The sequence below is a fragment of the Molossus molossus genome, unplaced genomic scaffold, assembly GCF_014108415.1.
Source record: "Molossus molossus isolate mMolMol1 unplaced genomic scaffold, mMolMol1.p scaffold_m16_p_18, whole genome shotgun sequence".
NCBI lineage: Eukaryota > Metazoa > Chordata > Mammalia > Chiroptera > Molossidae > Molossus > Molossus molossus.
Genome location: NW_023425353.1, coordinates 23,889,490 through 24,033,668, shown reverse-complemented (window position 1 = coordinate 24,033,668; position 144,179 = coordinate 23,889,490). Strand labels below are relative to the sequence as shown.

General features: G+C 47.0%; 1 protein-coding gene across 1 annotated transcript; it reads right to left on the bottom strand.

The window, feature by feature from the left end:
* Nucleotides 1–25,302: 25,302 nt before the first annotated feature.
* LMCD1 (LIM and cysteine rich domains 1) lies at nt 25,303–83,429 on the bottom strand. Its single transcript, XM_036266909.1, has 6 exons — nt 83,279–83,429; nt 52,188–52,276; nt 46,023–46,278; nt 42,183–42,512; nt 27,807–28,022; nt 25,303–25,928 (listed from the first exon to the last, which is right to left on the bottom strand). The coding sequence occupies exons 1-6, from the start codon at nt 83,318–83,320 to the stop codon at nt 25,770–25,772; spliced, it is 1,092 nt and encodes a 363-aa protein (XP_036122802.1). The 5' UTR covers nt 83,321–83,429; the 3' UTR covers nt 25,303–25,769.
* Between the last annotated feature and the right edge of the window lie 60,750 nt (nt 83,430–144,179).

The window sequence follows — 144,179 nt, the reverse complement described above, 5'->3', positions numbered from 1 at the left end:
TGGTCATTCATTTCGGGAAATGGCCAAACTACCCTCTTCAGTGGCTGCACCATTTTGTATCCCCACCAGCAAAGCCCAAAGGTTCTGATTGTTCCACATCATTGCCAGCACGTATTATTTTACTTTTCTGTGGTATGTTTGTTTTTTAAATACTTGTGTGCCCGGAGGCATGAAAATGGACAACAAGAGTCCACGCCCGGGATGGCAGAGGAGGCTCCTAACAGGCTGATCCCCCTCAGAGAACAACTGCGGACTCTGGATAAACACGCAAACCAGCCCTGGAAGGCTCTGGAGAGGGCACTACAGTGAGCAGATTTTGGAGAGTCAAAGTGTGAGTGAAGGGACCGACATGGAGTAGTTCCCGGTTTTACGGCACTAGCCTGAAGGCGGGGTGTAGTCCTGGTGGAAGGAACAGCAGCTAAAACTCCAGGATAATCCCACACTTCCTGTCCGGGGAACCAGAGCTTGGTCCTGTGGGGCTTCTGTGACCCCCTCTCCCCAGAGTGCTGTGTGGAGTCCCGGACAGGAGTAAGCAGCTTCCAGCTAAGGCTACACAAAGTCAATTGTGTTTTTATATACTAGCAGTAAACAACTGGAAAATGAAACTTTTAGAAATTAGAATATCATCAACAATTTAGGAATAAATTTAACCAAAGATATCCAAGAGGATTACAAAGGAAGACATCTGCAATGAGAGGAATGAGAGAAGACCTAGATAACGGAATGATATACCATAATCATAGACTGGAAGACTCAGAATTGTTGAGATGACAGTTTGTCTCAAATTGATGTATAAATTCAACACAATCCCAATCAAAATCCCAGCAGGCACTTTTGTAGAAATTGACGGGCTGATTCTAAAGTTTATGGACAAATGCAAATGCAAATGACTTCTTTATGTGCAAATTGCAAATGCAAATGAATCAATCAAAACAATTTTGGAAAAGAACAAAGTTGAAAGACTTACCCTACCTGGTCTCAAGACTTACTATAAAATCATAGCGATGGCAGCAGAGTGGTGTTAGCAAAGGATAGATATGGAGATCAGTGGAACAGAAGAGAGTCCTCCATGGACTTACACAAAGGTGCCAAAGCAATCCCATGGGGGAAAGTATAGTCTTTGCATTCTAGTGGCCAAAGCAGGTCACAAGGCTAGTCCAGAGTCAAGAAATAGGGATATAGACTCAACTTATGATGGGAGGGGCAGCAAAGTCACATTGCTCAGGGTGTGCAAGGAGACAGGGAGACTGGATTCATTTTGGAACATACCACCCCAGGGAACCTGGAAGAGCCTTTGGGACCACTCATCGGACAACTTTGCTTGTCCACCAAGTTCTCAGCTCAAAGGCCACCCCAGATGGCTCTACCTCAAGGTGACTCACAATTACAACTTACCACACTGGCCTGTTTAGCTCCTTCATAGCTCTTCCATAATCTTGTTCATTCATTTCTTCATTTGTTCATTGTCTGTCTTCCCCATTAGGATATAATGATCATTTAAGATGGCTTTGAAATAAGTGAAAAGAAATGCGACTGGGAAGGTAGACAGGTCAGGCTGTGAAGGGCGGGGGTGCCTCAATGAGTTTAGACATTCAGTTGTAGAGAAACAAAGTATCAGAAGTGTGGAGCCTGGAGGTGACCCGATACATTGATATTTTCTAACAAGATTCCTGTTAGGGCACTGGTGTAGAATTCTTTGGGAGGCAGGGGGAAGGGAGACTTGGAAGGGGTGAGAACAAGGACGCCCGAGGGTGGTGGTGATGGTCTGAGTGAGAGTCAACGGCCTGGGTGGAAGGTCAGTGGTGATGGGGAGGCAGGTCCCTCAAGGGGCCGGACCTTCTGACTTCTGAACAGAGTATGGATATTTAGATGATCTATGTGGGATGTCAACAATTTTTAACAAACAAGTTTAATAAAAATGTTTAACCTATGTTGGGGGTAGGCTATGGCCTGAGCCCCATTGGACAGCCTCTCTGCCAAGCACAGCATCATTTTGATTTCACAGGCGTAACTGTAGCTTAACTTGAACACCCAGAATCCAGGTTATTGCTCTGAATGGCTGGTGTGTGCAACCCAAGAATCAGCACCCGGAGACAGGGTGAGGTGGTGGGAGGGCGAGGAGCAGGGGGACCTGTGGGGTCCGCGGGGGCGGGGGCCAGCTCTCTGCCCTCACGGGTGGGAGCCTGGGAGCCTGATCGGGGAGCAGGATCCCAGCGCAGCCCTGCCACCTCTTCGCCCATTTCCTCCCCGCAGAGCAAATCGTCAAGGCCTGCTTCTCAGAGCTGTGGGTGAAGACAACGAGGACAAGTCATTACTTATGTGGCCATGACTGTGAACCACACACAGCACTGTAGCCTTTGCCTAAACAAACTCACTCAGCATCCCCGGCAGCTCTGTGAGGTCATTGTGTTTCCTTTTGCCAATGGGGACACTGAAGTGCAGAGAAGTCCAGTCACTTGCTCAAGTCTATGAAGTTGGAAAGCGGAGAACAGGATTCCAACCAGGCTTCAGAGTCCACGGTCCCCCCGACTGCGCTCTGCTCCCACACGTGAACGTTTCCCGCACCTGGCAGGCCCTCTGGGGAGCTACCATCTCTTCCAGCAGGAGTTAGCCTGCCTCTCCTGTGGGCCCGGCAGCGTGCCGAGCTCTGGGGGCGGAGGGCAGATGGGCCAGGCATGGCTCCTGCCACATCTGATCTTTGAGTGTGTGCTGAAGGCGAGGCTCTGTGTTTGGGGGGAGGAGACTGAATTAAAACGTAGATTTTATTATTATTCATGTATGAGGAGGCCGACATTGAAAAGAGAGTTTGTTACACGCCACGCCACGGGGAACACACGGAGCAGCACGGGAGGGTCAAGGGGCAGAAGGAGCGAGAGGAAAGCGTGGCGGGGCCTTCGTTATGGTTTTCCTGGGAAGGAATGGGGGAGGCGGGGAAGCAGCCTGAGGGTTTTAGTGGAGAGTTTGAATAACTTGGGGGGCTCTGGGCTATAGGGGTGGCCCCTCATTGTCCAGTACCTGGTGGTCCATGGGCTTCTGCAGGGCAGGAAGGTGGGGTACAGGACGGCTGGTTTGCATGGGGAGGGCCCCAGGCAGGTGGTGCGCCGTCTCTGGTGTAGGCTGGCCTGGGACGGGCCGTCAGCGAGGCCCAGGGGCCAGAGCTCAGGGAACACAGGGAAAGAAGAATATGTAGTGAATACAGGACACAGTCAGTGACATGGAACAGGTAGGGTTCTGCCCTAGAGAAGTTTACAGGCCAGGCTGGGGGCAGTCATTCAGGTAATGAACAGAGGCAAACTCAAAAACAGGGATTCTTCTCTTCATTCCTTTATCAAGCGCTTACTCATTCAGCCAGGCACACGACGTGAGCGCCTGCTCTGTGCCAGGCGCTGTCCAGAGCCCGGGGAGCAAGGCATGGACAGGTCCCGGCTCCAGGAAGCGTACGTTCCAGTGGGGGGACAATATGTACATAAACAAGCAGGTACACTCCTACTGGGACGTGTACCAAGAAAATGAAGTATAGGTATTGTTAAATACTAAAAAAGATGTACATTGGTCTCTGCTCCTGTTTCCTGAAACAGAGCTCCCCAAACTCTTATGAAATGGGGCAGGGGAGCATCCTTTGTTCTGGTGAGGTTACTCTTGGTAGGCTCCAGGAGTGGGCTGGTCACTGGAAAGACCAAGCCGTGATTAGAAGCTTGGACTTTATAGCCCCACCTCCTGTTCTCCAGAGAGGGAGAGGGCTGGAGGCTGAGTTAATAATGTATCATACCCATGTGATGAGATCTTCATAAAAATTCCTCAGGTGTGGAGTTCAGAGAGTTTCCAGGTTGGTGACCACATCCATGTGCCAGGAGGGTGGTGCACCCCAACTCCACGGGGACAGAAGCTCTTGTACTTGGGACCCTTCTAGACCTCGCCCTATCTACCTCTTCATCTGGCGGTTCACCTGTATCCTTTATGTCTTTTATAGTAAACCAGTGAATGCAAGTATTCTCTTAAGTTCTGTGAGTCATTTTAGCAATTTTCTAACCCAGGGAGGAGGTCATGGGAACCCTGATTTGGTCAGGGTGGGTTGGTCAGAAGTATGGATGACAACCTGGGGCAGGAGATTGGCAGTCTTGTGGGACTGAGCTCTTAGCCTGTGGGATCTGTTCTGACTCCAGATAGTGTCAGAATTGAGCTACATCATAGGATGCCCAGCTGGTGTTGGAGAATTGGTTGGTGTGGGAGAAAAGCCATCTGTGTAGTCAGTGTTCTGTGAGCAGTGAGAGGATTGAGTAGGAAAAAATTATTTCCTTTAGTTGTTAGAGAGGAGTTTTCCCCTCACAGCGGTATGACAGAGAATGACATGGGATGGACCTTCCAGGTAAGGTCAGGGCTGGACTCTGCAGAGTTGACACCTGAGTTGATGCTGGAGTTAACCATGTGATGATGTGGGGAAGGAAGGAGCACCCCTTTTCACAGCAAGTGCAAAGGTCCTGAGGCTGGAACAGGCTTTGTGTGTTACATCTTAGGCATCATGAAATTATGGCTGGGACATGGTCTGTGAGGGGTGGAGGGGTGGAAGTTGAGGTCAGAGAGGTTGACACCCACCATGCTATGCTACAGGCCATGATAAGGAGATGAGTATATTCTGTGCGGAAACAGCACAGGCTTAAATAGGAAGTGAGCTGAGCTGATGCATGTCAAATTCAGCTTGTAGAGAAGGGGTAACGGGGACAAGAGAGGAGACCATGGGGCAGGCAAATGAGTTGGCCTGATGAGTGATGACAAGTGCCTACTGAGCACCAGGCCCTGCGCTGGGTGATGGAGGTACTGCCGTCCGGTGACAGGGGCTCACAGCATAGCGCAAACCATGAGGGGACAGACCCTACAAACCTGGGCCAAGCACGAGCAGCTCCTCCCTCCCACCTGCCCCTCCTCCAGGGCCAGCTTTGTGAGCCTCGGCACCCGAACTGGACCATCGTGCCCACCTTTCTGTCCAGAATCACTTCCTGCAGGGAGAGACCAGCACAGCCTCTGAAGGACTTGCGAAGCCCAGCTCTGCCTTGGAGGAGGGGGACCCGTCCAAGCTCAGGATGGGTTGTTCCAGGCCCCGAGTGCCCTCCCCTCTGCTGTCCAGATAAACTGTAAACAGGGCTTCCAGGACCCTCGCTGTGGGCAGTGAATCTGGGCGGCTCTGCCCTGCGCTTGGTTGTTTTGCTGACTTCTGTTGTGCATTCTTTTTTTTTTTTTATCCTTACCCGAGGACATTTTTCCATTTTTTTGTTCAGGTAGAGTGGGAGGGAGAGAGAGGAACAGAGAGAGAGAGAGAAACATCGATGTGAAAGGGACACATCGAGTGGCTGCCACCCGCACGACCAACCAGGGCCGGGGACAAACTGCAACCGAGGTACGCGCCCTTAGCGGGAACTGAACCCTGGTCTCTTAGGACCGCAGGCCGACGCTCTAACCACTGAGCAAAACCGGCCAGGGCTGTTGTGCATTCTTATTATAGGATTTGGCTCAGAAATATTCCCCTTGCCAGTCAGTACGTTAAGTGTGGATTCTGTGAGAATGAAGGTTACATTTGTCTCTCTTGTTCATGGAACTGCAGTCACACTCTGGCTAACACAGGGACCCCAACACCCAGCAGGGACCAGGCTCAATGTGGATCAGACCAACAGGGAGGAGGGTTGTCTGTGTGTTCTTAAACCCAGAGCCAATGACCAAATGGCATTGCAAGCAGAATCCAGGTGAAGAATTAGGATAAAACAAGCAAAACGAGTTTTGTTAAGGATCAATCCTTCCTTTACTTTCCTACCCAATGAAATCCTCTGAATTTGGTAAAAACTAATAAGAAAAACAACAAAAATAGCAACATCTTTAATAATTTTTACTTGTTTCACAGGTTGCTTTCACCTTTAAAAATTGTTATTTAAATTGAGATGTAATTAACCTATAACATTTTGTAAGTTTGTACAACAGGTTACTCTGATGCATTTATATATTGTGATACTGTTACCACTGTAGCATTAGCTGACACCTCCATCATGTCACATAATGACCATTTCTTCTCTGCAAGAGCACAGTTATGAGAGCAGCCGGTTCTTAATGACCTTTAGCTCAAAATAATCCATGTGCCAAAGAGGCTTGTTTATTCTGGTATTCTTTGTTAGTTTATGCTTAAATTCTTAAGCCACCTTCCTTTTTTCCCCCTGGATGTAAAGCTCTTTTTAATTAAAATATAGTTGACATATGATATTATATTAGTTTCAGGTGGGCAGCATAGTGATTTGACGTTTACATGCCTTATAAAGTGACCACCACGAGAGTCTAGTGCCCGTTTGTCACTGTCCAGTTATTGCGATGGTTTTGACTGTATTCCCTGTGCGTACTTTACATCCCTGTGACTCTTTGATACAACTATATGTTTGTACCATATGATCTCCTTCACCTTTTTGTCCACCCCCCAACCCTCTGGCAGTTGTCTGTTCTCTGTATCTATGAGCCTATTTCGTTTGTTCATTTGTTTAGTTTTTTAGATTCCACATATAAATGAAATGGTACAGTATTTGTCTTTCTCTGACTTATTTCACTTAGCCTGATACCTTCTAGGTCCATCCATGTTACCGCAAATGGCAAGTATCCTTTGATTTTATGGCTGAGTAATATTCCATTATATATATATACATATCACATCATTTTAATTCATTCATCTAAAGATAGACACCTCAGTTGCTTCTGTGTCATATATCTTTTCAAATGAGTGTTTTTGTTTTCTTCAAACAAATGCCCAGAACTGAAATTGCTGAACTGTATAGTGGTTCTATTTTTAATCTTTGCTGAACCCCTATTCTGTTTTCCATAGTGACTGCACCAACTTACACTCCCACCAACAGTGCACAAGGAGTCTCTTTTCTCCACATCCTCCCTAACACTTGTTTCTTTGAGATGAAGCCATGCTGAGAGATGTGAGGTGACATCTCGTTGTGGTTTTTACATGCATTTCCTTGGTGATTAGTGATGTTCAGCATCTGTGTCTGCTCACTATCTGTATGTCTTCTTTGGAGAAATGTCAGTTTAGGTCTTTTTTTAAATCCTCACCCAAAGATATTTTTACATTAATCTTCACATAGAGATGGAGGGAGACAGGGAGGAAGAGAGAGAGAGAGAAACATCAATGTGAGAGAGTCACATTGACTGGTTGGCAACTGCACAATCCCAACTGGGGCCGGGGATGAACTGCAACCGAGGTACGTGCCCTTAGCGGGAACCAAACCCAGGACTCCTTGGTCTGTGTACGATGCTCTTACCACTGAACCATACTGGCCAGGGCTAGTTTAGGTCTTTTGCTCATTTTTTTCTCCCAATTTTTATTAATTTATTTTTGTTACAGATGTTTCTCCTCCCCCCTCAGACTCCCTCCTCCTATCCGGCCCGCCCCCCACCCCAGCATTGTTGCCTATGTCCATTGGTTATGCATACATGCATATAAGTTCTTTGGTTCATCTCATCCATTCCCCCTCACCCCATTACTCTAAGGTTTGTCAGTCTGAACCATACTCCTTTCTATGTCTCTGGGTCTATTTCATTCATTAGCCCACCTTGTTCATTATATTCCACAAATAAGTGAGATCATGTGGTATTTGTCTTTCTCTGATTGGCTTATTTCACTTAGCAAAATACTCTCGAGGTTCCTCCATGTTGTCTCAAAGGATAAGAGATCTTTCTTTCTTACAGCTGCATAGTATTCTATTGTATATGTACCACAACTATTTTATTCACTCATCTATTGATGGACACTTGGGCTGTTTCCAGATCTTGGCAATTATAAATAGTGCTGCTACAAACATGGAGGTACATATATTCTTTCTGATTGGTGTTTCAGGCTTCTTAGGATATATTCCTAGAAGTGGGATCACTGGGTCAAATGGCAATTCAATTTTTAATTTTTTGAGGTAACACCATAGTGTTTTCCATAGTGGCTGCACCAGTCTGCATTCCCACCAGCAGTGTACTAGAGTCCCCTTTTCTCTACACTCTCACCAGCACTTATTGTTTGATGGTTTGTTGATGGCTGGTGTGAGGTGATACCTCATCATTGTTTTAATTTGCATCTCTGATGATCAGTGATGTTGAGCATTTCTTCATATGTCTCTTGGCCATTTGTATGTCCTGTTTTGAAAGGTGTCTATTTAGGTCCTCTGCCCATTTTTAAATTGGGTTCTTTGTCTTCCTTTTGTTGAGTTGTATGAGGACTCTATATATTTTGGAAATTAGCCCCTTCTCTGATGTATCATTGGCAATTATGTTCTCCCATTCAGTGGGTTCCCTTTCCATTTTGATGGTTGTTTCTTTTGCTGTGACAAAGTTTTTGAGTTTGATGTAGTCCCATGTGTTCATTTTCTCCTTTGTTTGTTGCTTTAGGTGATGTATCAGTGAAAATTCTGCTGCATATGATGTGTGAAATTTTGTTGCCTAGATTTTCTTCTAGGATTTTTATCTTTTGCCAATTTTTAATCAGATTATTTGTTTTCTTGATGCTGAGTTTTTTAAGTTCTTTATATATTTTGGATATTTGCCCCTTATCAGATATATCATTTGCAAATATCTTCTCCCATTCAGTAAGTTACCTTTTTATTTTGTTGATGGTTTCCTTCACTCTGCAAAAGTTTTTTGGTTTAATGTAGTCCCATTTATTTATTTTTATTTTGTTTTCCTTGCCCAAGGAGACTCATCCAAAAATATATTCCTAAGAGTGATGTTAAAGTGTTTATTGCCTATGTTTTTTTTCTAGAGTTTTATGATTTCAGGTCTTACATTCAAGTCTTTAATCCATTTGAGTTTATTTTTGTATATGATGTAAGAAAGTAGTATAGTTTTTATTTTTGCATGTAGTTGCCCAATTTTTACCAACATCATTATTATTATTTTTAAATCCTCACCCAAGGATATGTTTATTGATTTTGATGTGAGGGAAACATTGATTGCTTGTTTCCTGTATGTGCCCCAACTGGGGAATCAAACCTGCAACCTAGGTTTGTGCCCTGACTGGGAATCAAACCCCCAACCTTTTGGTGTATGGGATAATCCTCCAACCAACTGAGACATCCGGCCAGGGTTTCCCAACATTATTGAAGACTTTTCCCTATTGTATGTTTTTGCCCTCTTTGTCATAAATTTAGTTGATTATATAGGCACAAGTTTATTTCTGGACTCTTGATTCTGTTCCATTGATCTATGTGTGTGTTTTTGTGCCAGCACCATGATGTTTTGATTACAATTGCCTTGTACTATAGTTTGAAATCAGGAGAGTGAGGTCTCCAACTTCAGTTTCATTTATGTCTGCTCTGATCTTTATTGCCTCTTTCTTCTATTGACTTTGGGCTTTGTTCCTCTTTTGCTAGTTGCGTTAGGTATAAGTTTAGATTATTTGAGATTTTTCTTGTTTCTTGAGGGCCTGTATTGCTATCAACTTTCCCCTTAGAATGGCTTTTGCTGCATCCCCTGGCTTTTGTATTGTTGTCTCTATCTTCCTTTGTTTCAAGGTGTTTGCTGATTTCCTCTTTGATTTCTTCATTGACTCATTGGTTGTTCAGCCTCCAAATGTGTTCTTTTCAGCTTTCCTCATAACTAATTTCATACCATGTGGTCAGAGAAGATGGTTGACAGGATTTTAATCTTCTTAAATTTATTGACTTGTTTTGTGGCCTCATGTGTTCTGTCCTGGAGAATGTTCATGTGCACTTGAAAAGAATGTGTGTTCCACTGTTTGGGAATGGAATGTTCTGTACATGTCTATCAAGCCCATCTAGTCTAACATTTCACTTAAAGCCAATGTTTCCTTGTTGATTTTGTCTGGATGATCTATCTATCAATGGGGTGAAGGTGGGGTGTTTCTAAGTCCCCTACTATTATTGCATTACTGTCAATCTCTTCCTTTGTGTCTGTTACTATTTACTTTACATATGTAGGTGCTCCTGTGTGGGTACACAGATAGTTACAAGGGTCAGATCTTCTGGTTGGATTGATCCCTTTATCATTATGTCATACCCTTGTGTTTTGTTACAGTCTTTTTTTAAAAGTCTATTTGGTTTGCCCTGGCCAGTTCAACTCAGTGGTTAGAGCATCGGCCCATGAACCAAAGAGTCACGGGTTCGATTCTGGTCAAGGGCATGTACCTTGGTTGAGGTTTGATCCCCGGCCTTGGTTGAGGTGTGGGAGGCAACCAATTGATGAGTCTTTCTCACATCGGTGTTTCTCTCTTCCTCCTCTCCTCCCTTCCTCCCTTCCTCCCTCCCTTCCTCCAACTGTGTCTGAAAATAAATGGAACAATATCTTCGGGTGAGGATTAATAAAAAAAAAAGTATATTGGGTCTAAGTATTGCTACCCCAGCTTATTTTTTTCATTTCCTCTTATATGGAATATCTTTTCCCATCCACTCACTTTTAGTCGTGTGTGTTTTTAGATCCAAAGTGAGTCTCTTGTAGGCAGCATGTGCGTGGGTATGTGTTTGTTTGTTGTTGTTTTTTAATTCATTCACCACCCTATGTATTTTGAGTGGGGCACTTAGTCCATTTACGTTTAAATTACTGATAGGCATGTACTTATTGCCATTTTAATTATTTTCATATTAGCTTTATAAGTGGTGATCTACTACTACCTTTACTATATGTTTGCTTTTTCTAATGAGATTTTCTCTTCTTTCATATGTTTTCTAATTTCTAGTTTTGGTCTTTCCCGCTTAAAGAATTCCCTTTAGCATTTCTTGCCATGCTGGTTTGGTGGTGATGAACTCTTGGTTCCTTTCTTAAAGAGGAGAAAGAGCTCGTGATCAGGATTCAGGAAGATCTGCTGCCTCCTGGCCATGTGGTCTGAGAAGTCACATTTTTCCTAGGGCCTCAGTTTCCTGCAACACGTTTTACCATCTGTGAAATGCACTGACTCCTATTCTGGTTTGCCAGCCAGCAGCCAAGGGGCCCTGGGCTTGTCCCATAACCTCCCTAAGCCAGAGTTACCTCATTTGCAAAAAGGAGATTAAAACATCTACTGCCATAGAGGCAAAACACGGGCCCATGGCAGACGCCCTGGAGATGCGCTTTCTAGGCCATATTGCTGCCAACGACACTGCTGACTTGAAGTGTTGGGACATTCCCCCACTCGGTACTTTCTCTGCTGCGTACTAGATATCTGGTGAACGGTGACTCGGTGAAAGAAACAAATATCGTTTTTTTTGAGCGTTTCCCCAAATGCTCTGTCAGTTTGGGGAAAAAAATAGGACTGCAAAAATACTCCCCAGTGATGTGTGTCCATGAGCCGCGATTGTGTTTCCTGGATAGGGTCTGTGTCTCCTGATGTCCGACAGCAGGGCCACCCGGGTGAGCTTCGGGCCCCGTCAAAGCTGCTTCCCTTCCCGCCGTCGGCATCTCGGGTGGCCCAGTGCTCCTCCTGGACGGTCCTGGACTCTGGTCCAGCAGCTACAGGGCCACGGTGCTGCTCAACAGGTGGGTTAGTTAAGAAAAACAAGTGTGGAACAATTTCCCTCGGTTCTCTTTTTTTTTTTTTTTTTTTATCATCCTCACCCGAGGACATTTTTCCATTCTTTGTTCAGGTAGAGTGGGAGGGAGAGAGAGGAACAGAGAGAGAGAGAAACATCGATGTGAAAGGGACACATCGAGTGGCTGCCACCCGCACAACCAACCAGGGCCGGGGACGAACTGCAACCGAGGTACATGCCCTTAGCGGGAACCGAACCCCGGTCTCTCCGGACCGCAGGCCGATGCTCCAACCGCTGAGCCAAACCGGCCAGGGCCCTCGGTTCTCTTTTTATTCATCACCGCGTGGGTTGCTTGGACAGACGGTGGGTGACAGTTTTCACTTACGGTATGTGTGACAAGTCTGAGCTAGACAGGACTTGAACGGGAATTAGTAAATGAGGCCTCTCCAGCCTCATCTCCAGCCATTGGACTGCAGTCCCCTCCGCCCAACAACAGCCCTTTTCCTGCCCGACTGATTTGTGCCATGAGGTCCAGCTGCCCGCTGTCCCTTCTCTCTCTCAACATCCCTCCTAAGGACCCCAGAAGGAGATGGCAGGGAGGCGTCAGCTGTCATATCACTTCGGGGTGCACGCTGATTGGGTGCGTCTCGAGCTGCCTTCCTCCTGCTGTTTCTTGCAGCCCTGTTTTAGTTTATATACCAAGGACTGTATAAAATTGTATTGCCACGAACAGTTTAAAACATGCTTGCACATGCTGGAGCTGGCCCATCAGGGGCTCCTGAAATAGGGCTCATCTCAAAGCAGGTGAGGAGAAAGCCGGTATTTCTTCTGGGAATATCAAGTACGCAGGCCGACATAAATAGGGCTCGTTCTCGTTTACACAGGTCTTTGCCATCTGCTTGCCCAGGGGACCCGCAGCCATCTGAAAGGCGGGTAGGATGGATGGCCTCCCCCTTTCTACAGGGGACTGTTGAGGTTGGAGAGGTCCCGACTTGCCGGTGGCCGGAGAGCTCAGATCGGAGCCAGGCTCCTGCTGCTTTGGTTTTGTTGACAAGAGAATGTCTGGCCTCGAGAGAAGTTTTATAGGAGTTTATCTGAGTCAAATTTTTGAAGACATGCCTGGAAGCAAAATCTCAACAGACGGAGAAAATGCTCCGGAGAAGGGCCATTTTGCAGCTTATTTTATACATTCAGATCAAAGGAGAAGACGTAAGGGGTTCCATAAATCCACTGGTGGTGGATAAATGGGGCCGGAGAAAGCAAAGTGCGGAAATCTCGGGGATCGGATGAAATGGAGAAACTCATACTTCTTTTACAGGGGTGGGTACAGGAGAGTTAACAATTAGCATTCACAGTGCACAGAGATGGTATATGGGGAGCAGGACAACAAGGAGGGTTCCATGGTCTTGTGCTCAGTGGCTGTGCCTTTGAGGGGTCTAGATGAAATTTCTAAGGTATGTTATTGTAGATGCATAAGAACGATAGACAGAGCTCACATAAGGTAATGATTGATCTTGCTAAGGAAGCTACAGGCCTAGGACGGGACTGCTCCCCATGGCCTGCCAGTTAGGAATTGATGATCAGACCATCCATGTGGTTACTTTCGGGGCGCTGCATGGGCTTGTCAAGTTTAATATATGCCCCTTTTCTATTCATAGTTTCCTATCTAGAACCCCCAAGAAGAACGAAGGAGCCCTGGGTGGCTGAAAGGGGACCTTGGCTAGAAAAAGTCTAAGCTAATGAAGGGTACCAGAATCCATAATCCCAAAATGCACTGGAGGCCATGGAGAACCAACAGATGCAGGAAGATCTGTTTAAACAGGGCACAAAAGAAAATTCACATTTATAAGAAAATACTATTTATAAAGGTATCTCCCTGACTGGTTATAGGAAGAGGGAGATTCTTTTTTTTAAAAATCCTCACCAGAGGACATTTTTCCATTTTTGTTCAGATAAGTGGGAGGAAGAGAGAGAGAGAGAGAGAGAGAGAGAGAGAGAGAGAGAGAGAGAGAGAGATGTCGGCGTGAAAGGGACACATCGAGTGGCTGCCTTCCACATGACCCCAACCAGGGCCGGGACAAACCACAACTGAAGTACATGCCCTTGACCGGAATCAAACCTGCGACTCATTGGTCCGAGGGCCAACACTCTAACTGCTGAGCCAAACCAGCCAGAATGGACGAGGAGAATTTTTAATGACTCTGCTCAATGAAGAAAACTTAGACTTGAATCTGCATAACCCACCCTACTAAACAACCCCGTTTACTTTACTTTCCTGGTCATCTTGCCATAACCCGCCTCCCTGTTCAGAAGGCCCGGAACCCACCTCCTGTGTTTAGACTAGGATGGGCTCTAAGCCCCACTCATCTGGCCTTCTCCTGGAGCCACATTTTTCTTTGTGAACGTAATAGGCATGTAATTAAACCTGTTTCCCCCCTCTTGTAAAATCTATCTCCTATCGGTTTGATTCACAGGCCCCGGCCAATGAACCTATGCTGTGTAGAGGGAAAAAGAATTGTGTTTGTTTCCCATACCCATCTGCCTGCAGTGCCCAGACAGCGGGCCCGCAAGGGAAGGGCACAGCGAGCGGAACGCCATGGGAGGGTGTCCTAGGCTTCGGAATCCTCAGAAAGTTCCTGAGTCCCACCTGGGGTCACCTCGTTGGATGGGTCACTTGGTGCTGGGGGGCAGTGTCTGCCATTTTTCCTCTTCCCGAACCTTTACCTGCAACACAGCAGCTGGAGTGTTTGCAGAAGGGAGAACAACCAGATAGATGTCTGGCCCCAAATTACAGGGGATGGGAGCCCGCTTCCCCCATAGAAAGGCAGCCCGGCGCTGCGGGCGTCGCTAACGTGGTCCTGAGGATGACCGTTCAGACCCCTGCCCAGGGGCCTGCACGTGACTCCGCCTTTTGGACACACAGGAAAGGAGCTCTGGTTCCGCCTCCCCAAGGAGCAGACAAGCTCCGCACCAGCTCCGTTTCTTCCTCCTCCTTTCCTGTCGGGGTGTCCCAGCAAGGAGGGCACCACCTTGTGTCATTAGGCCTGTCTGAAACTGGGCTCGCCTTCGCACTGTGGGATGCAGAGAAGTCCCCTACGTGAATGGTGCCCTGAGCCCGTCACTCTCCGACACAACAATGGCCACAAACAGGGTCATGCGTGCTCTCGTGAGGGGGTTCCACTGCGAGACAATAGGAAGCAATGCGGGTTGGGCAGAAGACCTCACTCTAACTAGCAGGTTGACAATGGGACAACACCCAACCAAAACAAGGACAGGTAACCCTAAGGGCGAGTCGCAGGGAAAGCCGGCCAGGCTGCGGCAGCTGCTGGGCATCTCCTGACTCGACAGTTCAGCTTCCCGGGGGCTCACAGAGGTGTCTCTGGAGCCACTGACAGGGCTGCGTAGTCAGTTCAGACTCAGACGTTTTTGTTTTAGGCTGAGGGTGTTTCCTCTAACACGTTCGGCATTTTCTCCCCGACCCCTATTTTTTTTTTTTTTTTACCCTCATTCGAGGAAATTTTTCCATTTTTTGTTCAGGTAGAGTGGGAGGGAGAGAGAGGAACAGAGAGAGCGAGAGAGAAACATCGATGTGAAAGGGACACATCGAGTGGCTGCCAACCACACAACCGACCAGGGCTGGGGACAAACTGCAACCGAGGTACGTGCCCTTAGCGGGAACCGAACCCGGGTCTCTCAGGACTGCAGGCCGACGCTCCAACCGCTGAGCCAAACCGGCTAGGGCCCGACCCCTATTTTAACCAATCTCTGATTTACGAAAATGCTTCCTTAGAAAGGTGTGGGTGTCGGTCCAGTCATGCTCCTGTTCTCAGACCCACACACGATTTGGAATTTGTGATCCTTCAGCCACTGCTGAACTTATTTTCTTTAGTGGAGACACACTGGTCATACATGGTGTGAAAAGCACTCGTGGGGGGTGGGGGAGAGATGGTCCATTTACAGAAGCAAGCCATGGGTTTCTCCAGCAGTTCGCTCTGACTTAGAAAAGCAACTTGTCATACCCTGTCACTTGGTGAGCCGAGGGGCCAGAGAGCACTGTGCCTTAAACCATCTCCCTTGCTGGAGAGGAGGTTTTTTGTTTTTTGAATAGAAGTTGTTTCCAATTGATCCAATGTCACCTTGTCCGTGGATTTTAGCTCACTGTCCATACCATCCACTTAAGTAACAGCTTGGTCAGGGCTGGAGGGAGAAACTCTAGCACATGAAATGGTCACCGTGACTCTAAGATGAGTCCCCATTGTAGGGATGCAGTGTTTTCATTTACTGTGTCCTTTGGAACTGAGGAAACCAGAGAGTTAACTTCTGTCCTCAGTGTCTACAAACTCACAGTATCACTGACCTGGAAAGACACAGTGGCAGTTTTAAAATGCTGTTTTAGAAGTTACAGTTTGTACAAATAGAGACCGTCCCCCAGCCCCATTTGTCTAATCCGCTCGGGAGGGGTTAGCACAGATCAAGCCCGTCTCCTGATGTTGTAAATAAAGTGTCATTGGAACCCAGCCATGCTTGTCTGTTTACGTATTGTCTGTGGCTGCTCTCCCTCTCCACCAGCAGAGCTGAGTACTTGCAACAGAGGCAATACGCCTGGGAAGCCTAAAATAGTTACTCTCTGGCTCTTTCCAGAACAAGTTTGCTGGAGCCTGGTCTAGGTTCTTGGGGATGGAGTCTGGCCACCTGCTGACCATCAATGCCTACAGGTATGTTTTGCTGGCGTTTTAAAAAGTAAAGTGGTGGCAGGCATACACAGGTTGGTCCCTGCAGTTGGCACCTGGCCTGCTTCGTCCATTTATCTTGCTGCCTGGATCCTCCCAGGGGCGGGGAATGTTTGGCCCGCGGGCTGTATAAGGCCCTCGAGCTGTATAAGGCTCTCGAAATCAGTACCAGCTGACATCACAGGCCTCACCAAATACAACAGGCTAGTTTTTAAGTTGATAATTTTGCAGGGCCCACAAATGATGTTATAAATATCCAAATGGCCCTTGGCAGAACAAAGCTTCCCCACCCCCACAGGCAAGGCATCCCATCCCTGGTTAGAAGATCAGGAAGGGTCGTGGCTTAGAAGTCAGGAGAGCTGGGTTGTGGTCTTGGCTCTGCCTTAAGCTTGCTGTGTGACCCTGGCAGAGCTGTTCTACTCTCGGGCCTCAGTGTCCCCACTTCTCAGGCAAGGAGTGGATTACCTGGCCTCCAATCAGCCTTCTTAACTCTAACATGCTGTAGCCTTGTTCGTCCATGTGTGGTCCTCAGACCAGCAGCCTTGATGCCCAGGCTCATTAGAAATGCAGAGTCTCAGGTCCAACCCAGACCCACTGAACCAGAACCCGCATCTTAACGAGCTCCCCACTTCTGAGAAGTACTCCTCTAGAATATCACCTTCCTGGTGTGATGTTAGTAGCAATGCTTGTCTCTACTTTCGAAGCTGGAGGCTTGTGGGGATCTCTGTTTCTGAGTTGTTTTTACTCCTGGGTGAGTTAGGTGAGGCATAGAATGTGTGATCTTGTTAGTGTGATGTCTCCCCAGCCTCCTCTCGGGTACTCCCATAAGACTTTCCGGGGCCCCTCATGAGTCGTAGGGTGAACAGAACCACTCGCCGTTCGCAGTACATGCAGGGCACGAATACAAGACAGGCAATTCCTGGCTCTGACATGGCAGGTGGACCTGTAAAGAAAGAGTATTTTGTGTGTGTGTGTGTGTGTGTGTGTGTGTGTGTGTGTCGGGGGGATAATTTTCCTCCCATCTTTCTAAGTTCTGGCTGGACTAATGATCAAATTAACATGAGATAGATCAGCAGGAGAAAATGCCCAAATTTATTATGTATGTATGTATGGGGGTTCCCCAAGAACATGGGACCCGCGGACATACTGAGCAGTTGAGATTCATATGCCATCTGGACTAAGGAGAAGGAGACAGGGGTCTGGGGATTCGAAGAGAAAGCAGGAAATTTACAGATGGATGAGGAAAAGCAAATTGTGGTAAATAAATTCTTGCTTGGCCACCCAGAAACGATGGGACACAGAAGAGAGTCTCACAAACAGACCTGCTTGGGTCCTCTCTGTCCGCCACACTGAATTCACACCTGCTAAGGTGACTATGTAAGGTTCCCTTCCTGAAGTAGGGTTTCCAGCTGAATTTCTTTAGGCAGGTAAAGGTGGAGGTAAAAAAACAAAACAAAAAAACAACAACAAAAAACCCCAACTCTTCTTGAGTTTGTTGAATTTTATTTGAGCTGAAGTAATCTGCATGCCAGGGGTAGTACATTTAACAGTTGTGTGTGTGTGTGTGTATCAGGAGGCTGAAATGTCTCTCTCAGTGGGCTGGTCATATATGAGCATTTATTAGAAGGTCTCAGATTAGAAATAAGGAAAGGAAGTTTGCTGATGGACTTGAAAAAACACAAGTTTTTTAAACCACTGTGTCCAAGAGTAGAGGATATTGCAAGGGAAGCACCTCCTTCCATGGCCCACTGTTGGGTAGTACCAACCACAATAATGAATAAAGCCAGGACTTAGGGAATGCTTACGATGTGCCAGGAGCTGCTCTAACTCTTGAAACATGCACAGACCCATTTCATCCTCAGAACAGCCCTGTAAGGTAAGTAGTATGCTATCCCCATTTTATAATGGAGAACGCTGGGAACAAAGTAAAATGTCGTGGCTACGGTGACACAGTACTGCCAGGATTAGAATTGAGGGATCTATTTCCAAAGCCCACACTGCCCATGACAGTTACCCTGCGTGGCTCGTGGGAGCTATTTGTGAGTGAGGGAGAAAGATCGGGATGGCCAGATGCCTGTTTGCCAGGAGGCTGGGATGACTTGGGAAGGGGCACAAGCTGGGATTCTGCTGGGATTCAAGCAGGTCTTAGTAAATACTTGTCTGTTCTTTTTCTCTCTCCTCTATTAGATTGTGACTCTTCTAGGTTAGGGACCATGTCTCCTGTGTCCACTATTGTATTTCTAATGCCTCGCACAGTGCTTGGGGCGCAGTAGATGCTGAGTAATTGCCTGGTGAGTGAATGAATAAAAGAATGAACTAGTGAGTGAATGAGTTGCCTGTTTTTCAGAAGACAAACCACAGAGTCTGACAGTGCAGTCTGGTCAAGGCCAAGTCAATCACATAGTTAAAACTGAGCATCTGGAGGAATCAGCAAGGGCTTCCTGAAGGAGGTGGCAGAAGGATGCCTTTTTAGGTGGGAACATGCTCCAAAAGCTCATTGTTTGCAAGCTCTGGCCCAAGCAATCACAGACACCTCCCCTGCAGAGGGGGACCACACAGGCAACGCACTGAGCTGACAAACACCTTCCTACTTGGCCTGGGACTTTGGCGGGAGCATGTTCTTCCATCCAGCTTTGGCAACACATGGTCCCTTGTGTTGGCCCAGGATGCCTGCCTGTCTGCGCTTGCTCCCTCACCCCTTATCAGCTGAAGGTGAACTCCGCAGAGCTCCCCGTCAACTGAAGCACAAGCTATTCCCTTGTAGGGCAAAGGCTGGCGATCTTTTGCAACAATATTTCATAATTTATATATTTGATTAAAAAGCGGAGCCTGTGCCAGCGCCCTGCATAATCTAACATATTGGGATCATTGGCTGCCTGTGTCACTCTTCTATTTTAAAACTTTCCATATTTGAACTCATGGAAGTACATCCTTCACACTTATTAAACTTTTCCCATAAACACAGTTGAGTAAGTCTCCATCTCCTTCCATAGAATTAAACAGAAACGGCCCCAGTGAAACCTTTTGGAGATTTCCTTTAGGCGATCCCATTTTATTTAGGCCTTTAAAAACATTCGTTTTTTCTTGCCAGTAATTAAAAAAGAATCAAGACAAATGAGAATTTTAGTGGCATGGTAATTACTTCAAGATGAGCTCTGTGACTTGGCTTCTACCCTTGCTCTTTGCTGCAGCTCCTCCCTGCCTCTCAGGGGCCCCCTTCCCCAGTCCGGGGACAGTCTCAGTCCCTTCGGTTCCTTGGGTTAGCTTTCTCCCAGTTTCTCAGACTGCGCTTCCCTGGGCTCTGCTCCCGTGTTTCATCCTCTGTCCCTCTCCTTGCAGACCTGAGCTGGCTCCACTCTGCCCAGAAGGCTTTTCTTTGCGCCACCAGCTCTAACGAGGCCTCTCTTTCACAAGGGGCCTGCCTCACGTGCTTTGGGTGTGGCTGTCTTTGGGAATCCTTTCTCCTCCCCATTAGAAGTTGGCTGGGTGGCGTGGTGAACAAGACCATTCACAGTACCCTGGCCATCTAGGCACATTAATTGGTCAAAAGATAGGCACATGACCCACACTGGGCCAATCAGGCATTCCTGGAAAGCCCCCGAAGGAGATACGGTTTCGGGGCTCACTGGCTCCAGGGACACGAGCCACCTTAGCTGCTGCCAGCTGGCTGGGCCTCCTGAGGGGAAGCCGACATGGAGGGAGACAGGTGCGAGATGGAGAAAGGAAGCGGGTTCTTCAGTTCATCATTTCATAATTTGAACTACTGGACCCAGTTGTTCCTGAAGCTGGCACTTTTCTTAAACTTTCTGACTAGAAAGTAAATTCTAGAATGTGAATTCCCTCTAGGTTTTTTTTTTGAGGTGTGGGGTTTAAACTGGTTTGAATTGGATTTCTTCACTTGCAACGAGAGGCCCAGATCTGGTTTCTTCTGTCTGCAAGTCCAAATCCTTTCTGTTGTTTAAGAACCAACGTTGTCCCAGACTCAGAACAAAGAAACACTCTGTGCGGAGGCCTGCGGGTTTTGTGATCACAGAATGGGTGGGCTCGAACAGAGAGATGGTTTTGCTTCACACCGGCAGACCCTCACGGGTGCAGACAGCGGCGGAGACAAAGGGCAAGCCGCCCCTCCTTCAGCGGGGGCCCCAGTATTGGCTCGTTGAAGGCAGACGCACGTGAATGGCCAGCACGCTCTTCTCTGCAGTCCTGACTTTCATGTGACATCCTCTTATTTGAAGCCAAACATTTGGGGCCATAGTCTGATAACCCAGCGAGTCAAGTACTCATGTCACTAGCGTTTGAATCCCCACGGGACAGACCAGATCACAAACCCAAATGAACTAGGCTGTGTAATGGCTTCAGAAATGCGTAATTCACCCAGGCTGAACCATGCCACTTCTTGGGTATCAGTCACATTGTTTTTAGCTACTACTAGCAAGATCCCCACTAACGGGAAACCATCTGATGAGGAATATACTACACAGCGCGGAAATGTATCACCCTGCATGAAGAATAAGGAATGATTCTCAGCAAGAAGCCTAGAGGTGAGCTCACGGCTCGACGACATACCCGGGCCTGTTGAACTCCTGGTCCCATACTCCCGTTACGGGCTTGGCTCACGTGTCTCCTCAAGACGGCACCAGGAGTTCTGACTCAGCGGCACCCAGCTTAGGAAGAGGGAACTCCCTGAGAAATGCTGATTCCAAAGCTGGGCTAAAGAACATACAAGATGCGCCGGGAACTCCTTACTCTGACAGAATGTAAAGCTGTATTTAAAGGATGGGGGCGGGTCGAAGGGACATAGCCAGCTTGAAGAAACTTTCTTTGGTCAAGTTTGGAACAAGTTGAGCATCAAAATAAATAATGACAGCAACAGATGATGAACCATGTGATAAAATAAAATCTATAACTCCAAACTAATATATATAAATGAATGAATAAATAGAGAGAAGAACAAGCTCTCCCTTATATTAGAATGCTAAGCAATAAACATCGAAGGAATGACGGGATTAGGGAAATCAACATTTGGCAATTATTACAGTAATCATTAATTTAGTCAAGAAACAACAATGTATACAAAGAAACAGTGGGTGGCATTTTTAAGGAACAGGATATTAACATAGTCTCAAAGCACCTTCCTTCCCCAAATACTCATTAAATACAAAGAGAAAAAGAGTAACTTGACACTGGAAAAATCTAGCTTAATCAAGTGTTTAAAATTAATATCAATTCTAATGAAACAAATAAGAATCTTTCATTATCTGATAGGGGCAATGAAAACAGCACTTACATGGCATTCCTGCCAAAAGTATGTGACTAGAATCTGATTATGAGAGTATCAGACAAACCCAATCTGATGGACCTACTACTCAGTAAGTGGCCTTTAAGATTCTAAGATGTCAAGGCCATAAATGCCGATGAAAGAACGAGGAACACTTCCAAATCACAGGAGACCGAAGAGACAAGATAACTGAATGAAACACGTAATCCCAGACTGGATCTGTCTGTTATAAAAGACCTTATTGGGACAGCTGGTAGAACTTGAGCTGTGGCATTAGCTGATTGATGCTACTTCTGATTTTGATGGCGGTTTGTGGCAAGGTAGGAGAGTGGTCTTGTTTGTAGGAATTGCACACTCACATATTCAGGAGTGATGGGGCCTTGTGTCAGCTACACCCTCAAGAAAAGTTCTTGGTCCTCTTCTTGTAACATCTGGTAAATTTGAAATTATATCAAAAGAAAAAGAAAGCAGGGCTGTTTTCTCCAGAGCATCCCTTTTCATTAAGAAGACGTTTCTAAGCAGCCCCTGATGGCCAGGCTGGGTTATGCCTCCTCCCGCTGCGGAGGAGGCTGGGGAATGAGTTTACAGGGGAAGTGGCTCTTCCCACCGGGAAGGGGACGTGGGGGTGGAGAGTGGCAGCTGTAGGCAGCCAACAGCTCTGCCTCCGTGTGGGCCACTTGGAACACAGTGCCAGGCGCTACAGGGACTCATCCACGAGCCCCAGGCTGTTTGTTCTTTCCTGTAGTTGCTAGATGTCCGACCGAGCATGGGAGACGCCAAAATGAGCCTATCCTCCCAAGAGGTCCACAGGGGAGCCTTTTGTGAACTAACAATTGTAGCACAGTAGAATCAGTGCATGGTCACTGTAAGCCCGGGGTACTGAGACAGCACAGATGGACCTCAAATACCCCAAGGGGAGGGTGAGGCCAGGGACGTGTTCCTAGAGAACATTCACTGGATGGGGATGGTGACACTCTTCTTGCTGACATGGGGGATGAGTCATGACCAGTTGACATGGTACAGTGTTAAAGCCTGTGTCCTTCCTGCTCTGGTACAGGACGCCCCACGCTGTGGTGGCCCCGTGAGAGGCAGCAGTGGCCAGTGTGGAGAACTCAGGGAAGAGGGACCAGCCTGAGCAACGGCGCAGAGGTCGGGAAGGCACAGCATACAAACAGGGACCTGCAAGCTGCTCATTTGGCTTCTGACAGGGGTTAGAAAGCAAGGTGGGTTGGGGCCAGGAAACTGAAGAAACTTGATTGCAAGACTAAGAAGTTTCAACTTGTGTGAGTGCAGTAGGGAGCCCATGAGTGTTCTGTGAGGATGCACGATTAGGCTGTGTAGCTGAGCAGTTCACCTGCGCTGTGTGTGGAGGGTGAGTTCCTGGCCGGGAGACTCCCTAGGAGACTGTTGTCAGGTTGGGTAGAAAACGTTCAAGGTGAAATATGACCTCGGGGATGGAGGGAGAGAGGTGTTGGGAGAGAAAGGGCTGTACTAAGTGACCCATAAGGGAGGGGAGTGTCTGAGTACTCAGGTGTTCCAAATGCTGCAAAGATGGGGTGTCTTCAGTAGACACAAGAAGGCAGGAGCATGCTCTAGGTGGGCTCCACAGGCCTGTTGTGGGTTATGACTCCCACCCACCAGGGTGTGGACAGAATCAATTACACATCATGCTGGGTTTCAGCAGAGGTGAGATCATGTATATGAAAATTTCCCCGTCTCGATGACACCTACCCCACTTAAAGCTTTTTGAAGGTTCCCCATTGCGTCTAGAACAGAGACCAGCCTTTCCTGTCGCCCACAAAGCTGGAGTACCTCTACGGCCTGCATGCTCATCTAATGCACTCTCTGTGCTCCTGCTACACCAGTCTTCTTCCAGTCCCGTGCATGGGCCATGGTCACCACTGTATCTCTAACACCAGTTAGCAGGTATTAAATAAACGGGTGCTGCTTTAGCCCCAGGGCCTTTGCACATGCCATCTGCATGTCCATCTTTAACCACTGGCCTTTTCCTCTTTGCTTACTCAGGTGTACTCTTTAACTATCAGTGCTAAGTGTCTTTCCTAGGAGCACATCTGACATCCCCGAATGGGTCCAATCTTTCATATACTTTATAGTAACACATGCCTCCCCTTTATTGCACCCACAGTAGCCATGATTTACATTGACTGTGGGAGTATTTTCCCAGGGCTCATCTCCCCAACAGACTGTAAAATCCAGGGGGCAGTGTTCTGTTTTTGAGTGTTATACCTTTGTACTCAGTGTGGGAATTGGAACTCTGTAGTACCCAGTGAAGACTTGTGGAATGAGCCCTGGCTGGTTTGGCTCAGCAGTTAAAGCATCGGCCTGTGGACCAATGAGTTGAGGGTTTGATTCCAGTCAAGGGCATGTACCTTGGTGGCAGTTTATCCTGGGCCCTGGTTGGGGCCGTGTGGGAGGCAACCAGTCGATGTGTCCCTCTCACTCACATTGATGCTTCTCTCTCCCTTTCTCTCCCTCCTACTCTATCTGAAGATTAAAATATATATATATATATATCCTCAGGTGGGGATTAAGAAAAAAAAGATTTATGGAAAGAATGAATGGATGGATAGATGAGTGAATGAGTAAAGATTCCATTGATGTTTCTGGAAAGGGACTGAGAAGTAGGTTATGATTGAGAAGCATCTTCCAGGACAAGTAGAATTTCAACAGGAGTTGGTCTTCTAACAACCAGCTCAAAACTAGCAAAAGTATGGGGGGGCGGGGACGGGGTGTGTGACCAAAGGGAGTTTCCGAATATCTAGGAGAAATAGGCAAGTAGAAATTTAGAGAAATTATGGGTCACAAGACCAGAAAGACAATGAAGCCAAGTTTTGGGAGCATTCAAACGTGAGGGTGAGAATTTGGTTCTTAACTTGAGAGACGATGGGGAGCGACGAGAGTGGGTGAGGCAGACGACCCACTCACAGCTCCCCTTTGAGGGGACAGATGGACAGGGAGACTGTGTTTGCACATGCCATCCTGCAGAGGAGGTGGCCACAAAAAATCACTTTAGGAGGGTATTGCAAGAGCTTTGGCCACCTTTGCAAAGCATGTTATTGAAGGTAGTGCAGATAAGGGACGAGGAGAGCAAAATCTGGGTGATAAAATTCAAGAGACTTGGCAACAGATGGAAAGATTAAGAGAGAAAGAAGGTCATTGGAGGTGGGACTGTGAGTTCCTAGGACTTACATGTTTTTCTGTGCTTATATCTGCAGTAGAAAAGGATGTATTTTCTTAGAAATTGTGGAAAGGAAACAAACTTGGGGATGCAAATGCTCAGAGAGGCCATAAAAGGAGAGAAAATCTCACCCAAAGACCTTTTCTCTTTGGCTCATTCAATGTTCAGTTGGCAACATTTAAAAATGGAATGATTTCTCATAAAAATCTAGTAGGTCTGTCCACATGAGTCACCATGGCCCATGCGGCTGTGTCTGGTGGCTCTCCAACTCTCTACCTGGTATTGCACCCAGAGGGGTTCACTCATTACCTGCTTGGGCTTTGAGTGTAGTGGAGTCCGGTCCCTTCTCTTTAAGCAGCTCATCAGTTCCCAGGAGCCTGCTTTTTTGGTACACTATGAATATACTCATGTGATTTTACACATGTTTTTCCATCAGTGATCTGGGGAAGCCTGAAACTGGGGATGGGGATTCTGCTCCAAGGACCTACATTCCCCGAAGAAATTGGAGGAGACGCACTGATGAAGAGGCCACCAGCATTCTGGTTACGGGGCTCAGTGGATGCCACAGAATCGCTGCCTCTATGTAAATAATTAGATAAGGGCGTATGTGAACTGCATAAAATGTTTATTGATATGTTTATCATGCCAAAAAGTTACTTAAAATTCAAATTCCATTTGAAAGGAGGCAATAAACGATCTTTGGAATCCCAGCCCGCTCCTGGAGGAGCCCCCAGGCTCATGAAAAAGCACGCGCATTCTACCGCTACGTGATCCGCTCACTCAGAACTGCATTCTGGGAAACTCCTCCTAGAGATCCCTTGCAGGATGCCAATTGTGTCTTTAGTTGGTAGCCGGGCAACAACAGCAACAAAGACAAAATAATTCCATCCTAAGCCTTCTCAGGACATCTCTGACTTTGAAACTATGGACCCTCACAGGTCCCCCACCCGACCTAGAATATATGCGTATATATATTCTCGCTGAAAACAATATCACTGTTTTTGGTGCCTGCTGGCTGTCATGTCAGACCCTCAGGATGGCCTCAGTGCACCTGTGGATCCCGGCCACGGACAGGCGGCCCTTCAGGAGCGTTTGGTCTTGCTGCAAGTTGGGCACAGAAGCTGACCCTTGGTGACGATGTACGCCCGGCCGCTCAGTAGCTGCTCGCAGCCCTCACAGACAAAGTGCTTTCGGTGCCAGGCCAGGTCTTCTACACGCTGGTAGTCCTCTGAGAATATGATCTGGGGAGAGCAGAAGAAATGAGCCTGGTAGACTGTGTATGGAGGGCAAGTTGGAGGATGGTGGTTCGTCCTACCTATTCTTGTTCTGACCTTTCCGTGTCTCAGTGGAGAAACCTGACACCCATTTGAGGCACTAAGTACCGAATTTGGTGAAGGTCATGGTTGCATCTCAGCTCCTCAGATGGAAAGAAAAGTCCTCCACCATCAGCAGGTTTTACTTATCTAGGCTCTGAGACACTCTGGGTAATTGCAAAGCCCAGTTGTGTTCTGAGACAATATTAAATACCTCGGTGAGGACAGCCTAGCGAGAGCCAAGCTGCCAGTGGTCAAGAGCATGAGCACACAGGGTCACTCAGGCTCGGGACAAAGTGACATTTTGGAATATGCATACGGCGAGGAACCCTGAGCTCAGAAAGAGCAGAATAGTATACTTGTGGGACAGGCCTTCAGATGCTGGGGTCAAACAGGAGCTGGGTATGAAGCCTCACTTAAACACTTAGCTTTGCGCCCTGGCCAGTTTGGCTCAGCAGTTAGAGTGTTGGCCCATGGACCAAAGAGTCACGGGTTCGATTCTGGTCAAGGGCACGTACCTTGGTTGTGGTTCGGTCCCTGGCCCTGGTTGGGGTCATGCTGGAGGCAACCAGTTGATGTGTCTCTCTCACATTGATGCTTTTCTCTCTGTCCCTCCCAACTTTGTGACTTGGGGCAAATTGCTTAGCCTCCCTGTGCCTCAGTTTCCACGTCTGTAGAGTGGGGCTGTGAATACTGCCCACCCCGTGGGACGTGACGAGCGCTGCATGAACTGCTGCACTTGCCCTGCCTGGAATCCTGATGGACACAAGGCCAATGCCACGGCCACTGACCTCTCTGAGCTCACTCCTCTCACGTGTAAAGTGGACATGACGACTGTCTCTCCTTATGGGGTTGTTGTGAGATATAAATGGCACATCCCACATGAAGGATGTCGCAAATTACTGACCCACTGTAAGCCCTTTATAAAGGGTAGAGTGTTGCTACAGCGAATATACCGTTGTCCTCACAAAGACGAGGCTGAGGTTCTGGCCTGCTGACAGGCCTGTCCCTTTATCAATATCACCTGATGGCAAGTGACTAGGTCAGAAGCCTTCATTCAAATGGAGACCAACTGTGGAAGGTGGGAGGAGGCAGATATTGGCTTGAAATGCAGAAGACCCTCATATGTGCCACAGATGAAGGTAGTGAGTTCCCTGTCACCAAAGGCATGCAGACAGTAGTTCACAATTATTATTGTCATTACTACTATACCTTGGAGTTCCTCTAGTCTTAACCCATATTGGAGAGTTGAACCCCTCTCATAGCATCTCTACCTATTGTATTGTATTGTGTTATGTTACTGTGGTGTTACTGTATCATATTGTATAACATTATCCTAAGACTAACAGCAGCTCCCATTTATTAGTTACGTGGCCAGGCCCATGCCAAATATTTTCATTCAGTGTCTCATCTGCCTTCATAGCAACCCCATGGATGGACACTGCTGTCCTTCTCATTTTATAAGGAAGAAACTGAGGCACAGGAGTTGGGAAACCACACAAGTCACAGATGCAGAGCCAGGTACCTGCCTCCTGTTCCACCTCCTGTGATGTTCTTCTGAGCATTTACTAGGTGCCAAGGACAAGACGGGACAGGCACTGTGACTGCCCCATCCAACCACCCAAGGGTGCAAACCAATATCGGCCCCATTTTGCAGATGCGAAAACAGGCTGAGAGCGAAAGTGTGGCCCGAGCCTCAGTTTTCCCGTCTGTGGATCACATCACGAATGACACCATGCTCCCCTCGGGCCCTGGGTCCTCTCGCACAGCAGTGGGGGCCCCCTGCACAGCCGCACCGGCTCTCACCTCATCGCAGCCAGAGCACCGGGGCCGCACGCTCTCGCAGTAGTGGCGGCCGCACCAGGGAGCACCGTCCTTCCAGAAGTAGATGAGGTCCGCCAGCGGCTCGGAGCACTTGACGCACACGAAGCAGGCCGGGTGCCACTGCTTGTCGTAGCCGGCCCTGTCCGAGTAGACCACGGGGCTGTCGGCAGGTGCTACTCCCTTGCAGAGCTCACAGACCTGTGGGGGTGGGGGACCCCAAAGATACAAGGTAGTCAGGAGAGCAAACTGCTGTGGGTTCGAGTTTCAACTCCAGTCTCTCTACTCTTGGGTGACCTTGAGTACGTTGCTATACCTCTCTGCTCCTCAGTTTTCTCATCTGTAAAGTGGGTTAATATTGCCGACCTAGTAGGTTGTCGTGAGGACTAAACAAAGTACTTGTTTAGCACAGTGACTCTCAAACATTTTGTTCTCAGGACGCTTTATACTCTTAAAAAAGGTACAAAGACCTTTTGTTCATATGGGTAATAGTTATTGATATTTACCATAAGAGTAATTAAAACAAAAAGTTAAATAATTATATATTATTTCATTAAAAATTAAGCCAATACATTAACATTAATATTTGTAATTAAAAATAAATAGAAAAGAGTGGCATTGTTTTACATTGTTGCAGGTTTTTTGAATGACTGGCTCAGTAGAGGACCTCTGGGTTCCCGTAACTGCTTCCAGTTTTCATCTTTTGCATAATGTTGTTTTCTTTAAAGTATCTGAAGAAAATCTGGCCTCACACTGATATGAAGCTGGAAAAGGGAGGAGGAGTATTTTAACTGCCTTTCCAGAAAACTGTGTATAGTTTTCTTTGATTCTACATCAAAATTCAAATGGTCGTTTCCCAAATGTCAGTTAATATGGAATTTGGAACCCTATCAATCAACCTTTTGTCCTTGCTACATGAAAACCCACTGGTCCACCTTGCACTTTGAGCGGATTTTTACCCACGTATGTTTATTTTTCAATAACCTTTAAATTTCAGAACTGTTTAGAGTTACAGAAGAAATCATGAAGATAGTACAGCATTCTCATATACCCCACAGTTTTCTTTGTTCTTAACATCTTACATTAATATGGTATATTTGTCATGATAAAGTAATAATATGGATATGTTATTATTAACTAAAGTTCAAACTTTATTCAGATATTCTGAGATTTTGCCTAAGGTCCCGTTACTGCTCCAGGACCCCATCCAGGACACCACATTATACTTGGCTGTCGTGTCTCCTTGGGCTCCTCTTGGCTGTGACAGTTCTCAGACTTGCCTTGTTTTTGGTGATCTTGACAGTTTGGAGGAAGACTGGTCATGCATTTCATAGGATCTCCCTCCATTGGGGCTTCACCGATGTTATTAAGTTGGGAGGAAGACCAGAGGTAAATTGCCAACCAGATCACATCCTACCCAGAGTAATACTCAATCCATAGACTCCTTTGAGTCATTTTGGAGTTATCTCCTGCTCCTCAAAATTCTAACGATGATGATGACGATGATGAAGATGACAATGATGATGGCTATCATTTCCTTAGGGCAGATCTGTGTCCAACACCGTGCTCATTCATTATAAATACCTCTTAGAGAAACCCTAGAGAGTTAACTCTAGAAGGAGAAAGATCTTCCTTTTAGGGAAATCATTATTTCCCCCAAGATATGGCAAAACAGGTTCAGAGAGATTTGGCAACTGCTCAGTAACATACTGATAGGAGGCAAAGCCGGAATTCGAACATGGGCCCCAAAGCTAAGGTTTGTTGGGCTACATGTTGATCAGCATTGGCAAACTGGTGAGGCCAGACCTGCCATGGCCTGTGCTTGTAGGACCCACCAGAGAGGAATTCCAATTCAGTGGAATGTTTTCTCAGAAACGAATTCCATTTTTCTCACTAGCAGACCTGTGTTATGCACTGAATTGTGTCTCCACCAAATGTCTGTGTTGAATTCATACATGGGAGCCCTAACCCCAATGTGTTTGGAGTCAGGACCTTTATAAAAGGAGGTAAATAAGGTTAAGTGAGGTCGTAAAGATGGGACCCTAATCAGGACTGGTGCCCTTAGAGGAGGACAGACCGGAGACCAGGCAGATGCTCTCATTGTCCCTGCGGATTTACAGAGGAAAGGTCGTGTGAAGGCACCGTGAGAAGGCGGCCGTCAGCGGTCCAGCCGTCAGCGGTCCGGCCGTCAGCGGTCCGGCAAGAGCGGTCTCAGCAGAAACCAACCCTGCCAGCACCTTGGCCTTGGCCTTCCAGCCTCCAGAACTGTGAGAAAACACATTTCTGTTGCTTAAGCTACCTAGCAACCTGGTCTGACTAGTACAACCTATATTACAAAAACGTGTGCTTACTTATAATATTATACAGTTGACCCTTGAACAATGCGGCAGGGGGCAGGGTTGAGGGTGCCAACGCTCTGTGCAGTAGGAAATTGGCATATAATTTAAACTGACTGCATATTTGGACTGCCAACCACAGACTGAAAATACATTGACCCTTGACTAACATGGGGTTAAACTGTAGAGGACCCAAACAGTTGAAACCTGTGCTGTTGAAGCTGAAAGGTCAACTGTATTTTGAACAACAAATACAAAAAATTTGGGGAAATTTGTCTTTTCTCCTGTTACATGAAGTGCCCACACAGTATCACTGATTTGGCCCTCGGCCTGCACCCCTGAGATATTGACTACTTGGCTCCTACGGAAACCATGTGCTGAGCTGGCTTGGAATGAGAACTTTACTAAGCAGCAATTCCATGTCCACCCCCATTGAAGCCGTTCCTGTTTTGCCCTAGAGGGATGAGTAGATGTATGTTAAGAGCCTAAACAGTGTTCTTCATTGAAATACTTTAATTATGTACTTAATAGATTCCTGCGTATGAAGAGGAGATAAAATCAAAGTGGTGGAAGTTAAGGAAAGAACAAATGACCAAGAACGTCCACGTGCCCATAGCGGTCTCCAAGCACGGTGGCTGTCGAATGAACGTCGAGGGAAGAGATGTGTTTGGCTAACCGATCCTGCCAGCCTGCCGCTGTTCCTTAGAATGTGCTGGATTTGTGCTTTCAACTACACCCACAGGACGAGCGGTGTGAGAACCCTGTGTCGCTGCACAGGCTGAGTCCCCTCACCTGGAACCGACCCTTCAGAGGGTTTAAACCCAAAGTGAGTGATGAATCAACATTCATTTATTCTCCCCATCTCTTCAGCATAGCTGGGACGTGTGACCCATTTGGCAAAGGCTGCTCCAGAACCAAGCGAGTTTTCTGTGTCTGTCTCTCTGAATTTCACAGAACGAAACTTCCAGTCCTTCCCTGCCACGGAGGAACTTACTGTCAATCCACAACACGGGTGGGGTGTCACCAGGATGCATCAGAGGGAAGGGGAGAGGGACACAGGTGCACCTGGCGGGTCTGGGACAGCAGCAGGTACCCGTGACCCAGAGAAGGAAGTGGAGAATAGGAGGTCAGAAAGGCAGTTTGGGGTGATCATGGGTGGCTTTGCACCCAGGTTCTGGGTTGGGATTCACTTTGGAGGTGCTGGAGAGCCATTACTGGTTCTTGGGGTGAGGAGTGCCGCGCTGGGGTTGCACTGTAGGGTGATCATTCTGGTGGCACGTGGAGGAAAGCAGATTCGTGCTCCCGTGCTTGGTCGCGGCTCCTCAGCCGTCTGCAGGTCCCTCGTCAAGGGCCTCTCTGAGGCGTGTCTTCCCTCGCGGTTTCCCCAGCATCCCTGGCTCTTGGCCTCGTTGCTAACAGGAGCCAGCCCTTCTAAGTAAACAGTGTCACTGACATTTTATGAAAGTAAGATGTCTGAGTAATAAGGCCTGTCAGCATATGTCAGGAACCAATTTTCTCCTCCTTGCCTCTGAGCTGCTTTCTGTGCCCCTTTCCCTTCATCTCAAAGACAGACAGATCTGACAGCATCCTGGCTGTCACCTGGATGCCCCAGCCACCAGGGGAAGGCTGGCAACGAAGAGTCTGAATGCCTAGCCTGCTCCCACCTTTCTCTGTACAAACTTAATACTTCTACAGTCTTTGGTACTGAGGTTTATAATTTCTAAATTTCAGGGGATGGTTTGGGGGGGTTAACTGTGTGACCTTGGGCAAGTTACCCAACATCTCTGCGCCGTAGTTTTTTTCACCTGTCAAATAGGGATTCCTATAATAATATTAACAACATCATAGGGTTGTTGCATGATTAAATGGGATAACAGAGTTAATGGACTTTATAAGGGATCAATAATAATTAGCTAAAATCTCCTGTTATTCCCAACCCCAGCCCTCCCTATAGGTAAGAAAGCCGAGGCTCGGAGGAGTTAAATCACTTTCCCAAGATGACAAAGACATGTTCAAGGTGGGATCCGCATTTGCTTTGGAGGCCTGGGGTTCCTTTCCTAACACTGCTAGCATGTAGGTTGGCATCGAGTTGTGTGTCTCATTACTTGGTCCCTACCCCAGAGTCAGCTACAGCTGTGCCTGGCCTCGCGGGTCTGCTCTGATCCCTCTCCAACCCCACCCCCGAGAAGACGGTGATTCTCAGACCAGAGTCTGCCCAGCACTCCCAGAGGGCTTAAAGCAGATCGCTGGCTCTACCCCCGAGGTTCTGATTCAGTAGGTCTGGGATGGAGCAGAGGGATTCGCAAGTTCTCAGGGGGTGCTGATGTGGTCAGGAGACCACACTTTGAGAACTACTGTCATAAAGTGTTTAAAAATGATCTTATAAATAAACTCAGCAAAAACGATACAACCAGTTTGATTTAGTTACAGCAAAAGCCAATCTGAATTCCTGGCATGCTTCAATTCTACACTATTCTAAAGAAAGCCGTATGTGGTCCTTGTAGGTCACCTGGCCCGAGAAGGAGAGAGTGTGGTCAAGTAGGGGTCCCTGGGACAATGTTAAAAGGCAAAAACAAGAACATTTATCATTAGCATGTTAGTTGGTTCTTACTCATACTCCCCACTATCTAAAACCAGAGCTTGCACCCTGGCTAGTGTGACTCCGTTGGTTGGGCGTTGTCCCATGCACCTAAAGGTTGCTGGTTCGATTCTCAGTCAGGGCACATGCCTGGGTTGTGGGCTCGATCCCCCATAGGGGCACGCAGGAGGCAGCCATCAATGGTCTGCTCTCACATGGAAGTTTCTCTCTCTCTCTCCCAAAGTTAATAAACAAACAAACAAACAAACAAACAAACAAACAAGCAGAGCTTGCTGATGAGACTCTTTGCAACTTATGCTATATAGTTTAGTTTACAGACTGCTCCCTGGGGCAAGGGGTTGGGGGGCATGTGGCAGAAACCTGTCATCAGTAGAACAAACGTGATGCTTCTCCCTGTGCCATGGAAGGTTTGCCCTGTCCCTGTTCAAGTGGCGAGTCTTAATGAAAAGGGTGTCGATGAAAGAGGGAAAATTCTGTGCTCGGGCCATTGTAATCTGTAAAAACACCTGCTTTGAGAAAGCCAAGGAATGTTTTAGATTCAGCTGCCTCAGACGCTAAGACCCTGCAGGGTTGGGGTCTCTTAGTGTGTGACAATGATGTTGCAAATTCTTGGACCCTCCTCCCACCAGTGAGGTATCTAAGTCCCTTCCTTTGACTGTGGTCCAATCTTAACGGCTTGCTTCTGTCAATGGAAGGGATGCTGTGGATCCCCGAGGAAGGTCATAAAAGGCAACACAGCTTCCACTGGGCTCCCTCTGTCACTACACACACCCTGGCCCTGGACAGGCAGCAGAGAAGCCCACAGGCCTCCAGGCGAGGGCGACCATGTGGAGAAGACACACAGAAGTGACTGCTGGCTCAGCCCCAGCTTTTGTGTCTTCCCAGCATCGAGGCCAGACGTGTGAGCGAGGGAGCCTCACAGCCCGTGGCTGCTCCAACTGTGCCAGGCGGACCGAGGGGCGGTCCCCGCGGAGCCCTGCCCACACTGCCGGTCTCTGAGCAGACAGGTTACTGTCTGAAGCCTCTCCATCTGGGGAGGCTTGATAGGCAGCATTAGGTAAAGGGCACATCCATGGTGAGCACGGAATCTTTAGACTTCTCGGGACACGACGTATTTTAGGCAACAGCAGATTAAGGACAGTGGCCAAGGGCTACATGGCCAAAGAACTGTCTTTAAGGACCAAGCCACACTGGCCTTCAGAGAGGGGTCAGCAGATATGGACAGCCCTCTGAACCAGCAATAATCTCTCCGCCAGGGTTGCCAGGCCCTGTGCCCATCCTGCTGTCTCCTCTGGAAGGCTCTTATCCAAAGGCCTTCCCAGTCTAAACCCAGAGTGCCTTGTGCGGATCTCACCCTTACAACACAGTAAATATTAACACAAGGGCCTCGGGTCCAGGCACTGGGCTCTTTCCAATACAAATGCTCAACAATTTATTTATAAACAGTAACTCCTCATTTCCTCTTATGGTGATTATTCACCATCTTCGAGTTGCAGCCTCACGTATCCCAGAGTCATTATTTTTCCTTTTCTTTTCTGGCTTGGGGTCATTTCTGGCATCCTTAGCCTGTTGCGGGCTGTTCCCCCCAAACCGTCATCTTCCCGAGGCTCCTGCCCGTGCAGGCCGGGGCGCAATGCTTAGGGTCGTGGCCTGTGGAATGAGTTCCGTTCCATGGCTTCATCTCTGGTCAGCCCTGGGACAGGTCACCTGCCTCTCTGAGCCTCACTTTCCTCATGGGAAGCAGGTGGCAGGCCCTGGCTCGTGGGATATGCTTTACACGGAGGCCCCTGCTGCTGGCCAACCACTTTGCTTCGTGCGTGCTCTTGGGGCGCGTTATTGAATATGGGGCTCTCTGGCATGCAAGCTAAGGCGTTTGACATTTCTAGCTCCATCTCCCTCCCTGGGTATTTGGTGAAGGGGGAAATGGAACCAGGAAGGCTTCCTAAATGCTATTATTGTAAAGGAGAATGTCAGCCCGGGGTGTTCTCGGATCCAGCTTTGTGGCTGACTTTCTGCAAAAGGAGGCTGCTGGTAGGGAAAAGACTCATAGGGGTCATCACTGGGCAGCAGCCTGGCACGGCGCCTCCGTAGTGGCGCTCTGGCGGCGGGAGTCCCAGTCTTTGGAGTGCACGTCGGGCTGGGGGGACGCGGGCCTGAGCTCCAGCTCCGGTTCCACCACTCACCAGCTGGGTGACTGGACAATTTCCTGTGTTTCTCTCTCCTTTTTTTTTTTAAATCTGTGATCCAGAGCAGGAAATACATTTTATGGCCTGATGTAGTACAGAAACACACGTACACATACACATCCCTGAGACAAAAGGCCCAGAAAAATATTTACTACCCCTGAAGCACTTCTGTTTCTCTCAAAAAAAAAAAAAAATTCTGGTTGTAATTCACTAAATCGATTCACTGCCCACTGATAGGTTATGTGACCTAAAGCTGGAAAACACTCTTTAACTTGCCTAAGAACTTCTTAATGTCTTTGTCTTTACGAAGGGGATAATACACCTTGTAGGATACTTCTTAGGATTAAAGTGACAGGGTTCTGAAGCCTCCGGCTCAGTACCTGGCACAACCCAGGTGGTCAATGAATGGTAGATGACATCATCATCATCATCATCATCATCATCATCATCATCCCACCACCCACTCACCTAGAATAGCAAAATAAAATCAGATAAAACCAAAGTAATTCATACAAAGCTAAAACTATTCTTTATGGTTCTTCTAGTTTGGGTTCAGCAAACTACCTCCATGGGCCACATCCAGCTCACCCCCTGTGCCTGTGAATAAAGCTTTATTGGCCCACAGCCGTCCTCGCCTGTTGAGACACTGGCTGCATCAGTGCCGCAAGGACAGAGGCGAGCAGTTGTGACTGAGACCGTGTCGATACTGCTGTAATTAACCTAGTTATTAATAACAGGAAGGGGGCAAAGGGAAGAGGACACATGCCCAGTAAAGGTGGGGGACTAGCAAAGGTGCTTGCTGTCCATCACACCCGGGGACAGAGGTCATTGGCCAGAATGGGTGTGGTCACTGCAAGTGTGGGGAGATTTGGGATATATAATCCCCTAAACAAAGAAACTCCCGGAAATCAGTGAAGGAAAAGGAGAAACATCTGTAACAAAAATTAATTAATTAAAAAAAAAAAAAGAAACTCGCTCTTGTGCTCTTGGGACCCTTGTTGCTTGGGGGGGGGGGTGCGCTCCCCTGCCTTCACCCGCATGGAGTGGCCTAATGGGCTGTAACTGGCCTGATGCTGAACTGGATCCGGCCCCGACATGGAACAGAAACTCTGGACACTGGCTTTGCATTTAGCTCTACCGAAACCCCAGCTACACTTCTGTAACTGGACTAAGGGAAATGGGACTTTGGAAACGCAGGGATGTAATTCTCTGCAAACAAAAATCACTCATCCTCCCTTGAGAGTCTCAGAACATTCTTTTTCCTGAGATATGGTAAGAACTCCACCCCCAGCACCCAGTGGGGGGAAGGGGACACCCCAATTTCTCTGATAACAGTATGGCTGCAAAGTCTAAAATAGTCGCTCTCTTCCTTTAACAGAAAAAGTTTGCCAACCCTGTTTTAGTCAATGGAATATTATGCGGTCCACTTCAGTAAAAAAAAAATGCTTGGGAGGCCTATGTGGCAACATGGAAAAGTATTTACAAGTATAAAAAGTGGAATAAAGGGAATTTTCTGTGAAAAACATAACTCCCTCAATGTTATTAAAATATTTCCACCATAAGGAAGGAGGGAGGCCGATGATGAGAAGCCTGGTAACCATGGTGATTTCTCAGGGCTGTTTCTCTGGGCCTCGGACCCTCCTGTCCTGCAGCTCAGAGGGGTGCAAGGTGGGGGTTGGAACCGGGGTTCCACATTCCCAGAGAGGGGCTGGCAGGCAGGCAGGCCAGTACGCCAAGCCCACAAACCAAACATCTGCTCTGACAAAGATCTGGAAGTCCCTTGCCCACAAATATGTCCCTCGGTGGGGCTACAGTCCGGCTGAGTCGCCAGCTGCTGTGAGTTTTCATCTGGGGGGCAGACGCAGCGGAAGGTGGGGACCCAGGCCTCCAGTCTCTCTCCTGTACCCTCTTGTGGAAAGAGGGGGGTGGGAACCACAATGTAATTTGGGCCAAATTAACAGATCTTTACACCTTCAAGGAAGGTCTCCGCTCGTCTCAACCTACCCCCTCCTCTTAGTCACTCTTTGGCGTGGCTTGGCCTGGAAAAGGGGTGATGTGGGGAAGGGCTGGGGGGGGGGCGGAGGCGGGGGAGGGTGCTGGCAGGAATAATAAATACTAAGGGTGGAGGTTACATTAAATGTTATGTTCTGGCTTTATTTCCCCCTTCTTCAGTTACAAGTTTGGGGTGTAGGGAAGGACGGAAATGCCTGGGCAAAATGACCATGCCCAGGAAATCTGCACATTTCCGTTTCTGAGAGAATATCCACGAAGCTCTCTAAACGCAGGGACCGGTTTGGAGACGTTAACCTCACGACCATCAGAGCAGTGAGGAGGTCACTGTCCGCGCTCCGTCCAGGTGGGAGCGGTGGGGGGGGAGGGCCTCGAAAGGCAGTCTGGGCTTCACCGTTCTGGTGGGAAAGGCTCCAGTTGGCAACTCCCCGGCCACGGAACCCTGTGAAGCCCCCAAGACCCACAGTGGGTGGGACTAGGGTGGGGCAGGCAAGTCCTTCCATTGTTCTTGGCACGTGGACAAGAGGCCCCCAGATTCTCCCCTGGGCGGGGCTGTTACTCAACACTGCTGTTCACCCCAGCTAACCTAAATCCACACCCCTTGCACTGTTGTACCCACAGTGCTGGGCTCCACCCGGGACTTCTCAGGCTGCATGGATGGAATCCTAGCCCCACCTCCCATCAGCAAGTCCTCGAACCTCTCTGTGCCTCAGGCTCCACAACCGTGAAATGGGTATAACAACACCAACCTCTCTCACTGGTTGTTCGGGGGATTCAAAGGGATGAATGGGCCTGCTATGCAGTCCACAGTTCCCACCGTCCACGCACACAGTGGGGCAAGTGAGGGCAAGAGAGGGAGGAGAAATATTTTGGGGTTTTTAATTGGCCTCTGTGATTTAAAGGTCATGCTTTGGGAGGGGCAGGGGGTGAGTTAGTGCCTGGGATATGTCTGCCTTTGTGGAGGGATTACTCAAAGGCCATACCTGTGGTGCCCACTCCTCCTAACCTCCGTGTAACAGCCCCTGGGTTCATTCTCAGATGTGCTACAGCTAATTTTAGGTCGCCTGTCCTGTCAGGGGTCCCCGTCTGAAGGCCTGGGGGTTGAAAGCTGGGGGTGGGGTGCAGATCTGTGAACTATGCTCAGATCCACATAACTGGCCCGCTCTGGCCGGTGGGATGGGTCGGGCTCCAGTGGCACTGTCCCCACAACCTGACTGGCCCTCCATTATCTGGCTTCACGCAGAACTCAGTCCGAGGGTGGGAAGTCCACACGGGTGAGCTGGGAAAGGCCTTGGCAATGAGGCTCCTCTGGTCTGGTATAACCCTTTCCTCTGAGGACACTTCGGTGGGGGGCTGAGGGGGAGGCTCGGTAGCTCGACCTTGCTCTCGCCAACTGAGCCCCTCCCAAGGTCTCTGAGGAAGGTCATGACTGTGACAGGCTAAGCTGCAGCAGGATGGAGCCAAGTGAGCTCACAGGAGAACTGGCTTCCTTGCGGATGGAGCACAGCACAGAGAAAAGTAGGAGCGTGTGGTCCAGATTGCTGAGTGTCATGTGGTCAAGGGACCTGGGGTCACAGTCAGGTATAAAGCTATGTGTTTTCAAAACTCCCCACAGATAACTCAAAGAACGTGAGAGTAGTGAGCAGCTTTCTCCAAGTTGGACCCATGAGCCAGGAGACCAAATCAATCCAGCAAATGCCTGGGTTATCATCTCCTGCACCCTCACCGCAGACCAGCTGGTGAGATGATCATTTTTGCTGACCTGATATGTACGGCCAGAGAGAGAGAGAAACATCAATGTGAGAGAAACGCATTGATTGGTTGCCTTCCACACATGCCCTGACCAGGGCTAGGGGTTGAACCTGCAACCCCAGGTACTTGCCCTTGATTGAGAATTGAACCCGAGACCCTTCAGTGTGCGGGTTGATGCTCTAACTACTGAGCACACAGGCCATGCCAGTAAGGTCATTTTTAACACTCTTTAGCAGTGGTTTTCAAAGTGTGGGCCCCAGAGCGGCATCAGCATCAACCCGGGGACTCATTACAAATGCAGAGTCTCAGGCCCTACTTGCCCACTAAGGAGGACACTCTGGGGTGGGACCCAGCCCTCTGAATCTGAACCCACCTTCTAGGTGATTTTAGTTTGAGAACCACTACTTTAGCCTCTAAAGCAGTGGTTCTCAACCTTCTAATGCTGTGACCCTTTAATACAGTTCCTCATGTTGTGGTGACCCCCAACCATAAAAGTATTTTTGTTGCTACTTCATAACTGTAATTTTGCTACTGTTATGTCTTAGGCGATCCCTGTGAAAGGGTCATTTGACCCCCAGGTTGAGAACCGCTGTGTCTAAAGGCTCTTAGTTTTGTTCGCTGTAATGTCTCCCAAACTTACATGGCCACATGACCCTTCCATGGCACAATATCTATTGACTTTCAGAGGAATACTCCTTGGGAAGCAGGGAAGAGGAACTTGGCGTCTGTCTGAGGTTGGTTTGAACCCCACCGCCCCTGGGTGGGGGAGCTCTCAGTCGGACCCTGAGCACTACCCTTGGCTCACAGCACGCCCGCTGAACTGTGGCTGCTACCCCAGCACGCATGCTCACTGCAGGATGGTAAACGGCGGCGGCTACCAGTGTAGTTCTAGTGTAACAGTTTCATGTGTCCCTCTTTTGGCCTCCTTTTCCCATAAAACTCTGGATTTGGGGTATCAGACTGAGTCCTACAATATCCTCCTCACACCCAGGATAAGTTGAGTGCCCTGACCCCCTCAAGTAAAGGTCATTGCCCTCCTCAGGGGAGCAAAGACCAGACCTTGTGCCTGATTCTTGCCTTTGGTAACTGGGCCACATTCCCTTTTATGAGAAATGACAGGGCACAGCACCCGGGACGGCCAGCACCCATGTCCACTTAGTGCGGCCCCTCCCAGGGTAAGGCAGGGGGTGCAGCCCGTGTCCACACCTACATGTGGCATTGCTGGGGACACGGTCTAAGGCCTGGCGGGCTGTCTAGCTACCTTTATAGGATCTTATCCCTGGCTTCAAGGAGACACAGAGGGAATAAATAAGAGGACCCAGCCTCCTTTCTTCCTGGAACAGAGAGCAAGCAGGCTTTATACTTCTAGGAAGACTGCTGAATCCATGTTCTTCTGCTTAGAAACTGGGGGAACCTTGGAAAAGTTACCTGTCCTCCCTGAATCTCCGATTCCCCAGCTGTAAAATGGGGTGAGTGAAATTCACTCCACCAGGCAACTTTGCGAATTAAACGAAGACCCGGAAAGACTGAGCATTGCATTTTGCACAGAACAGGTGCTTAATAAATGTGACCTTGAGATCTCCTCTCTCCTAGGCAAAATGGCCATCCAAATGGCCCCCGTCTTTCGAGGCTCAATACAGTCGGAACATTCATTTATTCATTCACTGATCGAATATTTATTGAGCACCTACTACCTCTGTTGAAGGCACCTGCTGTGGACACAGAGATGAACAAGACAAGACCTCAGCCTCTAGAAGTGGTGACAGGCCTGAAGCCACTAATCACATAATTAGTTATTGAGTTTGATTGGGGGTAGGATACGGAGGGAGAGCGCTGTCTTCCCCAGCCAGCCCAGGCCAATCAATATTGACTTCCTTTGAAGTCTCTGCCTTATTTCCTGACTGTGCAATCTGCCATTTACTGCCTGGTCTTGTTTGAATGCTTCCTAAGTGTCAGAACTGTTTCCTAAAGTTGACTGCAGGCAGGGATCTGGGCTCTCAAGCCACCTTTGCCCCACTTCCACACTGAACAAAATGCCGGGCTGAGTCAAAGATAAAATACGTTCTTAGATCAGCATCTGTCTCTTGGGAACGGCAACTAGGAAATGTCACAATGACTTAAAGACGTCACCTCCTAACTTGGAATTGCACAGTATTTATCCTTCAGGACAAATAGCTCTTTGAGGGTGGACAGAAAACGAAGTTGGGGAGCAGATTCGTTTATAAATCATGATCACTGGATCTAATTTTAAAGTCCCTGGGACAGGTATTCTTCCCAAGAAATGGGTCTTTTCAACATCATTGCCAAATCTGTGGTAGAGAAAATCAATTTTCTGACTTAGTTTTCAGATACACATAGTTCACTGGATGGCCACCTGAATGCACGCCCCAACAACCTGGGGGTTGGTGATGCGAGACTGGAGTCGGGCCGCGGCCGCGGGGGCGGAGGCTGGCCGTCTGGTCGGGAGCACTGTTCGGGCTGGCCTTCCCCTGGGGCGCCTGGCTCACACAGGGAGCTGCCGCCTGCTCCCAGCAAGTCAGGCGATGTGCTTGAGGACCCCGTATACTTGTATCTCCACATGTCAAATGGAAGCGTGAGGTCCTTGACTGATGAGGGAGTTGGGGGGCAGGTGCAAAAGGCAGAAGGGAGCTGGCAGCCACAAAACTTAGCGAACGTCAGCCTCAGTGACACCAGTCACAAGCTGGTCTTTTCACTTCCCGGGGGAGAGGCGGCAAACCCGTCCCTGAGGTTTTCACCACCCAGACCCTGGCTCCTCCTCTGTGTCCTCAAACAGCCTCCAGTGGCTCCCACCACAGCGCGTCACCCACACGCCGAGAGGAAACTTCCAGAAGCACGCTCAGACCCCACAACACCTAGCCCGAAGAGCCTGGCCCTAGAGCGAGGCAGAGAGCCCATGGCTCTCTCCAGCGTGGGGACACAGTCCTCCGTTTGATTTCCTGGGCTCGGCAGATAGTACAGGCTGATAATACTTAGTGACGGATGGGTGGATGGCTTGATCCTTCAGGAATGTGTCCCTGCTAACCTGGCCAGCCTTATATGCCATCCCCACCCCACCAAGCTCACCTTGCCTCTAATCACACGGTGATCTCTGAGCTTCTGCTGCGCAGATCATTTCTCAGGGCGGCACAGGTCTTCCCGTCAGCCCGAAGGCCTGGGTGGCCCCTAGCTCGTCTGAGACCAGCCTGGGCCTCAGCTCCTAGGCCAAACCTACCTCCACCCCAAGCAAGCTTAGATGCCCCTTCTCTGAGCTGCGACAGTTTGGTTGTCTGTGACTGCCACTGGACAGGGAGACGGTGGAGGGCAGTGACCTTGTATCGTTGTCCGCAGGACAGTGCCCGGCACAGAGTAAATGAGCACCACATAGCTGCCGGAGGCATGGCTCTGTGAATGGGTGCATGGCTGAGGGGAAGAAGCCTGGCCTGGGTGCAGCAGCCCCGCAGGCCTGGGAGGGACTTACGTATTCTTTGGCCAGGTCACTGATGCTGCCGTTGGTGGTTGGGGCGGTGGGCTCTGTGCCCTCTGGCTTTTCCTGCTGCTTGCCCTCCTCCTTGGGCAAGCCGCCCTGCCCGGGGAGGGCCACTTCTCCTACGCCGAGGGCCTTGCTCTTATATTGCTTGACAAATTCTTCCATTAGTTTCAGCTCGTTCTCCAAAAGTCCGCGGCAGCGAGAGGGGTCCTGGTCGTAGATGGGGAGCTGGTGCATGAGCTGGCGGCGGCGGTAGTAGGCACCCTCGGTGCCCGTCACTGGCTGCTTCTCCTTCGGGATGAGCTCCATGTACTGCAGGCCCTGGGCAGGAGGAGGGAAACAACTGTGACTCTCCTGCCCCAGGCAGAGGCCTGAGAACGGGTGAGATCTAGAATCGGTGAACAATTTCTAGCTTCTTCAGGTTTTGTGAACCCAAGGATTCTCAAGGACGGATTGTGAATCTTGGTGACACCCAAGAGAGGCCTAAATAAGCTTTCACTCTCCCCCAAGTTGTAATCGCAGGTCACTTTCTTGATGAGAAGGGTGTGATTTAAGCAGATGTTCATCTTAGATTTACTGGCTTTGGGGCATGGATTTTGTTTCCTTCAAAATGGAATCTTTTTACTTTACTTACTTCATGTCGATGCTCCTAATTAAAAAAAAGTCAATCTAGTTTAAAATTGCTTTTCTTAGAAAAGTATAATTAAATCATTATGGACATAAGCGTCTCCATGGTTTATTAATTAAAAAATATGCAAATGTGCCCTCTAATATAGAATCAACAAGGTCTGAAGTCAATCACATTCCCGCGTGGGTAAGAATGGTAGCCATCTGAATAGTATATGTTCAGAGATACTGTTCATTTGGCCTTTAAACAAATAAATGAATAGAAATCTTTTACCTGGGTGGGTCAGTAACGGACCCAGCACACAGGGAATGGTGAGGTGCTGCTATCACACGCAAAGTGCTCAAAGTACGCTGGTTCCCCTCATCTTCTCCATCTTGCCTCCCCTTAAAGCCTGGCTAGCTTTTAAAGCCCATTCACCCCTCCCCCCGTTCTTGAAAGCCTTTCCTAGAAATGCGAATGCGAGATACCTGCCTCTCCTTCCCCCTGCCCAGCTCACCTGGTCTGACCTGGTAGGGAGCAGTTCAAGCTTTGGGGTCAGGGAGGCCTGACTTCAGGGCTTGTCTCTGATGTTTACATGAGCTGTGGGTCATCTGGCTAGCAGTGCTACCTCTCTGAGCCTCAGTTTCCCCTTCTGTAGATGAGGGTGATAATATATATCTCTAACAATGTTGGAAAATTAGGTGAGATCGTGCAGAGATAGCTCTTCTCATAGTGCCTGGCACATAGTAAGTACTCAATAAATATTAGCAGTTAGGTTTAATGTGACCAGTTTTTAAAGGCTTACGGCTTTCTCTGGCTTTCATTCTGGTTGGGAAGGGTGACAGATAGCGAGATTCAGTCCCGATTATTTGGAATTAAAAAAAAAAAGTCAAGAAATTGAGTAGGGAGAGTGGTTCAACCTCCAAAGTATGACTGGCTCAGCAGGCCAGATGCAGGGCAGACAGAGGGGCCTTTGTACCGTGTGGTTTTATGAGCCAGCATTAATCATGGCCTGACGATGCCGTCTTCTGATTATTTTGGGGCCCAAGCATTTGGGGTTTTCACCAGCCAGATCCTGACGCCCACAGCCAGCTCTTTTATGAGCTGCTTGCGTGGGTTTCCGCTGACATCTCAGAGACCCACTTGATGGCTTACCCAGACCTGCGCCTGCAGGCAGACCTGTCCTCGGAACCAGCTGGCATGTTCGGGCACTCCTGCTGTTCCGTGCCGCCCTCTGCGGCCCAGGATCTGCCCCTGCCTCACCCCTCGAACTGGGGAAGGCAACGGACCATTCTGAAGTTCCTTACGTGTCAAATAATTCCTGCCTCCCAGGTGGCTGAGCTCATGAATGCTGAAGTGTTCTTTTACAATATGCTTTTCAAACAGGACAGCTTTGAAAAATAAATCATTGCCTCTGTTAGCTTTATCTAGAGGGGATTTCCCCTCTTACGTTCTGGATGAGAACTGTGCCGCTCGAACCCTATGGAGAAGGTCGGGTTTGTGTGGTTAGTTTCCGCCCCATCACAGAGTGATCCGTGGGCTCCCTGCGTGTGATGAGAAGGTAGCCTCTGCCACGTGACACTTCCATGTGAGTCTGACCACAGGGGATGAGAGTCTCTGATCACACGCTTGGATGTCAATTGCTACAAAAATGTCCCTCATTTATGCTCAGTTTTGGTACCTCTCATGGTGGACCAGTAGCAAGGGTTTTGTGAAGTGGCACCAGTCCACAGACCACACGTGGAGTCACTGGACAGGGGGTGATGTAGCACAAATACTCAAGTCTACCAGGAGCCCTGTATGGTGCAAGGGGACAGACAGGACAGTGTACGGAACAGTATGGTGTCTGCCCTATTGGGCCTTGCTTCACTCGTGACACATTTATGATTTGCTTCTAAAAGCTTCTAAAGAAACAATGGAGAGCTGAGAGAGAGAGGAGAGGAGGGTGGGTGGCATCTACTGCAGTTTGGATAGTTAGAGACCTGTCAGAAGGACCAGCCATGCAAGAACCGGGAAAGGACATTTCTAGTTAGGGAACAGCAAGTGCAAAGTCCCTGAGGAGGACGAGAGCTCGGGGCGTCGGAGCAGGAAGGAGGCAGGCCAGTGTGCAGCAAGGTACTGAGTGCTGGGCGGGGGTGGGGGTAGCAGGAGCCGAGGGAGGAGCCTGTGGGGAGGAGCCTGTGGGGATGCACCACCCAGGGCTCCAAAGGCTCTTCTTTTCTCCCGGGAGAGATTTAACTGTCAGGCTTGCATCTCTGAACCTATAGGACCTCTTTTAGCTCATTAGCTTGTAGAAATCCTCTAGGCCCTTGCTACCTGAGGTGTGGCCTGGGGACCAGCAGCATCACCATGGCCTGGGAGCTTGTCAGGAGGGCAGAATCTCAGGCCCCGCCCAAGCCCCCTGGATGCATTTCTGCAAGCCCTCCAGACGACTGATATGCTCATTGAAACCTGAGTGGTCCACTCAGAATTGGACTGGTGCACCAAGTCCCGAAGGTGGCTGCATATGGTGTTACCTGGGGCATCATTTAACTGCTCACTTCTGGGGAGTCTGATCCTGTGAGCTGGAGCTTCTGATTTAATGGTCTGGGGTGAGGGGACCTTTTATGTGTCCCCAGGAGGTTCCAGGGGATAGCCAGGGTGTGACCTTGTTCAAGTCGCCTGTTCTTTGTGAGCCTTGTTTTTTCTGTCCTCCTCAGGGCTTCTGTAACCGTTTCCCAAGCCCTCTCTGGGTGCCTCTTCCCCACAGTTGTGAAAAGCCAGGTTGGCTCTCCCTTGTAAGCTCAAGAGACCTCAGCTGTTGGGAGAAGCAGGGGCTGTTTCTCTGCTCTCCTTGAGGCTTGCACATGTCACATCCCAGCCACTTTGGGGGAATGAACATGGCGCAGATGAAGACAAGCACGTGGAGAGGTCTGGATGATTAGCCATCCTCTGTTTAGAAACGAGGAGCCCACAGGAACTCCTGAGCAGCCCAGTACTAGAGTTGGAAGGGCCCTTAGAGTTCATATGAATAACTCTACCCATTTAATGGATGAGGAACACCGAGGCCCAGTCTTCCCATCAAGATCACATTGTGAGGTAGGAACGGAAATGAAACCACAGACATTCCTACTATTCCTGTAACCTTGCCCTCTCACCTTGTTCTTGAAATTTGGGAATGTGTGTCCTGGCTAACATTTACAAGGGCAAGAAAGCAACCACTTGGTTGGAGGAAGCTGTCTTACCAGTTTCTGGGTGACTCCGGGGGGAGCCCACTCATAGGTGATGGTGTCAAAGGTGGGGTCTTTCCCAGTGGCAATGGGATTGGTCATGATCATCCGGTTCCTCTTGTAAATCCGTATGCCGTCCCCGCCTTTCACCCGGGCCGTGAGGGTGGAATACTTGGAGTCCATCAGCAAGCGGCCAATTTTCCGATCATCTTCCAGGTCGGAGCTCAGGCAGTGGTCCTCTTGGCTGCATTTGCAGGACTTGCATATTTTCCTGGGGTGGGGCAGAGAGGGGAAAGTGAGGCCAACCTCCAGGAGAGAGAGGGAGTCTCCGCCGGCCGCATCTACCCTTTTGCAAGCAAGTGCAAAGTTTAACTTGTGTAACTGGGAACGGTTAGCAGAAGACACATGGTGACCTGAGACCAGGGGCTTAGGGGTTGGGGCTGCATTTGGGAGACTCCAGTCTTTCTGTCAGTCTGTCTGCCTGTGGGGGTTGTGGGATGTGACTTCTGCTGGAAAAACAGCAGCAGGTTTTCCCTCATGGTGGTTATGGTGGCAAAGGCGGTTCACTCATTAGAGATGCTCCAAAGCAGGAGTCTTCACGGCCTGTGGGCAAACCCAGCTCCTACCCTGCTTCTGTCAATAAAGTTTTAGTGGAACACAGCTATGACCAGCCACCTTCTGTGGCTGCTTTGGGGCTATGATGGAAGACTTGTGTCATTGCAACAGGGCACAACTGTCCTTCAAAGCCTAAAAGAGCTACTACTTGGCCCTTTATAAAAAAGGGTCTTTTTATATGCAGACCCCTGCTTTAAGGAATTTAAAGTTCTCTCCCAAGACCCGAGCCTCATAGCTTCAGCACCTTTTAAACCCTTGAGCACTCTTTCTGAAGTCAGAATAGAGCTGGGAATTTTCTTCAAGAAACTGGTGGACAGGACCCCGTGGGAAGGGAATGAGCTCGGAAAACCCCTCGGGCCGGAGAGATTGGTGTCCGCTGGCAAGTGTTGGTCACGCGGCTGGGAGAAGGAAAAGCATCGGGGGATGCTTCATATTCACTGGGCACCCTGATGCTTCTCTCTGACAAAAATGCGGTGGGCCGTTCTGTGTGGTGCCTTCATGATCAGAGAGCCAGAGTTCTACGGCCTGCGAGGAGACATGCCCTCCCTCTCCGGCCTTCTGTAGGCATGCCATGTCAGAGCTTGCTCATAAAGTGACGTCTTCCAGGACCTACCTCAGGGATGGGGCAGCCCACGCCGGAGAGACGGCACTGTAGCTGCATGAGGTGTCCCAGCCAGGCATGCCCCCAAGAAACCCTCCTTTGCTCTTCCAGACTCAGGAGATTGATGCCGTTAACCACAGCTCCCAGATACTGACTGTGGGGCCAGCAGGGGTGTGCCTTGATGGTCTACATCAGTGGTTCCCAACCAAGGTCAGTTCTGTCCCGCAGGGAGATTGGGCAATGTCCGGGGACACATTTAATTGTCACAGTGGCGTGCTACAGACTTCTATAGGGTAGAGGCTAGGGATGCTGTTAAATATCCTACAATTCACAGCTCCCCCTTCACAAGAGTTATTCAGTTCCCAATGTCAATAGCGCTGCAGTTGAGAAACCTTCTTGTAACATGAAGAAAAGGAGGCCCCATCGCCAACTTTAAAGAACTTACAGTTGGGGTGGGAGAGGAGAGGGAATCAGATGGAAACTATAACACAAAGTGGAGTCAGGCTGGGCCGTGTGAGAACTGCGTGTACTGTGTGGGATTCTGCCGGACTGGACCTGTTCTCCAGGATGCTGGCATGTGGTGCGTGGACAAGGGCTCCGTGGTGGGGAGTTTGGGAAACTGTGGGCTACAGGTGAGACACATCTTTCAGTGTAAGGCTGCCTCTTGTCTTTAGTGCGCTGATGTGCAGCATGACTCCGGGGGGCGAGGGGGGGAGAAGGCAGCATCTCCAACATTATTTGAGGAGAAACTTGCAGTTCAAGTTCCCAGAGGCGATATAGGGCAAAGACGAGGTCTTCTCATTCATACGAAGGGTGGCTTGTTCTGTGGGACTGTGGCATTTCACTCATGATCGTAATATTCTCTTCCCGCTCCTTTTACGAGGCATGGAGGAGACTGCTTCTCTGAGAAGCCTGGTGATGGCACCACTGGTTTAACGTGGGCAGTGACAGCAGGAAGGGGGGTCTCCCACAGGTCCTCTGACCTGCCTAGTATGTTCTTTTTTTTTATCCTCACCCGAGGACATTTTTCCATTTTTTATTCAGATAGAGCAGGAGAGAGAGAGAGGGAGAGAGAGAGACAGAAACATCGACGTGAAAGGGACACATCGAGTCCCTGCCACCTGCACGACCCAACCAGGGCCGGGGACAAACTGCAACCGAAGTACGTGCCCTTAGTGGGAACTGAACCCGGGTCTCTCTGGACCGCAGGCCGACGCTCTAACCGCTGAGCCAAACTGGCCAGGGCAGCCCAGTACGTTCTATATGTGAAACTGGGCCAGGAAGCTGCCGTTTGCTTTTCTGGTTAACAGACTCAGAATGCTAGAGGAGATGCTGAGAATGCAAACACTTAGACGTGGAAAATGCTGATGAATGAGATGTCCTATGAGACCGTGTCCACATTATTTCTCCTTTACTCATGCTTTTCATATTGCCAAGTAAATGGCTGGGGCTTTATGAAAGTCCACCCCATTCTTCCTAGGCACCCGAATCGTAGAGGACACAGATACATAGGTCTTCAGTGGGGTAAAATGGCCATTTCTGCAACCTGTCATAGAAAACCTGTAATTGTGGGAAAGGCACAGGTTTGGAATCTACTCCCAGTCTGAACACTAGCCCACCGTAGGTTGTGGTCCAGTTTCTTACCTATCAGATGAGAGGGATGGTCTACGTCAGGGTTGGCAAACCATGGCTTACAGGCCAAATCCTATTTTTGTATGGCCTTGGAACTAAGAATAGTTTTCACTTTTTTTTGCTTTGTTAATCCTCACCCGAGGATATTTTTCCATTGATTTTTTTAGATAGAGTGGAAGGGGAGGAGGGAGAGAGAGAGAGAACATCCACATGAGAGAGACACATTGATTGATTGCCTCCTGCACGACCCAACTGGGGCTGGGGATCTAACCTGCAACCCAGGTAAGTGCCCTTGACTGGGAATCTAACCAGACCCTTAGGTCCTTGGGCTGATGCTCTAACCGCCAAGCCAAACTGGCCAGAGCTAGTTTTCACATTTTTAAGTGGGTAAAACATTTTGAATTTCCATGTCCTTAAATGAATGAATGCTTTCAAGCTACAAGGACCAAGGGGAATAGGTGTGACAGAGGCCATACGACCTGCAAACCCTACAGTGATTCCTGTTTGGCTCCTCACAGATGGCTTGCTGACCCTGGTCTGGTTGGTGAGTTTCCAAACTTTGCTGCATATCCAAATCCCCCGGGGGCTGGGTAAACGGGGAGATGCTGTGCCCTGGCCCCACTAGCCAGATTCATGGGCTGGAGTGGGATCCGGGCCGGGTACCTGCGATCCTGTTCCCGAGGTGACTCTGATGCCCACCAAAATGGGACAGTCACTACTCGGTCCCTTTCAGGAATTTAAGCAGCTCCAGTTGACTTTCTCTAGGTTGTCCCTCGAAAAGCACAGGAAACCCAGCTATCATGTGACTGCAGATTTATTTATGAAGGTCCGCTGCCCTGGTGAGAAGAGGCAGATTTTACACCACAGTCCAGGGCAGCTGCTGGAGCTGGCCTGGGACAGGGCCCGTGAGCAGGGTGCGTCAGGAGGAGTCTATCAAGAGCGACCCCTGAAGAATGCAGACTTGTAATTTAAAGAGTCTCTGGTCTCTCTTCCATTTTTCATATTATGTTTCCTGTTTTCCTTATATCAGGTTTTGTTTTTTTTCTTTTTCTTCTACCTACTGAAGTCAGTGTATATTGAAAAAAATAAAGCTAATTAGAATGATAATATAAAAAAATTTGTTCACGCTGGGAAGGGACCTTGTACTGGGCTCTCTCTGAAATGTTTTCCTCCACCTTGAAGGGGAATTCAGCATGCTGTGAAGGTTGCCAGGTGGGCAAGGAGCCCGGCGTGGCTACTGGAGGGCAGGATGCTGAGGCTGCTGGGGGAACTCCTCCTTGGCTTCATCTGTTTGTTCTGAAAGTCTGCTCTGTACCCTCCTCTTTCAATAATGCTCCTCTTCTGTGCTCCTGATACGAATTCCATTCCAACTAACCATGTGAATCGTTCATTTTTGTAAGCAATTTGCCTGAAACTGTGGGATGGTAAAGCTGGAAGGGGACCCCAGAGCACATCAGCCCCGACGTCCCTGCTCTCAGAGGGGAGTCTGAGGCTGAGGGAAGGGAAGTGTCTAGCAGTCAGCCCATCGATGCTGTCCTGTGAGCATTAGCGGAGGCCCTTTCCCACTACACCAGGCTGGCCTCCACTTGGATCTTTACATGTGTTTCAGACTATGGAGAGTATGGGACCTGGGGCACACAGTGGTTTGACATGGTTTCCCCCCTCAAGGGTGGGACCTCACTGATCCAATATGGCTTGAATTTAGGTCCCTGTTAAGGCAGTTCAAACCAAAGATGACATTTGAGATGCCGGAAGGACCTACAAGCTGCAATCTGTCTTTCTCAAGGGTAAATTCCCTTGACGTTCAAATTGTTTATAAGATGGGGAGGAAATGTAGGGATTTAAACGACGCTGAGGGATTTCTGCTTCCAGCCATGAGGGACGTGGGGTCCAGCATTGCCCTCCTTCCATAAACACCTAGACAACCAGACAAACTGTATTACAGGATCATTTTCAGATGTCAGACCACAGGAAGCACAGGGCTGTGGCCCTTGGGAGAAGGGAAACGTTACTGAGCCGACTCAGTGTCTGCATTCAAGGAACATTAGCCCCCTGCCCCACGAACTCTCAAAGGGGCTGTCTGTAGGATGATTCTAAACACTGTTCTATGACCCCCACGGCAGAGTCAGGACCAATGGGGTGACATGATAGGAAAGCTCACTCTGCTCCAAGCCCAAAAGAGCTCAAGTGGCCAAAATAGATGCACTGGGGGTGGGGGTCCCCCTCCTGTGAGTGTTTTAGCAGTGGGAGGAGTTTGTGCAGGGGACAGGAATCAGGACTGGATGACCTTGAAGGTCCTTACATCCAGAAGACCACGTGAGCTCCTCTAAGGTGAGGACTCAGGGAATGGAGTCCTTTTGTGTGGATATGGATAAGGAAGTTTTGTCCTTTGGAAGCTCATGGCGCACTGTACTGCAGAATGGTTGAGAGCATGGGATGGAGTTTCCCACAGACCCGAGTGCGAAGGCTGCCATTTAGTAGCCATCTCCCCATTACTCACCCTCAGTTTCCTGATCTGCAAAATGGACACGCTAATACCTACCACTGAGCATTCTTTCAATATTTAAATACTGAAGATTTAGCTCAGTTCAATATTTCTGTAGTTGCCTCCTCACAGTGGAAGTCAAATCTCTAAGACAAATGTGTGTGAAACTTTGTTCCCCCACTGAGTGCCCCGGGCATCGCCCTGGCAGTGGAGACAAAAACTCCTTCTCTGTTGTCGTGCCCTATGGAGTCTCACCGGGCTGCATGAGTCCCGGGGTGCCACCCACATAGATGCCAGTGTGAACGGTGCTGGGACTGTGCAGTGTGGCAGCCCTCCTCTGATGTTCAGAGTCCTCAATGGATAAAGAAAGAAAGAAAAGTCCAGCTGGCTCCTATGAGCCTTCCCCATGGCCGTGAGTACCAGGTCTTGGTTTCTAAGTGTGTGGACACCGTGACCTTTAGTTCGGTCCCTGGCTCTCAGATCGGAACCCACCACAGGGATGATGGTTCAGTGGGAGGAGAGCAGCCCATGCACCGCTCCCAGGACAGACAGCTCTCCCCAGCGTGGACCAGGCACCAGCGAACAACGGTCTGCACCTTCCCAGGGCCGTCCCGCCGGGCTGAGCCTCCACCTTGAAACGGTTAAAGGAGAGCGAAACTCCTGCTTCATCTTGGCTCCCCAGGGCTTGTCTGGCATTTCCGAGTTAGGCCGAGAGGGAGTGCATTTGCTCCGGGGCCACTCCCTGCACAACGTGCATCCTGAGCGGTCCCAGCAGACAGCGGCCAGGGTTCCCTGAAAGGACAGCCAAGAAGTGAAGGCAGGCAGAGCCTCCCCACAAACTCCATACCTCCACGAGTGTGGCTCGAAGCCCGAACACGTCCCCTTGCATCTCAGACAAGGCACACCTCTTGCTGACTGCTGCTGGCCCAGGGACATCTGGAAAAGGAGCAGAGAAGAGGGTGTTTTCCTTCCAAACCCCTTGGACCAGGGATGTTGACCTCTAGAAGACTTGGCATGCCCGCAAAGGGATTGTGTGGAGTTCAAAGGGCTTGGGATGAACAAGCCATCACTAACTGTTTACCAGGAGCACTTGCTGTTTACCATCACCCACTGTTTACCAGAAGACCAGCTGGGAAAGTGGCCGTCGGGCAGGCAAGTGTGCAGGGTGGGGCACTTCCCAATAAAAATGCGAGGGGGCTCGATCCCAGCCCGCGGTGCTGTCACTTGCTGCCAAGACTGCTGTGAGGGACCATCTGCTCCTTCCTCCCTCCCCTACTCCCCTGATCCACTTGTCACTGGAATGGAATCTTCCAGAAAATGTCCCCTCTCCCTCATTTACTTATAATTTATTGATAGGGTGTGATGAAACCAAAGCGCAAACCAATGTTCATGCTGCCAAATGTTTATAGCTCAAAGCATAACTTAAATATTTTGCTAAAACATGGAAAATCAGGAGCATTCGAAGTCTGGTCCTGCGCTGGAAGGAGAACAAGGCACCAGTCAGGTTTCCCTTTTCATGAGCAGCCAGAGGGAGCAGGAATGCCCGGCGGCGGCGGCGTGGGGACCCCAGCAGCTCTCACGTGAGGCCCTGAAACCAGCAGCATCACCGGAGGGGGGCCAGAAATGCAGACTCTCAGGCCCCAGCCCAGCCCTTTTAAATCAGAACTTTCACTGTAACAAAATTTAGGAGACTTGTATGACAGACATTAGAACTGGAGAAGCAGTGGGTTAGTGTACGGATCTGCTGGCTGAGCAACTTACCTGACTCTTCACTGGGAGTGGGGTGTGTGTGTGGGGATTTGGTATGAGTAGGTACATTATTACCATCTTATCAAAATCGAGGCTTCATCAGCTAGTAAGATAAAGGGATAAGCTTGTCATTCAACAAGCTATTGATCCACTTAACCGTTTACTTAGCATCTACTGTGTGCCAGCCACAGGGATAGTGCATAAGATTCAGGTGTGCTCCAGAGGTCTAGGGGAGATGGAGCAGGAAAACATGTATCACCTGCTCCTGGAAGGGGTAATTTTGAGGCAAAGAAACTGCCTGTCAATGAACCCATATGGGAAATCCAGGGAGGCTTCTCAGAGGAGGTGACTTTGGATTGGGGCAGTGCAAGATTAACTGGCAGAAAAGAAGGGATTCCTCGAAGAAGAAAGAGAATGTGCGAAGGCAAAAAGGTACCAAAGGGCTTATGGGTTGGGTGTTGCAGTCTGAGCATGCTCTTTGGGACAGTCAACACTCTTGGTTCTTTTCTGCCAGCTCATCTTGCACTGCCCCAATCCAAAGTCACCTCCTCTGAGAAGCCTCCCTGGATTTCCCATATGGGTTTATTGACACCTTGCTCTGTGCTCCTAAAGTATTTGTGAAAATAATAGCAGCTACCATTTTTAATGCCCAATATGCTCAGACCCTTTTATCTCTGTACCTGTTTGACAGGTAAGAAAGCCTGGCTCAGCTGGTCCAAAGCTGGGTTTGGAAATCACATTCACAGCTCTGGCATGTAAGAGCCATGTTGCATGTGTTTAAAGGAAAGCATGTTCCTACTTGTGCCTGTTCAGTGTTAGATTCATATTAAAATTGAAAAACAAGATGGTGCGCACCACACCCCCCTCCCAAGCTGGGAGTTTTCATTCACGGGCGGAACCTTGCTCCCTAAAGCCACTGACACGTGAAACCTTGCAAACATTCACCTCTTGTTCTTGACACCTTGGGTTCTACTACTTGAAACACAGCGATCCTTTCACACTTCATAGTTGAGTGATTCATAGGTTACTTTGGGAGGTATATGAAGTATGAACAAGGCTTCATTCTTGGATTGTTTTAAACAGACCCAGAGGCAGCGAGGCCTGGACACAGAAGAGCTAAGCGGAGGCATTTCCGAAGTGGCCCAGCACCCCGCGTGCTCCAGCATTATTGTCCTTCTAACGAGCGGCTGATTTAACAGTCGCCCTACAAGGGGATTAGCCCTGCCGCTTGGCCAGGGAGCGAGCTGCTGGCGCAGGCTCTGGTTTAGAACAGTGGGGGAGGCGGCACGGCCAGAGAGCGCTGGCCTGCGGGCGGGCTGGCCCTGCGGTGCCAACCCTGACATTTATTAGCTGTGCGGCCAGAGGCGACTCATTTCCTCGGCAGGCCTGAACTGCTCCTCTGTAAAACGAGAAGGCTGGCCGGCGTCGGGGTTGCCTGGATCTTGCTGCAGGATGTTACACAGTGGTCCAGGGCGGGCGGCAGGGAGGGTGACATGACCCAATAAAAATGGCAGACACCGGAAGGAACTGGCCTCCAGAGTCTTTGGAGCGCGGGCCTGCGTGGGGAGTGGGAGGGGTGGCCGTGGGCCGGCAGCTGTTTCTGGTGGAGGTTTAGGCTTTGGGGTCAGAGAGTCAGGGTTTTAGTTCCAATCTGTGCCTTTCTTCTGCTGGCCGCCTGCCTACGCAGTTACTGTGCAGGTGGACGTGCCCGCGTGGAAAAGGCTTAGCCTGCACTTACCACGTACTGCGTGTTTGTTGTTGTCATTGCATCTTGTGCCGACAGCCTGAGAGACCCTAAATCACGTGTTCTCAAACAAAAGAATGTTTCCCCCTAGCAACAGAATTCTAGGGAACCACAGAGGAACAACTTTTCTAACCACTCGCCCCATACGTATACTTTCTCCCTCTACTTTGTTTCACGCATATGTGTTGTCTCTCTGGTTAAGTGTAGGGAGCAGAGGGTTGGCCCTTGTCTCCATCCTGTTGGTGGGATGGTTTCCATGGTGACCGGAGCCCATGGGAGGGGAAAATAAATGGCCCTGCAAGAAAGAAATCGATGTGGGCCCTCAGGCCACACTCGCAGCCAGTTTGCTGGCAGACTGTGGAACACAATAAACAGCCCTCCGTCCACTGTGGGTATGCACAGGAGTCAGCCAGACCCAGCTACCCCGGCACAGGAGAGGATCCTGCTTAGCAAGGAGGGGAAAGCGTCAACCAGACGTGGTGCTTCAAACCAGATGTTCTGGTGCATAAAAGTGGGTGTGTTCAACGTGGACCGCGGCTCTGATGAAAGATGGCACAGTGGCCCACAGTAGCTAAGAAGAGAAGAGCTTAAAAGGACCTGTCACTTAAACAAATGGGTTCTTGGAATATAGCATCCATTCTGTGTTTTGTTTTTTTTTTGAAGGGAGAATAAAATGTTTCGACAGTTTTCCTTGGCTCGGGATAGTGGGACGCGGTTCATCTGATATAGTGGAACCGAATCGTGTGAGGGGCTGAGGACTTAGACCAGGGATGCAAGGGACCTGGGTGACTCCTCCCTCTGTGAGCATTTACCTTCAGGTGTACCCCAAGGGCAATGTAGGACTGTGACGAAGAGGAACCAGAAAGGGGAAATGCAGTACGGACTTCAGGGGGGAGCAGGGGACCTGGAATTAGAGATGGGAGTTCTCCCAGCTCAGCTTCTCTTTCCTCGTGTAACTCAGCTTCCTCCTCTCATAAAGGGGGTTCCTTGCCCCTTTTGTCTCAACAAGGCTGTCGTAAGCATCATATAAGGTTAAAAGGTTGTTCGTAAAGGGAAATAATGATTTACTGTTGTTAAAAAATTATCCAAAACTTGGAAATAAGGCAGAAAGATGGGCGGCGCATTCTTTCAATGTCGTATGATGCAATATGACATTGCCCCCTGCCCCAACCCCCAAGGATTATCTAGAGAAGTTTACTTAGTTCTACTCCAAGACTTGGTATTACATGTTAACTGGTAGCTTTTTATCCAGTAGAGATACAAATACAAACAATTTTTTGTCCTTTTGAAAAAGATAGCCCTTAGGGTGTTTATTGTTTTATAGGACATGAACTAGTTATGTGCCTAACCCCCCAATCTTGTCCTAACATTAAATCGACTATAAATACCTAGCTCTTTAAATGGTTTTTGAACTGATTTAAATCTTACTGATTCCATAATTATTGAATAAATGGACACAAATCTTTTCTAAGTTCTATTTTATATTTGCACAAGAGTCACGATTTTTACCTTTTAGAAAATTATATACTTTTTTTATTGTTGAGAGAGAGAGAAAGAAACATCGATGTGTCCACATCGATTGGTTGCCCCTCGCATGGCCCTGGGGCCAGGAATCGAATCTGTAACCCAGGTACGTGCCCCTGACCAGGAATCAAACCCACGACCCCTGGGTCTGCAAGCTGATGCTCCAACCACTTAGCCAAAGCAGCCAGGGCTAGAAAATTATATCTTAACACCATCTTGTGCCTTTCTGACTCTTCATGGGTTTACTTTCTGAGCTGGGATGTTCTGAATTGATATGAAATTCTATTCCAAGTCAACTACTCTGACATGTCTTTTACAAGGAAGCTCCATAAGCATGTGTGTTATTAAAGATTATTGGTCAACATGCTCCGCTACTTAAAAACAAACCCTCCCCTAGGGGTCCCAGGAGAGAGGGTGGAGATGGTTGGGGTGGGGTGAAGTTATGAGAAGGTCTAGGAAAGAACTGAGATCATATACAGAAAAATGATCCTGGAAACTACCCCACTACCATCAACATCCCCCAAATAATAAGAGTTTGCCAGTCCACAGGGTGACTTTACTTATGCATTCTCTTCCTTAACAATTATGACAACCCTGTGAGGTGTAATCATTATTCCCAGGCTCCCGGTGACACATGGCAGTCAGTCGGAGGAGAAACCACTTGTCCATCCAGAAGAGTCTGGACTGCAGGAGCTCCTCGAGGGGAGGGCATCTTCCAGCCGACGTGCGATCTTCCTCACGTTTGGGACTGTAGCTAACACTGAGTGTGCCTTACGAGCTGGGCAAATGCCAAACATTTTCATGATATCTGACTAAAGCTTCTTGATGAACCTAGGAGAGAGAGACTTTGACTAACCTCATTTTCAGATGAGGAAACAGGCCCAGAGAGGTTAAGATCACTAGCCCTTAAGTGGCAGAGGCAGGAAGTGAGACCAAGTAGGTCTCCTTCAAAGCTATGTTCTCATCTGATCTGCCATGGCACTTTGTATCGAGCGCTCGACAGTTTACAAAGTTTGTTCATAGCAACTCTAGGCTGCAGATATATTGTCTTTGGCTCATGAGAAAAGCAAGCCCATAGGACTGATGGGATTGGCTGCTCAGAACATGATTCACACTCATGTCTTTGGAATCCAGATCCTGTGACTTCCTACCACACCAGGAGTCTCCAGACCCCAGACAACCTCCTACGAGTCTGGCCTTGACTCTGGGCATCAGGCCAGTTGGATCCAAAGTGGTGGGAGAGTGTGTTTGCAGGGGTGGGAAGTCCTGAAGGGCCAGGGCTGGGGGCAGTAGGAAAAGGTCAAGATCGCCTGTCCCAGGGTTTCCACCATCCAACCCTGTTCTGCTAAATAAGCTAAAGTGTAGATAGATGATCAAGGCAATGGACAAGTCTAAAGGGCAATTGTCAAGGTGACGGCCAAAGGAGAGGGTGAATCAGAGTTATGAGTGGCCCCGGTGGAAGATAATCGCCTAGTGTTGGCGTCACCTTGTTTACCAGCCCTCCCTGGAGGCCTGAAATGACCATGGGTCAGGTATGCTTACACCTCCCAGGGAGCTGGAGTCACACTGTGACCCAAGTGGCGAATGTGGTTGTATCTGTTTCCTAGAGACTTACCACTTAAAAAAAAAAAAAGAACAAAAATCCTAATAACCAACTTGCTAGTCATTTCTGGGTTTACTCTCAACTCCTTTTTTAAAAAGAAATATGTTTTTATTGATTTTTGAGAGACAGGAAGAAAGAGAGAGAGAGAGAGAGAGAGAGAGAGAGAGAGAGAGAAACATTGACCAGCTGCCTCCTGTCTGCCCCCTACTGGGGATTGAACCAGAAACCCTGGCATGTGCTCTGACTAGGAATCAAACCAGGGACCTCTTGGTGCATGGGACTGACACTCAACCAACTGAGCTACAACAGCTGGGCTCTCAGCTCTTAATAGTTTGTTTATATTGAGGATACTAGCATCCACCTTATTCTGAAGTAATGCTGAACCACTTTTAAAGGGATAAAAGTTGTTGAGTGTTGGATGTCACAGGGCTTCCATGATGTGGTCCACCTCGCCTATCCACACTTACCCACTTCTGTTTCCCATATCATCTACTGTTTCCACCCAGATTCTGTTCCCAATCTCCTGGGTCTTCTGTTCTCCTAAATATACAGCTGGTGCATTTGCTCGTGGTCATCTAAGCCTAAGAGGGCTTCAACACCACTCACTCTTTAGGGACCAGCTTAAGTCCCATTATTATTTTTTAAAAATGTGTCAGTTACAGTTGACATTTAATATTATTTTATTTAAGTTTCAGGTGTACAGCATAGTGCTTAGACATTTATACGATCTATGAAGTGATCTCCCCATAAGTCTAGTACCTACTTGGCACTGTATGTAGTTATTACAATAACTCCCATCTTTTCCATAATAAAAAGAATTAATAACAACTGTAACATGTACTGGGCTTTGCAGTTTTCCAGCCATGTGCTAAGCCTGAACTCATGCACATTTGACAACACCTGTGCGAGTCAGGTTAGCTTGCAGTGGTCCTCAAGGTGTGGGCCCTAAGCGGCACCTGGGAACGTGTTCGCGGGCCGGTCCTCAGCTCAGCCCAGGCCCCCTGACTCGAGCACTGGCTGTCCAAGCCCTTCCGGTGATTTGGCTGCAGACACCTGCGAACAGAGCTTTGCTGGTATCCCCAGGTTGCACAGGAGGGTAACTGATTGTGCTGCTTTGTCCGAGACTGATTCAGGGCCAGGTAAGACACCTTCAGTGACAGCACCGGGAAAACTCCAGGCAAACCAGGGGGAGTTGGGCTCCCTAATTAAGAGGATTCAAAGAGGTCAAATTAAAGCACTAGAGCTGGGATTTGAACCCAGAGTCTCTGAATCCTGAATCTCCATTTTAGTTTAATCAACTAAACCTTGGCAGGTGATGCCAAGAAGCCCTTTCCAGATATCTTGGGACCCTTACATTTTTTTTCTCAAATAATTCACAGAAATGTAGAATTAGAAATGTGATCGGTGCCAAGAAGGAGAAAAGCAGACCATGGTCTAAGTGCTAGACTCTAACAAGTCTGGGGTGAGCCAATGCTGCCGCTCTGGGGACCACACGTTGAGTAGTGAGGAACTTGTCTACACATTGGTCTACACCTCCAAAGCCCAGGCCACATCCCAGACCAATTTAGCCCAAATCTCAGGGGACAGTCACAGGCTGCAGTCATTCAGCCTGCAGGAGTCCGACGTGCAGACAAGTTTGGAAAGTCTGATGTGCCGCGCCGTGGTGCCCTCAGCTGCTCCATTTAACGTCTTTGACATCAATGGCTTGACACCCCCCACCCACTCTTAACTTGCAGACCACAGTTCCTACAAGGTGAGTTTTTACGGCATGTCTGACTTTTGGTATCACCATTTCACTTTGGCCCCATCCGCCCAGGCACCAGCCTGCCTCATAGGCTTTGTGCCCAATGCATGAAGGCTCTTAGCAGTACAGACGGGGAGCTACCCTTCCTCTTCCTCTAAGCTTCGCTGGATGGCTGACTCCTCTCAGGGGCTCTTGGATATTGAGACCCTCTGCTAGGCCTGAGGTCAGGGGTGGTCCCCCCCTCCAGGGCCCTGGGGGGTTGGGAACTGAGAGGGCCTGTCGGATGGAGGAACCCAGCCTGGGACACCTGAGGCCCTGGTGCTTACAAGCTGCATCATGGAGAGCTGCTGTCTTCTCCATCGGAGTTTGATCCTTTCAGGGAGTGGCCCGGCCAGAAGGTAAAAGGGGGCTTGTACTTCACCTTCCTGCTCAAGAACCCCAGGGTTTTGACAGGGGTCTGGACTTCTTCCACTTTTTGAAGCTCCCAACAATTGAAAACATGAGTTGCTAAAAAGGGGTTACACCATCTTTTTTTGTATTGTAATATGTTCACCACCCCAAGTCAAGTTTCCTTCCAACACCATTTATCCCCCACCCCTTATCCTCTCCTACCTCCCCCTCCCCCTCTGGTAATCATCATACTGCTGTCCTTGAGGGTTTTCTTTTTTTTCTTATTCCCTTCACTGTTTTCACCCAGGCCCCCAACAAAATCTTAACAGAGGAATGAAATCAACATACTCGCCAGTACAATAACTGTCTCCCATTTGCCGCCCTTCCTGCTCATACACCCTCCTGTGACCTGTCCCCAGTGGTGAAGGGTGGGGCCCAGAACCCAGGGATGCTGGGGGAAGGCCAACCAACAACAAGGCTCTTTCCCGTGTGTTTGCTTTGAATTAGGATGCCCTTCGGCACACATTTCCATCACATATGTAGTTTTGTTCTCATGGAAAACGAGCGCTCCCTATCTCGCTCTCTATCTCACCCGTCTAAAGCAGAACTGCTGCCTTTGCTCTGCCCTCTGGCTCACTTACTTCCCTCTTGACACTCCCCCTCCGGGTGGGGCCACCTCAAGCGAGGCTGCAGATGTGGCCAAGAGAACCTGCTCCCCAAATAAGAAGATGAAGGAGTGGGACTTGCAGCCCAGACCCTAGAGGGTTCCAGCTCTTGTCCCACCTGACCTCAAGGCAACAGGCTCAGGACGTGGTAGCAGCAGGCAGAAAAGTGGGCACACTGGCTGCTCCGCTTGAGTTTTCATTCTGCACCGTCGGACCCGCGGTCTCTGTGACGGCAAATCAGCCAGGGAAACAACTGCAGATAGAGCGCTTCATAGAACCACAGCGACTCTGATACGGGCAGCAGCCATCTCCTGGTCCGCACCAGAGGTGACATCTGGTGACAGAAGGGTTCTCCTGGGGTCTGTGCGTGCGCGCAGGGCCACGTGGGCCGAGTCCTTTCTCCCCCAGGGCTGCCCCTCAGCCCTTTCCACACCTTGGCCTGGACAAGCACAGGTGTAAAGAAATCTCTTCAACGTAGGTGCCGTTTTCCTGAACTGTGTGATGAGGATACAAATGCACAGACTAAACAAGCTGAGATTAGCCCAAGTGATCTAGTACTTAGACTTCTATGGATGGAAAACCCTTTCTCTGCTTTCCTTTTTTGTTTTTAAAGAATGATCCTATCTAAAGCAACAGAAGAGGAAAGGGTTGGTGGGTGATGAGCCGGCTGCGGAGGTGCCTGGGTCGTCAGTATTTCACGGCACAGGTTCAATTGTTTTCCCACGAAACAGTTTGTGTGCTAAACTGATCGTGTGTACCACTGTGGGAGACAGAGTTAGTCCGATGGGTTTGGCTCAGGATGTTAGGAGAATCTGATGCTGCAAATAAAATTTTGTAAAAATGCCCAACATAAGGGTACTTTTAACTCTCTGTAAAAAATGATGTTTTCCAATCAGAAAGAATATATGTACCCCCATGTTCATAGCAGCACTATTTACAATAGCTAAGATCTGGAAACAGCCCAAGTGTCCATCAGTAGATGAATGGATAAAAAAGCTGTGGTACATACAATGGAGTACTATGCAGCTGTAAGAAAGAAAGATCTCTTGTCCTTTGAGACGACATGGAGGGACCTGGAGAGTATTATCCTAAGCGAAATAAGCCAAACAGAGAAAGACAAGTATCATATGATCTCACTTATTTGTGGAATATAATGAACACAACAGTCTGAGGAATGGGGTAGTCCCAGAGACGTGGAAGTGGGGTATAGACTGATAATCCCCAGAAGAGAGGGGGTGGGGGGAGATAAACCACAGAACTTATATGCATGTACACATGAACAATGACATAGACAACAAAGGTGGGGACAGGGTGGAGGGGATCAGTGGGAGAAAAAGGAGAAACATCTGTAACAAAAATAAAAAAAAAAAAAAAAAAAAAAAAAGAAATGATGTTTTGTTTAGGTTTTTGTTTTCTTTTTGGGTCTGTCAAGATAGTTTGTCCTGGTTCAGCTCTAGAAGAATTTGGGTTTGGGGCAAAATCTACCATGGCCTCCCTCTCTCAACACGTCACGTTTAACAGGTAAGATTCCGGTCAGGTCAGGGCAGAGGGAGGAGCGCGGAGTTTAGAGCTGGGAAGGTCAGCAGATGTGTGGGGGCCCCAGACCCCGGAGGGCAGGGCCAATGCTCCTGTGTCTCCAATACCAGCCCTCCTGAGTGGGTCCTAATCATCTTGTCAGGCCCCTTGATGAACATGCCCCTGGGAAAGTTCTGGAAACCACCACCCAATTCCTCCTATCACTTCCTCTCGGAAGTCCTCAATTTTCCCAGGCTAGGTTCCCCCTCTCCCCCTCCATAAGCTCCTAACCACCACGCATGACCCTTTATGGAACATTTCTGTAGTTGTAATCACTTCCCCTCCAGGGGAGGAAATGATCAGAGATCCCCAAATGTGAACACAAAGGGTTAACCTGGCTCTGAAACAGAGTGGGAGAGCAAGTCCAGATGTGGGGAGGGAAATACAAATGAAAGGTTTCTCTGTGTGAGACCTGCCTTTGCCTCCGCCTCCCGCTCTGGTCAGCGAAGCCTCCTGGTTCCGGCTGTCCCAGGAAAGCAGGACTACCCAGACCCTGGGCCATGCCGGGCAGAAGCATGTGAAGCCTGTCTTGGGGTGACTGGCTCCAAAAACTCACCCCACCCCGAAAGTGACCCATTCTTAACCGTCTGCATCCTGGAACTCTCCTGATTGAGAATGAATGATTACAACCAGAGTTGCCTCCTCTTTCTGGCCTGGCCGGCTGGCGGAGGGGGTTAGTAATGTCTGCCTCTCACTCCATTATCACTTGGCATGATGCGGCCGAGCTGAGCACTCGCCAGCGAGATAGAGGGTTATCTGCCCCCGTGCTTTTCCTCTCTTCTGTCTGCCTTTTCAGTAATTTTACTTTTTTTGTATCTTTAGCTCTTTCATAAAAAAAAAAAAAAAAAAAAAAAAAGGGGAAGAGGTGATAAGACTTGAATCACTACATTTTTCCAGGGTCTGCAGCTCTTGGAAAGGCCTACATTTGGACAGAAGAGCTGCAGCGATTCTAGGAGACAGTCTGCATGGCCAGGCTCCCTCGCCCAGTCGAAAGTGGGCAGCAGCGAGACATTTGCAGCATGTCCCTTCTATCTTCCGAAGGTGATGGAGCTGGATGATGGATGGGTGCGAGGGCCCGAGGAGAAGCCCGGATGCTGACCCCTTGGACTGACATTCTTTTGGCAGGGTCCAGGCAGAAAGGAAGCCAGCCTCTTCTCCGCCTGCTTCTTGCTGATAGCTGATGTTTACAAGTGGTTGTATCCAAAACAGGTCCGCAAGTCTTACGGATAAAAGGCCCTGCTGGACCGAAGGGATAGGAGTTTTAAGACTGAGCCAGTCTGGTCTGATACCAGCTCCCTGGGAAGGAGATGCAGCCTCTGACCAGCCAGTGTGCCCAGGAAAGTGCATTAAACACAGGCTGACGGAAGCCACTGAGGGGACAAAACCTTCCTCTTCTGTTTCTGAGAACTTCCCAAATTTCTAGAAAAGTCAGCCTATTATTTGAGGGGTTCCCTGCTTCACTAAAATAGTCAATGGGGGGGGGTCCTCCTGCCTCCCACCCTCCAGACTTTCTATGGACCTTTCCAACCTCTCCGATTCCCAGAGGGTGGGTGTTATTTTCTTGGCCTGTGAAAGGGATCCCACAGGTCAAGAGCTGTCCTGGCATTTCTTGCCAAACTAAGTGTTTCCAGAGGCTCCAATACAACCTGCTTTTTTTTTTTTTTTATTATTGAAATGGTCTTTTTTTTTTCTTCTCTTGGATAGAACTTGCCAGCTTTTTGGAAGATATAAGTAAACCCGCTGGCCTCACTATAGGCCAGAAGTTATCCAGAGCCCCTGGGGAATCTTATCTAGAGATTTACCAAGTAGCTTGGGGGATGTCACGATAAAAGAACATGAAGTCAGAGGAGGGACTCTCTATCCCCCTCCCCATTTCCTAAATGAGAACAAGCTGTTGGTGTCCCGATGCCTAATATCTTCGGGTTGGACTTGGAAATTGAAATCTAATTGGCTTCATGGTTCTTAGATTTTCGGCTCTTAATAGACTGAGTCCTCAAGTAGAAACTGTGAACTTGAGGCCAGCAATACTTCCTCCTTGTACCTCTCATGGTTTACAAGACTCCTGATTTTAGCAGCCTGATGTCTTCCTATAAGGATGTAGTTGGGGGGGGGGGGTGCGCCCACATGCACTGATGTCTGATTTCATTACTGATCTTTCCAAGGATAACACGCTTTTATTGGAATAATTTTGGAAATGGGAGAGACTTAGCAAACCAAGTTGGAGAATTTTTAAGCTTGCCTATTTGAATCTTAATATCCTAAAAGGAAATGTGCTATGTACACGTACAGCACCGGTATTAAAATCTGCGGGCTTTGTTTATGCACATGATTCCTGCTGGAAATCCCAGGCCCAAATTCTTAGTTTAACTTACAGGACAATGGAAGCATTCACACACACACACACACACACACACACACTCACACACACTCTGACACGCACACGCACACTCACACACACACACATCCAATATTGGTGACTTGATGTTAAAAAACACTTGTGTTTTAGCATAATGACATTAGCAAGACTTTTTTTTTGTTTAAAACCAGTATTCTTCTTATAAATGGGTTCCTTCTTCTCTCTTTTTGCTATTATATGTTTTCAAAACTAACATTCAACACACGTTCAAGTATTTCCTCCTTTCCTTGGTTTTACCCACACATAATGCAGTAGTTGTACATACTTTATAAAGCTGAATTCTGTGTGTAAGAAAAGCTGACATAATAAAATCACAGATTCTTAGAAATGAAAACCCCTTCGAGACTATTTTGGCCAGGTTTTCCTAAGCCCAGTTTTATGAAACAGAAATTAGTACATGGTCATTCACCTTACAAATGATTCCCTTCTAAGATCTTACCTTTGCAGCTTATCTAACACAATTAAAATGTAAAATCAGAACTACAGAGGCCAAATTTCTTTCCAGAAAATGATCTCTTGAGTAAATTTAGAATAATTCATTTAACCACATGGCCCAGAAATAATGCCAGATCCCTGTCCTATCAGCCTGCTCACATTCGTTCCCTCTGCTTAGACCATGTCGCTCTCCCTTCACCCAACTCCTAATCTTCCTTCAGGTACCCCTAAATGTGGTTTTAGAAAACTCTGTATCTGGTATTTCTTAGTAGTACCCATCATGATTCTAATGATTTAGTTGTAGATATAACTCTTTAGTGCCATTCTTTTCTGCTAAACTGTAAGTCTATGCGGGCAGGGCCCCTGCACGTCTAGTTCATTGCTCTATCATCAGTGCCTAAAATAATGCCCTGCACACATAGCTCCTTAATAAACACCTGTTTGAATAGTTCCTTTTATAACACTTTCGTTTTTGCCTCTCATCAATGCTTCTTGGTGCACTGAAAGCTAACACATCTCAGGCTGACGCCTGCAGGAGGGGTTGGAAGAAAAATGACCCATTCTGGTTTCCTCTGGTTTCCAGGATTCTAGCCTCTCCTGGAAAGGTTGGGGTCTCCTAACCCCTTTGGCCAACTCTTCTCTGCCCCCCTCAAAGGCTCCCCTCCCTTCCAAGGTTCTAGCACTGGCTGTCTTCTCTTCATTTTCAATGTGCTCTTCTCTTACGCATGAATCTACTCACGTGGTTTCAACTATTCCCTCCAGCTCTCAGCTTTGTGTCCAGAAGTGTCTTCGGCTCCTAAAATCTCTTCATGTGTAGACTGATGATACTTCCAACTCATCTTCTTTGCCCCACAACCCACTGGTTCTCCCATGTTTCTGGCATCCCTGCCCGGGAAGTCACCGGACCTGTGGTCTGAATGCCAGACAATTGCTCAGGGCCAGTAGGCTTGAAAACAAAGCTCTTCTGATTGGGCAGAACCTGACTTTTCCACATCAAGGGGCTCATTTCTAGTTTGTGTCTTCCCTACCGAGGAGTACCCCAGAAGGCAGGAGGTGTTTCCCTGATGGGAGAGCCAGTTTCCGAACCTTCTGGAAGGCGACTCACTATAGAAAATCAGACTTCTTTAGAGAAACTCCGAATGTGGCAACCATAGGCTTTCCATGAAACAGAATATACACAAACACCAGGAAACTGTGAAAACCCAGGCCAATCCATGAGAGTCAGAACGTTCTGCAGACTTTCTGTGGCATTTCTGGTCTTGGCTCATTGCTTTGGAATATCCCTTTACCCACGCCTGCCCTTGAAACGCTTTGCTGACAGTGTTGGAGAGAGCTGTTCATGCTGGAGTTGAGGAGCTGAACCTGAGCCCTGGCTACTTTTCTCACTACCTGTGACCCCGGTGAGCAGTTTCTGCTGTCTGAAACTCGATTTTTCCTTCTTTAAAATGGATCACAATCCCCACCAGCTTCATGGGGGTGTTGTGAGAGTCAACTGTGATGAGATGCTCTGTGATCCGAGCATATGAGATGCTCTGAAAAATGTAAAGTTCTGTAGAGAGTAGGGATGATCAAACATGAGATGTTTATGGGGCTCCATGTTCCTCCTTCATTAATTTTGTCCTCAATACACCATCTGTGTGATTCTTTTTTTAAAAATACGTTTTTTATTGATTTTTTTAGAGAGAGGGGGAGAGAGAGATAGAAATATTGATGTGGGAGAGATACATCTATGGGCTGCCTCCTGCACACCCCCTACTGGGGATCAAGCCCGCAACCCAGGCATATGCCCTGACCAGGAATTGAACTGAGACCTCTCAGTACATGGGACGACGCTCAATTCACTGAGCCACACTGGCTAAGCTGATTCTTTACTTATATATTTTTCTTTAAACAAATCACTTCTTAAAAACTTATTTCTTAAAAAGAAACCTTTATCCCTAAAATGTGTAAAAATAGAAGGTAACCATAAAAATACAGTAGGCATGAAACATTATTAAATTCTAGCTAATGCTGTCACTTTCTAGAAGCTCTGAGCCCGAGGACCACTCTCTACCTGTGCCAAGTGGAGTTGGGCAAGTGTCTGAGGCCTTAGAGACACTTTAGCACCAGGCGGAGACTCTCTCCTTCACATGGTCTGAAGGACGGAAGAACCGCAGAGGGAGACAGATTCTAGCGTGGCTGCGTTTGTGAATGCACATCAGTGTACCAACTAAGTTCATCTTCTGACCCACATGTTCACTGCCTAGTCTTCTGGAGCCCTGTGAACACGTTGGGTCCAGATGAAAAAAGGCAGAGAGGGAAGAGTATGCAGCTATGGACTGGATTTCCTACACTTTAATTCATACCCATCACACTAGTTCTATTGTCATGGCAATATACTTAGTTCCCAAATCTCATCCTTGAATTTTAATGTACTCATCTGTACAATGGGATTGGCGGGAACATTAGAAAAACACTCTGCGGAACTATGCAGAACAACACCTGCACGTGGCCCAGGCTGGATGAGGGCCGCCGCCAGGCCCGGTGCAAGAGCGAGGCTTGGATTTCGGCCCCTCATGTCCAGGGCCGAACATGGTTGACGTTTCTGGTGCTTTGGTTCTGGGGAGTATGGAATAATTAACAAAACTAAGGAGCAAAATGTGGGGCCATTTCTCCACTAGCAAAGTAAAGAGCGGAATTAAAGTGATTAACGGAACCATTATGCTTTCTAAAGGACAGGAAGAAATATCAACCGAGAAAGCAATTTCCTCCCAGCACATCTTTGCACAGGCTGGCCCATCGTCTGCTGTTTCAAAAGAGCCTTGGAAGTCGGCTTGGTGTCAAGGGCTTGGCTAACATTATAAAGCCTTAGAGGTGTTGATATTAAGCGTTTTTTAAAGGGGGAATGCCAACTCTGTCTTCAGGATAAGAAGAAATATGACGGGCCCAGGGCCGTCTCAGAATTTCTTGTACTTCAAAGAACATGGACTTGGCAATGATTCCGCCACTTTCCTGAGTTTGGTCAACGTGGCTGAGCAAAGGCAAAACTTAAAATCGACACAGATGGAACTTTTCCACTGGCCCTATTTGGGTATAAATACTCATCAAGGACTAGAGACTTAAAGCAGATAGTGGTCTGAGCTCTGAGTGGTTTGGACGCAAGTTCAGCCCCTTCTCAGCCGTCCCGCTGGCTCCTGTCTCTCAGGAGGCCAGCTCTCCTGAGATGTGGCTGCTGTTGTGTCGAGATCAGAGACGACGCTTCCCCAGACCGTGGAAACCACTGGAGTTTGTTCTCCAAAGACTTCCAGCCAGAAACGGGGGGCCTCGGGTTCAGATGAAGGTTCGAGTTTGTTGTCTGAAGGAAGGAAACGCGTCAAAGGCTTGGCTTATCCACCACCGTAAAGTCAACCCTTTGTAGGCAGATTAATGCCTTGGAACCAGGCATTAAAAATCAGGGTCTGGGTTGGAATGGTGCCTTCTCAACCCTCTCACTTTCATTTCCTTTTCATCTAAGATCCTTCCTAAACACCACCAAGGACAATCCTTCCCACTCCTCTGGCCTCACTCCTGCCTTACCAGTTCTGATCTCAGTCCACGAATCAGAAGGTTTTAGATTAAGCAGCACGTGTGGGCACTGGAAGGGGTTCATGGTCTCACCTACTCGGCTCTGTGTCTGTCTTGTGTCCTCTGTCCTCATGCTCTCTCCCCGCAGGGTGCCTTGTTTGTCAGGAAGGAGAACCAAGTGGCTCTTACTTTTTCCATACCTCTCCTTCTCTCTCCTATATCCTTACTTTATTCCATTTCCTCATCTATCCACTAACCTTACCGAGCCCTTGCTGTATGCCAGGCTTTCAGGGGGCACACAAGGGAGAACAAGGTACAGCCCTGACTCAAAGAGCTTATGTATGGATGGAGAATGTAGGTACCACGGGATGCATACTGTGGTCCAGGAGTTAAGCAGGCAAGACCGATTACACATGTTCTGGGGCCACTGAGAAAATGAAGCATCCATTCAGGAGAGAAATCACGCTAGGAGTTCAGAGGACTGAGGGCTTCATGGAGGAGGGGGCTGGGGAATGGTAGCATTTGTCCTCTGGAGAAGGGCTGCCTGCATGCATGTGAGGGAGAAAACATAAGGTCAGGGGGTGAGGACGGATCAGTGTCGGGGAAGCAGAAAGTTGTAGTGAGAGACAAGGCCGAAAAAGGACCCATCACTCAGGAACTTGAGTTCCAGACTAATGCATCCTTAGGGGCAGGTCCCTGGGACAAAGCTGTCCATTCGCATGCTAGCTCCATGCAGCAACAACCCAGCCCTCCGCCCCTGTCCCCCATCCTTCTGCTGTTTGCATGCATAACATTTTCTAACTATTTATCAAATATCGTCTTTTTTACTTTCCCACAGTATTTCAAGGAAAATTTACATGTAGTGAAAAGGCACAAATCTCAAGTAGTCGTCACTTGATTATATGTCTATCCCGTGACCACTGTCCAGATAAAGAACACTTCCTGTGCCCCAGAAAGTTCCCTCACGCCCCCTTCTAGTCACTAACATCCTCTTCTTCTGAAGGCACCCACTATTCTGCTCCTGTCACTGTGGAGTGGTTAGCCTGGTTCCGAGATGACAGACATGGGATTACACAGTAGGTACACTTTCGTGTCTGACTCTGTCAAACACACTTAAGGGTTCCCTCGTTGTTGCAAATATTAGCTATTTTTACTACTAGTTAGTTTTCTGTTGTATAAATATAAAACAATTTGTTTATCCACTTTCCTATTGATGGGGTTTGAATTATTTCCAGTGTTTGGCTATTATAAATAAAACCACTCCAAATATTCTTGTCCAAGTTTTTTTTTTTTTCTTACTTTATTTATTTATTTATTTTTTGTGGACAGTAGTGATCTTTTGTCTTGGCTATATACCTAGAAGTGAAACTGCTGGACCATAGGGTAGGTACACATTTGAATTTCTTGGACGCTATCAAAGAGTTTTCTAAATGATGGTATCACTTTACATTCTCCCTGGCAATGTATGAGCTCCACCTGCTCCACATCTTTGTCAACACTTGCTATTGTCATTATTTAACTTTACCATTTTGCTGAGTGCATAATGCTATCTCACTGTCCTTTTCATCTGCATTTCTCCGATGAGCAATAAGGTTTGGTACCTTTTCCAACACTTATTAGTCATTTAGACATCTTCCTTTGTGACATGCTAGTTCAAGTCATCCCTTATTTTTTAAAAATTTGAATTCTCTTGCCCTGGCTGGATGGCTCAGTTGGTTGGAGCATCGTCCCATACACCAAAAAGGTTGTAGGTTCGATTCCTGGTCAGGGCATATACCTAGGTTATGGGTTTGATTCCCAGTTGGGATGCCTCACGGAGGCAACAGATCAGTGTTTCTCTCTCACATCGATGTTTCTCTCTCTCTCTCTCTCTCTCTCTCGCCCTTCCTTTCTCTCTAAAAACCAATAGAAAATATATCTTCTGGTGAGGATAAAAATAAATTGGATTGCCTTTTAAAAGTTATTGATTTGTAGAAATTATTTACATATTCTGGATACAATCCTTTGTCATATATATGTATTGTGAATCTTTTCTCTCTGTGGATTGCCTTTCAGTTTCTTGGTGGCATTTTTTAATGAAAGAAAGTTAAATTTGATGACTAGCTTTCCTATTTATTTATTGAGTATTCTCTCTGGATGAAAAAACCACAAGGATATACAACTTAGATTACTCTCGTACTGTTCTAGCATTCCATATAGTAAGTGATAAGCTATGACAACTTTGCAAATAACTTTAAAAAGCTTTTAGAATATATTTTCTTCATTTACCAAGGTTTCCATCTTTTCCTCCACAGCTTTCTCTGATTTCATATTACTCCTTCCTCTTCTTTATAAATTAGGTACTTTGCATGTGGAACAGTGCTAATTTTTCATCGGTATTTTTGACATGGGTTTGGAGTACTTCTCCTAGTGCTTGAAAATTTCCTATTCCCTTCTCTTGGCACATTTTCCCACTTTAAAAACCCTCTGTGAAGAAACAGGGTAGCTGGTGGTGTGGGAGTGGCCTTGCCCACTGGGCGAGGATGAGAGGAAGGGAACCAGCCCGCCGGAGGAGGCTGGGTCACAGCTGATGCAGAGCAAAACCTGGAGTATCTGTTGGCCATGTCACTCAGCTACAAGCACACGTCAGGTCTCCCAGAGGGTCGGCAGTAACCCCAAAATAGATGCTCTGACCTTAATCCTGACCGATATATAGTTGGTTGGTGAGCCAGAACAAAAATGTTGAAAAAAGTGGCCATTGCATTTTTAACCAAGGAAACAGAGAGAACCAATGAGGAGAAGTTGGGGGGGGGGGGGGATTAGTTCAAATAAAAAAGAGCTAATAATTAGAGAGGTTAAGGGAAAACAGATCTCTTTAGGAGGGATAAATGCTCATTGGTGGTACGTATTCTTACAGCATCTGGCTGCCCAGTTCACTTCATGTTTAAGGTGTTGGAGGTAGTACCAGGACAAAAATAGTTTTTAAGTCTTTCTGGACTTGAAATACTATGACACCCTAAATTCTAATCCTCGCTCTTCTACTAACAAGCCCCGTGACCTTGAGTAAGTCACCTAACCTGCTAGATCTGTTTCCTTATCCGTTAAACAAGAAAGTCGACTGAGAGAAGCACTAAGGCCTGTTCCGCCCGTTGAAAATGAATTCTAATTGCTGAAATACACAGTACGAGAATTATTCAAATTAGAATCTGATTATTTCCCTTGTGGTGGTCCCAGACCGGGTTGTGTCCAAGGACAGGCACAGAGCAGGTGACAGTGGATGTCTTGATTTGCGTGGATCTTCTTACAGTGTGTGTTCTCCCCGTGGGCTGTTTAGGACAGACATGAGAAAACACAGCTTTCCCATCAAAATTTGCCTCTTCCTCAGGTCCTTGCAAACACAGATATGATCTCCATAATTTCATTTTTCTGGTTAATTAGCAGGGATTCATCTAGAATCTTTTTTTTCTCTGTTTAACGCACCACATGTAACTGACAAGAATCAAGAGCAACCATCCCAGTGGCATTTCAATACCCAGACCACACGTGCATCATTTTGATGCATCATCTGCTTTAAAACAGGCCCAGGGGAACCCCTGTTTATTGACCAAGTCTGAAATCTGAAATCAGAACAGCGCAAAAGGAACTGTTTTGCTGCAAGATTCTGAATCTTGTCAATCAAATTCCCTATTTCTAAGGCTGATTTTCCACCTCACAGTTCACTGAGGAATCCTACTTGGGATTTCTGTTCCTCCAATAATCATTTAAATAACATAAGAGTGTGCAGGTGAAAGCACTTTGAAATGTTTTCATACATGCAACCAGCTGAACTTCCTAGAGGGTGTGTGTGTGTGTGTGTGTGTGTGTGTGTTCCTTGCTTTCCATATATGTTGCTTATCCTCAGTTAGCTTTTATTTTCTTCTGTCACAACATGAATCTACATCTTCCTGCAAAAAATTCAAACTCAGTAGGGCTGGGTTTCTGGCACTCCACTCATTGCTGGGCTTAGGAGAGTCTTAAGCTGCCACCATAAGAGATTTCCTGCATTCCGGCCTGGCAGCCCTGCCATCCCATCACCCCAACTGGTTTTGGTTGAGAGGCAAGAGGAACAAGTTCTCATATGAGAAAATCACAGATGTACATCATGGATGGATACAGGGGAATGTATTTCTCCACAGTGTAAGATGGATGCTATTCTCCAAATTAGGAGTTAAATAGGATGGAATACACTGAGTGTCAGACTTGGAAGGCATGAAACCGGACTGTGAGTCTATCCTAATTGCTCATTCATCCTTGCCTTTCAACACTTGGCTCAAATGTCGCCTCTTTGGTAAACCTTCCCTGACCTCACCAGGTAAGGTTAAGTACTTCCTCTTCTGATCTCCCTGAGTCCCACGTTTGTGTCTCTGATCAAGGTCTTTAGATACTGATGTCATCTTTGATGACTGGATTGGCTGTTCCTTTTCTGAAAACATCAGCCTCTGGGACTCTCCTTTTACCTCTCCACTTCCCAGCTCAGTCCCTAGCATGTAATAATTGCATAATATGTGTTTGCAGAAAATACATTTTTAAAGTTGGCCAAATCAGAAGTAGGTAATACGTTTCATCAGAATAATGTTTTGGCCCTGGCCAGATAACTCAGCTGATTAGAGCATTGTCCCAATATACCAAGGTTGTAGGTATGATCCCTGGTCAAGTCACATACAAGAAACAACCACTGAATGCATAAATAAGTGAAACAACAAATCGATCTCTCTCTTAAATCAATTAAAAAAAAAAGCACCAAAATAATGTTTTTACCACTCATTAGTTCTTTTAATAGTTAAGATAACCCATGTTTAACACACATTCATTTTTTGTCAAATACTGTGTTAAGAGCTTAATAGATTATTGGTGTGAGGACAACTTTTAGGCCCATTTTATTGATGAAGAAAATGAGGCTCAGAGCTAATGTGACTTGTCCAAGGTAACAGGAAACATGGGGCAGAGCTGGGATTTGAACCCAGTTTTTCTACTCTAAGTACCTCAGATCTCAATCCACTAGAGTTGTGCACGTGTATGTTTATTTCAGTGTGTGTATGTTGAATACTGTTAATACTTTATTTCAATGGAGTTCTTATTATAGTCGGGTGCTTTTGACTGTCTGACATGAAAGCATCCTTTCTCAGAACAATGTTTTAAATGCATGTAATAAAATATGTAAGATTACAGAGGAAATTGATATTACTGAAACAGTATCAATATAGAAGAACAAATCTGTAATTTAGTGACATATATGCCTATATTAAGTTAATTAACATGATCTACCAGCAGATGTAATTACTATTTCAGAACGGGGACAAGGAGAAGCGGTGCCTTCCAGCACCTGCTACCACTGGAATAGGTTAAGAAAATACCAGGTTTCCGCTGGTATCAAGGGCACAGGGCCTGCCTCTCGCTATCTTTTTCTAATGTAAATGTCATGTGTACTAGCTTTATTTGATTTAAAAAGTAAAAGGCACTGGGGCTGCTACACTGTCAGGGTTTTGTCTTCATTCACAATTGAAGGAAATGCTGAATTTCAGTTAGACGTTGGGGAGATAAGGATGCAATATTCTTCTTTATTTACATTTCTTGGTACCCTCAAGTCTATCCATAGATCCCTGGTTTTTAACCTCTCTTCTATTGATAAACAAGATTAAAAAATATCTCCCTTCCACACTTTCTGTAAAAGAAGAAGCCCCAAGTGCTGACCCCTCCCCATAGTAGGACCAGATCATCTTTACAAGGACACCAATGACCACAGGGCCAGGGCTAAGGTAGGGAGCACAGATGTGGCAGGTGGGTGGGTGGCTCTCCTCTAGGATGAGGGCAGGGCTGGACTCCACTTGCCCTCCACCTGTTCCAGCCAACAGATGAACCAGGTCAGTCACCTCAGTGCTCAGCCTCTAAATCAGTACCTGGAAATGCCACTTAGTCATACATCCCAGAGAGAGGCTATCTTCTTAAGGCAGGTTTATTATGGTGTGTTAGTCAGCCAAGTGCCCTTTCCTTAGGTTCCTGCCCTTTGGTACTCTTGACATCAACACCACAAAGGACAGAGCCTCTGGAGACATAGACTGAGCACAGACAACTTGTCTACCACCACAGGTCTGCAAGGAGGCAGAAGTGGCCACTGGTTACCAGTGGTACCTAAGAGCTGTGAGTGGTGGTCAGTCCCCTTGCCTCAGACTTCTCTTCATCCAATGCTCTGTTTAAAATGCAACAACTGGGAGAAGACTTGTCATGATCAGTCAGTCCACTGTTACACTGTAGAGATGATGGAGGTGGCTCAGATGTGTGCAGTACTGGGAAACTTGGAGGTAGGTAGCAAAGGAGAAGAGGCATATGTGTGTAATGGCAGAGGCCAAGGGACACACAGAATCATAGAACACTGGTGTGATTTGGCCTTTCTCCCATCTTTATGAGAAATGAATTCCAACAGACTCGTTTACACAGCTGGGAACAAAACTTTTGTATTCACTGTCTAGTATTCAGCACTCAGCCACAACACCTGACACATGATAAGTGCTGAATAAATATTTGCTAAATGAAGAAATGAGTGACTATTACTCGACTTATAAGTAAGACATCCAGGGCTTAGTGAGGGTAAGTGCCTATGTAAGATCACACATCTGGGACCAGCGACTGGTTGCTTCTCCAGGCAAGAGGAGGGCTGCTTTTTGGAAGTTTTGCAACCAGACACTCAGGGCAAATTGTTGTCATTGTCATGATTTTGCATATGATGAGGTCTGAGTATATTTATGGCTAGATCTAAGTTTAGCTACAAAGAGAAGGTCCTGCAAACTGATATCTCAGAAGCCACATGTGACGTAGGTAAGCTGGACTTGGTCTTCCAAGTCCCAGCACTTAACTACCTATGGGATTTCTGCACTGTGCTGATGATGGGGATACCAATAACAGCAGGAGGAACTATTTTTTGAGTATACACTATGCATCTAGGCACTTCACGGGCTTTATCTTATTAACTATTGCTTAAATGTAGAACTATTGTTAACTCTTCTTTCTCAAATAAGGAACCAGGGGCCCAGAAAGAAAAAGCAACTTGACAAAGGTTGCAGACCTAGCGAATGGCAGAACACGAGTCACATCTAGATGTCATGCCTGCAAAGGTCATGTGATTCACCACTCCTCACAATGGCCTCTAAACCTTGTGGCCAAAGCCAAGTTCATAGCCAAAATGTTCACCTGACCTTCTGAAGTTTGAGGGTATAAAGTTGACATGAACTCAGAGTATTCTGAGCGTGAAAGGGATGGAATATAGAAAATACTATTTTCTCCTTCATTCACCAAAGCTGCTGAGTCAATAAACTTCTCAGTTACATCACATGTAAATTTTGGATACACCGTTTCTACCCCATATCCTATCTGCAACATTAAGGGATGGACCAAACAGATCATTAGATTCTGTTCAGCTCTTTCATATAATGATTCATTTACATTTTATCCAAAGATTGATTTCACAAAGAAGTCAATGTTTTAAAACAGGAGGAGGAAAAGAAAAACAATCCATAAAGAAATCACATGTGTTTGAAATGGCCACCCTGGGCTAGACGCTGATGCTCCTTTGTCCTTCAAGAGTGAGTTGCCAAATGGAGCCTTTGGTTTCTGCATCCTCAGCAATTGTATATCCTTTAAAAGCACGTCCTGATGGGGGCTTGGGCCATGTTTTGCTTGGTCCTGATTCAGATGCTATTGGGTAGACCATAAGGCAGGGATACACATGCTTATCCCTAGGCTAGAATTTCCTGGAAGCTCCTGGCCTGGGATCTCTAGGATTTTTATTTTCTTTCTGTCAAGTGTTACTGCTTTTTCAGTGATTTTAGGATAATACTGTATGATTCCTTAGATTGTCTTCCTACCAACCTAGAACTTCTCCCCTGAGAATTCTGCCAGTCTCTTAGAAAACCAGGAACCAGGAGAAACCTAGAAAGCCCTTAGATCTATATCTGGAAAATGGCTTTGACTTGGTATGGGTGGCACTATACACCTGCTAATGACCAAGAGACCTCAGAGAGGTACAGATGCCTAGTAACATTTGGCAAATGCTGGGTGATTCCTGAATCAGGCTATCACTGTGTAGGAAGACCCTGATCTCTGTGAAGCTCAGGGCAATAATCATTGTTCCTCTCCACCAGACCTCTGCTTCTGATGAAAGCCTTCTTCTTTCTTCTTGTAGTTGAAAGAGCTAAAGTTTTTTGTATCAGAGAAGATTGGGTTTGTGTTCCTAACCTGCCATCATATGATCTTAGGCAAATCATTTAAACTCTTGGTTTTAATATACTCATGTGTAAAATGAACATTAATATTTTCGCATGGTAGTCCTTGAGGCTAAATGAGATGAGATGTGAGAAAATGTCAAGCACCCTGTGTGAATTCAAGAGATGTCTTTCCCCCAACGTGTCTGTCCTAACAGAGAACAGATGAATTAGTCTTCCTGCGGAGTCCTTACAGGGCAAGAGCCCAAATAAATGGTGAAAATAAGATCAAACATGTCCCTTCTGAGAAAAAAAAGTAAAAGGGTTTGCTTCTCATATAAAAGAGCAGACAGTGAGCCAAAGAGTTCGTCTGGGAGTTTTATAAGGCTTTGTAATTGCATTATTGTTTCTGTTTTTGTGAAGACAATTGAACTTAGATACCAAATGTAAGTTTCAGCCTCTAAAAGAGTCTCATCTGGACACATATGAGTCCCAACTTCTTGTTTAACTCTTTCCATAAAAGCTCTATAGAAAACAGTTCTTGAGCTTTTGTAAATCATGACAGTAATAAGTGTGGAACTATAGGATGGGTTCAGGACACCCCCATGTTCCATGTGAAGTTAAGGAAATGTCATGATCTTGAGGGACTCCTGTAGAAGTGACTGGTGGCCCTGCATCTGGTGAGATCATGGCAGCTGCCAGCCAAATGAAAGGTGGGGATGATATTTCCAGATGAAGGAACTTAAAAAGCAACTGCTCTCTCTTCTTCTGGGTGTCCTGCAAAGCTGCTCCACAACTCTGCTTTCAGTGAAACAGAGTTTTAGGCCTATTTTTCCATAATCATTTATTTGGGAGACAGTCTGGTATACAAGAAAGGTGACGGTGCCAGAGGTTCTCATCCAAGGTCTACCACTTCCTAGGAAAAGTGACCTGTCCAAAGTCACCTGCAGTTACAATGATGACTCAACCCCTTGCCTGAAACTTCTCTTATGATAAATATTTAAACTATGTTGGACAAACACTCAGGTTATAAGAAATCCTAAGGTCTGTACTTAACGTGACAGATTTTCACTTCATTTTACTCATACTATCTTGAATAAGCAAGCTGGAAAGAAAGAAGGATTCTCTTTTTAAAAGTCAAATCAAATACCTCTTCTGAAGTTGACTCCAGTGGCCTGCAGGGGTGACAAGTCCCTCACTTCTCTGCTCCTTACCTTCCCCTCACTGGTAGTGGCCGGAGTAGGGGTGGAAAGACAGACACATAAGCATTGGCCCTTTCTTCCTGGACCACAGCCTTTGCTGAATCTAGCCTATACTTTCTCTTCCTGGTCGCCTTTGGTCAGTTAATGTGGAGAGATTAAACTATAGGATCTTCAGAGGGGAGTAGCAAAGTCATTTTTCCACTGGCCTACTTGTAGAACTGTTGTAAGCCCTGGGCGAGGAGAAGGTCTTGGAGCTGAGATGCTTAGAGAAGCCTAGAGATGCTTTGTGAGCAAGCCTTTCCCTGCCTCCCATCACCACAGGTGGTGGACGCATTGGCGAAAGTCAATCATCAGCCCCCAAACCCACATACTCAGACACGTCTGCACAATATGACAAGCATCTGCAATTTACAAAGTAATGGCTTCAGCATCTGTTTTTGGACATTGTCTAAGATGGTCTTAGATAATTTCTTTTTTCTTTCTTCTTCTTCTTCTTTCTTTTTTTTTAAATAAGGCTCTTTTTTGGGCCAAGTTGGTTATACACCTATGGGCATGTCTCCAATGCCTTGCTCATTGAGGTCTTTAAGTGACAGTTTAATATATTTTGAAGATTGAGGGAGCCAACGACAATTCTCGGGGAGCCGTGTTTACGTTGGATCGGCTTGCCCAGGCCGTGCGCCAGCAGTTTTGCACGCTGCAGGAACTGGAGGTGAAAGCAGGAAGGGCTGGGCTGAGTACAGAGGGGAGGAGAAAGCTGACAGACAGGAAAGCCAAGAGGGATGTGATGTAGACGGGGCAGAGGGAGCCGCCCAGCTGAGCCTGGCAACACACTTAGAAGAACCACCACTGAATGCTCCTCCGACATTGTGCTGAGGGGGGGAAGAATCGAACCTTTTGGAGCCAGTCCATTGGCACATGCTCAGTCAACAGTGAACAGCTCTCAGATCTCTTTGTTCTAGTCCTTTCTAAATTCCTGCAAGTTCCTTGGCAGCCGAGGGGCCTGTAGTCTTGCAGAGCCTAATGGGCTTCAGCACACCACCTCAGCAGTCTCAGATAAGGAGCTTGGCCCCGCCGGACCTCAGTTTTCTTATCTACAAAGTGAAAAGAGTTCCATGTCCCTTTCCAGGCCTACAATTCTCTGACTCCAGAGTGAAATGCTTGATGACTGGCCATCTCTGTTCTGTTTAAGCAGATTTGTATCTATTGGGCTAGAATGAAGACAAGATGATTGGTCCTTGTCCTAGCTCATCAAGGCTGAGCTTTGGTTCAGCTGAATGAAAATTAGTTGCTCTAGACCAGTGGTTTTCAACCTTCCTAATGCCGTGACCCTTTAATACAGTTGCTCATGTTGTGGTGACCCCCAACCATAAAATTATTTTTATTGCTACTTCATAATTCATAATTTTGCTACTGTTGTGTCTTAGGAGACCCCTGTGAAAAGGTCGTTAGACCCCCAAAGGGGTCGCAAACCACAGGTTGAGAACCACTGCTCTAGACCGTTATAAAGAAAAGTGTGTCCTTCATTCACCAAAAGACTCTTTTCAGCAGTTACACACCCATGGAAACATACCACCACTACTGAAAATAATAATGGCTAACTTTATTTGAGAGCTCATGTGCGAAGCCTCTTTATATACATTATCTCATTTAATAACCATAGTCATCTTGAGAGGTAGATGCTGCTACTATCTCCCCAATTTTCAAATGAGGACACAGACTTCGAAATTAATCAGCTTGGCCAAGAGCACACAACTAGTAAGTGGTAGAGCTGGGATTTGAACCCAGACCTGGTTACAAGAATACTAGTACCCAAAACTCTTAAATAGATTTAATAAACAATAGAAAAGCAAGTCCACAATAATGATGATTGCACCAAGAGAAATGGCATTTGGCCTGCAAGGCCCTTTGTTACCAAGCAATGTTGGTTATTTCGTAATTCTCGGGGAATTCTCTGTGTTACAAAACCCCTCCTTCCAAGCAGAAAAATAAATAACTCAAGAGCATCCATCCAGTGGGAGCACTTGACTTAGCACAGATGAGAGGAGGTAGGGAACTGTTTCTAAACTCTGCCACTAACTATGTCTGTGACCCATGGTGAGTCCCTCAGTCTGCTGGGATTGGTTAGACGACCTCTAAGACTACTCTAGTTTTTGAATTTTATATTCTCTCTTGAAGAACATTTTATGACTTTCCAGCTGCTGGGGATACCCCACCCAATCCCCTTGGGGGCAGGGGGGTGGAGACAGCTTATATGCCATTTAAAATCATTTCTCTGCCAGGCTGGTGTGGCTCAGTGGATTGAGTGTCCTCACATGTACTGAGAAGTCCTGATTCGATTCCTGGTCAGGGCACATGCCAGGGTTGCAGGCTGGATCCCCAGTAGGGGGTGCACAGGAGGCAGCTGATTCATGTTTCTATCTCTCTTTCCCTTCCTCTCTTTTTTAAAAAAAATCAATAAAATCATATTTTAAAAAATAAAATAAAATTATTTCTCATTTTGTAAATAGGTCCCTTGCAGCTCTAAGAGTCTCTGAAATGATTTTGAAATGCCTGAGTATGATTATGCACCCTGAAGCCAAATGTTATAAAACACCCCCACTATTGCAGATTTAAAAAGTAAATACGCAATAAAAGCTTTTCAGTATGCTATTGATATGACACAATATGTAATTATGGCTGCAACATTCAGCAAGGAGAGCGTCTCCCCACTTCCTTCCCTTGACTTTTTGAGTTGAAGACATTGGTTAAGCTACAAAGTGGCGATCTGCCTCTTGATTGTCACAATCCCAAGAGGTAAAAAATATCTGCCCTTTCATCTCTACCCACCACATTCTTTCTCTAAGCCTGTAATTGGATCTAAATGAAAAATAAACCCTTTGTAGGCTGGGGAAGTTGACACCAGAGGGGACAAGAAGGAGAACATGTTCCACTTCTAACCTAGATAACTAAACTCTCCTATTCAAAAAACAAAAAACTAAAAAACAAGACAGGGAATATAGTCAAGAATGTCAAAAGAACTTTGTACAGTGACAGATGATTACTAGACTTACCATGGAGATCACATCATAGGGTATATATCAGGTGGAGCAAAATGAGATTTACAGTTGTTCGTATAAAAATAATACAATAATTAATAATACAACAATAAACTGCTTCATGTATCATAACTGCAAACCTCCTTTTGCCCCACCCTCTAAATATTGTACACCTGAAACTAATACAGTATATCAACTATACTTTAATAAAAAAAATTATAAAAGCAAAAAAACCCCCAAATAAAACAAAGCATCCTTCAAGTGTGACCTTGGCTTTCAGAGAGAAAGGGTACAGGGTTCCCCTGTACCCTGTCTCATGTCATACATTAACCATTAGACTACTTGTGCTAAAACCACCCCAAATCATCTGACTTTCCAGAGGACAGAGGGACTCTACCTCGTTAGCCTTGAACTCTTTTACTTCAAATGAATTTGGGGAGGCAGTTTGGACACAAATATTCTGGTGTGACAGCAAGTTAAAAAACAATGCACAAAATGTACTGTCCGTGAACATCCTGCCCTTAACTGAACAGATATTCAAAGGTTCACTCGTGGTTTACTGAGTCCCACTGTGTACGGCATACTTTGTTGGAACAGAGATGAACAGGAAATCTTTGCCCTTAAGGAGTTTAGAAAGATATGTAGAGAAATAAGAGCAGTGCATGTCTGACTCACTACTAGGTAGAAATTAATGGGTATCTTACCATGGTCTAAAGTGTTATGAGAATTCCATAGCAGGAGAGATGACTTGATTTTGCAAATAGTCTAGCAAAATGAAAGGGGCATGTACATTCCAGGGAAATGCCCTGATGAAGTCTGACTTGGTGCACACATCCAGAAGGGCCCGCTGGACTCTGTGTGTGAGTCTGGCACAGGACAGCTGTGCAGTGGCGCAGCTATAAATCAGATGCGTGAATGCTGTGCCTTTAAGTGGCTGGCTTGCATTTTTATTTTGATTCTGATATAGTTTTTTTCCTCTCTCTCTTTTTGTTCTACCCCACAGGTAATGGCAGGTGTCTAAGGAGGACTTTGCCTTGCAAGACCAAGTCCTGTGAAATCTGAGTTGAAAAATAACTGACTTGGAACTTTTTGGAGCACCTCTCTATAGTACATAGGATGCTGCCCGGATCCACATATCTCTCAATAAACACAATTAGATCTTTTTAAAAAGGGGGAAAAAGAGACTGCTTTGGGAGATTAACTTACAGCGTAACATTACTGTTACTGCTACTGTGAGAGAGGTGGGGACTATCATTCCAGCATTGGACGCGGGGAAAGTGGGGCTCAGAAAAGTGAGTTGGTCAATGTGGTGCCCTAGCAAGTGGCAGGGCCAGGGTTTCAAAAGGCTTTCCTCATTCTCTGCTGCCTGCCGGAACCAACTCTCTCTGGCCCTGGGCCTCAGTTTCTTCATCTGCCTAGGCTGTCTCTGCTCCCTTCCAGCTCATGTTCTACAGCCTCCAGCCTGTGCCCTCTCCCAGCTGCATTCAGGTAAATAACCGGTGGGTGTCGAGCTACAGGCCAAGCGCAGGCCCCTCCTGCAGTAATTGACCCGTGACCTCCTGGGCTCCTGGCCAGCCCTTCTTGAAAGGGAAACGTGCAGCCCTTGGGGACAGAAATTAGTTCCCGTGTGCTGGGACTGCTGCCACTCTCCAACATCACCAACTAAAGAAACGTGTGTGGAAAACACCAAACACTAGTGCCGGCAAAGGGGGAATTCCTTGTGAGTAAATAGTATAGCCACTCCCCTGCCCCCAACTTTCACCTCAGTCGCTGGAAGGGGAAGGGACAGGGGCAGGTAGGGTTCCTCTCCCCCTACAGACCATTGGATTATCATGTAAAGAAAGTCTTTTTTAACCTTATTTAAATTGTAATTAGCATCACCAAAGAACTAAGATTCATTGCAAATACTTTACACAAGGCTTCCCCCGCCCCAGGGGTGCCTATTAGTTTAAACAAGTATTCCCAACTATTTTGTTTTCTGCGAAGTCTTGGCATTTAATGAGTCTCCTTCTCACTTCTAGCGAAGTCTTCACGAACACATGGGCGACGGAAACGGGGAAAAGAAATGGTCTGGGTAAGTACAGACATCGCGCAGCTCACCTTCTGAACGCCTGGGTTGAGGTCCTTGGCCACCTTTGCCATCTTCCTCGGGACTGGAGAAACAGCGCCCGGCTTCTCAGGCAGAGGCGCGAGGGCGCTCAGCGGGGACAGCGGTGGCTGAATGGCCAAGTTCGCGGGCCCAGGAGGAGCTCTGCGCGCCGCGGGGCGCGGCGGGTCCTTTAATTGGAGAGTGGGACTCCCTCTAAAACCTCGCCAGCCAATCCGCGCGGGCGCTCGCACTTGGCCAGCCAATCCCAGCGCGTGGCTCCCCCCTCCCCTTCGCGGCCGGGGCCGGGCCGGAGGCGGCCGCGAGCGCGCGCGGCCCTGACGTCAGTGGTGCGGCCCCTGCAGCCCAGGCGGCTCACATCTGTCCCTCGAGCGCAGGAATCCGTCCCCACGCCCTTCTCCTTTAAAGGACAACGGGCCAAGGGTGGGGCGGGCCGCTGGGCTCCGCGATTCATTCAGGTCAAAAGGGAGCGTGATCAAACAGGAAGGCGGAGGTATTTTTAGTGAGCTGGGTCCCAAAATAAACTCTGAGCTGTGTTCCCCTCCCACCCTTCTGCCTCGTCGTCGGAGGGCTGGAGCGGAGGGGAGGCAGGTGGTATGCAGCGGCATTGCCTTGGCTGGCCTTTCCCAAACCTGGGCAGATTTTCCAGTCACTGGGGAGGAGGTGAGAGTCCAGCGAGTAATGCATATTTTAACGTAGTGTTTATAAAGCATTAATCTGCCGTTTCTAACTTGCTCTGGTGCAAATCCTCCTGCTTCAGTGAGGGAGAGACTTTCCGGATTTTATAGATGCCAAGATGTACATCTTCACTGCTCCCGGCGTGTTTCCTTCCTGACGACCATCACTCCCATTTGACAGGGGAAGAAATATGATCAGAGAGGGTAGCTGGTCCGAACTGAACTCTCCAGCAAGGCTTTAACCCGAGGCAGGGAATGAGAACTCACCTGGGCAGAAGGGGCAGGGATTACAAATCATAGTCTGGGGAGTTCGTATTCCAGCTACTGCAGCGTCTAACGTAACTGCTATCCGAGCGCTGGCCAGGTCTTCCCTCACTATGCCCTGCTCTCTGCCTATGAACCACATTCCTCTATTCAGCCAGTTCCACAGACGTGGGTCCCAGGGGCGTGGACAGGGGACTAAACACAAGCCCCTTTTCACTCTGGGGAGAAAACTGCTCTGCCATGTGGGTTTCACCTTGTAACCCACATTCGCAGGGCCAGAAAACAGGGCTCAAGTGGCCTAAAATAAAGCCAGGATGCAGGGGGACTGAAGGGTGGTTTTGTTTCAAAGTACATCATGCGGGACTGATTTGGAGATGCAGGGGGAGCTGGGACTTTCTAGGACTGTCTTATTTAAGGAGGCACTTTTCTTCTTAAAGCCTCCTTCGTTTGGTTCTTAACACAGCGTCATTTCCAGCAATCCCAGATCTTGACCAATGATCCCAAATTGTGATTCCTTTTTCACGTTCCTGGAAAAGGCGTTCTGTGTGTGACTCCCCCCTCCCTTTTTTTAAGGCAAGGGATGGTCTTTTTCTTCTTCCATGGACTTCTGCCAGAATTGGTGTTTATCCTGCTTGCTTCCCAGCTATAGCCCCAACATCAGCATGTGATAGATGTTCAGAACACATTTGTTGAAAGAACAGAGGTTGGAGTCTGGCTTTTAATCAGTAGTGAGCAGGAGAGGTGGGACTGGGAGAGAGGGTGCAGTACCACACCTGGTCTGGTTTGCCCAAACTTCCAAGGTGGGCTGCATGTTAAACCAGTGTGTAAATAATCTGTAGCCATCAGAAGCCTGGCCTGAGAGAGGTTTCCCTATGAATAGCCCTTTTAGTAGCAAATCCTAGGAACAACGGTGCTGTACTGGGATGTCATGCCCGAAGCCTTTCTATTTCAGAGGTGTGGGAAGGACAGCCAGGAGAATAACAAAGGCAAGCTTTATCCCTTGCAAGCTAGGCAGAAACCTTCCCAGTGAAGTCATTTCCCACCCTTCCCAGGCACCTTCTTGCCCCATCTTGACAAATCATTGGAATAATTCTACCCATCTCGAGAAATCATTGTTCCACAGAATAATTCTAATTTTATTAACTTTAATACTGCTGGCTCCAAAGACAAGACCCCCTTCCCCTCTCCTAAGTTTTACCCTTGGCCCCGTTTTCAATTAAGGGTGCAGATATTGTGACCGTTTCTTAGAGTGTGGAATGAGGAGCTACTGCTTGGAGTGGTCCAATCTCTCCTTTCTGGAAAAAGAACGTGTTGTGGCAGACAGGTGATCCTGCTGCCTGCTGGAGCTTGCTGTCTCTCCAGATGTGAGGATGCTGACTCCAGGAGACTGAGAGTCAGTCTTGGCTGGACCCCTGGAGAGACGACTATCATTTGGGGCTGTTCTGGAAAACGGAGGCAACATGGCTGTTATACTGCAGCCTCGCTCCAACTCTGAGATCCCTTTACTTCTCTTTGGGAAAAAACGGGGTCTCTGTTCCAGGCTGGAACAATAAAGAGATCTGGCTTCCCCAAGGTTCATTGCTTTGTAGTGTGGGGGCTTATTAGAAGCATCATTCATCCATCAAGTAGTTTTGGGGCACCTGCCTTAAGCCAAACCTTGTGCTTGGTGCTGGGGACACCCAGGTACATGAAAGAATCTCTCCCCTTCAAGAACATCTTGGTATTATAAATATCCCTGGGGCTCTCTGGTTGACAAAGCTCTCTCTTATTTGAACTTCAAGACAACCACTATGAGAGAAAACAGAGATTGGGGACAGTCAAGGGATCTATCCAAAGTCACACAGCCAGTAAGTGGCAGAACTGAAATTAGAATTCAGAGCTTCTAACTCCAGACTGTGTCCTTTCAGTTACACCCCAGTGCCTCCTACAATGACTGTGGAGGATTGATTACAGGGGGGGAAAGTGAGCACCTGGAGTAAGATGGTGGCATTGTTCTCATCATTATCACTGGGTTTGCCCTAATGGGAATTTTTGACTCATGCTTTTTTCACTATTCATTCATTCATTCATTCATTCATTCATTCATTCGACAAACATTGAAGTGAGAACTACACTGTGCCTGAGCTGTGGATACAAAAGACAGTGACTAAGAGAGGAGAGGTTCCTGCCCTCACACACTTCTATTCTAGCGGTGAGAGACAGGCTTTAGGAGATGAAGAGATGATGGGATAAGGGAGCGACAGATGGCAATGAGTGCCTCTGAGGAAAGAAGTGGAGGAGGGATTTACTGTGGGTGTGGTTCCTTCAGACCAGGTGGTCCAGAAAGGCCTGGCGGAGGAGGTGACATGTGATCTGAGACCTGAAGAAGGAGAATGAGTCAGCTATGAGTAGAGCCGCCATGGAAAGAACATTTCAGAAGCCTGGAGTCATGAGTACAAAGACCCTCAGGTGGACATGAGCTTGCTATGTCAGAGGGATCATAAGGTCAGTTTGGCTGGAAGGTAATGGGGGCAGGGAGAATGCACGAGAGGACCCGAGACGGGTGGTCAGGGATTAGATCGTGTCGAGCCCTGTAGATCACACTAAGGGGGTTTGCATTTTTATCTGAGAACAGTGAGAAGCTGTAGATCACTGCTTTCCAACGGAGACATAATGTGCGCCATGTATGTCATTTTACAGTTTCTAATAGCCACTTAAAAAAGTGAAAAGAAATGGGTGAACTATTTATATTTCATTTAACCCAATATATCAAAAATATGGTCATTTCCATCTGTGATGGATATAAAATGTTATTGAGATGTTTTACACTTGTTCCTTCACACTACATCTTTGCGATTTGGTGTATCTTATATTTTCAGGACTTCTCTGAGATCAGCCACCTGGCAAATGCTCAATAGCTACAGGGGACCAGTGGCTACCATATTGGACAGAGAAGTTATACAGAGTTTTAAACAGGGGTGTGGCAATATCTGATTTACTATTTAACTCACACTAAGGACACCCCAGTGGTACTAACAGAAACCTGGCTAGTAACTGTCAACCCCTCATGATCAGATGGTGAGACCGAGAGGCTGGGAACCCATAGCTGAGTGTCTGGTCTACTCTGTGTTTCAAGCACTTGGCTGGCAGGGGGACAGTCATTTGGCCAAAGTCATAAAGCTAAAAAGAGGCCAAGCGAAACTCTGAATACAGATCTTTTGGTTTCATGCCAGACACTTGAAGAAATCCCCTATAATCCTAGCTCACAATGATGAAGCTTTTATTGTTATAACAAGCATGGCTTAATTGAGTGATAGCTTCTCTTTGGTTATGATAGTTTTAAAAACATACTGTGTTTGTTAAAAATACTCTACACGTATAATAATCCACGAACCACACAGTATATTTTAATGTGTATTACTTGATATACATACAGGGTGGGGCTAAAGTAAGTTGTGAGTATGGAAACAGAGTTTATTCTTGTATTATCTACTCATTATTGTATTATTTTCCAAATGAACAACTGTAAACCTACTTTTGCTCCACCTTGCATACTATGACCCACATAATGTATTTTAATTTTTATCAACTTGGACCATTATTTGTATCACCTATACGTGAATTGTTCACAGCTTAAAATGTTTGGTGTCTTTCCTGTCATTCCTATAGTAACTTTAATTTTAGAATAACTATTTAATTTTCTCCAGATTTTTGGATGCTCTCCTAGATCAAGAAAGGCTTTGCCTTTAAGGCCGAAACATCTGGATAAAAACAAAACATGACTGTTGGACCAAGTATTCTGCTGCCCGATAGCCTTTCTTTGACAGGGACAGTGAAAGACACAGGGCGATGCCCCCATCGTGAAGGAGCACTGGCCCAGGAGTCCAGAGCCCTGCATTTCGATCCTAGCTTTGCTAGAAATGGGTGGCTGAGCCTCACCTGCAAGGCCACTTACAGCTCAGATTTGTTTTTATTTACTGGGAGCAAGTGATCCTTTGCACTGCGGATCAGATACACATCCCCTCTGACGGTGCATGGAGCCATTCCCTTCTTTGCCAGCAGACAAGGGAGTGGGAAGAGCACAAGATTTAGATGCAGAAAATCTGTGTGTTTCAGCCCCATCATGGGGCGAGCTCAGTGATTTGGGCAATCTATTTAAGAGTCTCTGTCTCTGAAGAATGAGGGTAATGATGTTTACTCCTCCTGCCTTTCAAAGTGTATTCGCATGTTCATCTATAACTATCTGCAGTGGGCAGAATTTCGAGGTGCAGAATTCCAGTGACCCAGGTCCTCATGTGATCCCCTCCCTGTGAATATGGGGGCGGGGTACCTCTAACTTGCTTCTGACCATGAGTATGAGGCAAAGGTGGTGGGATTTCACGCCCATGATTATGCTGTGTCTTTGGCAAAAGTGAAGGGATTTAGTAGATGTAATTAAAGCCCCTAATAAGTTAATCAAAAGAGAGATCATCCTGAGTGGGCCTGTAAAAGGGGATCTGTGCAAGTTGGAGACAGAAGAAATCTCTCCTTAGATCCTGCTGGCTTTGAAGAAGCTGCCTGGGCTCTATATCTGTAAGGATGTGGATTCTACCAACAACCACATGAACTTGAAGGAGGACCCTGAGCCTCAGAGGAGACCCCAGCCTCAGCTGATGCCTGCATCACCGCCGGTGAGGCCTGAGCAGAGGACCCACTAAGCCATGTCTGAACTCCTCACTGATGGAAACCGTGGCAACTGCGATGATAAGTGAGTATTGTTCTAAGCGGCTAAATCCTGGCCTTTGTTCCACAGCACAGAAAACGTTCTCGGGATTCTTGGGTCGGTTTTGAAGGTTTCATTCTCTGCTACTTCTTGGAGTGAAGTTTGCTACCCCTTTTTAAAAGAAATGCTTCTGGCCCTGGCCAGTTTGGCTCAGAGATTGAGCATTGGCCTGTGGAGCAGAGAGTCCTGGGTTCGGTTCCTGTTAGGGGCATGTACCACACACAAAAAAATAAAATAAAAGAAATGCTTCTGTTTTTCTTCATTTGTAAAGCTTCCTGGGGCAATAAGTTACATGCGTTGAGTATCTCCTTTTTAAAGTAGCATTTACTCTTATCAAGGAGAAGATTCTAGTTATGGTCCTGAGGGACTGAGTCATATTGTACCTTTAATTCCCGTCAGGTCAGTATAATATTTAACGCTACACTCAGCCTAGCCATCGTGTGTGTGTGTGCGCGCGCGCGCGCGCGCGCGCAAATCTCTATCACCTGGTTTCCTGCAGCAGCCTGCGTAGCAGGAAAGAAGTGAACAGGTGAAGTGAACACGTGCCTGGTATTTTCTATGTGCCACCAATACTTTAAGATGAAGTTGTTTTTTAAATTTGATTTAATAAAGTTTTATTTTTCAAAATGCGCAGCTGGGGGGACCTGTTGTTCGTGCCTCCTCACCAGCAGCGGACAGCCCCACCCTCGGTGTTTCTGGTGTAAAATACTTGAGCTCTGTGCTTTGAAACGAGTTTAGTAAGTCCTTTCCGAAGGAGCCGTGGAAGGGCTGCCCGGGCCCAGGCTCCGTGCGTCCTCCGTCTCAGAGGCAACGGCGGGGGATGTGAGCTTACAGCTGGGGTCCAGCTGACATGAGCCCGGTCTCGGGCCTGTGGGGATGAGGCTTGAGTGTGAAACACTGGGGAATGGGGAGCAATTGGCTGAGCTGGACCCTCGGTCTAAGCTTGGATCACTGTAATCTGCTGACCTGCATGGAGTTTGCAGCCGAGATGCAGCAAATATGTGCTGTGTTCTTCGTGCCCAAGGGGAGTGAGGCGCTGCTGTGACTCACTGTGTAGGGTTAGGGGGTCAGTGCTGCAGCTCCAAGTTCCTAGGCTAAGAATGGTTTTGATCTTGGGAGGAGGGGGCTCGGGGAGGGGTGGGCTAACTTGGGGGGACTGCGTGGTGGGTTTGCAGTGGCCTATCAAAGGGATGGTTTTCCAGCCTCAAGGGGCATGCCCAGGATAACTGGTACCAAGCGCCATTTCTGAGCTACCATCAACCTAACTTTGCCAGTCTCTATGCAAGGGCAGTTTCACTGTATCCTCCCAACAACTTCCTGTGGCAGGTGGTCTTATTCCCATTTTATAGAAGAGCAAACTGAACCCTAGTAACATTAAGTGGTTTTCTCAAGGTCACAATTCAGGTTGCAGAGCCTGAATTTGGACCTGCATGTACCAGACTCCAAAGTTGATACTGTTAAAACCTACAAAACAACAACTAAAGCACCCGCAACCATTTCTTGGGGTGTCTACCACATGCCATGCTCTGCTAACCATATGTAATCCCTACACGATAGGGTCTGCATCCCTAGCATGGAGGTAAAAAGTTTCATCTCCCCTTGCCACACATACACACTTACACCTGTGGTCTAACTGTAGCTAACCCTCAACAACTTAATTATGGGCACTATTTAGAATAAAATTCAATTTTAGAATAAGATTCTACTTAACAGGTAATGAGGAAAATCAGGCCTGCTCAACCCATCAGAAAATGTCTAATTAGGTGTGGGGGAGCATCCTGGCACCCCTGTTTCTCAGAAGTTAGGAGACAGGACATAAAAATTAGTATAGTTAAACTCATCATTAATATCTTCTCATTATCACATTTTCCATTCTGTTTGCCACATTGGAATTTAATTTTCCAAAACCTCATGAACCTGCGTTCCCTGGTAACATCTCTCCATGGGATATCGAAATCACCCTATGTTCTGGAAAATGATGGTGAAGAGGTTTCTGGACGATACCTTTGGGGCAAAGTTGACATATGTGGGTTTTGTGCAGATTGAACTATTGAGGTCCTGTGTGTGAACGTGCATCATATGTGATTTGGGACCAGTCCTGTGCTTGGGCTCAAGGCCAAAATTAGGTTGAATTGTGAAGGAAGTGATATTTGGCTGAATCCATTCCTCTCTGCTTCTTGCCTGTCCTCATTGATAAATTGACCTATGTGAGCATCCCATTCTGACCTACTTCCTGCGTCTTACTCCATGCTGCAGCCTTGATTCCTTTTTCTGCCCATCAAAATCTACCTGTCCTAAGTACCATCCTCTCGGCGCCCCTCCCAGCCTGCAGCTCAGTGGGTTTGGCAGCTGCTGAGAAAAGACTGAGGGTTTTGAAGTCAGGCGTATCTGACTTTGAACTCTGGTTCTACTTCTTATTAGCTACGTGGCCATGACAAGCTAACCTCTCTCTTAGACAGTTCTAGTTGTCAAATGGAAGTGATCAGCCCTACCTCAAGGGGGCAGTGCCCAGCTTTAGGGAGGAACCTGTGTAAAGCACCCGACTCATTTCTTGGTGCACAGTAATGTCCATAGTTTCTTTCCTCTCCCAAAATTTCTCTCCCTTCTAATGTCTACTCAATTCTTCCTGTTTACCACAAATATAACGGTTCCCCATTATCGTTTTCTCTCTCCTCAAGGAGATGAAAGTGCCATGTTGGACTGGTTCTGCACAGATCTTTTACATGTGTGTCAGTGACAGATAATGGTTGCGTGAAAGCAGGGGTGAGCTTTCTTAGATGACCAGTGAGCATTTACCCAAAGCAAACAGGGACTGGGAGTAGAACAGGACCTTAAAGGTCCCACCCTCATCTCTGTGGCACCCAGCAGGATGTTTCCTACCTCTGCTTGGAGGCTTCCCATGTCCAAGAGCTCTTTGTGTCACTAGTCAGTGCCGGCAGCTTTGGACAGCTCTCCTCGTTAGAAGGTGCTTCATTACCTTGGGTTGGCACTGTCCTCCTGGGCTGTCACCCATCTTTCCAGGCTTTGGAACCTATCTCAGAGGCTCTCCCTTTCTCACACAATGACAGTGGCTCTATTGGAAAACTGTGATCATGTGTTCATAAGGTCTCCTCTCTGTTCTTTCCTCCAGATTTCAGGCATCTTCTTATTCTGCCTAAGCTGTGGTCCACCATTCCATCCCACCTCATCGGCAGTTATCCTTCCTCCTGTGTTGGTGGCTGTGGTGCACCCTGTGGAGGGGTAGGAGCACCAGCTTTGAAGTCAGACAAATGTGTTTCAAATTGCTGCTTGGGTACCTGCTGGGAACCTCGTTTACCTCCCCAGAAAATGGAAGCAATTATACCAGCCTCAGAATACTGCCATGCAGACTAGATGTCCTGATTTATAGGAAACATGTGGTCTAGTGCCAGGCAGGGAGAAGGTGTTTGATACCTTGCAGCTGTGCAATTATTGCTTACCAATTGCCAGGTAGGTAGGCACCATATTTGATTCTCTTAGAAAATCTTCCCTGTGACCTTTAGGGTTTTGATCAATCTGAATTTGAGAGTTTTCCCGTCCCGTTTACCAGGAAAATGGCATTAAATGTGTTTCACTTATTTCATTACAATCAAAGATCCTTTGCAGGAGGATAGAATAATCAAAATACTGTTCAGCAATCTTTTTAAGTATATTTGTTGGAGGCAGGTTTTAATTTAAAAACAATTTGACTCGTCTATGGCTTAACCATGTACATCCTAAGAGGCCCTCTGGGAATGCAACGGAATGTCCAGACGTCCATGGGCAGAATTCCAGAGCTTCTGAAAGATGAGTGTGTCCTGTGTCTGATGAACAAGGTATGAAGACACCAAATCCCTCTGACGAAGTCCAGCAATGCCTCGCCACTGACCAGCCTTTCTCGAAAGACTGCATGAGCTCACCCAAAAGAAAGGGTGGGTGGGAGATTTCAGGAAAGATTCTTAGTAATCAGAAGTCAGGCAGTGGAGGCTCTGGGCTTGCGAAGATTCCCCCAGTTGTTCTCACAGCCCAAGACACATGGTTCGGCTGTGATGTCATCTGACACGGATAGACACACCGAGGCCGGAAACTGTCAAGCAGATCCTGGATTATGATGGAGGTTGGGGGGGTGGGTGGAGGGGATGTGCAACTTGAGGGCCATGTGAGTGTGGAGTGAGTAATGTTTTCCAGGATCTATCTCACCATTGATGGGGGAGGGAAGAATTGAACTCTAAGACATCAAAAACAGTTATTATATACCTCCCCCCAAAGATCCTATCTTTTCAAGTTAAAATCCTATATTTAGTAGTCTCATCTTTTGTCATGGTAGAAAAGTATTTTCATATTCAGTGGAGTCTAGATAACCAGTTCAACCGTTCATTCAGGCAGTCGATCACTCGGTCATTTGGTTTGTGGCTCAGGCATTCAGTCTGTCGTTCCATCTGTCCATCCGTCGTTCAGTCTCAGTCACTCGGTAAATTACTGTTGCATATCTTTCTGTACCAAGAGCTCTGATGGGTGTTGGGCATGTGCAGTGAAAAAAGTTTCACAGGACTGACTCTCCTTGGGAAGACAGGTCTTAGACAAGCAATTACAACAAAAAGTGACGAATGGGGAGCGTTATGATAGGAAAGCGTGGGCCCTGAGGTGAAAGTTTAGTTTGGCTGGAGATTACAGTTTTTATTACCTAAAACATCAGATTCAAGTGGCTTAACTTCTGGGGTGCCTAAATAAATAACTCCAAATACTCCTCCATTAGGAAGATTAAGAGCTAATATTTGTGGAGCTCTCGCCATGTAGCCAGGCACGGAGCCAAGTCCTTGACAAATATGCTCACAACTAATCTTCCCAGTGATCCTCAGTTTGAGACTCTGAGTATCCCCATTTCACAGATGAGAAAGCTGAGGCTCCAAGAGGATAAGCCTCTTGTACGTAGTCACATAGTGAAGTGGCAGAGCCAGAAGTTGAACCCTGATCTGTCTTGATTCCAGAGCTCAGGGTAATAACCGTGAACACCCCCCGCCCCCAATGTGCCCTGGAAGTGGAAAACCTTTAACAAAAAGCACTGAGAAGTCAGGGCAAAGAGAGCGCCCGGACCTTCCTGGTGTATCCAAACAGCCAGGAGCTCTGCAGTGAGGCTTGTGGCCCAGGGAACAAGAGCGAGAACTTAGGGTAACCAGGTCAGAGAGCATCTTGACGTGAGCTATGTTCCTGCATCCCAGAAGGCATAAGAAAGCTTTGCGGGAAGTTATTTGTAACAGTAGAAAGACCTTAGGCAATCCAACTGAAGTGAATTAATCTTGTGCTCGCACGTGCATTTTAAACGTAGCTAGAATAATATAAACCGAATTAGAAAGCCTGATGTCCATGTGACATCTTTATTTGGTTGTAAAGCAATCCATTACACATACTCTCCTTCTTTTTCAATGATCAGAAAAACAAAGTGAGTCAGTCATTTTTGTAAAAATAGACCTAATATTTCAAAAGAAAATAGTTTTCTTAGAGAACATAGCCTTCTCTCTATTTTTTTCTCTCTCCTTATGTCCCTTACTCCAACTCTGTAATATGTATCTCTTGTCCAGATGTTAGATCATGTTGAGCTAATTTGGAAATCTTCATGCTTAATTTAGAAGTGATTCATTTACAATTGAGAAGTACCTAAGTTTGGCCAGGGATAGGGTTATTTGCTGGTGGTGGTAATTCAGGCTTGCCTGTGAGTGAGCCGTCTTCTATTGCTTGAGATGCCACTCAATTGCTACGATGACTCAGCTTGAACCTGGACAACCAGGAATACGATGCTGACCTGCCTCGGCAGCTTCTCTTGTGTCCCTCATATGGTTGGAGATGATTCTGCGCTAAGGGCACTGCTGAGTTTATGCCACATATTCTCAGTGAAGAATGAGTGGGTCATGTTTCCATGTGCCTCCCATTCAGTTCTTTTTGGTATTCTGCAGTTACCACAGGATTCGTTCATATATCATCTCCTTTCCTAAAGGGATTCTTTTACTCAATATCTCATTATCAATAAATATGCTTCCTTTCTTTCCAGGCTCAAGAATAGTGAGCCTCAGAACCCCATATAACTACAATGGTACTGCCTCTTCTTGACAACAGCTAGTACTACTCTACTTGTGCAATGTGGCAGTTACCATTGCCACCATCACAGTCACTATCATCACAACCATCATCACCATCACCACCATCACATTCACTACCACCACAACCACTACCATCATCATCATCACCACCATCACATTCACTACCACCACACCCATTACCATCATCACCATCACATTCACCAACGTCATATTCGCCATCACCACCACCACCACCATCACATTCACTACCACCACAACCACTACCATCATCATCATCACCACCATCACATTCACTACCACCACAACCATTACCATCATCACTATCACCATCATCACATTCACTACCACCACAACCATTACCATCATCACCACCATCACTTTCACTACCACCACGACCATCACTGCCATCGCTAACATCACCATTGACACTGCCACCACCACCACCACCATCACCACCTCTTCTTTTACTACTAGCAGGCAATATTTTGGAACACTTACAATGTTAGAGACACTGGTTAAGTTCTTTACATGTTGTATCTCAATTAATCCTTGAATCAATCACATATGGTAGATGCTGTTTGGATCCTGATTTTGGTCAGCTAGAAAAGTCAAGGCTCAGATAAGTAAAGTAACTCACCTAATGATTTACCATTAGTGAATGGCAGAGACCTTATCTAAATCTGACTTATCTGACAGCATGCTTTTAACCATGACATTGGTGTTTTCTGCCTTCATGACCTTTTCCACCACCTCCTAACGTATCACCTCTGTGCTGTATTTACGTCATACCAGTGCCTGGCACTCCTGCACTTACTCAAACAAAGCTGTAAGAGCAGAGCAGTCATCTCCAGCGTGCAGGGCTTCTAACCTACTGACACTTGACCACAATCTGCATCACCCATCAAAGTAGATGTCACAGAGGAAAACCAAAGTCCTGCATTAGCATGGACTCAGAAGGGTGGTTTTTAAGCTCCTGGTCTCCTCTCTGTGGCAGATACTTTTCTTGTCAATCTCCAGGCAAGAGAGTAATTTTCTAAGTAGTTCCTCCTCTTTGCTACATGACTTCTTTTCCCTATTATACTATGATTTTTTTTCCTCTCTTGAGGACCTTAGTTCAAGAGTCTGAGGGCATTTATAAGCCTTTGTGCAAACTTTATTTCTCTGGATCGAACAACTCTAACCTTTGCCTAGGAGGACCTGGAGGTGTGTTTGGTAATTGAACATTATCCCATAGTTTCTAATTTCAAGGGGCCTCCAATGAATGATGATTCCTACTATTGCCTTTAGACTCAGGCAAGCATGGCTCCTATCCTGGGGACCTTACTCTGGCCCTCTGCTCACCCACCCCTTTCAGGATTAGGTTCCCTGGACCCAGAATGCTCTGATTGAAAAGCCCCAATCCCACCTCCAGAGCAGAGTGGGCTTCTTGTCTAGGGCCATTCTCCTCCAAGGATGGATCTTATCACAGTCACCCCTAAACCGTGGGTGGTGGAAACCAAGAGGTGGCTGTTCATGGGTTGTGGATGGAGTTTAAGTATCTGCACTTATGTGAGCAAGACTCCTTGGAAGTGCGGTGAGGGCAGAGCTAGGAGTAGGAAGAAAAGATAGACATAGACTAGAAGCCAGGGGGAGTCCCAGAGCTCAGAACTCAAACCTGGCCTTCCAGGTTGTTTTGAAGACATTTATCATGATAGGAGCATGGAACACATTTTTATTGAACAGTGTGTTAGCCTGATTAGTAACATCTATATTTTTAGACATACGACTATAGAGACCTCTACTTATACCCTTTGGCCCTGGGTCCCTCAAGTGTTAGGGATTGATTGGCTTGTTAGCTACCACTAGAGCAACCAGTTATCCAGTTTACCTGAACTAAGGGTTTTCCTGGGAGGCAGAATTGAAAGTGCTAATGGAGAGAGACTTAGGCGAACTGGAATAAGATGAGTGGATCCCTAGACCACTCACTATCTATAATGTAGTGACTGCTATTGATTTGGATAACTATACAGAGTTCAGCCTTCTTTCTGGGGCAAGAAAGAATCTCTATGTATGTTTTCATAGTGATAGCACACTGGGAATCCCATGTAATGATAGACCTGCTCTCAGAGTCAGGAGATAATTAAAGGTCATTTAACCACAGGTGGGGCCCCGTCTGTGTGTCAAGATGGAGCCATTAGCATTAGCCTTTGTAAACCTCTACCCACGCTGCTACTTCTATTTGTTCCGCCATCTTGTTTTCTGAATTCTTGGGAATAATCTCATTAATTAATTAATTAATTCATTCATTCAAATGAAGGAAGAGCAAATGAAGTCAAGAGTAATAGCATTCCAAGAAAAAGGAACTGCCAGAGCAAAGGCCCTGTGGCAGGAACATACATACTTGAAGATCTAAAAGCAGAGCAGAGGCACGGGCTGCGAGAGGAGGTGCAAGATGGAGTCTGAGAAGTAGTGAGGGGCCAGGTCACATAGGACCTTAGGGGCCATTGTCAAGACTTTGGATTTTATCAAGGGCAATGGAAAGGCAGTGTGGCAAGCTGAAAAACAAACCCCAAAGATATCCACACCCTAGTTCCTGTAAATATTATCTGTGTGACAAAAACAGACTTTTCAGATGTGATTAAGTGAAAGATCTTGAGATGGGGAGATTATCCTGGGTTCTGCAGATGGGCCCTAAATGCCATCACCTTGATCCCTATAAAGAGGGAGACAGAGGAAGGGTTGACTGAGACAGAAGAGGAAGTGCGACCACAAAATCAGAGATTGCACTCACATGGCCACAAGCCAAGAAATGCTGGTGACCCCCAGAAGCTGCAGGAGGCAAAGAACGGTTTCTTCTCTTGAGCCTCCAGAGGGAGCATGGCCCTGTTGACAAGCCGATTTCAACCCAGTGGTACTGATGTTGGGCTTTAAGCCACCGTGTTTGTGGTCATTGGCCACAGCCAAGGAAAGGGTTATGGGCAGTTCTTAGCTGTAGGCTAGAGTATGACATGTGAATTACATCTTTCAGTGATCACTTTGAGTGCCACGCGGGGCAGAGATCGGAGAGGGGCAGGAGCAGGGGCAGAGAGACCAGCGGGGAAGTTCTTGGCGGGCATGCAGCAGAGGAGGTGGAGGCAAGTGGAACATGCAAGGTTTTCTTTGGAGGCAGAATGAGACTTGCTGACCAACTGCCGTTGGGAAAAGCGGACTCTGAAAAGTCATCAACAACTTAGTCTGAATATAAATGGGCTTTTTCTTCCTAGGAAACTTGTAATTTTAAAAAGAAGCTTGGAGATAACCCAAGGGTGGGATTTTAGGCCCAAATGTGGAGAAAGGTGCTCAGTGGGTTGTGGGCTGGTGGAGTTTTCCTATGGCCCATTCTACTGAGCTGCCCACCTGCTCTGCTTATAAGCTGCCACACCCTTTTGAAGAGGTAGATGGGATACAGGGAACTGGTGGTATTTTTCATGTCACCTCAAAGGGAATTTTTGTGACACTTCTGGGGTGGGGGAGGCATCTGAAAGATGTGGCCCGAATGCTACCATATTGACATCCTTCTGACGTTTCACATGTGTCTCATACTGGTTCTTAAAATTCAGCGTGTATCCAGGTCACCTGGGAGCTTAATATGTCCAGCAGATTCGAGAAATGGGGCTCTGGGGATTCTGACCCTAGGTCGGGGCCTGTTCTAGGACAGCGTTCCTCCGACTTTAAAGAATCTGATTCAGCTGGTGGGGGTGGAGCCTGAGATTCCGCATTTCTGATGCGCCCCCAGGATGCTGGCGCTGCTGGGCTCTGGACCATACTTGGAGTAGCAAAGTTCACAGGGCTCATCTTCAGAGTTTTAAGTCCTCATGTACCAAGGATGAGCCTGACTCCAGTTTGGATGTGGCACCGCCCGTGTCGGAAACAAAGGCAGCCCAGGTTCTCCGCGGAGCCCCCTGTGCGGTGGTCCAGCTGTGATCTTGGGAGCAGATCCTCTCCCCTCTAAACCAGGGGCCCTTGGCGTTCTCTCCTGCTGAGCTCATGAATGCCTTCTTGCCAGACCCAATGGGGGCCAGCTTCCCAGGCTGGGTTATGAGGCTGAGGTTGGTCAGGCTTGCCCCTTCCGAGCTTGCCGTGGGCCAGACGACTTCCTCAGCCCGGCAGTTTCTGTCTTGCTTGGGGCCCCATGAGGGTTGGCACGCCACAGTCAGCATGATGTTTCTGACACAGTCCTGGCCATGCTCCTCCCCTACTTCAAACCCTGACCTGGCCCTGGCCAAGCTCATTGGCTCACCCATAAAGCTCACTTCCACCTCCAGCCTTTAAAATCTACTACCCTGCCCCCTCACATGGAACCTCCATTAATTCCTTGTTTCACATGCTCGCTTTCCTTTCTTCCAGGCTTGAGGAGTCACCGTTTTACTGAGAAACCGTCCTCAGATGATGGGGAAGGAGGCAGAGGAGAAGAGAGAGGAGCAGGATTTGGGCGTAGAGACAGGCAGTGCTAACTAGTGGTTACGGGCACAGGCTTGGCCCTGGCCGGTTTGGCTCAGCAGTTAGAGCGTTGGCCCGCAGACCAAAGAGTCATGGGTTTGATTCCAGCCAAGGGCACATACCTCGGTTGCAGTTCATCCCCAGCCCTGATCGGGGTTGTGCGGGAGGCATCCAGTCAATGTGTCTCTCTCATATCCATGTTTCTCTCTCTCTCTCTCTTTCCCTCCCTCCTTCTCTCTCTCCTCCTCCTTATCACTCTATCTGAAGATAAATGGAAAAAAATATCCTCAGGTGAGGATTAAAGAAAAGAGCACAGGCTTGGGTGACACCTCAGCTGTGTGATCTGGGATATGTCTCTGAGACTCAGTTTTCTCATCTATTAAATAGAGAATGTAACATGTTTGTGTCAGGCTGTGGATGGGCTCAATGAGTGAAGCTACTTACGAGGTGTAATTTTGCACCAGGCTCGTACTAAGGGTGGAGATCAGCAGTTCAGACTAGCTGCTGCTGTCTGGCACCCTCTCCTCCCCTTCCCTCCCCCCTCCTCCCCTTGCTTTCACTCTCCGGGTCTCGGGGCCTCGGAGAGGTGCCGTTCTTGGCATTTCCTCTCGGTGAAATTCCACAGCGGTGGGACGTATTGATTGTAGTCCAGAGACTGTTTTTGATGATTGACCAACAGGAGTGGTTTTGGGCTGTCCATTTAGCTCCATTATCAGCAGCACTTTAAAAGGAAATGAATGGAAATGCTCATTATTCCGGCCATTAGTCCAAACTTGGAGTGATCAGGAATCTCGAGGTCCAAACATTTCCTCTGTAAAACTTTGTTTAGCTTGGAGACCAATGTCAACACAATTAGGTTTCAACGTCAACAACATGGGAAGGTTTGAAGTCCAGGACAGCGGAAGTCTTTGATACATCTGGTGTCCAGGGCCACAGTTAACACCTTCCTTTCTAGTCTGGGCGTAGGGGGACATTTCAGAGTTGTTCCGACAGATGACATAATCAGGAGATGACATTAGATTCCAGGTATGGTTATGGCTAGAATGATAGGGGTTGGGGGTGTGTGTCTTTGAATCTGTGCAGAGAAGATCCAAAGATGAGCACTTGCTGAGGTCTAGCCATCTCCTGATGAGACATCGTTTATCCTTGGATCACCTCCAGAAAAGAAGCAAAGGCTTTGGTTCAGGCTCTTTCCTCCACATTCATCACCACATGTTTCCAAGTACTTAGCAGCAGCTGCTGTTGTAGATGCTGGTGTGCAGAGTGAAGCGAACACTTGGACATCCTTGCCTTGGTGGAGCCCACGTTCAAGTTAGGGGGCAGCCTGAAGTCTCGTAAAATATCTACTTGCCCCACCTGAATTCAGAGGCACAGAGGATTCTCAGTCCTGGGGTGGTGGTGGTGATGGGGAGAAACTTGAAAGATCATCTAGACTCTTGGTTCATTCTCTTCCTGGAGAATATTGTAGGAGCTGTGAGCCGGCATGGAGCTAGGCAGACTTCAACCTTCAGTTCCAGAGGGTCCTGTCTCAGCCTCCCTACCACCCCACCTTCCAGTCTCTGCTCTGCTTCTTTGATCTTAAGAACACCCCTCAGCAGCCTTGCTAAGGGGGCTTACCACAAGGTAAGTTTTTTTTTTTAAGAGAAGGGGCATTTTCTACCTCTCCAGGCCACCCATTCCATCCCAGAGCTCTATAGACTACAGATTCGACCATTTTTTCCCCACCCTGTTCCCTGACTCTGAGCCCTGAGGCTTGGATCCAGCAACACCATCATCACTGGTGTTCTGATTTTTTCTTGAAGGTGCAGAGAGAAGTTCCTACTCCTATTACCCTCCTGGGTTCGGGGCTATTATGGGCTTGGCTACTGTTCTTTTCCCTGGAAGGGAGAGAGAGACTCCAGTAACATTTCTTCTCCTAGTTTCTCTATAAAGATACTGGCCTAAGATAGGCCTCCTTAATCTCCTCCACCCTCTGTTTACCTTTTTATCTGAAAATATGACTGGATTTGCAAATCAGCCAAAGGAAACAGAGACATATTTTTAGGGCTGGCGACTTGCTTTTGGAGCCTGCCAGTATTTATAAGGCTGAAACGACTTCTCTGTTGCTTGTGTTGTGTGGGAGGGAAAGAAAACTCACCTACAGCCCTGGGAGAGCAGAGTCAACAAGCTGTGCCCGCCCCCTGGCTGCTGAAAGCAGTTTTTCTTTCACTCCCAGCCCAAGCCAGGTGAAATCCTTCCAAAGGACAGCCCCGAGACCAGACCAGGAGAGAGACCAGACCAGGAGAGAGACCAGACCAGGAGAGAGACCGGACCGGGAGAGCGCCTTCTGAACCCAGAGTGGTGCAGACGGCAGAACCGGAGAGAGGGTGGTTGCTGTTCAGAAAAGCTCTGCTGGAGATTTTTGGAAGTGACTGGACTTTGTTATCTACCAGGCAAGAGTTGTGTGATCTTCAAGCCAGCAGGCTCAAAAGAGCCTAGAGATTGTATTGATTCACAAAATCAGTCGAGACCTTCGAGACCCCAGGCAGAGGGAGGGGAGTGAAAGGACTTTTATTTTCTTTAGCTCCCTCCAAGCTGGTTTTGAGCCGCATGTGTAGGTAACGACCCCCACCCGCCCCCCCAGAGCTGGCTGCTGTTAGGGAGGTGCCCAGGGGCTGGGCCACCCCAGTCCTCACGACATGCCTGCAAGTGGACTCTTTGTCCGTGTTGTCAGCAGTCCTCAGTTTCACAGAATTAGATTAGTAATGACTGGGTTCATGAAACACTAAAAATGACACATTTTAATAATGCAGCGAACAGTCATGACCTGGGCTGGAAAACATAAGCTCAGACTGACTCACATCTAAGAACAGGGTGCCCTCCTCCACCTCGTCGGAGGTGACCATTGTCCCGAACCCCACGTCCCCCACCCTCTGGCTTCCTCTCTATGCAATCGGATGCATCTATGTACATTCATATATATATATATTCATATATATATATATGTGTGTGTGTGTACACATTTCATTTTAGTCTTTTTTGCTTTATATAAAAGGCTACCACACTTTACTCAATTTTAGGACTTGGTTTTCCATGTAATACTTTGCATTTCTCTGTAGTTCATCCATAGTGACGGCTGTAGAAAATCACCCTACATACTGCTTACTAGAAGCATTGCTTCTGTATCCCACGGTTTATTCATGCCATCTTCTACTCGGGAGTTTTTGAGTGACTGCCAGACTTTGGCTCTCAACAGAGTGACCTTTGAACATTCTTGTGCCTCTGGGTTTTCCAAAGTGGCTGCTGATTTACACACTTACGAGCAACGTATCAGAAAGCCTCGCATTACACATCACAGCTAAGCACTGTTTCAAATTGTCATATCTGAAAATTTTTTCAAGTAATAGACATAAAAAAGTGGTCTCTCGTAATTTTGATTTGCATTGTTTTGAGCACTAAGGATATTGAACATTAATTCATATGTGTGTGTGTGTGTGTGTGTGTGTGTGTGTGTATGTATGTATGTTTTGGACCTATGTTTCTGTTTTGTGAATTGTCTGTTATTTTGCCCATTCCTATTGCCTAGGTTGTATTTTACTTACTGATTTTTTGATGGCTTTTATAGTTCTTGTTACTAATTCAAATGAAAGAATTAATACCTGCATTTTCTTAGTGGAGTACCCGAGTGTCCAGTTGTTCGAGATCACGTAGCTATCCACGCAGGGCGTGGCTGGCCCGGGTGTATCCTGGACTCCGGGGCCACGCTGGCTTCTGCTGCAGAGTCTGTGGGCCTGGACTGCTAGGTCTGGTTCCTGCCCTCGCTGTGCCTCCAGCAGGCTGAGGGCGCTGGGCTGGGCCCCTGTGTCTTTGCCTCCAGTTCCCTCATCTGCGCAGTGATAGCTTGTCTTCCAGCAGGGCTCTGTGCACCTCTCTCTACTTACTTGATTCTTATACTTTTAAGTACCAATGTGGACGCTGCCTTCAGGAAGGAATGTCCCGGGCAGCTCCCTCTTCATCTTGTCCAGTCCACGGGGTGGTCCTGGAAAGCGGTCTGGATGAGTTAACTCCTCCCCAGTCACAGACTAGGAAATGTTGGAGCCAGGGTTGGAACCCAGGTGGAGTGGCCCCACAGAACCATCGCGAAGTGGGTCAAGCTAAATTCCTGTCCTTGGAGAGCGCGTGTGTCCTGGGACAGACCAACGTTTTTACTGTCGTGTGATTGAAAGTGTCTGGATGGATTCACATTAAGCGTTGATGGTGTTTACTTCTGGAGAGAGACACTGGGTTGAAAGTGAGAATTTGTCTCATTTTTAAATCTCATTCCTTCGTGTTTTGTGAGGATTTTTATTTTTTACGTGAAATAACTCACATTTTGGTAATAAAAAAGTCACTATATGTCAGATATAAAACGAAGAGGTGTGCTGGAGGTGATAACAGGTGTAGGCTCGTGCTGGGAGAACGACGAGGCAGCATCTAGCTCTAGAGGAGGAGGTGATGGAGGGTTTTGCAGGATGAGGAGGAGTGCACTGGATGGAGGTGACCACTTGGGGAGAAGCAAGTGTAGTTGCCCTCAAAGTAAAAAAAAACCAAAAAACGGTTAGCCCAGGGCATGGGACATTGGAGGTACTCGCTTAATATTAGATTTCCAGTCCAGCACCCCAGGATACAGGGGGTGGCTGTTTGCATGTCTCCAGGGTTCTGCTCATTAATATATTAGTTAAGATTTTTTGGTAGGCACTGGTAGAGAACAGTACTAGTTTCTCACAGTACAAGTCTGGCCATGCAGGGAAAGTGAGGTTACTCTTGCTCATTCGGCCAAAGGGGCTCAAATAGTCAGCGGCCAGTCCCCACACCTCTCTCTCAGCTTGCCCCTCAGGCAGTCCCCCTGACCACCCACCCGCCTCCCCAGAGCTGTAGGCATAGGCAGGGAGGCAGACTGCTCTCCCGGGGGCTTGCCCCAGAAGCCTCCGGCTCCCTGTGAGTGACTCAGATGGAACCGGGCACCATCCTGAACCAATCCCTGTGACCAGGCGATGAAATGGCCATCTGATGAGACCTGGGTACAGCAGGTGCCCTTGGCAGTAGAACTCTCTTCCCCCTGACCCTGAACACAAATGGGAGATGGTGTTTTCCCTCCAGGAAAATTAGGACGATGCTCCCAGAAGAAGAGAGAATAGATGCTAAGCAGGTAAAACCAAACCAAACAGAAAAAGCAGGTCTTTAGAAATAAAAAGTTGTTTTATTTATGACATGAGCTTAGGTAGGGAGTCCCTGATAGGTCCACATGGACACTCCTCATGGGTCTCTCTCTGAGCTCATGAAGATTTTGGATTGACCAGGGGAAAACTGGCGGAGAACATGGCTCTTTCTGTTTCTCCCACTTTATCTCTCTTATCCATTTTTGGATATTTTCAGGCTGGGAAAGTGTGACCTTTTGGAATACATTTTTAATAATGTTTCTCATCCAAGAAATGACTTTTATAGACACTCATTCAAATCCACTGTTTTCATTCTTTGTGTTTCCAAAGGTGAGCTCCAGAGGCTGGGTGAGGGCGACTGCATGAGGGGTAGAGTTCACTCCCAAAGTATGTTAGAAGTTTCAAGGTTGCCATAGACACAGACATTCGCAAGGCCACACGTCTCTAAGAGGTCTGGGATGTCTATTGTGGTTTTGAGAAAGATATGTTCTTTTAATTTTTAAAAAAATTTTCATTTTTTTTAGAGAGAGAGGAAAGGAGATAGAAACATAGATGTGAGAAACATCAATTGGCTGCCTCCTGCACGCCCCCTGCTGGGGATCGAGCCTGCAATCCGGGTATGTGCCCTGACTGGGACCTTTTAGTCCATGGGATGGCACCGAATCCACTGAGCCACTCCAGCCTGGCTGAGAAAGCTATGTTCTTTAGAGAGTTCTTTTCGTGACTAATAACCCTTTCTCAACTGGCACAATTACTTCATAATACATAGATACTCACAACCTAAGGAAGGCACCTGATTAGGGATTCAGACTCTGGAGTCAAACTTGTGTTCAAATCCTGGCTCTACCACTTATTAGCGGTGTGATCTTAGGCAAGTTACTCAACCTCTCTGAGCTTTACTTTTTCATCTGTAAAATGAGGACCACACTGGTGTTGAGAAGACTAGAAGTGACAATGAGTGTAAAATTTAGCCCAGGGAGAGAGCAGACCCAGTCTTTGTCCTCAAGGAGTTAAGATTAAAATGACTATTAATAAAATAGACAAGCCCCTGTAGTAACATTATATAGCAAGAATGCAAATGTTGGCTTCTAGTAGTCTGGATTCGAACCCTGGCTGTCCTCTAACAACTGTGTGGACTTATATTCTTATCCATAAAATGGGGACAAGGATACCACCTTGCAGAGTTAGGAGGTGAATTAAGGCAATTTATGTAAACCACTTGGCACGATGCCTGGCACAAAACAAGTGCCCAGCCAGTGGTACTATCCTTCACCTCCTTTTCTTTCTGAGAAGGTGGGTGAGCCCACCCCCTCTGTTGCAGATGGGCTGACTGATACTGGCATGGCACAAACCAGCTGAACTCATGGGGGTTAAGAAGAGAGGGTATTTCACAACACATCTCAGACATTGTCATTGCAGTACCAGAAGCTGCCAAATCCCCACCCCAAGTACCCAGAAAGTGCCCATTACATTATTTCCTCTTTGAACAGGATCGGAATTGTAGGACAGTGCTACACTCATAGCAAGCATCCTTTGCCACACAAGGAAGCTGCGTGCTGAGGACCAGGGGTGACCTCGGCTTTCCCCCTGTAGCCGAGTTGTACCGTGGTGACTAGCACGCCTCTCTGACACCTAAGCTCCCGGCAGCTCCTAGTGTGAAGCCGCATGGCATTGTACTCCCGTCACAACCTGAGAGGGCTTCAGCATCAATTAATTGCAATGTAGGGATCTGGGTGGCAGTGCTTGGCCTCCAGAGTGAGCAGGTCACTCACTGCCAACAGTGCCAGCCACCTCCCACCGAGGGGGTGCTGCTTTTCACCCGGCTGCAGCTCGGGCTGCCAAGGACAAGGCGGTGACCAGGTAGCATGGCCAGAAGCCCGGGGTGGGTTTGCCTGGAGCTGAGACACCCGCACATTCCCTTTGGGTATCATCTGCAGAGGGGGATAGTAAGGATACAACATGACAGTTATTGCTGGTCACTTATTCTCATCCTAACCTGTTGTCCCTTTCTGTTCAAACCCTGGCTTGCCTCCTCTTCCTGTCCTGTTTCCCACGAGGTCCTCCATGTCTCTCATTGTCTGACTCAATAGTGTCTCATGGGGCAGCCCTGCTCCTGGTTGGCTTGACAGAAGCGGAGAGCTCCCTATCCCCCAAACTGATCCCCCTTAAATATATTCCTCACTGTCTCCTTACAAGGGCCGGAAGGTCTGCTCTGTCTAAGATGCTGGGATTTCAGGAGTCTGATGTCATGGGGAAAAGATCACCTAGGAGACCAGCACCCAAATCCATGGGTGCCTGGTGTGCGGGTCAACTGTTGCTGGGTAACAAATCAACCCAGCATCTTGGGGTGTATAGCTTCGCTTGTAGGTCTGTGAGTTGGCTTGTGTGATGGCGTGGGCTTTGTTGAACGTGTTAACTCTGGGTCCGAGCTGAGGGTGGTGGGTCCCTGGGGGCCCATTGCATGGGCATGGCAGAGATGTTGGGGGGGGACAAGCTGGAGGGCACAAGCACATTTCGAGCCCATGCTTGCAGCACATCTGCTCACATCCTATTGGCCAAAGCAAGTCACATGACCAAGCCCAAAGGAAAGGGATGGGATCGTAGAATCTGCCTTTGCAGACGACTGCGTGGCTTCCATGACAAAAGATACTGGTTAAGGAAGACTTCCAACCACATTCTATGAGGCCAGCATAATTCTAATTCCAAAACCAGAAAAAGACACTACGAAGAAAGAAAACTACAGGCCAATATCCCTGATGAACATAGACGCCAAAATCCTGAACAAAATACTAGCAAATCGGATCCAGAAATACATCAAAAAAATTATTCACCACGACCAAGTGGGATTCATTCCAGGGATGCAAGGCTGGTACAATATTCGCAAATCAATAAACGTGATACACCACATAAACAAAATGAAGAATAAAAACCACATGATCATATCAATAGATGCTGAAAAAGCATTCGACAAAATCCAGCATCCATTTCTGATAAAAACACTCAGCAATGTAGGAATAGAGGGATCATATCTCAACATAATAAAGGCCATATATGAAAGACCTACAGCCAACATCATACTCAATGGACAGAAACTAAAAACATTTCCATTAAGAACAGGAACAAGACAGGGATGTCCACTTTCGCCACTCTTATTTAACATTGTACTGGAAGTCTTAGCCACAGCAATCAGACGTGAAGAAAAAATAAAAGGGATCCAAATTGGAAAGGAGGAAGTGAAACTGTCATTATTTGCAGATGACATGATATTATACATAGAAAACCCTAAAGAATCCATCAAAAATCTATTAGACTTAATAAATGAATTTGGCAAAGTAGCAGGATACAAAATTAACGTCAAGAAATCGACGGCATTCTTGTACATCAATGATGAGCTCACAGAAAGAGAAACGGAAAAAACAATCCCATTTACCATCGCTCCAAAAAAATTACGATACCTAGGAATAAACTTAACCAAAGAAGTAAAGGACCTATTTGCAGAAAACTACAGGTCATTGAAAAAAGAAATAGAGGAAGATATAAAAAAGTGGAAGCACATACCCTGTTCATGGATTGGAAGAATTAACATAATTAAAATGTCCATACTACCCAAAGCAATCTATAGATTCAATGCAATCCCCATCAAAATACCAACGACATATTTCATAGAACTAGAACAAATACTTCAAAAGTTCATATGGAACCAAAAAAGACCCTGAATAGCCACAGCAATCTTGAAAAAGAAGAACAAAGTTGGAGGGATCACAATACCAGATATCAGGTTATACTACAAAGCGACTGTAACCAAAACAGCCTGGTACTGGCACAAGAACAGGCATATAGACCAGTGGAACAGAACTGAAAGCCCAGAAATGGACCCAAGGCAATACGCTCAATTAATATTTGACAAAGGTGGCAAGAGCATACAGTGGAGTAAAGACAGCCTCTTTAATAAATGGTGTTGGGAAAATTGGACAGCTACATGCAAAAAAATGAAACTAGACCATCAACTTACACCATACACAAAAATAAACTCAAAATGGATAAAAGACTTAAGTGTGACCCGTGAATCCATAAAAATTCTAGAAGAAAATGTAGGCAACAAAATTTCGGACATCATACGGAGCAGAATTTTCACTGATACATCACCTAAGGCAACAGAAATAAAGGAGAAAATGAACACATGGGACTACATCAAACTAAAAAGCTTCTGCACAGCAAAGGAAACAATCATCAAAATGGAAAGGCAACCCACTGTATGGGAGAACATCATTGCCAATGATGTATCAGATAAGGGGTTAATTTCCAATATATACAGAGTGCTCATACAACTCCACAAAAGGAAGACAAAGAACCCAATTAAAAAATGGGCAGAGGAGCTGAATAGACACCTTTCCAAACAGGACATACAAATGGCCAAGAGACATATGAAGAAATGCTCAACATCACTAATCATCAGAGAGATGCAAATTAAAACAACAATGAGGTATCACCTCACACCTGTCAGAATGGCCGCCATCAACAAATCATCAAACAAGTGTTGGCGAGGGTGTGGAGAAAAGGGGACTCTAATACACTGCTGGTGGGAATGCAGACTGGTGCAGCCGCTATGGAAAACAATATGGTGCTACCTCAAAAAATTAAATATTGAACTTCCATTTGACCCAGTGATCCCACTGCTGGGAATATACCCTAGGAAGCCTGAAACACCAAGCAGGAAGAATATATGTACCCCCATGTTCATAGCAGCACTATTTACAATAGCTAAGATCTGGAAACAGCCCAAGTGTCCACCAGTAGACGAATGGATCAAAAAGCTGTGGTACATATACACAATGGAATACTATGCAGCGGTAAGAAAGAAAGATCTCTTATCCTTTGAGACGACATGGAGGGACCTGGAAAGTATTATCCTAAGTGAAAGAAGCCAAGCAGAGAAGGACAAATACCACATGATCTCACTTATATACGGAATATAATGAACATAACAGTCTGAGGAATACAGTAGACCCAGACACATGGAAGTGGGGCACAGACTGACATCCCTCAGAAGAGGGGATGGGGGGTCGGGGGGTGGGAAGGGATAAACCACAGAACTTATATGCATGTATGCATGACCAATGGACATGGACAACTAAGCCGGGGACAGGGTAGAGGGAGGGTGGGGTGGGGGGGTGCCAATGGGGTAAAAAGGTAAAATATCTGTAACAAAAAAATAAATAAATAAAAATTTCAAAAAAAAAAAATAAAAAAAAAAAAAATAAAAAAAAAAAAAAAAAAAAAAGATACTGGTTAGAGGGAGGGGTGAAAAATTGGGGCCGATAATTCCACCTATGGCAAACATTAATACCTGAGTATGAATTAGGTGACTTAGACCAGGGAGAGTAGAGTAGTGTGATGAGAAGACCTGGCAGACAAGACTCATGCAAATCCATGAGGGCAGGTGAGAAGACTAGACAAAGCCCGGTTATTCTCTGGAAGGAGCAGCCATTTGGACACCTGGGAGACAATGTCAGGGAACTGGGTACCCAAGAGCAGTGGTTCTCAAAGTTTAGCAGGTATTAAAACTCCCCAGAGGGCTGGTTAACACAGATTGACTGGCCCTGCCTCTAGAATTTCTGCAGTAGGTCTGGGATGGAGTCCGAGAATTTGTACTTTCAACAAAGTTCTAGTAAGGCAGATGCCATGCACATAGGAACTAGATGGTGAGAACCACTTCTCAAGGGAAACATGAGCTCATGTTCATCAGTGACAATCCAGTCTGAGCCTGGTCCAGCTTTCTTCCCTCTGATTTCTTGCTAATCCTATTCCAACACCGTTTGTCCCTCAATCCCCTCTGTCTTCTCGATTCTGCAACTGTTCTCTTCCCAGGGGCTCCTCTCCCCTTCCTCCTCCGTAGCCCCTTGTCTTGTGTTCTCCTTTCTCCTAGAAGATGACAGAACCCAGGCTATAGCTGGAGTCTGCCCGACAGACACGCCAGTCGTAACCAGGCAGCTGAGTCCTCACCTCTGGGTGGAAACACTCCCTGTTGTGAACAGAGATCACCAGTCGATGTGAAGATGATGTCCTGGGAAGTGGATGGGTCCCTTGGCTCTATTAATGATGGTTCATTATTATTGTTATCTGCATGTGTTACACCTTTGTACTTCCACTTCCAAAATGTGGTGCCTGGTGGCAGCCATCACAAAGCACCGCTTTAGTGACTTGTGAGGGATGAAGACGGTCCCCATGGGGGACATAACAAGTGTGTTGTGAAGCTTACCCAGGAGTTTGGGAAGTGGTTGGACTTGAAACTCATGCTCAGAATTCAGCCTAGTGCTGGTGTTGTCCAGCATCATCACATACCTCCCAGTGAGCCCAGTTCAACTAGTGAACTGGATTGCTGGGGAGACCAAGACTGTGTGTGCCCTGGCACGCCCTTAAGCTCCTGCCCGAGCAAGTCAGTGATCTGAAACTGTTTATAGCTGTTGACAGAGAGAGACAGAAAGAAGAGGTGGTGGCTACTACACCAGCGCCCATCAGTGATCCTTTCTTGCTAAGCTCCCTTTATGTCTGGGACCCCCGTGTGCACAACACAATGTTTTCTTCCTTCCTTTTCTCCCAGGCCCCAGGGTCTCAATTTGCTCTGTTCTCATCTCAGTATATACACTGTCCCTTGGACTCTCTCCCCCAGGTCCAGCAGGGAGGAGAGCAAGTCTCCTGACCCTCTTTTTCCTGTTGCTCCAGAGACAAGTCCACAGGGGCCTTGTGCTTAATTTAATGCAAACTTCCAGGGGCATCAGTCATACTGGCCATTGGTTAACAAAGTATGTCTTTGTGCTCGGCTGGTGTGGCTCAGTGGTTGAGCGTGGACCCCGCACCAAGAGGTCACCGGTTCGATTCCCGGTCAGGGCACATGCCTGGGTTGTGGGCCCGATCTCCAGTGGGGGGCATGCAGCAGGCAGCCGATCAGTGTTCTCTCTCATCCATGTTTCTATCTCTCTCTCCTTCACCCTTCCTCTCTGTCTAAAAGCAATAAAGAAAAAAATTATAAAGACAAAACAAAAACAAAGTTTGTCTTTGACATCGTAGATGAAAGCATTGTGTTCTTCATTTTCTTGATTGCAGTGTCTATAAATCCTAATTGCTTCCGACTTGGCCTAGTGCAGGCATCTTTAGTGATGTCTGTCTTTCTGTATGAATGAATGAATAACTAATCTCCTCTGAATTAAATTCACTACATCTTTAGTGGCTTAAAACAACATGAATATTAATTACCTGACAGTGTCTATAGGTTTGGAGTCTGGGCACAGCTCAGCTGAGTCCCCTGCTCACAGTCTTCCCGCCAACAATCCAGGTGTTAGCCAGGATGTGGTCTCATCAAAGATTTGACAGTGGGAAAAACCACTCTGAGCTCCCTTGGAGTATGGGCAGAATCCATTTGCTGTGGTTGTAGGACTGAGGTCCCTGTTTGTCTGTCTCTGCTTGTCATCTGGGAGTCATTCTCAGCTTCTAGAGGCCACCTGCAGGTCCTTGCCACATGACCCTCACACAGCATGGCAGCCAGCAATGGAGAGAGTGTCTCTGTCGCTCCAGTCTGCTGACATGGAGTCTTTGTAATGCACTGCCACCACCTTTGCCGTATTCATTCAGTTAGAAGCAAGTCACAGGTCCTGGCACACTACAAAGGCCTGACTAGCGGGAGGGTCTGTCTGTCTTCTCTTTCCAACCTGAAGTGTAGTGCAGGAAGAATGGTACCTCAGGCCCACACATCACTTGGCTTTCCTGAGAACTTCCGGCTCGATGTCACTAGTTCTGGAGAACTGTTCCTCCGTTCAGAAATGATACCACAGGACATTTCCACAATAGCCCTGCTGCTGGGAACTAGAGTGCCAGACTGTCAGGCATTGGGTGGGTGTCATCGCCACTGCATATTTTGTTGTCATCACCGGAAATGATTAGTTCATCTAACAGATACCGATTAGACACCTATCAAGTACTAGGCACTGTTTCAGTCACTGGGAAGACCATTGTGAACTGGCAAAGTCCTGTTTTCATGCAGTTTATATTCTAGCTAGGGAAGAGACAGAGAATAACAACTAAGCCAAGAAATGCGTAAGCGGGTGACCCGTGTTCTGAAGGAAACAAAGCATGGATGGAACATGCTAGAGGAGCGCTTTAAGTGGGGCAATCAAGGAAGGAGCTCTGAGGAAGTGGTATTTGAGTTCAGCCTTGAATGATGACAAGGAGCCAGCCATATTAATATTGGGGGGAAAAATTAAGGTAGGAAAACAGCAAGTGCAAAGGCCCTGAGGTTAAAAGGAACTTGGCCTATTAGAGTAATGGAATCAAAGACCATTTACTGGAGCTAAGAGAATGAAGAGAGATGGTGGGAAATAAGGTTGAGGATACTGGCTGATGGCTGATCTCTTGGAATCTCATGGGCCATGACAGAAGTTTGGATTTGATTCTTGTGTGATGGGAAGCCAGTGGAGGGCTTTGGTAGGGCTATTATGTAATGCAGTTTATACTTTATGAGTCTCACTGTGTTTGCCTTATGGGACAGTTTAGGGCAGCAGGAATGGAAGCCAGGAGACCCATCTAGAGTCGACCACAGTTTTCCAGGCAGTGATACTATCTCCCGGGGCAAGTCACAGCAGTAGACTTGCAGAGAAGTGATTGGAATTGGAATCTATTTGGACTTGCCTCATTTACTTCCTAAATATGTGAGTTGAGCACTGTTCATCAGGTAAAGAAATTAGCCCTCAAATCAAAAGGGATCAATTTCATTAGTTTTGTGAATGCTTAAACATTTCTATAGTAAAAAGTTAAAAGGCCAGTACAGATCTTCCCCACACAACACCTTAGGCTGTGGTCTCAAATGCTCCATTTGCCAACCCTCAGCAACACAAGGCCTTGCTCCAAAGGGGAGGTTAGTGACATAATCAGAATTTTGCTGATGGACAAAGTCCACATGCTAAGCCCTTGTGCAAACTGACTTCATCCCTTGGTGCGATTGTGGGGCATCCGTACATGTTGTCTGTGATTCAAGGAGTGAAATAACAATGCACTAAGTTCCCAGGGCAGAGGAAGGGGGCAGGTTTTGTGCTGGAGCTCGAAGCCAATGCTCCTTAACACTGAGGCTCAGTCTAGCATTGTGGCAAAGAGCACAGATTCTGGAGTTAGAGATTCTGGGTCGCACCTCTGTTCTGCTGCTTGACCCTGAACTGGTTACTTAGCTTCCCTCTGCCTCAGTTACCTCATCAAGGAAGTAGGACAACAAGAAAAAGGACCTCATATGTCATTACTAGGATGTAATGAATTAATAGCTGTGAAGCACTGTTAGAGAGTGAAAGTAAATGCTAGAAAGGCGTTTGGTAAACTAAAAATAGGTCAGATCTTTTGATTCTCTTTAAGACCTCACGATATATACAGAACTTATTAAACATGCAAGTTGTTTCTTCTTCCTTTACTTTAAATGCCAGCACAACTATTGTGGAAAATCTATGAAATTTGATGTCAAACAGAGTAGATTTAACCCCCAACCCTGCCATTTACTGGCCACGTGACCTTGGGAAAATCACTTAACCTCCCCAGAAGCATCGTTTTCTTAATGGATGACAGAGAATAATTCGAGTGGCATGGGGTAGTAAACAGTTGATAACAAGCTCTCTGAAGATAAAAAGGTTCTTATTTGCAGTGTGCTCTGATTTCTGTGGTACAAACACTGTGATGGCTGGTTTCCAGCTGTGTGGTACGGCCGAGCGTGGAGGGGGGGAGGACACGCGACCTGCCCTTGGCAGCCAGCGTACTGGCTCCAGCACGCTCACGGGTGAACGCAGTTTCTTTCATTGCCTGATCACATACCATGCAGTTCTAATACTTCACTTACTCTTCGGAGCGGCCCTATGATGAAGATGATATTATTATCCTTATTCTGCAGTAGATGCCATCGGGGCAGAGCCAGGTGATGTGCCCAAGGTCACGCTGTTGGCAGAGATTCAGGTCCCTCTGCTCAGTGCCTGGCCCTGGGAGGCACTCAGGAAAAGACAGACATTGATTGTATTGTTTCTGCAATAAGAGGAGAGATACTTCTTAATATTCAGTCATTTCTCTAAGGTTCCATTGGTTCTCATAAAGTTCACCCCCACTTGTCAGACTTCTAAAGGAACTAAACAAATTTCATTTTTTTCCTATTAAAGTGAGGATAAGAGTATAAGGTTCAAAGACTCGCTTTGCTATTTGGGTGAAAGCTGAGGATTCCACTCTGCTGCAGGCTTGGAGGAAGAATTAGGGATGGAAAGAAGATGTGGATGTTTAGTGAGCACTTACTATGGGCTAGGTGCTTCCTATGCATTTAGTCATCCCCAGGGGTAGAAAGAATTGTCCTCACCCTACTCCCCATTGAACAGATACAGACACTAGGGCTCAGAGAAATGCTGTGACTTTCCCGATCTTACATCACTGGTAAGTGGCTATACTGGGATTTGAACCCAGGAGCACGGGCAAAACTTGGTTCTTTTCATGGTGCCATGCAGCTCATGCTTGGGCTCCCCTGTCCTGTGAACTTCAACAAGGCTGCTTTCTGGAACTCAGGTTGGAACTTCGACATAAATGGCCTTGCGGACCGCAGAGCATCTGTGGGCAGCTGGCCCAGCCCTCCTCCCTCTGACCACCATCAGTAAGAGTGGTGGCACAGCGAGTGTCATGACCAGTGGCCTAGAAAAACACAGGGGTCCTGCTGTGGGCCTCTGTTTTCATGGAACTGCTCAGACCATGCCCCTGGGGTTGTTGAGGAAAAATATCAGCCTTTGCTCCATTTCTGATCCCTATCTGCACACATTCCAAAACACAAACAGTCCATTTTAGCTCATGACCAGTGAACTCTGAGACTGCAGAGAACCAGCCCTACTTGTCAGTACTCACGTTCATCTTATTTGCCTTTGGTCCAGGGCCAGTGTCCAGAGAAGTCCCAAGTCTAACTTATCTGCGTGGCCAGAGGGCCTACAGAGAAGAGATTACATGTGAAAGACCTTTGGAAACACTGACAAAATAGTACTACTGTGGTAATTGAGGTTTCCTGACCCAACACGTTAAATGGGGAGGGTAGTCTTTTTTGCTGCTTAAGAGGGATAGCAAGTGGGTGTATTTTTCAAGCAGTATAAAGAGCTCTAGAATATTGAAATGGAAAGGGTCTTTATTTCACTTGTTCATTCATCAAATATTTGAGTATCTTCCATGTTTCAGAAATTGTTCTATATTCACATTAGGAGATGAATTTGGCATGTGTCTCATTAACATGAAGCTCATGGTCTAGTTGGGAAGGCGGCTTTGTAAAACCATCCTATAAATACATCTAAAGTTGCAACTGTGAAAAATATTATGAAAGGGAGGTAGATGATCTAATAGAAAACTTCAGGGACCAGACCCAAACTATGGGGGTCCTGGAGGCTTCCCCAAGGAAGGGACATCTGAGTAGTGAGATCATGTAGGGGAATCATGGTGGGTGGTGGAGAAAGAACCCCAGGGAGAAGGAACAGCAGATATAAGACTTGAAGGTGGAAGATGACACACTTGTTTAAGAGTGGAAAGAAGGCCTGGCTGGTGTGGCTCAGTGGTTGAGCGTCAACCCATGCACCAAGAAGTCACCGATTCAATTCCCAGTCAGGGCACATGCCCAGGTTGTGGCCCTGATCCCCAAAAAGGGGTATGCAGGAGGTGGCCAATCGATGTTTCTATCTCTCCCTCTCTCTTTCATATCAATAAAGAAAATTTTTTTTAAAAAGAGTGGAAAGAAGGTCAGGGTGTCTGGATTATTGAGACTAACGGAGAGGGTAGGGTAAAGTTGAGACTGGGAGGTGGGCAGGAGCCAGGTCATGGGGGACCTGTTGCCAAGTTAAGGGCATTGCTCAGTCTCCTGAGAACAATGGGGAGGCCTTGAAGATTTCCAAGCACCTGGGTAACGTGATGGATGCTGTCCTCGGAGCATGTGTGGAGGATAGCATGGAGGGAGGAAAAGCTGGTGGAGTGTGGGGTTGGGGAGTTCACATATATTATTTCAGCAATTAAAGGGAGAGATGACTGTGGCCTGACCTGAGAAGGTGTTATTCCAGCTGAAGAGAGAAATGGGGGCATTCCAGTCCAGGGAGATTTAGGAAGTACACAGACAGGACTTGGGATTTTTTGGGGGGTGGGGAGGGAGAAGAGGCACTATAGATAAATTCCAGATTTATGGCTTACATGGATAGATGGATGTTAATCTCATTCCTTTTAAAAAATAGACCACTTTATGGAGTTCATCAGTTTAAGCTCAGTTATGCTGAAGTAACAAATGACCCCCAAATCACAGTCAAAGCAAAGGCTTATTTTTTGCTGTGCTATTTGACCATGGGGTCAGCTGCATTTCTGTTCCATGTCGTCTTTATTCTGGGACAGAGGGCAGGAGGAAAAGAGACACGCTGGTTCTGGAAGCTTTGGAAATGACACACATCACTTCTTTTTTTTTAAAATCCTCACCTGAGGATATGTTTATTGATTTTAGAGAGGGGGAGGGAGGGGTGATGGGGAGGGGGGAGAGAGAGAGAAAGAAAGAGAAAAAAACGTCGATCATTTGCCCTGACCCGGGATGAACCCACAATGAACCCGTAACCTAGGAGTATGCCCTGACTGGAAATCGAACCCACAACATTTTGGTATATGGGACAATGCTCTAACCCATTGACCTACACCAGCCATGGTGATACACATCACTTCTTGTTCTTCATAGGTCAAAGCAAATCATGTAGCATATAATCCTCCTGCAGGGAGGGATACCCCAGGGTGGAGACAAGTATTTTAAACAATAAAAACATCTGTGGAAGGGAAATTTGAATTCCAACCTCACCATCTGTAAAATATGAATGATAAGTGTTCACTTCATAGGATTATTATAATGTTTGAATGAGTTAATGTATGGAAAGTGCTTACAGCATGCACACATATATCCTGTGGCTCAGAAAGGAAAAGGAGTTTGTCCAATGATTTCTATTCATATATGCCCCCATTCCACCTAACTCTCAGGTGTGTGATAAAAATAAAATTATATCCGACAAACATTTCTTGGCACATTTATACTCTGCCAGGCACTGTGTTGAGCTGAGATTTAGGTAGAAAGGCTTCCCCTTGAAGGACTTTATGGTATAATGGGGCCAAGGAATGTGCCAACAAGTATGAAACCCAGGGGTCATGTAACAGTGCTAAGTCAGAGTGGTCAGCTCCGGACTTCCATATTTTCCCTTTGGATGGAAGTATGCCTGAAATCCCCATGGTTTCTAAGAAGTAGTGATTCTCGACCTGGGTCTTGAGCCGTCAATGTTCATTGGATAGGCAGTGTGGGGGGCATTCCAGGAAGAGTGAAAGCATGTGCATTTGTGGAGTCAGGACTGCCTGATGCATTTGTAAACTCTACGCAGTGAGCTAAGCATTAGCACCCACCTCTCCCAACCAGGGACTCCCTGGGAATGCTGGGTCACCAGGGTATGCCTAATGACCTGGTTTCACTGAAACCTGTCGGCTAGTTCCCTGGCTCTTATTTTGTCCAGTGGATATTTGAGCTGACAGTGAGGTGAAGAGAAAGAGTTAACTTTTGGAGAATATTTTTTGCATAAAGAGGGGAGACACGCGCTTGACAGTTATAGGGAAAGGTACTCTGAGAAAATATATTTTTAAAGGAATTATTAAAGGATTTGGCCAAACGATACATAATCTAATGTCCTTCTTCAGTTTCCTCTCCACAGACCTTCAGTAAAATTCTACTTCACTGTCCGAATGTAATAGGGAGTGTATCTGAGTATCTATGTATTTGTGTTTATGTGTGTGTCAGCATGTGTGTGTCTGGCAGGAGGTGATATGTTGACCTTGACTATTCAACATGCAGTGGTGGGCTGGCCATGAAGTCCAGGTACTTCTGAGTTCCGGAGAAGCAGCTTGGCATTGTTTACAAGTAAAAGGTAGGCAGTGTTAGGACATGGAAATTTACAAGCTGGCTGGGCCATTGTGAAAATGGCCTTGAACATAAAGCTACAAACTTGGACTTGAGCACTCAAAGTTACGAACTGTTTACAAGTACACAGGATTAATGTCATATGAAGGACTAGAGTCTCTTGGTCAAGATGGCTAAGGTGTCCTCACATGCCCTCCAGAGAGCCTGCCAACTCTAGTGTGATTGAGGAGGGAGAGAAAAGGGGAGAATTCCATTCTGTTTCAAGATAAACAGTATTGCTTTAAAAAGAACCCAAAACCTGCCATATCTCACTGTGGCGTTGCTATGGAAAGAGCTATTTTCATCAGATGTGAGAGCAGGAAGCCACATAAAACAGAGAGAAATGGCCAGAAATGTAGGCCTGAAATATCCCTGGACTGCCCTAACTTAGTAGCATTTTTAGAGAGAGCAGTTTCTTCATGTTTGTATGATAAGAATGAGAAAAATGAAAGGTCTCAATGACCTATTCCTTCTATTTTCCCATTGAAAAAGAGAACATGCCTAAAATCCAGGGAACGGAAGAGGTATTCCAAATAAATGACAACTTGCTGAGTGAAGACTGGTTCCCTGGGGGGCACATCTGGGACCTCACGCCCATCACCGCCTTCCCCTCCCAACCCCACTACTATCTTTGAACGAAGAAGCAGATCTCATCGCCTTGCTGGTAAATGTATGTGTTGTAGCTATTGGATCAGCTGTGGTTGACTTTTTAAGGGGTATATTATGCCCTGGTGAAGTCTGAAAGACTTGTGGTGAGGACATCCAGATCTTTCCAAGAAAAATATGTTTGGAAAAGAAGCACATTCATAATGTTGGAAAAAAGAGAGCATAGTCAACACTTGGAATGGGATGCTGGGGCCACCTTAGGTGTCTGAGAAAGTGACTGGTGCCTGAGTGAGTGGTGAAGTTCTGGGCTGGGGTAGGAATTTGCAGGCTTGGGACCCTGGAAGCCGAATGTTTCTGTAGAATGCACGAGAAGCCAGGGAAGCAAAGACTATTTTGTTAGCATGTCTGGCTCTTCTGTGGCCCTGTGGTTAGGATCTGAAAGTTGACACAGTTCCTGAGGCTAAAGAAGGGAAACTTTGGCAATTTTAGGCAGCAAAAGGCTAGGACATTGGGTCTTGTGTTTTGGGGGGAACAGACCTCTGCTTGAGAAGCGAATGTGAAGACACATCCATAGAGGGATGAGCGGCTCAGCTACCAACCCAATGTTATTTCCTGCTCGCTCTGGGCAGTTTCTCTTAGTAACCTCTTGATTGCTGACACTGACAAACACGGGTCAGAAGGGCAGAGTGCAGACTAGGCACTTGATTGAAAACAACTCTGCTTGGTGTGGGAACACAGGGCATGGTTATTTTCTCATGGCTGGCAACATTTCTTAAAGTTTTGCTTAAGACATCAGCCATATGGGTTTGTTTCTTTAGACAGCTGCAGGTCAAGGAGAAGGAATACTGAAGCCACTCAAATGTCTGGGTCATGTTAGAGTGGCGTCCAATGTAGTTTGACAAGCATTTATTGAGCACCTACTAGGTTTGAGGCACGAGAATACAAAGAGAAGCAGCATGTTGTCCCTGGAAGAATACATATACCCGCGAGTAGCTGTGATTAATGCTGGAATTCTACACAATGGTGGGAGGTGCTGGATTGGACATTTTCTGTGTAGTCCATCTCATTTAGTCCTCCCAGAAATGATGCTAGTTAATGCCTTTATGATCTCCATTTTTCAGATGAGGAAACTGAGGCCCAGAAAAGCTGCATGTTTTCCTAAGGAGCCACAGCTAGTAAACATTGGAGTGAGGCTTCAGACACGGGCGGACTCTTACCTGTGTTGTTCCTATCACCTTCCTGGGGGAGGTCAGAGAGCAGGAGCACTGGCTGGGGCCGTGGGGGTGGGATTGAGGCTGTCATGGGCTGATGGGGGTGGAGCAAGCTACGGAAGGGAGGTGACAATGGCCTAGGCCCTGAAGAATGAATGGAGTTCATTAGGTTGTCCAGGGGTGGGAGGGTGGGGCAGGATGTGCAGGCCCAGTAGAAGGAACAGCCTGTGCGAGGGTTTGGAGTGAGGAGTCTGCTATGGCCCCTTCTGGACTAAGTGTCAGGGGAAAGGAGCCAGAGATGAGCAGTTCACCTTTCCAACAAATACTTGAGAGCCCGTGCTGCCCTGGTGCTGGTGGAGGCACTGGCCACACACCGCTGATTAAGAATGGACCAGTGCTCTGCCCGAATGGGCCATCCTTGAGCCATAGTGTAAACGAGTCTACGAACATGCCAACATACATACCAGCCGGTTGCCAAAAGTTCACATAGTGCCATGTGAAGCATATTGTATGGTCAGACCTCTCCAAAGAGGTAACATTTGAGCTCTAAAGACCAGGCAAGAGCCAGCCACACACTTCACAGGAAGGGGGGTTCCAGGAGGGGAGGGCAGCAAGGGCAGAGGCCTCATGGTAGGAAAATTGGGCCAGAGAATTCGTCCCACTGAACCTACATCGCAGTGTGTTCTTATGTGTGTCTTGTGACCACCCAAAGGGGCTGGGATGTTTGATGCCTCCCACAGGCTCCTGCAGGAGGGCCCCATCTGGGAAATCCTCCTGAAATTAGTGCATGTATTGTAGGCTCTAAATGACATAAAACCCACTCGTGTGTTCAACCGCACTCCTTTTCCAAATGGACAGGCATCATAGAGTATAACCCCGGCTGTGCAGGTAGAACATGCCTGCTTCTTTGCTCTGCTCCGGCTCTGTCCCCACCCGTTCCCTTCCGAACAAAACAGCTAGTGATTAAATCGCCACCTTTGAACCAAATGGCCCGGATTACATTCCCCCCTTTATTTTCACTGTGGCTGTGAAAAACACAACTTCATCAATGATCTCCCGTGTTCCCTTTGTAAACCTAGGTGAAAGGAGATGTTTGCCGCTGAGATCATTTCAGACCGTCAGATTCCACTCGTTACGTTTCTTTCCCCACCCTCCCACTCCACTCTTGGTGTGGAATGATTCGTGGAAGTGCTTGTGGTTGTGCAGCAGGGAGAGGAGACTCCTGACATGCACAGACCGTCCAGTAGTTTCTCACCTGCCGAAGACCCAGGTGGAAGCTGTGTGGAAACAATGCCAAGTGCCACCGGGGCCAAGTCACATCCTTTCCCAGCCTCTGCCCTCTTCCTCACCCTGTGCCTGCCCTGCCTCCACGTCCCTTTCTGCTCCTCACCTCTGAGAACCCACCCTCCGCCCCCTGCCCTTGGCCTCGTCATGTGACCCATATCTGATGGGCACATACTGGAGCTGACCAGTCAGCCTGTCATGGCCGCAGGGACTGGTCGGGCTGGGCACGTGATCTGAGCTGGGCCCCTGGGCGTCAGATCGGAGCTTGTGCTGGAGGGTTGGGGGAGAGCCTTTCTCTGGGGTGGGTGAGCAGCGAGCGCTCGGCCTGCAGCTGCTGTTGGCGACCTTATGGACAGCAGAGCCCAGAGACAGACAGAGGCAGGTTCCCGGAAATACTGTGAAAACCTGCATCTGGCCAAGTCCTGAGCCAGCACAATCTCAGACTTCTCAGTTCTATGAATCAATAAATACATTTATTCTTAAACTAGTTTTTTTTTTTTTAATTCTTACCTGAGGATGTATTTTTTATTGATTTTAGAGAGAGAGGGAGAGAAAGGAAGAGAGAAAAATATCAATGTGAGAGGGAAACAAACAGTTGCCTCCTGTATGCACCCCAGCGGGATCGAACCCGCAACCTAGGTATGTGTCCTGACCAGAAATCAAACCCGCAACCTCTGATGCACAGGATGATGCTCCGGGCAGTCGAGCCACCTGGCCAGGGCTGAAGCTGGTTTTGAATTGGATTTTGCAGCTCAAAGGACAGTGTTGAATACGTGGCCACAGCCCCGAGGCTGCCCCATCTCTTGTAACCATGCCAACTTGCTTGTTCCTTTTTCTCATTTAAAAAACAGTTAGGGAGCTCCAACTGTATGCCAGGACCATGGTCACTGCAGCAGACTGACCGATGTTCACTTTTCAACCACCCCACTTTTTGTGGCTTGCAGAGCCCCTGTGAGTGTACCTGTGCCCTTCTGTAGGAAGCCAGGGGCAGGCTCTGTCTCCATTGCCCCAGTGGGTCTAGTCTAAGCCATTCCCTTTTTTCTTTTGAAACAAATTCTGGGCTCCTTATAAAGGCATGTGACCAAGTTCTGGCCAGTGAGATGTGAAGGGCTATCTGGGAAGGGGACACTTAGGGAATAACAATAGGGTAGGTAAAGTCCCCTTTCTTCCGATATTGTTTCTGTGTAAGACACCAGGGGCTATAGCAAGACAATGACAGAATAAAAATGTGGGGTTGGGAGGGAATCTGGTACCGGATGACACCACTGAGCTACTGAATTAAGTGGTTCTGGGTCCTGGTGGGTCCACATAGAGTGAGGACACCGTGTTCTTTGGTTTTTCATGGGCTTGGACACTGGGGTGACTGGGCTCCAGGGGACCTGCTTACTGGAGATGACCAGAGTCACTTGAGAATGATAAGAATTGGAAAGTCAGTTTATTAATTTGCATTTGAAATGTAACTCCTGTCTGGACATTCTCTCTCTGTAGACAAACCTTCATGGGACACCAGTGTTAACTAGAGAACAGCTGGGTGAGCTTGGAGCTGCAGCCAGAGTGGGAGACTTAGTTCTTAGCTGAGTAATTGCAGCGGCTCGAATCACCCAGCCCCCATGGACTGAGGCCCCTGTCTCCATCCATCCAGGCAATCTGCACGTCCCCATTCTTGCCTTGCCCTCTCTTTGTGCATGCCAGTCTCTCTGCCCAGAACACTGTTTCCTAGCCAGCCTTATTCTTCTGGCTGACTTTTACTGTTCTTCATATAGCAGTCTAGTGTCACCACCTCCAGGAAGCCTTCCTTGACTGTACTCTCTCCCTCTAGGCTGTATCAGATCCCCTCCCAGATTGCTAGAGTCCTTTGTGTTAAGTGTTTTATTTCTCCTACTGAATTGTAATTGTCTATTGACTTGCTGTCTCTCCCTCAACTGTGAGCTCCTAGGAGGGCAGGGACTGTACCTGTCTTGGTTCCTATTGTATCCCCAGTTCCTAGGGCTTTGCTTGCCATTCTAGGTGATCAGTACATGTTTATTGATTAAAAAATGAATGAATGACTGTGATGATATTTACAGAGCCTCTTCTCTCCCATTGTACTTAGGTGGGTGCTACCAGTGACCTCTCATGTGTGTACGTGTGTGTGTACATATATGTATGTGTGTGTGCATGTGTGTGTCAGTTGCTGAATGAAGTTTGCAGTCCTTTGGTAGTTACTTAAATTCCCTTAGCTGGTTATTTGCAGCTACTTCCAGTGATCTGGGAGTCCTGGCTTGAATTCAAACAGTCCTGTGTCTAAGATTCCTTGTCCTGTCACTTAGTTGTGATCTTGGGAGATTTTCTTAATGCTTGGAAGCTTTGGTTTCACCACCTGCAAACTGGGGCTGATGGCAACACTCTGTTTCATAAGGTTACGGAGAGAATTAGATGGAAAACATGCATGTAAAATGCTTTCCACCGTGCCTGAAATCCACTAAGTGCTCAATGAATGGTCTTAACTATTATCATTCGGAAGCTTTGCGCCAGTCCTTTGGGCTGGGGCCGTTGAGGGGAGTGCTATTCCTAGGACGCGGAGGGCTGACACCCAACCCCTCATCACAGAGGAAGACAGAACCCGGCTTCCGCCTAGCATTTTCAATGATTAAGCTTTTCCAAAAATAGGTGTTTTGTGTGTGTGTGTTTTTTTTTAAACGAAAACACAAAATGTAAGAATGTTTGAATCCAGCCCAAGAATGTATGTTATGTTCTTTAAAAAGGAAACGTCAACAGAGTGTTGGGTGACAACCAGTCTCATGCTGATCTTTCAAACAAAGCATAGCGGGCATTTCATGGAAAATATTTATAAAGAACCTTATCGGAGGGAAGTGAGTTCTAAGTTTCCTTCTAATTCAGAAGACAAGGGATCAGATCATTAGACTTGGTAGCACGATGTTTGAAAGGAGCATTGTGAAGGCTGGAAGGACACAGCCACTCCCTCTGGAGTCCTGTGCGGAGGCCTTAGAGAGGCAACCTGGATGGGTGGGGCCCCGCGGACTGGCATCACAGCTGACTCTCGGGGTACCAACACGGCCCCTCCTTGCACAGGTTGCTGACTCCAAGTCTCATTTTGCCCATCTGTGAAAGGGGCATAATTATAGGTAGTTATCCAACAAGAGAGATAAGGAGTGAGTGCAGAAGACATGGTTGGCGAGTGCCTGGCACACGGTACCCGGCAGGGGATGTGGGCAGTTTCCCCTCCCCCTCCCTCTTCCTCCTCCATGACTACTTCTTTTATTACAACCCCTCCTCTCATTACCATTACTTCTTTCCTTACGACCACTACTTCTACTATGACTTACTGCATTACTAGTACCACTATTTCTTTTACTAATTCTATCACCGCTGTCACCACTTTGCTCATTGCTGTGACTACTATGATTTCTTCTGTTAGTACTACTTCCTTTATCACTGCTTGTCTGTTTCTCCTCTTCTCCCCCTCCTTCTGCTGCTACTGCTCCATCACTGTGGCATCTACTTCACTTCTATTACCACGACTGCTACTGCCACTACTTTTAATATTGCTACTACTGTGTGACTGCACGAGCTCATCATTGATATCAGTCGGATCATTCTGTAAATGGGGACATGCTGGCCGAGAGCTAGGAAAGAACCTGCCCAACAGCAGAAGTTGCTGGGGGTGGTAGTGGCCCCAGAATCAGGTTTCCTAACAGTGCAGGATTCCTTTGTTCCTCCGGGAGGGGCACTTGGACTGTGCGCTACAAGGTAATTCAGGGCCATGCAAACTGAAGATAACTCACTAATTAGAGATGAGACTCAGGAGATGTACTGGCTGTGTGACCTGGTGACTCATTTCACCTTCTGTACCTCACTTTCTCACCTGCATACTGGGGATCAGCAAGGGCCTGTCATGGGCGGTGTGGGGATTTGATGAGTCAGTACAGGTCAGAGTGCTCCTGCTGGGACCAGCCTGCTCCCCGCCCACGGTCCTCACTTCCCATGTCCCGAGCCCCAGCCTCCGTCCACCTCGCATCTCCGGTTCTCCTTCCGCAGAAGGAAGGAACGCTCAGCCATTGCCCGGACAGGTGTCAGACTGGAAAGCCAGATGGTGCAGTTCCCTGACTTGTAGGTACCACTGGCTGACAACTCGAGCCCTCTCTGTCTGTCTGTCTGTCTCTCTTTCCCTCCCCATCTCCTCCCCTGTCTCCTCTCTCACTTGCCTTCCCTCCTAGTCTCTTCTCACCTGCTTTGTCTCCCGTGCTCTGCGGTGTGGCCAGGACTGGGGTGCTGGTTGGGAAGAGCACGTTTACTTTGACTAAGTGCTGTGGTTCTTGATGTGGTGTCATCAGAGGTCAAGAGCACAGATGCTGGACCTGCTTGCATATAAATCCCAGCTCTGACACTTCGCTGCTCTGTGACCTTGGGAAAGTGACTTTACCTCTCTGAGCCTTGGTTTCCACATCTGTTGTAGGGGTTAAGGAATTGAATAGATGTAAAGCTCTTAGTATAGTCTAGCACATTCTAAGTGCTAAGTTACAGACTGCTCCTAGGTGGCCACGGCCTTGGATGGGACAGCTCTGGGACTGCAGGCACATGTTTTTGACTGTTTAGGTGTGATACTCCTTCTGACATGTTTTCCGAGGCAGACTGCAGAGCAGAGAACACGAGCTGGAAGAGAGCTTGCAGACCTTGTCAGCCCCCTTATGTACGGGTGGGATTCTGAGGTCAGGGATGGATATGCCTTGCTTAAGCAAGTCCTTGGGCTGCAATTAGCACTCAGTGCCACTGAAAAACAAAATTTTCAATGTAATTTAATTTAAAATAATTTAAATTTTAATAACCACATGTGGCTAGTGGCTCCTGTATCAGATAGATGTATAGCCTTAGAAAATTGCATCCTCCTACCTTACTGAGAACAGTTCACGCCCTTACCCGACAAGCATCAAAGAAGGCAGGGAAACAGACTTGTTTGAACTCTCTTCCCTTCCCACCCAGGGACCCGTTTTCTGCCCCTCTTCTAGGTCTGTCTTCATATCCTTTGTTTGATTTCAATCCGATTGAAAGTCTTTGTTTGCACATTGTGAAGATTGCTGACTCTCCTTTGCTCATCTCTGCTGCTTGCAAACATCTAATTTTCGTATCTGCAGACTAGTGATCTCTTATGTTTCATTCATAAGGCATTCATCTAAACCTTGCACTTCAGCTGCTCTAATTTCCACAAGGAACTAGCAATTCAGCTTCCCAGGGGGCCACACGTTGGTTCCTCTCATGCCATCCCCATCTCATTGCTGTGATTAACCATCATAATTCTCCCTCTATGTAACCGTCTCTTCCTGCCTGGATGAGCCGGCTGCCTCTCCAGCCGTCCGAAAGGAGGATGCCCGGTGCTCTGCCTGCCGCAGAGGTGATTTTACTGTGTGTGCTGGTAATGATGAGAAGGCGCCAACCTGTTATTAATAATGAGAGAGCTTGGAGCCTTGAGTCTGTGCTTCCGCTTCTGAAGATGTAACTGTAGATAACAGCCAGCCTGCACCCCCAGCCCCACCCGCCAGAATGACATCTAGGTTGGAGCTCTTCTTAGCTAACTTGGATTCAAATCCTTCCTTCCTCCCTGCCTCCCTCCCTCCCTCCCTGCCTCCCTCCCTCCCTCCCTGCCTCCCTCCCTCCCTGCCTCCCTCCCTGCCTCCCTCCCTCCTTCTCCCTTCCTCTCTCTCCTCCACTTCCTCTTCTTCCCTTCCCTCCCACCCTTCTCTCTTCTTTCCTTCCTTCCTTCCTTCTTTCCATTCTCTTCCTTCCTTCCTTTGTTTTTACTATCACTAATTTTCAAAAGGTTACCATGTAATTTAAAATTCTTTTAATTTTCCAATTAGAGTTGACAGTCAATATTAGTTTTAGGCATACAGCATAGTGATTAGACATTTATATAGCTTACAAAATGATCCCCCCACTAAATCTAGTACCCATCTGGCACCAGGCATAGTTGTTATAATATTATTGACTATATTCCCTATGCTGTACTTTAAATCCCTGTGACAATTTTTGCTTCTTAATCCCTTCACCTTTTTCAACCAGCCCCAGATTCTCTGAGAGGGGATTTGGGTACAAATGAGTTATTAAGAAACATATGGTAACGGGAGAAGATTTGACTTTGGGTGGTGGGCACACAATGCGATATACTGATGATGTATCAGAATGGTACACTTGAAACCCGCATAATCTAATTAACAACGTCACCCCAACACATTTCATTAAGACAAAAAAGAAGCGTTCCCAGGAGAGCCTGGTGAGGAAGTAGGTCTGGGGCAGAGGAGGTGCCAAGCAGGGACTCCGGGCCTCAGCCTGATTCCACGGGCGCGCTGGAGTACAAGCTGCACCCGACTTGAAGTGAGAGAGCTGAGTTTTCCTATCCCCTCCCCCAACTCAGGTTCACCCATGGGAGAGGTAAGCTCCTAGCTACTCTCAGCTCTCTGAGCTCACAAGTGGCTCCAGCCGCCCAAGCAACATCCGTTGAAGAAAGTTGCAGATGGAGGCTGTAGAAATAAGCCAGGGCAGGGGAAAAGAGAAGAGACCACAGGGATTCAAGGGAATCTGGGCAGAGCAGACAGTGGACATGTCCTCTGCATACCTCAATTTTTCATTGACAAAATGTCCCCTTTGTTTTCCTTTGGGGCCCATTAGCCAGGATCAGAGTTTTTCAACCTTTGCACTGTTGACATTTGGGGTGGGAGGGTTCTCTGTGTCGGGTTGTCTTCTGCATCATAGGGTACTCAGCAGCGTCCCTAGGTGTAACAACTCACTGATGCCTAAAAAATCTCGGGACAGTGCCAAATGTCTCCTGGGGGCAAAACTGTCTCCCACTGTGAACCACTGGTCAGATGATCTGCTGTCCTGTGGCTGGAGGATGGGCATTTGACCCAGGTTGCAATCATCAGACTCTCCTTCCCAGGAATTTCACTCTTGCTGAGTGAAGCAAGGGCATGCATGGTTGGGGGTGATTAATCAAGAATACTATGTCCTAAAGAGACTGAGCCTTGTTTTTTCTCCTCTGATTAGGAGTTTTTCTCTGATTCTGAGTCACCCATATCCTTCAACAAATTCTTTCTCTGCTTAATTGAATCCAAAACAGTTTCTGTTGATGAAAGACTCTTAATGAATACAGTGATTAATCTGTTACATTTTCTGACTTGGTAACTCTAATCCAAGAACTCAGAAGTATCTAGACAGAATGGAATGGAGAACTCTGCTTGGCCTTGATCACTTCTGGTTTCTAACCCCCCACTTTTGCCCTCTTTCCCACCTTCACATACATTCATTTGACAGTTGTCTGTCCCTCTGGGGCAATGGTTCTCAACCTGTGGGTCGCAACCCCTTTGGTGGTCGAATGACCCATTCACAGGGGTCGCCTAAGACATCACAGTAGCAAAATTACAGTTATGAAGTAGCAACGAAAATAATTTTATGGTTGGGGGTCACCACAACATGAGGAACTGTATTAAAGGGTCATGGCATTAGGAAGGTTGAGAACCACTGCTCTAGGGTATGTTGGATTAGTTAACTAAAATAGAGAGCAAGCCCTGTGAAAGAATGCCTCTTGCTTTTCTACTTCACTAAGCATTGGCTACTGAAAAATTCTTGCTTCAGAAGACATCATCTTATTAGGGGACGTCTAGCTGGATTTGTTCCACAAATTTATCTTTCCCATGTCTCAGATACAGTTCTTTCTCTCCAAAAAAGGAATTGTTAATTTATTTGGACTTGGAGACTACCCATTCTGTTTTCCTGGAAAGCTATCTAAGACTCTGGAATTGTTCCACTCCTAGAGATGTGTGGTGTAGACTGTCCTCTGCCCTTGAGGACGGCTCTATCAGGGATGGTGTGTGTGGCTGACCCTGTGAGCCCTCCAAGTCCTTTCCCAACGCTCCTCCTGTGCCATCTTCTTTGGCTCTAGCGTGGAGCCTTCTGAGTCTGCATGGGTGGCTCTACTGCAGAATATTAGGGGGCAGCATTGATGGCAGATTGGCAGTGTTCAGAAGAACCTCCCCAAACGTACTTAAATCCTCAGGAGACTTTTTAACCATTTGATGATTTTTTTGGGGGAATTACCATGAAGAAAACTCTTTTCTTTCTTAAGTATTTGTTAAGACTTACTAGTCCTGATACTAAGAATTATGTATTTTTTTTTTTTATTTTTTTCCTCCTCACTGCCAGGGAGCTTGCAGCAAAATGTGGCACTACTCATAGATTCTATGTTATCTATCCTACCATGCCTCATATTTCCTCTCTTGCCTTTTCCTTTGACTGGATTCACTCTTCCTGTATTTATTTTATTAAAATTCAGGATGTCCTTCGTTGTAGGCTTCTATAAAACCCCTTTGAAAAGGGAGTAGGGTATGAAAAATAAACTCTGTAGGTGTAGGACGTCTTGACTTTTGAGAAGAGATAACGTTCTAAGGGGGTGTTTCCATGCCCTTAACATCCCAGACATAAAATGACATCATAGGCATGTGTCTATGTTTGCATGTGCATGTTGGGTGTTGGCGTGGACTGACTGTCCTCTAAGTCCTTCCTAATACTGTGAGTTTCCTCGAGACCTTGGAATGGCCACCGGAGCTCTCTAGGCTTCAGTTTCTTCTTGGAATGTTTTTGACTGGAATTAGACCAAGCCCTTGTCTGTTACGAACTTCTGTAGCACTGACATTGCCTTAGAATTTAATTAATCCTCAAGATGGTATGGCCTATCAAGAGAGTGAAAAGTCATCCCAGGGAATGGGATAAAACATTTAATAATCTCGCATCTGATAAGGGTCTAAGTATCAAGAATATATAAATAACACTTACAACTCAACAACGAAAAAGACAAAAAACCTAATTAAAATGCCGGCAAAGGACTTGCACAGACATTTCTCCAAAGAAGATGAAATGGCCCACCAGCACAGGAAATGATACTTAATATCAAATGTCATTAGGAAAATACTAAATCGAAACCACAATAAGATAACAGTTCACACCCAGTAGGTTGACCATAACAACAACAAAAACAACAAAGGAAGATAACAAGTGAGGATGTGAAGGAGTGGAAACACTTACACATTGCTGGCTGGAACTGTAAAGTGGTGCATCCCTGTGAAAAACAATTTGGCAGTCTCTCAGCAAGTTAAACAGAATTATCATATGACCCAGCAATTTCATTCCTGCATATATACCTAAATGAATTGATAATGGTGTGCAAACAGAGCTTGTACAGCCGTGCCTCAGAGATATTACAGGTTTGGTTCCAGACTACCACAATAAAGCAAATGTAGCAATAAAGCATGACATATGCCCCGGGAACCAAAAAATGCATGACGCATTTATTGCTATACTATACTGTAGTCTAGTGTATATAACTAGCACTGTGTCTAAAAAAACAATGTATATACTTAATTAAAAAAATACTTTATTGCTGAAAAATGCTAACCATTATCTGAGACTTCACCGAGTTGTAATCTTTTAGCTGGTGGAGGGTCTTGCCTCGATGCTGCTGGCTGCGGGCTGATTAGGGTGGTGGTTGCTGAAGGTTGGGGTCGCTGTGGCAATGTCTTAAAATAAGACAACAATAAAGTTTGCTGCATCAGTGAACTCTTCCTTTCATGGACACTGCGTAAGCATGCAATGCTGTTTGACAGCATTTTACGGATAGTACAGCTTCTTCCAAATTTGAGTCAATGCTCTCAAACCCCGCCACTGCTTTATCAACTCACTTAATGTAATATTCTAAATCCTTTATTGTCATGTCAACAATCTTCACAGCATCTTCACCAGGACTAGATGGAATCTCAAAAAAACCACTGTCTTTGCACATCCATAAGAAGCAACTCCTCATTCACTCAAGTTTGATCATGAGATTGCGGCAATTCAGTCACATCCTCAGGCTCCACTTCTCTCTCTTTCTCTTTCTCTTGCTATTTCCACCACATCTGCCGTTACTTCTGTTTGTTGTTGTTGTTAATTCTCACCTGAGGACATTTTTTTCTACTAATTTTTAGAGGGAGTGGAAGGAACAGAGGGAGGGGGGCAGAGAGAGAGAGAGAGAGAGAGAGAGAGAGAGAGAGAGAAAGGAAGAAAGAAAGAAAGAACCAATGTGGGACACATCAATTGGTTGCTTCCCGCATGCTCTCTGACCAGGGCCAGGGATCAAATCTGAAACCCAGGTCATGCCCTTGACCGGGAATCGAACATGCAACCCTTTGGTGTGCAGGCCGATGCTCTAACCACTTAACCACCCTGGCCAGGGCTGCATTACTACTTCCACTGAAGTCTTAAAATTCTCAAAGTCATCCATGAGGGTTGGGATCAAATTCTTCCAAACTTCTGCTAATATTGTTCTTTGGACCTCTTCCCATGAATCACAATGTTCTTATGGCATCTAGAATGGTGAATCCTTTCCAGAAAGTTAATCTGTTCAGTGCAGGATTGACACAAACCTTCAGCTTGTTTTTAAAAAAGGAAAGCAATATCTGTGAAATGCATTAAGCAAAGAACAATAAAGGGAGGTTTGCCTGTACATGAGTATTCATAGCAGTACTATTCACACTAGCCAAAATGTGGAAACAGCCTAAATATCCATCAACCTACGAATGCATAAACAAAATGTCCATCCATGCAACTGGGCATTATTAAACCATAAAAAGGAATGATGTAGGGATACTTGCTGCAACATGGATGAACCTTGAACACATTCAGCTAAGTAAAAGCAGCCAGACACAAAGAGATAAGTAGTGTATGATTCCACTATGTGAAATGTCCAGGACAGGCAAATCCATAGAGAGAGAAAAAGGATGAGTGGTCACCAGGGATTCAGGGGAGGTGGGAATGGGAAGTGGCTTTTGGGACCTCCAGACCGTAGTGATAGCAGCACAGCACTGTGAGAGCACACACACCCACTGAATTGTATACTTCAAAATGATAGATTTTTATGTGTAATTCCCCCCGCCACACACACACACACTCAAAACATCCATGGTGACCACTTTTCTAGATTAAAAGAGATTTAAAAGACAACAACCAGAAAAAGAAAAAGCATGGCTATTTTTGCTTCAGTAGGATTTGTATTGATTTGTTATACATAAGTATATATTTAAAAATAAAGAATAATCTGTTTCACTCTACTGCTACTCAGTGTAACCTACAGACGAACAGCGTCTACATCACCTGGGAGCTTGTTAGAAATATAAGCTCTTGGGTCCCTCCCAGACCTACTGTGCCAGACTCTCTGGAGGTGGGTCAGGAATATCTGCTTCTCAAGCTCTCCAGGTTCATACACATACAGGGGTGAGGAGCACTGTCTTACAGTTCATTAGGCCAGAGGTTCTCAACCTCTATGTGGGTAAGAATCAGCTGGAGGTCTCATCTCGCATGTTGGTTCCCCAGTCTAGAGATGAGGACTCCTTAGATGTGGGTGATGTTCAGGGACTGCATTTCTGAGAGGCATCCAGGAGATTCCATTGCAGGTGCTCTAAGAATCCCTTTCAGAAATGCAAAAATAACGGAAGGAGAATTGGTTTTCAAACTTTATTGGGCATGAATACCACTTGGGAAGTTTGCTAAAAATGAAAGTTTCCGGGCTCCACTCCCAGATGTTCTGATTCAATCAGATGAGGACAGGGCCTGGGAACCTGCATTTAAAATAATTACTTCAGTTAATTCTGATGGGGGGGGGGCGTACGAGACCACATTTTGAGAAACATTGTTGCAGAGAGCAAGCTCTCTGAGGGTACAGGACAGCTTTCTACTCCTGCTAGACTACAGCTATGGCCTCAACCTAATAAATGGCATGAACTGGGATGGTTGACAAGTCAGTAACTTCTGACTCCACAGTTGGCCCTTTGCATCTGTGGATTCAAGCAACAGTGGATGCAAGTACGAGGTTGGAAATCCGCCGTTCCGAAAGTGCATTTGCGAATGCAGAAATACTGTTTTCCACCCTGGCTGGTTGAATCTGCGGGTGCGAAACGTTTGAACCCAAAACCTGCAGCTGCGAAGGGCCGACTGTACTTACTGAGAAAAGTCTGCATAGAAGCGGGCCCGTGCAGTTCAAACCGCGATGTTCAAGGGTCCGCGGTACAGCGCATGCCGAGGTGCCCCAGCGTCAGCCCCGCTGCACTGGGAGATGGTCCTCAGCTTGGGAAGCCAGCCACACGGTTCCCAAGTTCAACATTTCCTCGTGGAGCTCTGCCAGCGCGGCCTCGGCGTGACTGACTGTTTGCTTTGCGTCTCTGGTATGTGCCTGGTGTAATATTTACCAACTGGTCGGCTCTGTGGACACAGCGGGCCGTGAGACTGTCTGTGTTTGCCCCACTCCGCTTCCCGGCGGGGCCCGTTTCCATGGCGACGGCCTTTCCTGTCAGCAGCCTCCAAGGGAGGTTTCAAAGAACACACTGTTGGGTACGGCTGTCCCGAGCCTAATGGGGCCGGATTTTTCTCTTGGATCCTTAACAAGGAAACAGGAGCAAGTCCTTCACCGAAGCATTCATTCTCACTGGCTTTTCCTGTGCCCTGGAAACCTTTCGGCTCTGTGTTCCCCATCAGCCAGGGAGGTTTGGTGATATGACTTGCTGAGGAGTAGGAATTTCCCTCCGAAGGCCTATGACTGGATTGGGCATCGTTTTGCCCTGCGATAATCTGAATATTTCCTCCTCCCCTAGATAGCTCCCTCAAATTTCCCATCTCTGCTTGGTTTGGTCCTGACCATTTCAGATTTGGGGAATCATAACAGCTCCCCAAGTGCTCTCCCACATCACAGCTTCACCCTGCCCATCCAGCGCCTCCTGGGGGGCTTCCACACCCGCAGCCCATCCAGCAGCTCCTCTGCTGCAAACTTCTGACGCGCCCAGGTCCCTTTGCACGGCACTGGGTGCCGTCACCCTCAAGGAGCGCAGCCCTGGCCGGTGGAGACATAACGCCAGCCACAAATGCCATCTTGAATTTAGAGAACCTTAAAATAGTAAAATGAAGCAGGTGAAATTAATGTTAGTAAAATAGTTTATTTAGCTCAATGTATCCCAAATATTATCTTTAACGGGCAAATGATATAAACATATCAGTGAGGCATTTTACTTTGTTCCTACCGAGTCTTCAAAATCTGCTGTGTGTTTTAGGCTTGTAGCAAATCTCCTTTCCAAATTGTGTTGTCCCTCGACTTTTGCTATTTGAAGGGCAAAGTCTGAACCTAGCTGAGCTTCTAGGCCTCTGAGTGGGCTGTTTCTGTCTGTCCATCTGCATTCGCATCCATTTCCTGTGTCAGACAACACCGACACTCAGATGGACATTATCTCACATCAGACAACACTGAGAAACTAAATGAGTTGATTAAAAACACACACTATAATACCTCCCTCATCCCTCCTCTCCCCAGTGAAGTGCAACATTTACAACATATGTCAAAAATTTAAAAAAAAGTTCTGTTTGGGGTAATCCTGGCAACCCTTTCCGCTACTGGCCGTTATAATGAGCTGTTGTGAAACCAGGGAGAGATATTGCATGAGAATATGTTAATGAATTAAGGAATTGCTCTGGTCTGCTCTTTGAGCCTGTTCCCCGTGACTCACTGTCCTGATGAGGGCACATCACATCCCTGGGATGTATGTCTTGGTGTAGGTGAAGAAACCTACATGCAAAGTTGGAGACCTGGGTTCAATCCTAGTTCAGCTACTTCCTAGCTGTGTGAACTTGAGTAGGTGAGAACCTCTCTCAGGCCCTCAGTGTTCTCATCTGTAAAATGGGATACTAGTGGTACTGCCCCTCTGGGATGTTCTGAGCTTTTACTGAGATACTATGACACCAGGACACCAGACTTGTGGCATCTCCTTTGGTGACAGTTATGAAAACCAGTCCTCCTTGACCTAGAGTAGTCTGGGTGTAACATTCTTTAGCTTTAAGACTGTTCCTGGGCTCTGAGACCAGGAATTCTTTAGGATCCGATTCCCTGGCTTCCTTCTCCCTGTTTTCAGCGGGTTTTGTGTTTGATGCCATCTAGTGGTCGGATGAGGTAGTTGTCAAAGCAGAGTGTAAAACCTCACATTTATTCTTCCCTCCCTGTTCTAGGTCCCCCATCCATTCCTGAAAAGCTGGCCCCTCCTGTCTGCCACTTTCATGTCTCTGTTCCTCCATCTCTCTGGTTTCAGGCAGCATCCATCTTCCAACATTCCTCCGCACTCAAACCTCTGTGGTCCCTGAGGGCCCATGCCCTCTCCTCCAGACGGGCACTGCTGGAACTGGGGTTCCGTGCTGGTGACTGAGAGTGTCCCCTCGGCCTGGAGCCCATGGTCTTTTTCTCTGCCTGGCAAAGTCATTCTTCATATATCACCACCCACCTTGAATCTTCCCTGCTCTGCCCAGATCAAGCCAAGCACTTGCTCCTCTGGGGTTTCAAGACATTCATTATTTCCCTTTATTTTAACTCTTTAAAAAAATATTTTCATTTAATCAATACTATTTACTGCAAACTCTCTCTACATCAGGTACTTATTACATTGAATTGTAGTAATATATTTACATGCCTGAGTCTGCCTTAAACAGTGAGATTCCCCCTCCTTTTTCCTCTCCCTCTTCCTCCCACTCTCTCTTTCTTCCCCTTTCTTATTTATTTATTTATTTATTTATTTATTTATTTATTTATTTATTTATTTTTATCCTCACCCTAGGACATTTTTCCATTTTTTGTTCAGATAGAGTGGGAGGGAGAGAGAGGAAGAGACACAGAGAGAGAAACATCTATGTGAAAGGGACACATTGAGTGGCTGCCACCCGCACGACCAACCAGGGCCGGGGACAAACTGCAACCGAGGTACGTGCCCTTAGTGGGAACCGAACCCGGGTCTCTCTGGACCGCAGGTCAATGCTCTAACCGCTGAGCCAAACCGACCAGGGATCTTTCTTCCTCTTTTATATTTCAGGTGCCCACACACATCTAAACAACAAGGCATTCTTCAATGCCTTCTTCAGGGTTAAACACAGAAGAGCCATAGCGGAGAACATCAATCCCCTTTGCTCTTGAGAGGGACCATTTGTGGCCAGTCAGACTGGCCTGGTACTCTTCAGCTCATACCCTAAGTGATCCCAGATGTGATCAAGAATCAGAATGGACACAAATCTATGGCTAGTTCAACTTGAGACAATATAGCAAAATAAGTAACCAGATAATTGGAGGAAAAGTGCAATGGATTTTGGGGTGTAAAGGTCAAGAGAACAGGAACCTATGGTGTGGACATTGACCAGTTCACTTCTCTGCTTTAGAGTAAAGGAAGCCCCCCCCTTTGCCAAATGCAGCGACTTCCAGTGTTTTGTCTGCCCCTCAGCTGTAAAACCAAGACCCCCAGTATATATCTATATGTTGCTTACAAATTATACGTGTCCTTCTTCAGAAATATGTTATTTTAGTTATAAAGCATATAAAAGATAAATTTAAAAACAAAGTGGAAAAGTAAACATATATAGGTGTCTAATGCTTTCCTCCTGTAGCCAGGGGTTTTCTCTGTCCTCCTGGCCTGTGCTGTACCACTTGGAGGAGCAAGGGTTAGTCCTGGCATCCTGTGCCTTCCGTCCTCTGGGCCCATGGCTCTGACGCAGACTCTTTCCAGTCAGTCTTGTTTACTCGCACCTCCTGAGCACGCTGACCCTCGCCCTGCCTTGTTCATGCATTCCCACCCTCTTGGAACTCACGTTCTCCTCCTTGACTATCAAACTCCAGTACCTTTGAAGATCTGGCCCCAGATCCTTCCATTCCAGAAAACTTAAGGGCCCAAGAGAGTAGGTTACTGTGCAGGTTAGACTGCAGGGGGCGACGGGGAAGTTTCCCAACTGATTGTTCATTCATTCAACTGATATGTATTGAAGACTTGCCTTGTGCCAGGTATGGAACGTACTCTAGCGAGCACTCAGAGGTGAGACAGGATTTGCTGTCCTGGGAGTATCTGGAGGCTGGGATGAAATTTGAATAAACTATGAAGTCAGTTAGATTTCATGTCATGATCTGGTTGGGTAAGCTGGTTTCTGGAACTAGACATGTCTTGATTTAAATGACCTTAGGCAAGATTTTATGTTTCTGACCTTGGTTTCTTTATCTGTAAATTGGGACTCCTAATATCCACCACATAGGACTGTTGTGAGGATTAAATAAGATGATGTAACTAGGCTAACCAACTTATACCAGCTTGCCTGGACTTTTCTAATTTTAGCCCTTAAAGTCCTTTGTCCTGGGAACCCAGTCAGTTGAGGGCAAACCCAGTGGTTGGTCTCCTTAAATGCAAGGTGAAAGTCCCTGTCACCTCGCAAACGCTCCATAAATGCTTGTTTCTGTCTCCTGTTTCTCTGTTCAGGGTTCTGTCTTCTTACGCTCTTTACTCTTCCTTCTTCCCTCATCTTGTATGATGTTTGACTTTTGACCCTGATCAAGAGGGTAACTTCTCAGTGCATTGGGCTGAGAGACTTTTTATTTAAGTCTGAAGGAGTGAATTTATAATGATAAATTTTCAGATACACAGGGGACCCTGGATAACCCCTGAGACAGGAGACGTTCCTTTTCCACGAGTTCTGCAAGGGTTATTGAGTGTTTGCTATGAGCACGGCTCTGGGACAGGCGCCTGGGGTACTGCAGGGAACAAACGGAGCCAGCCTTCCTGCTGGCAGACGGGTGAACGCCAGCTTCCGACCCACCCACCTTGTTTGCGTGGAGCCCGGGCACTTTATCATGAACTCCTAAACAAAAACCCTGGAATCATCTGTCCTTACATTTTTCCCATTCCTCTCCAAACAGAACATCTCTGAGGGGTGTTACAAATGTCCTTTCTCAAGATGCTTTTAAAATCTCAAAGAGCATAGGAAACGGGTGAAGTGCTGAGAGGCATGCCTAGAATTTAGCAGGGTTGCCAGGCCAGGACACCAATGTCCCCTCAGCCATCTGGGAGACTTCAGAAACCTTCCAGGGACTTTGTGTCCCAGTTGTTGTGCACAGGGGCAAGCTGTGGCCTCTGTCAGCATTCCTGCTGGGTCCCTCGAGGAGCCCTCCATTCTGATCTGATCCGTCATGGTTAAAATTGTACCAAGGGATGGCCTGGAGAATGACCATTGCTCAGCGGAGAGCTTAAGCCACCAGGCGTAGAACTGGCCTGAGCAAGGAGCAAAGTGTGTATTGGTTTTGGCCACAAAGTCAGAAAAAGAACAGTCAGTGAAGAGTCCCCTTGGGCAGATGGTCATCCGTGTTTGGGGATGGAACTTTGTCACTGGTTCTAAATGGTCTAAAAGTTGGGGACCTAAGTAAAAATCTAGAGGAGTGTGTGTGTGTGCGTACATGTACATGTACACATATGTACATGGGGGCCTTGGGGAGGCAACATAGACAGTGTTTAAGAACCCAGGGTTGCATTCAGTCCTGGCTCCACCTGTGTATAGTGTGAATCTTGGGTAAGATACTTAATGCCTCAGTTTCTCTATCTGTAAAATGGGGATAGCGTATGGATTTGTTAAGACCAAACTACCTATTTCATGATTGGACAACTGGCCTTTTAACATCTCATAATTGAAATCCTCCAAGCAATAATGTATTTGTTAGGGCTGCTGTAACAAGTGCGACAAATCGAGTGGCCTACACGCTGAGTTCTCTCATGGTTCTGGGGGCCAGAGTCTGAGCTCAAGGTGCCGGCAGGGCCATGCGCCCTCTGAAGGCGGGGGAAGGTCTGTTCCAGGTGTCTCTCAGCTTCTGGTGGTTCGTTGGCTTGTGGCAGCAGAACTCCTGTCCTCACGTAGTGTCCTCCCTGTGTGGATGTCTGTCTCTTCACAGGGCTTTCTTTTCCTGTGCACACCAGTCATACTGGATCAGGGGTCCCCCGCACTCCGGTGTGACTTTATATTAACTTCACTGATTACATCTGTAATCTGCAGTGACTCTGCTCCCCAACAAGGTCACCTTCTGAAGCACTGGGGGTTAGGACTTCAAAATATCAATTTTGTCAGGACACAATTCAACCCATAATAAGGGTTTTATTTTTATAATATATAACATTTCTTCTTTTTAACTTAATGATGTGTCTTACAAGTGATAGTAACTTAGAATTAGTGAAATCCATTATATATACCTATGAGCACTTAGCACAACTCCTGCTGTATAGTAAAGACTTAACTAATGGTAATGACCGTTGTTATCACAATAGTGAATACATTCTTTGTATTTTATTACCTGTGAAGTTGGAACAAGAATACCTACTAGGTAGAATTCTTTAAAAATCAACAACAAAAAAACCCTGTAGTTACCATACTGTCCATTACATCCTCATGACCTAATTATTTTATACTGGAAGTTTGTACCTTTACAACCCCCTTCACACATTTCATCACCCCGGCCCCTGCCTCTGGCAACCACAGATCTGTTTTTGTGTTTGTGTTTTGCTTTATTTTTAGTTTCCATATGTAAGTGAGATTAGATAGCATTTGTCTTTCTCTGTCTGACTTATTTCACTTAGCAAATGCCTTCAAGCTCCATCCATGTTGTTGTAAATGGAAAGGTTTCCTTCTTTTATATGCCTGAGTAATATTCCTGTGTGTGTGTGTGTGTGTGTGTGTGTGTGTGTGTGTACACTTTCTGTATCCATTCATCCATCTAAGGAAACCTAGGTTGTTTCTGTGTCTTGGCTACTATAAATAATGCTGCAGTGAACGTGGGGTACAGATATCTTTTTGAGTTAGTTTTCTGTTTTGTTTGGATTAATACCCAGAAGTGGAATTGCTGGATCATATGGTAGTTCTATTTTTAAGTTTTTGAGGAACATCCACACTGTTTTCTACAGTGGCTGCACCAATTTACATTCCTACCAGCAGTGCCAAGGGCTCCCTTTTCTCCACACCCTCACCAGCACTTATCTTTTATCTTCTTGGCGATACCCATCCTTACAGCTGTGAGGTGGTATCTCATTGTGGTTTCGGTTTCCATTTCCCTGATGATTAGTGATGCTGAGTATCTATTCATGTCTATTGGCCATCTGTATGTCTTTTTGGAAAAATGCCTATTCAGGTCCTCTGCCCATTTTTAATTGGGATGTTTTGTTGTATGAGTTCCTTATAGATTTTGAATATTAACCCCTGAGTGAACAATGAAAACCAGCAATGGTGATGCACAATTGGGATTCAGTGGGAAAATGATTCCAAACACACACCACACAATGACCCCATGGAGGGGTGAGGGAGCTGGGGTATTTGTACACCAACTCCTGAGAGTCCTTGCAGGAGGGCTGCTCCCAGACATGTTAATTCCTCTGCACTCTGACCTGCTGGGTACTCTGACAGGCTGGCTGTCTACAATTCTAGAAAATGAAAGTCCTCTGGTGCAGAAATGCGGATTCTAGCAGTTAGTGGCTCGCAGGAGCCCACAGGCATGTCTGAGGATATGGACTGTGCCCTGACAGTGTCTGCTTCAGGGGACCCCAAAAATGACTGGGGTTATTTTTCCAGGATTTTTGTAATTTGGGAACATTCACCTTTGTGGCCAGTGTCTCCAGGGTGGCCGTGGGCCTCATATGGAACAGGTGTCCTGACCCTAAGTAGCCAAGGTCTATTTCTCCATCAGCTTGCTGCTTTCTATTCACTTTAACATTTAAAAAGTCAAGTCTTTCTCCTTTTGACCATCCTGTCCATTTGGCCTTTGGAGAAACGCAGGTCATGGGACCTAGGCATTTTGTCTTCAGGGGCTCTTCTCCATTAAGAACACACACACACACACACACACACACACACACTGCAGTTATTCCTTATAAAGAGAAATATATTAACATCATGTAGTGAAACACTTTCAGCAACCTAAAAGTTTATGTTTCTTTTTATTATGAAAAGAATTAAACCATGTTCAAGTTCCCCTAAAAGTATTGCAGTGGGCCTCTTGTGTCTGCTGGATAACTTGGCGCTGGAGACACACACTGGGAGGCAAGGTGACTGGTCTGGCTTGTCTTTACAGTCTGGTTTCCTGGTAGGATGACACATGCCTGCTACAAGCATGTGGGCAGTGATGCTCCCAGGGTCTCTGGCGGGTAACGTGAAAAGATGCCGCATCCATGCAGCTGAGCCTCTAACAGAGCTAAGTCACTGTTATGGAGTGATTGTTTTGCTAGATGCTGAGGAATTACAAACGTTCAAAGACCTTGTTTGCAGGCCGGGGTACCACTTCTCCTCAAGGCATCTTTGAAATGCAAACTGGTTCTCTCTGCAGACTCAATGCATCTCAGCCTTGAGGATAAATGCTTCAAACTGGCAGTAGGCTCACTTGAGTTCGGTGCCTGGCTTTCCGACAGATTAATTAAATCGATTGCTGGCTGTTTGCCTCTGTGGCCTCTCGTTGGTTGGTTCACACTGACCTCCTCCAACCATCACAGTGCTGGGGCTTAGCCTCGAAATAAACAACAGCGATTCAACACGCTTGCCACACCGGTGCGCGAGGCTGACTGCAGTCCCATCTGCTTCCATAAGGAGCCACTGGGCACGGGCTGGAATGCCAAACCCCTTTCCTTTCTGATGGGTTTCTGGGTTGCTTTAGGACCAGGAGCCCTGGCGTGCCATTGGAGTGGGCAGACACCCCAGCAGGTGGGGCAGAGCACAGGGCAAACTGAATCCACACCTGCTCTAGTAGAATATATTTGGGGGCGGTGAGACCCATGGATCTGAGTCTCCATTTGGGCCCCTCATGCACGAGCTTTGGGGGAGTCCTTGCTTCCCTTGGTGTTGCATCTGCAAACTGATAATAATGGATGCTGATATTTATTGAACTCTTAAGTTTAACAGGTACTGCTCTAAATACTTTGCAAGGATTAACCTTTTAATCCTCACAGCAGCAGAGGCTGAGGCTCAGAGAACTGAAGTGTCTCAGCCAAGATCAGAACTGGCCAGGGCTGACCCCAAGGTTCAAGGCTACACCTGACTTTGAGGTTGTGTTATCCCAGAGTAGCCATCAGGGATCACTTAGACTTACTGTTTTGAGGTGGTGGATTTTACCATCTGTCCTGGTGGCATTCACTTTTTCCCAGGTGTAGTGGAAAATTCCAGTCACAGTGTTTTTTAGCATAGTGTAGTGACTATGCGCACGGGCACTGTAGCCAGCCAGCGTGCCTGTATTTAAATCTTTTCCTGACTAGCTGTGTGGCCTCAGGAAAATAACTCAACCTCTCTGTGCTTTGCTTTCCTTATCTGCAAAATGTAGCCAATCATTATAATATCTGCCTCATGGAGTTATGGCAAGTATTACAAGAATTAGTACTTGTGAAGTGTCTCAAGAAGTGCCTTGCACGTAGAAAGCATGATGTGTTTGTTAAAATATTTAATTATCCTTCACAAATAAACATGTAATTCTAGGAACTGAATCTAGGAGATGTGTCTTATATTAGCTTAATTTGGAATAATGGTGTTGCAAATGGAACAATTAGGTGTTGCAGGACTGGGAAGGTGGGGGGACTCTACATCCTGTGACCCATTGCACCTCATTTTATGTAGTAATTAACAAGAAAAATTCACAATTAAGAGTGAAAATGAAAACATAGGGTGTGCTTTATGTTAATGAGAATTTTCTTATTTTGAAGAAGAGTGTTAATCTGTCTTGTGAAAATGCTGCTCCCCTATAGCAGAGGGCCCCTGAGGAGTTCATAATGGCGGGTCCTTTGGGGTGAGGGCCAGTTACCCAGGGGAGAGGCTCAAGGAGCTGACTGGTGCAGGCCTGGAAGGCAGCATTAGCTCATACTCAAGCCTGGAAAACAAAAATTGAAGCTGGAGTAAGAAAAAAGTCTCACTAGTGATTTTGAGAAAATTGGATGAAGTCCTATTGGGAACCAGTAAGCAAAGAACACTTAGACATGCCTTCAAGGGCTTTGAAAACTGCCCTAGGCCAGAAAGATGCTTCTGGCAAATTAAGAAGTCAGATCAGTCAGAGACTGTTCCAGAGAGTGGGTACTTCCAAGTTAGTGCATTTTTTTTTCTTTTCTTGAGTGTATCGCTTCCAGGTGGCTCCCAGCTGGCTCCTGGTGCCGCCCAGTGACCCCTGGAACTGGTCCCTGGCCAGTGTCCTCAAGACCTAGCCCCATGGATTTCAGCACTTCCTGTCCAGCTCCACTCTTGCCTGAGACTGGCCCGGATGCTGCTAGACTTGCAGTAGACTGGTTGTGACGCCTGGGTCCTACTTGGTGACTCTGCATGACTAGAAAGGCAAACAGAGGCGGAAGAGGGAGTCACAGAGCCAGTGCCCAGAGAGGAGGGCTAGCCTGTGCGTGAAAAAGAGAAACACGAAATGTTTTATCTAGTGGGTGAGTCAAAATTATTAAGAAGAATTACCAAGATGCTGACAGTGGACACATTTTAAGTATTCTAAGCACTCCCATATTTTATGACTAATCCTTCCA

Bases quoted from the DNA above. Each gene is read 5' to 3' on its own strand.
- LMCD1 (XM_036266909.1), bottom strand. From the start codon at position 83,320: ATGGCAAAGGTGGCCAAGGACCTCAACCCAGGCGTTCAGAAG. The intron at 52,277-83,278 runs GTGAGCTGCGCG...CTCCTTTTCCAG, and splicing joins TCAACCCAGGCGTTCAGAAG to ATGTCCCTGGGCCAGCAGCA. The intron at 28,023-42,182 runs GTAAGTCCCTCC...CCACCCCCACAG, and splicing joins GTGACCTGGCCAAAGAATAC to GTCTGTGAGCTCTGCAAGGG.